The sequence below is a fragment of the Epinephelus lanceolatus genome, chromosome 10, assembly GCF_041903045.1.
Source record: "Epinephelus lanceolatus isolate andai-2023 chromosome 10, ASM4190304v1, whole genome shotgun sequence".
Lineage (NCBI taxonomy): Eukaryota > Metazoa > Chordata > Actinopteri > Perciformes > Serranidae > Epinephelus > Epinephelus lanceolatus.
The window spans coordinates 2,313,654-2,440,832 of NC_135743.1; the positions used below are offsets into that span (position 1 = coordinate 2,313,654).

Sequence of the window (127,179 nt, forward strand, 5' to 3'; positions counted from 1 at the left end):
GTCCAGAATCCAAAGACATTCAGTTTATCACGTGAAAAATCATCAAATATTCACATTTAAGAAGCTTGAACAGGTGAATTTATCTCTTTATTTGCATTAAAAAAACCTAATTAATCAGATATCAGAATAATTTCAGATTAATGCTCTGATCAATTGAATCACATGACGTCAGTTTGTTTTATTTTGTCATTAAATATATTTCTGGATCATTTAATGTCACGTGTTATGACAGGTCAGATATTTCATTATTCCGTCTCATTGTTTTCTCTGGATGTTTCCTCCGTGCTGAGTTTGTGAGTCGATGTTGCGACACAGAGCTGAGCCACATGATCAGATCTTCATCCTCCATGATGTTTGTTAAAACGGACGGTGTGGTATAAACAGGAAGTTGATGTAACTGGAAGTTTGGACAGAGACATGTCGTCTGTCTCAGCATCAACACTTCTGGTATTTACATGTAGTGAAGTGTGTCCCAGAGGACGTGTTTCAGTTTGACATTTACGCCTCTTCTTCCTCTCTCTCAGAGTCAGATGTTCAGATTCAGTCGACTCTCACGTCTCGACGCTGAATATGAAGCTTATTATCTTAGCTTAGCATAAAGACTGGGAACAGATGGGAACAGCTGGCCTGGCTCCGCCCCTCAGCATCTCTAACTCTCACTCATGTTTCATCTGGTTTAATTTATCTGAACACACTCAGTGTTAGCACAGAAATGATAATATATTTTTAAATGTGCATCAGACGGCAATGAAGTGAAAACATTTAAATAACTATTGAAGCAGAGCAGCACGTGACACCAGTGCCCCCACCTACACACACCTACACACACCTTAATTAAAGAGTAGCCAGCCCTCAACATCTGCTGGATCGCACCCAACCTATCTATTTATTTATTTATTTATTTATTTATTTTAATGTTAATCATCTTTATTACTCCCTTATCATCACATATTCATGATTTATTTTTCAATATATGTATTGTTATTATTATCATTATTATTATTATTATTATTATTATTATTATTATTATTATAGCTTATATTAAGTGATTAATTCAAATAATTTATTTAGATAAATTAATATATATTATATTATTCATATTTAATTGTTTTTACATTATTTTTTTTATTTTATTTACATTTTATTATTACTTTTGTTTATATTTCCCATACAACAATCAGTAATTAATTAATGTTACTTCAAGTGTAAGTAACTGCAGAATATTCATTAGATTCATTAGAATGATCCTTATTTATTTGGTTTGCTGTGTTTTTTTTTTTACAGATAAATCTGGATAAAGCTCTATTTCTCACCTTATTTTCTTTTTCTATCCTTGTATTTGTTTATTTATTTGTTTGTTTTGTACCTGTAAAGTCGTAAAAAAATAAACATAATAAAAATAAATTAAAAATTAACTGAGAATTTAAATAAAGAAATAAATAAGGATACAATTAGACTTAAAAAATCATAAATTAATAAGAAATAAATTGATAAATAAAGCAGAGCAACACAAAAAAGATCAGCTATGACAGTGACACAGTGAAGAAACAAGTGGATGAAAACAAATATATAGAAACATAATGTGATATGAATTCTGTGCACACACAGAAGCACATGGTCGTGTTTATATTTACTGTGCAAATCTAATAAACAGGACGGGACACGTTCATTAACATGTTCATTAACACGTTCATCAGTGAACAGACTGAAGACCAGAAAGACTAAATAATTAAATCTGCTTCACCGCTGGTAGTCTGAACTGTCCATCCCATAATAACCTCAGAGGGAGGAGTCAGATTACAGCCTGACATGTGGCATTAATGCTAAATAAATATCAACAACATACATCAGACACACGTTGAATCAGTTACTGCTAAACAAACGCTGCAGCTCTGATGATGTCACTCACTTCCTGAGAGGCTTTAATGTGCGTGGGACTTTTCTGTTAAGGCGTAGACCGCTGTGTGTGTGTGTGTGTGTTAATGTGTGTGTGGATCTGTGTGTGTTAATGTGTGTGTTTTAGACGCATTATCTCAGTGAGGAAATGACAGATCCTCAGATGGGAGTGATCAGAGCTTCGATCTGCAGCCTAAATGTTGGTGTGTGTTTCTGTAAACCACAGATACATTCGCTTGTTTCATACGTGTCATATCAGTGTTTCTATAGTGATGTAGTGTACGAGCTGCCTCTGTCATCTGGTGGTGGAGGGGATGGTGGAGGGTGTGACACCGAGGTGAGAAGCTTGTCAAGCTGAAAACGACTGCAGACCAACAAACAACAAAACCAGTTGTGTTTTCATGAGTCATCGTTGTGTTTCCTGTCCAGATAGTGCCACGAAACACGTTTGTTTTTACTGAGACATCGCAGCTTTCCCAGCCGTGATTGTGCCCCAGAGGTTGGTACTTTAAGCTAAAACATGAGTTTTTCCTAACTGTAACTAAGTGGTTTTTGTGCGTCATCAACCACACGTTAACCACAGCTTTGCTAAAATATTAAGTTTCATCATATCTGCTGATTAATGGCGAACAAATGTAACGTACCTGTGGTTTGCAGAAATGTGATGATGCCAACATTTATACTGGCAGCTGGGTCGTCATCCGACATGATCGTCATAAACGTTGCTCAGTTTATGTCTGACAAACATTCACATGAATTTCTTTTCAACATTGTTAATTTGACACCACAGTGATGTCAGCAGTGAGCATCTGGATCCATCATTTATATGATAAATGTTGATTAGTGGAACCTTCCAGAACTTTTACTCTGAATCATATTAAACTGGGCCTCAGGGCCGTCCTCAGGTTAGTGTGTTTCCACAGTTGTGTTCCTCTGATGCAGTTTGTGACTTTATAAGGCTACATCCACACTTACACATCTTAGTTTAAAAAAAAAGGTAACTATTACTATGTTTACACCTGGTGTCTACACTACTCAGGCGTTTTGCAGCCCCTAAAATGGAGATCTGAAAATTCCAGGGTTGTGTTTTAGTCTGAATGGGTGGAAACAGAGACTTTTTTAAAAAAAACAATGACACAGACACTCACGCTCACTTCCTGATTGGGTTTTATCAGTCTCAGTGTGTCAAGTCAAAACCATATAGACCCTTTTAATGTTAGTAAACAGAATTATGTTTTTGGTGGGCGGGGCTTAGCTGGAGGCAAAACAATCCTCCACAGACAAGTTGTGTTGTCTTGTTTTAGACGATGGAGGAAGATGATGTGAGTGGTGTGTTCAGAAACACTCATTGTGAGTGTGGGAGCGCACTCTGACACAAACTGGAGCGTTGATAAATTGGGAGCGCTGTCTGAATGTAGCGTTGGGTTATCCAGAGCAGCGCACTCTCAGAGCAGCAGAGCGCCGAGCGGAGTGAATGTGTGATTAACTTAACCGTTGGTTCATTCATGTAGAAATATAACGCTGCGTTTCTTCCACCAACAGGGCTCTCATTTTAGTGTAGAGCGTCAGACTGAATTTACCAACGCACCATGTCAGGTCACTCACTCTCCGGGACCGCCAGTGTTACTGGAATAAGTAAACACTGACCAACGGGACCAGACTGGCCGACCCGTATGCTCTCACTCAGTGGATGGATGATGTCACAGGAAGCCAATCTTACAAAGGAGGACCACACTTGTTTGTTTTGCTATGGAAGCTAACGTTAGCTAATGTGCTAAAAAGTTAGCGTTGCAGAGAAATCCAATATTCCTCTTAATCCCTCCCCAGTTTCTGATGAGGTGGACATGATAACCCTTAATACACATAACCTTATTCATCCCTACAACAGGAAATACTTTTTCCCTAACCTGATATGAAGTGTGCGCTGCACATGTGAGCATTTTTGATGACGGCCTCCGTCCAGTCCTTTGGTCTTATCACATTTAACCATAGTTGTCTTTGTTTTTGTTGACGGGCAGTGGCGGCTGGTTTTGAGCCATGACTCCTTCTATTCTGGCTCCCAATAACACAACAAGACAAACACATTTTAACACTCCTGTGGAGCCTACAGCCCTGTGGGGGAGAGGCAGCTGCACCTCCAGGTGACAACATGATGTCATCGTAACGTCGCCTCTAAAAGCAGCTGCAGATCAGACATTCTGCTTCCTGTTTACACACGACACACACATGCCCAGTGTCTGTGAATGGTCATGTGATAAGTGTATTCTGGTGTGTTAGTATGGACAGAGTTTATTTCTGAAACTTAAAATGCTCGTGTACAGAGATCCCGTCAATGTGGGCGTGGCCTCACTGTAACAGTTATTTACATGAGCTGAACTAAGTGTGAAGTGTGACATGTTCATATGTCACCATCGCTGCCACTCATGAGAGATTAAAAAACCCCACAAAAACCCAGTCTGAGTCACAGTTACCATGGAAACAGTCATTCATTCATGGCTGTGTGAGACTGGTAAGGAGAAGTGAATCCAACCACACAAACTGAAACAGACTCTGATGGGTATCAGTTAATATTTCTGGATATTTCATCACTGACATTTAGTTAAGTTAATTAGACTGATAGTTAATTAATTTTCAATAACTTGATACCAGGAATATTTTCACACAGAACTATTTTGTCTCGTGGTGAAAATCGCATACACTTATATTCATTGATGAATTTAAGGGCATCATAAAGAACGTGGTGACAGAGACATGTGCATGTTTTTCTTTAGAGGTCGCCATGTTTGAATAGTTGTTGTTTTATTGTATTGATTTTTGTATTATATGTTGTATTTGTTGCATTTTAAATGTTTTTGATTGGCTGCTGCCTCGGCCAGGTCTCTGTTGTGAAAGAGATTTTCAATCTCAGTGGGACTTCCTGGTTAAATAAGATAAAAGAAAAATTGTTAGGGTTTGTTATCATTCACATTTGAACTGATACTGCTGCAGAAAACCTCAAATTTGGTACCAATACCCAACGGTGCCTTTTTTCAGTACCTTTATCTTCCTGTGGCTGATAACAAAGATGTAATTTTTGCAGTCAACAGATGACTGCAGCCTCCCAGTTCCATGGGCAGCCTCCAGTTTCAGGGTGCTTTACAGTGTTTCCGCCTCCTGTCTGAACTCATTCAGGTGCGCCCTTAGGTACTGAAATATGGCACTGATTGATTTAACGTGAATCAGTAGTCAGTAGTACTGAGGTAATTCAGTTGGTAACCTTAAAGTACTGAGTTTGGAACTCAACCCTAGTAATCATGCATCTGTGTGGAGTTCCCCAGGGCTCAGTCCTTGGTCCTCTTTTATTTAACATTTACATGCTTTCGTTAGGCCAAATTATACAAAACAGTATCATCAACTATCACAATTATGTAGTTGACACACACCTGCCTGCGGTCATTTTGTCTTGACCAGTGGACATCACTACAAACTGACTGGCTGATGAAACAGGTGACGTGCTTTAAAACCAGTGGCCGGCCATTTGACCAGCTGTGTCAGGTGACACCATCAGCCGGCTCGGGTCGAGCTCAGACCGGCCAGTTCACACCGCTGCTACTTTTCTCTGCAAACAGTTTCGTCTCATCACGAATCTTTGGTCTGAACCAGATTTTTGTGACCTTTGTCAAAACACAGACTGAGGATCTCGATCCTGCTGATTCCCCTTTGATATATGGAAGAAAGAGCCCACTCAAAAATAAAAATTATGCTTTGGACATTTCATTTTTTTCCTTACAGTCCTCAACAGTCCCACTCTCAATATTGTCCTCATCTGGTTCGACGGGGTCTGATCTAAAACTTTACACTGCTGATACTGCAGTGGACCAAGTAACACTGGGCGCAGCAGACGGCTCTGTTTGTCTGTAAAGTGGTACAAAAGTGTAAAAGAGTCAATAGCCCCAGCAGCCCTGGTTTTTATTGTCTATGGCAAAAGCTCATGACACAAAGAAATACTGGGCATGAGTTTAAAAACTGTACCTTTGAAGGCATTTTCAAAAATCTCAGTTTTAGTGACATAACTCTGTTTGTGTGTAAATGAAAGGCCAAAAATATCATATCAAAAGAAATTTGCTTGTTGCTTCGTGTAGCTGCAGCCTTGTGTCTCTCGTGTCAGGTGGAACACGTGTGTTGAGGCACTTGTTCTCGACGGCCTGTCGTTGATCTGCTGAGGTTGGACTGAACCTCGTTCGTGTCTGCCACATGAATAAATATAATGTAGAATCTTTAACAGAGAGAGGACACAGTGTGTTTGGGTTCAAACGAAGTCTGACAGACAGAATCGTCGCTGCAGATCACGAGAACATGTCTACTATGAGACGTTGCATATTTCTGTTCCTATTTTAAACCCTTATCTCTGTACAGTTTCTGTGATCAGTTTCTCTGCAGCTCTGAACCACATCCTCTCCAAACCTGGACCCACTTAAGCAGCCTCAGAAACAGGAAGTGGTGCTGTCTCTGTGCCGTTCTGCTGATGATTGAAGCAGGCGATGTTATTATTTATTGCTCTCTGTTCGCCCACCTCCTGCTATAGTCACAGTCTGGTTAACACTTATAACCAGGTATTTGGGCCGTCGCTAGATGTGAGAAGAACCACAGAACATTAATAACCCTTCTGTTTCCACACATGCTGAGAACAGGTGCGTGATGGGAAGGCTGAGGCTGCCGAGACCACCGACTAACTGCAACTCTGTCTTTTATCGTTTGAGAATCAGTGGTGTTGGTTTAGAAACTGACTGGCTCAAGGTTTTGGTTCTAGTTTAATTAGATGTAAGTGCAACACAGTATTGCTGACGACTCTGAAGACGTTGAAAAACAGTGCTTGATCAGTGACTTTGAGCATCAGACACTAACAAAAAAAAGCCGTCCCTTCATGCAAGCATGATACACAGCCGGTTGCTGTTATTGTTTAACACTGATTTTGGTTTAGCAACTGACGTTACTGCTGATAGCACCATTCTGGTTGCTGTGGAAACATAATGCCCACCCTTTGATCTCCCTAGCCGTGTTGACACTGCTAATGGTGCTAACAGTGGTGCTAAAGGGGGTTTGCTGCGAGACCAGAGGGCGGGCACAAGGTTTCCATAGCAATGCTGTTGGGTCGGGACTGTGTTACCGATGAATGAGCGTTGCTGCTAGCTATCTCCCAACAGACCCGGGTAGTGCACAGAGCAGTAAACTGAAAAGCAACAGAATGAACCTACAGACCGACATGCAGCTCAAAAGTATCATCAGGGGTTAACCACTTAAATTTTAACCGCTGATGTCCCTAGGCTGCGTCATTACCCCCGGACTAAAAACAGCTGTAAATTTTATTTCCACACTGAAAGAACGCAGCAGCCATGTCTGGAGTCAAACCCGCTGCTCCCTGCTGCTCCATCGCCTCGCTGCTGCTGCTTTTGCTGCTGCGCTCCATCAGCTGTGTTGTTAACTGTTGTGTTTGTGTCCAGACTCTGCAGACAGACCTCTGGTCTTCTTCAGCCTCCCCAACGTCCACAACACAACCACACTGTTGCTAAGCGACGATGGATCCACCCTGTACGTAGGGGCACGGGACGCCGTGCTTTCATTGGACGTCAATCAGAGTGATGTCATAAGGCTGAAGAAGAAGGTGAGCGTGGGCCAGTTTACTTTAACGATGCTTCGATTCATAGATAGTTAAGTTAAATGATTTCATCTGTAATGTTGTGTGTTAACGTCTGATGTCTGTGCAGGTGGAGTGGAGTCCGTCTGTGACTGAAATAAACGAATGTCAAAATAAAGGGAAGAGCGCCGAGGTGAGTATGAGCACACACCTCTGTCCTCACTGACGTATTAAATGATCTTTGGCTCTGTCTCGTCTGGTGGGAACATTTTCTGTAAGGTGAAATGCTGCAGTGCTCAGCTGTCCTCATGAGCCAGAGAAAACACGAGGCGCCTAGCAACCTCCGCCTCCAGCTGCTGAAACACTTTCTGTGTGAACGGGGCCTAAAATGAGCGACTGTGTGACGAAGCTGAGCAGAGAAAGCTTTGAAACATGTTTTCTTTGTCTGTCTGTCTGTCTGTCTGTCTGTCTGCAGGTCGACTGTCCAAACTTCGTGCGTGTTTTGCAGCCAATAAACTCCACCCATCTCTACGCCTGTGGCAGCTACGCCTACAGCCCCCATGATGCCTTCATCGTACGTAATGTTTTCATTATGTTTTATTGATTTTCAATAATCTACATTTACACAAGTTCAGTTTGAATCTGCAGGACTGGAGGATTTCCATTTAATTAATGTTTCTTTACACTTCCACTCCACCACATCTCAGGGAAACATTAGTTTTTACTTCACCACATTATCTGACAGATGAAGAAACATATGATTGGACTTCTTCTTGTACTGACAGTATTTATGTAACTGCTGTGTCAGAACTTAAAGAAATGATGGACAGATCTATGAAACTGAAGTTGAAATGAACTGAGATGTTTGTTAAAGACTTTTTGTCTCCTGCAGGACACAGAGAGCTTCTCGATGGTCCAACACGTCGAGGCTAAAGCCAAATACCGCTGTCCGTTCAGCCCTATGCAGACGAACACCGCCATCACCATCGGTCAGTCTCCTCTCTGCTGCTGCAACCATCACATGACTGAAGTTTGTTCACGACAAAAACACTGAACAAGTAGATTTAACGTGGTTCAAACACACACACACACACACACACACACACACTTCCTGAGGAACATGTGTGTGTGAGACCTGCTGCACATTAACATGATATTTTGAAGCTTTCTTAAATTCAGTCAAAGCCTTTTGTTCACATGTTACTAAACTGGACTCGAGGACATCAGTCGCTCACGTTCACACATATTTAAAGCACAAACATTTTCAGATTGTCTGTTTGTTTGCGTGCAGACGGCGAGCTGTTTACCGCCACAACAACCGACTTCAGAGGTGTCAAACCACAGATTTCTCGACACTTCAGCAAAGATGGCCGCCATGACGTCAGCCAGGACACATCTGTCAACTTACTGGAGGGTGAGTGACACGAAGTTTGTTAGAAATCGTCAATTAATTAGTGACAAGGGTCACAGATAATCGATTGTTGGAGTCATTTCTCCAGCTGCGTCTTTCCCAGAATGCTCTTTGTGTTTTGATCTGTCGGTCAAACTGAATCAGCAGAAAGAAACAAAATTGAGGAACAAAGACGGAATAAAGAGAGAGAGACGGCTGCAGGAACTGAACACATGTTTGAAGGAAGGCGTCATCACTGGCAGGACGGGTGGTTCAATACGTGGATTAAAAGTTCACCCACAGTCTCACAGAGCTGCTGGAATTTTCAGAGAGAAATCTTCTAAATTTAATAATAATAACAGTAATAATAATAATTGGTGTTTGTACGCTCCACCCTGGTTTTGCTTTAAAAGCACACTCTGCGACGCACTTCCTCCACTTCAGTTTGTTACAGCAGAGCTCTCTGATGAGGCACAGACCCGTCCTTTACTTGTAAACGTGCAATAGATCTGGAAAATAATTTCAATTAAGCTAAAATGTAACTTGTATTTATCAGCCAGCATCTGGATAAATCCCACGTTAAAAGTAGAGATGAAACCATTTCTTTGGAAGCAGTGTGTTGATAGAGGCATCCTGGTGGATTTATACAATAAAGGCATAATGAAATCATAATAATAAAAGTCAATAAAAAAGACAAACCAATACAACAAGATAAAAGCAATAAACATAGAATACAAATAACAGTAAAACACACACAATAATAAAGCAGTTAAAATCACTGAGGGGTCGTTTGAAACAAGCAGATTTTCAGAGGTGATTTAAAAGCTGAGGCTGAGTCTGCAGCCCTGATCTCTGCAGGCGGGTCATCCCAAAGTGTTGGAGCTCTGACTGCAAAGACTCTGTCACCTTTGTGAATTAATCCAGACCTCGAAACAACAACAAGAAAAGATGCACCTGAGGATGCAAGGGGTGCAAGAAGGAACACAGGGCAATAAAAGATGTGTTATAAAACTTGGAGCGAGGCCTCTCAGGGCTTCATAAGTCATCATTAAAACCTTAGAATCAGTTCTAAAAGCAACAGGTCACCAGTGTAGGGAAGGATCAGTGTGATGTGGTCATGTTTTCTAATCCAAGTCAAGACTCTGGCAGCAGAGTTTTGGATGAGCTGGAGGAAGGAGAGGGATTCACGATCTCTTAACTCAAACATTCAGTTCCACTACAGCTTCCCTGCCAAGCTCGGATGTGCTCTCTAATGTGGTGAAAATATTTGGTGCTGGCCACGGGGCATCAGAATACGACTCTCTGTTGATTCAAAGTTTTATCAATCAGTCAGCCTAGGAAATGATCTTAACCGAACATTCACAGAGCAGGAAGGAAACAATGAACTGAACTGTGAGAGAACATCACGGGAACTCAGATCCAGACCAGTGCAGTTTAAAAGAGTAAACTGGGTGTACTGGTCAGAGCCAGCATGAGTTGCTGGAGGTGTGGGGCCACATGCTGTCATCCTGCCCTATTGCACAAAAACTCTGGTCTGCCGTACATGAGAATATCAAAATGATCCTTAAATTAGACGTCCCATTCTGTCCAAGCTTGTCTGTCCTGGGTGATCCCGTCCCTCTGCACCTCAGGCAGTTTAATCTCGTAATATTGTGACTTTATTCAAGTAGATTTAGAAATTTATTCTTGAAGTCTAAGATTTCTTTTTCTTTCACATGGCCCTAATCCTCCTTCGTAGGACGAGCTCAGCTCTCTGCACTTTGTTTTGTTAGACTTGAATTTTTGTTGAGGACCTTGTGGTCTTAGAAACTGCTGCCACTGAGAGAAAAATGAAAACCCTGATATTTTAAAGCCATAAAAACCTCACTTAGATATTCCACATTTGACTCTACTTTCAGCCAAACCACAGCACGGTGAGGTTTCAAAAAACATCAGACTGTAGTTCCTACTTTCTGTCCCCAGTGATTCATTTCCTCTTTTTGTTTCAAAAAGTCCCTCTAAAAGTCTCAAACACGTCTGTGTTCAAAGATCAGAACATGTTGCCATGTTTTACACCTTCATCTACAAACTCTCAGGACTCGGTATAAAACCTTCCCTCATCCAGAACTGTCAGGGTGCAAAAGCTGGTCATCATTTTATAAACTGATGGTGTAGCTGAAACGGACAAGATCCTTTAAATGATTTCTGTATCATCACATTTCCTCCGTATCAGTCGCTCAACTCTCACATCTGCACATGTAGACCACATGGCACAGCACCCTCAGTTTCCTCCTCTGTCTTCACTTCCTGTATTTCAGAGCCAACGTTTGTCGGCGCGTCGGCAGACCAGACGGAGAGCAAAGTCTACTTCTTCTTTACTGAAGTTGGGAACGAGTTCAGCTTCACGGACGAGCTGCAAATCGCCCGGGTGGCCCAAGTCTGCAAGGTGACAGTAAACACAGATAATGTGATGATGAGTAAACAGATGTGATCACAGATACACTGCTGGTGATCAGATAATCAGATTTATAATCAAAGCTCGATCCAGTTAGATGTGTGACAGGACGACTCTGCTCTGTATGTTTGCACAGTCTTTTTAGAACGTCCTCATTATAAATAGATGATACTTAGTGTGAACAGTTTGTATGTACACGGAAAACAAAATGCTGTACAGAGGTTTAAGCACACTGACAGCTGACATGTCGTTCTCTTCTCTGTGTTCACAGGATGATGTTGGCGGACTGAGGACTCTGCAGAATAAGTGGACGTCCTTTGCCAAAGCCCCTCTGCTCTGTCAGGTTCCCAAACAGCTTCCCTTCAACATTCTCCGGGATGTGTTCACACTCCCGCCACCAGAGGGCAGCAACGACTCAGACACTCTGTTCTACGGTGTCTTCACCTCTCAGTGGTAAGAAAACAAACGACGACCTGATAAAGATCACGGACGAGGAACAAAGTTATACCTTGTAAAACCAAAAGCCAGTCATCATGGAGGTGTTTTTAAAAGCCCAGTCTCTTTTACCAGCCCAGTGTAGCTACACATTTTGACAAATAAAGGTCTGTCTCAATTAGAGGCCTGGTCCGGTTGCCAAGCAGTTCTTTTTTTATAGAAGTTCTGCAGATGTATAAAACCAGGTTGTTGCTACCTCAAATTATGTTTCCATTCCTGGATTACCCTGTAAGTTATTCATACTCCTTCAGTCTGTGAGGGTCCTCAGATCAGAAGAATCAAAAGGGTTTTTCCTAAAAAATAATCCAAGTTATGAGGATTGTTTTAAGTTGGATCAAATAAATGATTCATATTGCATATATTATCTGAAGCCTAATTTTCATCCAAGTAATATTCATACTGGTTTAAATAAATAGTTTGATTGTATTTCCTGATCTTTGCTGAGCACCAGTTTTGTGTGAAAGGAATTAAAGGCCTGTCCCAAATACAGACCTGTTGAGTTCATACATTTAAAAGTTTTTAAAGTAACCTTCTTGTAGATAAGGCAGTTCCTCTCAGTGATAAGATGAGTATTATCTCTGGTCTTCATCAGGTCCTCGGGTCCAGAATCTGCCGTTTGCGTCTTTAACCTGCAGGACATCAGGACGGTGTTTGCTGGGAGCTACAGGACCTTCATGGAGACCCACCAGTGGAGTTCAATGACAGAAAGACTCCCCTACCTGGGACAGGTGAGAAGGTCACATTCACACAACGTACAGAGTCAAATGCAGAAGATAATCAGTCATAACGATTTAGTCTTAAATCAGGTTTTGGGATGTCTTTTGATAATATGTCAGCCATACATCTTGTTTATTTGATTTTATTTTTCAGTTTTAGAAAAAGTGCATATATAAGTCATTACAATTTAAGACTGTTACCTGGCTTAAACAACCTACATAGCGAATTTATATGTTCTTGTGTTACCATAAATACTGCAATCTTTTACATTCTAAAACGACTCATTTCACTTTAACATATAAGTGAAATGATAAACCCCCACACATGGGACGTTCACCCACACACCACAGATCATATAAAGTGAAGTGTTAAAGAGACTTTTAAAGGCATTAAGAAATATCTGGGAAAAAAATCAGATGTTGTGGAACAAAGGAAAACGGTGTCCCTCAGGGTTTGATTCTGGGCCCAGCGTTGTTCTCATTAATTTGAACTCCAGGTCTGTTTTATTTAAAATACTGGTTTAACTCTGTCATTAGATGTCACTGTGTGACTTTCCTCTATGTTCTGCTCACAGTGTGGACTGGACAAAGCTTCAGACTCTGAATTAGCGCAGGTGAAGAAGACTTTTCTGACCAGCAGCAGCGTGAAACCGATCGGAGGTGGAGATCCAATTCTTGTTTCTTCAGGGCAGCAATACAGTCACGTGTCTGCAATGAGGACGCAGGGAGCTAATGGCAAACAGTACACTGTCCTTTTCCTTCTTACAGGTGCGACATCACACAGAACTGATGATGTTCACAATCAGAACAGTTTTAACCTTCAGATAACCTTGTTCATTATCTGTCTGTGATGTCCAGAGTCTGGATTCCTCCACAAAGTGGTTCTGTTGGATGGGGATGTGCACGTCATTGAGGAGATTCAGGTCTTCACTCAACCTCAGCTGATCAAAAGTATCGTCCTCTCTTCCTCCAAGGTAAAGCTCACACCTTCTGAGCAGGTTTAGATATTTCACTCAACAGTCACCATTCATTCGTTGGGTCCTCGAACCTACTGAGAGATGATTTAGATTTTTCAACAGGTAAAGATTATGCTTCAGTATCTGTACTGTTGTATCTACCCGTTAACACTGAGTCTGCAGTTGCAATAGGGCATTGAGGGCAATGTTGTGGACATTATTTAAATTACAGGATTAGTGCATCAAAGTTATCAAGAACCTTGATTTATCAGGCATATAAATCACAGAATGAACAAAACACTTGTCTCTCTATTTTCTTTAAACTGTATTAAAATCAGTTTTTAGAAGAGACAAACTTTAAACCAAATGATTTGATTAAAACACTTGAAAAACTTGAATAATATCACATGCAGTTAAATAATGACATAATGTTTTACAAAATGTGGCTCAAATGGCATAAAGATATTCCAGTTTTTTAACATGAATCTGCTTTTTTCTGTATTTTTACTGTTTAAATCACCGAGTCTGCTGAGGGAGACGATAGGGTGAAGCTGGTTTGGGTTTGGGAGTAGAAGCTTGTGCATTATTTAGTGTCTGTAGTTTGTACACAGAGTAAATGTCACCATGTCTCCTGGTCCTGTAGGGGGCTCTCTATGTGGGGACATCAGAGGGCGTGACTGCTGTACCTGTGGCCAGGTGCTCCATCTACAGAACCTGCAGTCAGTGCGTTCTGGCCAGAGATCCTCTGTGTGGATGGAGCCGGACCGGCGGCGTCTGCACCAGTGTGGATCACGACAACATGTACGTGAAACTGACTGTTACCTCTGAACATAAGATGTGAAGTTTGTGTTGCAGCCTTGAAGTAAATATTAGTCGGGTCTGTTGAACAAGATTCACTGAGTTTTTGTGGGCATCAAATACTCAACTTAAATGACAGGCACCAAAGAAACTGCTGCCTCTCTACACTTTCTCTGTGGCCTGATTTGGCCCTCTGTAATGACTGACAGGCTATTGGTTTACTCCTCAGGGCTCAAGACTTGGAGGGCGGTAACGTGGAACAACAATGTCGGGGACAAATCAGGGGCAGCCCGGTCAAAGGTAACATCCTCCTCAGTAAACATATTAAATCTACAGATGTGAATCATCTCCAGGACATTTTGAAGTCATGTTAGAAACCTGTGGGCTGAAGTTAACGTCTGATCATAACAGTCCTTTCAAGGTTTACCATGTCCTCCATTTTAGCTTAGCATGTCAGCGTGCTAACATTAGCTAATAGCGTAGTGCAAGAATTACTTTTTGTGCAGCCAACATGGAAGATAGCATCACCCTGGATCCCCAACATTAAGCCAATGGGATTTTTCCATTTTGGATCCCACTTCAGGCTAGCTAATGGTTAGCTTTTACTAATGCTAGCTAGCTAGCTAACAAGCATTAAACTTGCCACCATTTGAAACGAGCCAGATTTTAACTGTGTTCATGCATCAGTGTGCATGCACCCTGGATGTCCTTAAACAAAAAGCACGACGAGGCTGTGAAGCAGCATTTCCTGTGATGATGTTCTGTAGCATAATTTAGCTACTTGTTAGCAACCATCTTTTTTAGGACATGTGAGGGCTTCAGTGAGGTATTTTTATGTCGTAGAACAAAACGTGAAAGTCTCTTAAGCTTGTATTAACCACAGAGCGTATTTCAGGCATCTTACCAGAAACCAATTGACTTAAAGCTTTTGTACAGCACTTTGGTCAGTGTGAGTTGTTTTTAAATGCGCTTTATAAAAAAATTTGAGCTGAGTTCAAGACGAGGGAACCAGGAGTGAGAACATGAACCAACTCTAGGCAATTGTACAACTTTGGAACAACATGAGTCCCTGATTCAGACCAAAGGAGACGACTCTAGGGCTGACAGCAGCCTGAGTGTTAGGAATCATTCCTGCACCACTCTGTCAGCAGTAAACACAGAGTCCAGCTGAGGCTGATGGGAATGTCATTAGCTCTGCAGGTGTCTGATCATAAACCAAAATATTGAAGTGTTGACCCGATGATGGCGCTAGATGAAAGGTCAGAAGATCACCAAAGTTATTACAGTTCATCCTGAGGGGAACATGAATGATGGACCACAGTTCATCACAAACCATCCAATAGTTGTCGAGATGTTTCACTCAAAACCAAATCATCATATTCAGTAGGATCTATTGTCTCGACACCATCAATATTTGTACTAAATTTTATAGAAATATTTTCAGCAGTTACGGAGATATTTTACTGACAGACAAACATTTCAACATTAAGGATGGTGGTAAAACAGTTGAGATTCATCCTTTCATGGCATAGTTGTTGAGATATTTCAGTCTTGACAAACTGACAGACTGATTTCCATAGAGCCGTGTTGCTATCATGGCTAAACCCTGAAAACACCGACCCTTCCTCAGCACCGTCACCACCTCTCACCTGTATTTTATCTAATATTTTTCTGTCCTACAGAAGTCAACGTTAAATTCAACGAAGTGGTGAGACTTGAGTGTCTGAAACCTTCCGGCCTCGCCACTCTGACCTGGACCTCCCCTCAGCTCAAAGGCCAGCAAGACAAACTCTTTATCCAGTCAGCTGACGGCAGCCTGAGCTTCCTCGCCTCTGATGACACCTTTGGAGCCTACCGCTGCGAGGCAGAGGAGGGCGGGTACAAGGAAGTAGTCGCAAGCTATGATGTCCGGCAAGTTGCTTCTCCACGCGCCATTAGCCCCTTTCCAAAGGCAGATGAATACCATGAGACCAAAGACGAGACCTACGAGGAGATTGTACTTGATGAGCCAGTGATGTATACGACGCAACCTTCAGGAGTCACAGAGGTCGACCAGATGGAGGACAACGGCGATAAATCAACGGCCATTTTGAAAGATGAAACTGTTTCCAGTAAAGATGATTCTGAATCGAAACATGGATTTGAATACGGAGTTTTGGGCTCCACCCCGTCCTCCAAAAAAGACGCCCATTCCTGGAATGAGCAGACTGATGAGACTCACGTCAAAGAGAAGAGTTACTACAGTGAGCTGGTCATTGTTTCCCTTCTGCTGGTGACCTGCATCTGCATCCTGATACTCGGAGGCCTCCACATCTGGCGCCAACGGAAAACTGGGGTCAAAAGTCCTCTGGTCAGTCCAGACGACTGCAGCAAAACAATCCAGTCCATGGAGAGTGTCCCCTCTCTGAGCAGCCCAGAGGACACTGGTCCTGAGGTGAAGGTGGTGGACTAATCACGCCAAGAGCTCGTCTCATGATCCTATGTGGTGAAATCCTCTTGCTAAAGTCAGATGTTTCAGGTGCGTGTCAGTTTGAGCTGGCTTCAGTTTCTGCTTCTCATCTATTAACATTGACACAGTGAAAACTATTTGTTTCTCAGAAAGCTACCACGCCATCTCAAAGTATTTTCTAAGTTATGACTGTTTCCTATCAAGGTAACCAGCCGACGGCCATCTTTGTTTGCATTGGACTTTTTTAGGATTTGTGCAGTGGACTGAATATTTGAACACCCAGATGGTTTGAAGAGTCTTTGAGGATTCTGGAAATACATTCACAAACGTTTTGGTAAACCACCTTCTGGGTTTTTAAAGACTGCAGGATAAATATCTCTGATTGTTACCACTGTGACTCGAGTGCAATGATAATACATCAAAGAAACAATATGGTGGCACTGCAGCGATAAGTCAAAGAAGTGTTTAGCCTAGCTTAGCATGAAAACAGGAAACAGGGGGAAACTGTTAGACTAGTTCGATCAATCAGTCATCTATTCATTTGTCACATGGAAGTATACAAAGCACAACTCTCATCAGTTAAACTGGATCCATATCAGGTTTTAATATTGAAGCTGATGAAACTGGTGAACATCTTTTGATCTGACTTTAGAGAAGTTTTAGACGTCAAGAGGATTTTATGAAATGTCAGAGTGTCTTTAATAAACGGTTCATTATCCTGTGAGAGACTGGAGAACACGTAACGATTGTTTTAGTTTCAGCAGTAAAAGGAGAAATGGATTTATTTCATCCCTAAAAACATATTTTCTGTCTGTTTGTCTCCTGTTAATACAGAGAAACTAAATCTGAACTTAACAGGATCATTTCACTGCCAAAAAACTCTCATCAGATAACCACTGAAATGATTTATCTCAGACTTTTTCCTTCAGTTTTCTTTTTCAGTTTTTCCTGAACATTTGTATCTGTACTAACAGGAGCACGGTACTCTACGTTATTGACAGGTACATTGTTTGTTTAGTGTAATAAATGAATGACAATAAACAACTTTAAATATTCTTTTAAAACAATATATATAAATACCAGGGGTCGGCTGCACAAAACACCTTAAGTTAAGGTTGTTGTTTAAGTCCTAGTTAAGGTTTCCTCAGAATAAAATCAGTTGCACAAAATACGCTTAAGTCCTGTCCTTACGGTTTCCTTAAAAAGTATTTATGGTTTTCTCCTTGTCTTGGTCTTATACTTAAAGAATGCATTGACTGTTGCACAAAAGACCTTAGCAACCAAAGCAAGGTGAAAAAAAAGTTTAAGGTCCCTCCGACTCTGTCTTAACTGTAACATGACTGAGTTTATGGTGATAAATGAAAAAGCTAACACACCCTGAGCAGAGTGTTCTGCGACCAGGAGAACCCGAGGGAAACACTTTTGATTTCACACTTAAGATTTGACTGAGTTCATTTTCTATGTAATTTCTTCCTGCAGTCACACAGTCGTGAATTAAACGCCCAGTCCCTTTTACAGCCCGATGTGGCTCCACATTTTGACAGATAAAGGCCTGTCTCAATTAGAGGCCTGGTTCTTTTTTTTTTTTAGAAAAGTTCTTTGAATGTATTAAAGCTACCTCAGATTATGTGTCTATTCCTCAATTACCCTGTTAGTTATTCACATTCCTTCAGTCTGTACGGTTCCTCAGATCAGAAGAATCAAAAGGGTTTTTCATTCAAATTAATCCAAGTTGTGAGGATTGTTTTAACAGGATAAAGTGGTGTTGTGTCGGTGTGCTGAGTGAACACATTTTACCGCTGTAAAATCTCTCAGCACGGTTCATGAGTTAATGTTTTCCTCTTAAGGCATTCTGTACAACTGTGTACATCCCTCAGCTAAGGAGGAATTAGGCCTTAAGTGTCACATAAGTAGAAATCTTAAGGTGTTTTGCGCAGCTGGTCCCTGATATTTGTAACTTATTATAACGTATTAGTACCACCCTTAGAATGATTTTAATCAGACGGGAATGTGACACAGATGTTTGAATGCACGTTAAACCACTCAACTTTCTTCATTGTGAATATTTTGTATTAAATTATGTGTTTATATTCTGTGTTTAAAATCAGGGACGAGGCTGTGTAATTATTGAATCCTGTCTTTAGTTGATGTGTCCTCCTGAGATCTGAACTTTTCTGTGGTTTGCATTTTAAATCTCTCTGAGCTATTTGGGATCAGCAGGAACTGGTGATAAGAAAATCAAAGCGATGTCTTTGAACAGGAAGTAGTTTTTGAACTAAATGATGTCCTCATACGGGGACATTAGGTTTATTTCTTAATAGCCATGAGTGTGTAATAAAGTATTAAACAGTTCATTTAAATTTTCCTCGCACCACACTCCGAGCTAGTAAAGTCCTTTTTGTCTGTAGGAACAGTCGTCACTCCTGACCGGTGTCCTCAAACAAATATTTCCACATTAAAAGCATCTTAATCTTGTTACTGTCGTTAAAATTGGTCAAATTTGTTGCCGTAGCAAACCACAAACATTATTAATCATTAATAAACAAGAGCCATAAACTGAGATCAGGTTTTGGAGCTTATTGACTTTTGTGTGGGGATCAGTTGCAGACTGATTTGTCAGAGATGGCGGCCATCTTGTTTTTACACATACGAGTGTATTATGATTTTGCAAACCCAAAATGTGACGCAGGGTCTCAGGAGGATATTTATTATGTTATGAACTCACAGTTACTGAATGAATGTACGTGAAACCTGAATGTAACAAATTAGAACCAAACATGTTCGACATGTTTATATATTTTTTAAAGTTTTTATTGTTTATGTGTCGTCACTGTCTCCAGCTGATGTCTCAGAGTGAAATGAATGTGAACATGATGAATATTTATTGTTGTCTTTTATTTAGAGTCAAAGTTAATGGTGAGTGTGTGTTCATGTGGATTTACCGTCATCTGTCCTGACTTAAAGTCTCACTTTGTTTCAGTGTGTGTTTTATTGATGATCTCTGATAAATCCTGTTGGTGTACTGATCTTTTTTATTTTTATTTACAGTATCTGCAGTGATTAAAAATTAAAAGACACTGTTTTGCTCTTTCAGAGTATTTTTTTTTCTATTTTTTACATTCAGATATAAAAACTGATGTTTTTCTCCTTTAATAATCCTCAAACTGTGTTTTTAATATGTTTTTTCTGAGCTCCTGATGGTACAATGAAGGTTTTCCAACACACACACACACACACACACACACATATATAAAACATGTTTGATATGAGAGGACACGCTGCCACCTGCTGATGGAATAAATATAATACAGAAACAACAAACCTGAATATTTCTAATGTGTGTTATTTACCTTTTAATTTAAATATTTAACAAGTTGAATTATGAAATTATTTATAAATAGGGGGCAACCATGAGAAATAAAATAGATTTTGTCATAACTTTAAAAAACGTTATTATATAGAGTATCAAACATATTCAATTTATAAATTATTATTATTATTATTATTATTATTATTATTAACAGCAGAGCAGTTTTGTGTCACAGTGTTTCTTTAACCATTTGAAACTGAACATGTTGGTTTGGTTTCTTTCAAAAACAGGAAGACAACGAGCAGCTTCACAAGAAACGACCCAACAATCAGTAAAATGTTACATTTTTTTTTTTACCCGAAAATCAAAACAAAAAGAAAAGTGAAAAATAAAAACAAACAGAAATGACCTGAAAAAAGTGCTGAAAATTAACAGGAAAAAATCTGTAACATAATTTTAAATATAAATTAATAATAATTATAAATATAAATATACATTTGCATGTTTCTTGTCACCTTTTGCTGATTTCTTGCAGTTTATGCGTGACGTTTTTTTTCCAAGTTGCTTTTTGCTTTTTATCATTATGTAAATAAATGAAACCAGTTTGCTGAAGTTTAAAAGATTTTTGTGAAAGGCGCCTGAACGCAGCAGGAAACATGAAGCTCTCACACAACCAATAAAAATGTATAATAAGAGTGTTATAAATCATCTTCCGACTCATGTAAGAATAGTTTGGCAGGAAGTCCATAAAGAATGTAAGATAATACATATATAATCAAAAATACTGGGCCATATGGCAGAAACCTGAAATGAAAACAGGAAGGCAGAGAGTGTGTTTGTGTCAGTGGTTCAGAGAAGCATCAGAACATCAGATCTGTTTCGTTGTCTTTCAACCGGAAGTCGATCCAGATCATAAAGGGTTAAATAAATGAAGAGCAGTTGGTTTCAGATGTGTCAGTAAACAGAGAAGTTGGATTCTTGGAAGTGATGATGGTGGTTGATTCATATGATGCCTTCATGTGTAATCGGAGAAATCACAATCCCAGAGTCCCACTTCCAATTTTTTTTAATTGCAAGTAGCAGTTTGAAGCTCGGAATCACAGTTTATTTTATTTATTTGTTTATATTTGTTTCACAAACATAAATACAAAACAAAATGGAATAAAAAAAATGAAAAAGTGAATGTGAGGGCAGAAACCTGTGCAGGCTTACAAGAAGACCAAACCTAAATCACAGTTTGACCACGTCACATTTTATGTAGAATTTCCTTGTTAAATACGACCTGGGGGAAAATTAATCAAACATTACAATGATGAGTTTTAATGGTGAGAAACAGAACATTAACAGATATCATACTGCAGCTGTACAACAGGAACTGAAAGGTACAATAATTCTCTGTAACACTGTCTTAACTTTACAACAACTGGTGCAATAATCACAGTAACACTCTGCGCACTTATTCAGCTGTGCAACATCTGTCAGTGTCCTGAGTCATTCTCAGCAATATTTAATACTGACACACATATTATGTGTAATTCGTATTCTTATTTTTATTACAAATACATTGTAGCATAATGCTGTTTGTTTGTACACGCTACTTTTATACATAGTAATGTAGCATACGGCACATATATATTTTTTACACATTTACATACCCAACATATTACACATATTTTAAATTATTAAATATTTTACATAGTGGAGTGAAAATTGAAGAATAATGCTTTTTTTAACCTAAGTTTTTACAGACTTCTTGTTTCTATAGTTCTCTTAGTTGTATAATTCTCTCTGCCTGACATCAGAGTGCCTGTAACAGATCACAGTTTTTATTTTTGATTCTGATAAGTTATGTGTCTTTTCTGTGTAGATAAAGTGTATTTTTCTGTTAATATTATTTGTTTTTATTGCTCAAATGATAAACAGTCAATCTAGTAATTGTGTTGTTTTATGTAGACAAAATAAAAGTAATCTTTTTGTTTGTTTGCTGTGATATCTTTTTGTTGTTGCTGCTGTTTTCCGCTCGAAAGTAACGTGTTTGGGAGGTTTGTCAGATTTCCGAGTTTACACTGAGCCCCTGAAGGCAGCATCATATCAGCCTGGTCAGAAAAGTTCATTCAAGTTCATTTCAGAAAAACTTCCACATCTCCGCCTGAAAACTACGAACTCACCTGCAGGTAAACTCCTTTGATTTCATCAGACAGTCACATTTAAAGATATTTAAGGTTATAGTTTTACTTTCGGCCGTGAGAATAATTTGATCTGATGCGTCACAAACATTTCCTGATTCATCGTTAATGTTAGCGAACAATCACGGCTCGCTGCAGCGGCCTGTTTGTCCTGCTGTTATTTTAATATCAGAATTAATACAGATGTAAAGTCTCCTTTAAAACAGCTGTGTGATGTTAAAGACACAACAACATTCAACTGTAAAGTAAAAAAAAAAAAACAACCCAATAATTCCTGAGAATTAGCACTTCCTGTTTGTGCGGTGGAGATCTCCACACCAGACTCCATTTAAGATTTAGTGAATTTAACATATCTGAGCTCACCAGGAGAAGTGGAAACCTGCTGGAGAAAGTTTTAAGAGCTCACAAGAATCCAGAGGCTCTTCGGATGAATTCGGCGCATGTATTATAATATAATGAGAATATTTAAATCAGTGGAAGGATTTTAATCCCAGCAACAGCTTCCTAATGGGAGTATTTACGTGGGTGTTAAAGCAGGGCGGCTCAGTTTGATTTGACATGATGTGAAAACTGTAACTGTAAACTGTATTTCAGCTGTAGCTGTTTGACTTAAATGTCATCTGTAATATCTGTGCGGTTAAATACTGTGCAGTGGGTTTGTTTGTTCACAGGGTCAAAAAGCAAGAGAATGACGTCATGTGTTGATTTTGTGGGTGAATTCTGATGACAGCATGTTTCATTGCATGAACAGTTTCTTCTTGTAACAGAGACCCTGCAGAGCTGATGGTCCATCAGTTCAATACTGATACGGTGTGATGTGCAGCGGTCGAACATGTCACCACTTCATTTACTCAAGTTTTATACCATAAAATTAGTGATGCACCATATTAGATTCTTGCCGATATGCTGATATGTAACCGATAACCGATACCTATATATCCACTTTTTCCTCCACCTAATTTTAGTGATCAAGTCTCTTCTGTAGTGAATTAACATCATATTATACATACATACTCTCATCATGACGGCCCACCAGCAGATAGAGACATGAAATACTGTTCAGTGTCTGTGATATTCAGTCATTGCACGTTGGCTGTTTCTGATGGTTCATTTTAAAGCTGATATCAGCCGATACTGATGATGTGCCGATATTATTGTGCATCTCTATACAGAACCTTTAAAGGTCCCACGTGGTGAAAATGACTTTAGATTGAGTTTGTTTTAAACTCTGGGTTGTAAATCAAAAGCTGTGACAAAAGTGAAGTGGTTCAGTACTGCAATTCTGCAATACAACCCAGTAAGAGATTAATCCTGTCTCTACATCAAAAAGCCAGATAACCAATCGTTGTCGAGATACAAACGTGCATAGCCCCGCCCCCTTTCCAGCCAGGTGCGTAATTGTGAGACAAGAGCAGGAGAGCAGTGAAGAATTAAATGGGAGGGGACCTGGAGCCATGTCTGTGTGCTCTGTATGTTTTGTTAAGGGAATGTATTCAAATTTGGCACAAACGTCGACCTGGACTCAAGATGAACTGATAAGGTTTTGGTTGTCAAAGGTCAAAGGTCACTGTGACCTCATCTGTCTTATTCTCATAATCGCGATATCTCAAGAACTCCTTGAGGGAATTTCACAGGTTGACTTGGACTTGAGGATGAACTGATTAGCTTTTTGCTGGTCAAAGGTCAGAGGTCAAGGTCGCTGTGACATTGAATCCATCTCATTCTTATGAAAGCAATATCTCAAGAATGTCTTCATATTTGGTACAAACATTCACTCAACAATGACCTGATTGGCTAACAGTGGTTAAATGTCAAGGTCAGTGTGACCTTGGATCTGTCTCATTCTCATGAACATCTCAAGAACACCTAAAGAGAATTTCATTAAATTTGACACAAACGTCCACTTGGACTGAAGAATAAACTGACTAGAGTTTTGTGGTTGAAGGTCAAAGGTCACTGTGACCTCACAAAATTTGTTTTGGGCCATAACTCCAGTCATAAACCACAGGGCGGTGACTCCAGTGTATTTGCTTGATGCAACTGTTCTTTGTTTATTGTTCTTTCTGTGACAAACCTGAACTGATCTCAAATCTAAAAGTGACCCACAGAAATAAAATGTCTCTCGTTTTTGTTTCTACTGATCGACTTCTCCATCAGAGTCTGAAGCTCTCTGATTGGACAGCTCTCACAGCAGTGCACCCTGGGACTTGTAGTTGATCTCTCTCTTCTCTCTCTGTTCTTCTGGACACAGTCTGCGCCCTCTGACCTCTTGTGACCTCTGACCTCTACCATGACGTCCACGTCCATCACCAAGGTCGGTGGAGTGGTGATCGTCACTCAGGTCATCCCTCAGGATGAAGGCGGCATCCCTCTCCAGAGTTCTCCTCCCGCCTCCGCCGCCACCACCCCAGCCAGTGCCACAGTACAGGCCCCGCCCCCAGTAAAAAAAAACACACCCACTGCCCACCCAGCCAAGGTGGACGACATGTCAGCCATCTTCCTGCGGGGACAGCCGAACGGCCTCGGGGTGAGACGCTGACATGAACTGATCCAAAGCAGTTCACAGTTTGTTCCTCTGTCTTCTCTCTGTAGTGACGTCAGGTGGAGGTGGGGGGTGGGGGGTAGACTGGTGGGGTTACAGAGACAGGTGCATGCTGGTTACAACAACAGGAAGTTAGTTATCTGAGTTAGTCAGCAGGTGGCGCTGCAGCAGAGACACAGAACAATAAAGAAGTCTTTAAACGGACTCCACTAACACACAGGAAACAGCACATGGGATAAACTTAGCCTTCGGGGCTTTCTGTCAGAGAGACCTTTCTGTCAGAGAGACCTTTCTGTCAGAGGGACCTGTCTGTCAGAGAGACCTTTCTGTCAGAGAGACCTTTCTGTCAGAGGGACCTGTCTGTCAGAGGGACCTGTCTGTCAGAGAGACCTTTCTGTCAGAGGGACCTGTCTGTCAGAGAGACCTTTCTGTCTGATCTGTTCAAAGCTTTTTAGAGAGTTGCAGAATTCTGAACGCAGGACACTGAGTATTTTTACTTATACTAAAGCTGATCTGAGTTCTTCATCCACAACAGTGACAGTGTGTGTGTGTGTGTGTTTGTGTGTTAACAGAGAACTGTGTGTGTTTTCAGGTAGTTCAGATCTTCATCGGCCTGCTGTGTATCCTCTTCAGTCTGACTGCCATCTTCTCACCGTTCCTGATGCTCCACGCTCCATTCTGCCTCGCCGTCACTGTACGCAGACTTTACTCTCCCTTCGATCACTGATCAATAACTGTCAGAACCTGGTCTGAAAATATAATTAAACTTTTCTCTGTGCTGTCGTTCAGTTCATGGTCTCCGGCTCTCTGTCCATGGCTGCGGGGAAACGGACTTCAGCCCGACGGGTGAGCTGTTACTCGTCATCTCGTCACAGATAAGATGATGAACCTGTTTGAATTAAAATGATGTGCAGTCTGAAAGTCTGCTGAGAGGAGTGAAAGTTTAAAGGACCATCTGTCCTGGATCCTCCTCAGAGTTGGTCATCCCCGGTCAGAGTTGTTAATGATCTTGCACTGACAGTCACAATGTTTTTGGTCTGGTACTCCTCGACCTCGGTGCAGCACTTGACACTGTGGACCGTGTTATTCCTCTTCAGTGCCTTGAACACTGTGTCGGCCTTTAAGTCACTGTTCTAAAGTGGTTTCCTTCATTACTCTCAGGAAGATCGTTCTCTGTGTCTGTCAGTAATTGTAAATCTGATGAGGTTGGTTCCATGTGGAGTCCCTCAGGGGTCAGTTCTAGGTCCTTTGTTGTTTAATTTGGACTTGGATGGTGAAGAATTTTTTTCAGCTTGATCACAGCAAAACAGAGATTCTGTCAGTTGGACCAAAGACTTTGAGGAATGAAATGTAATCTCTGTTAACTCTCCTGTCTGTAAAACCATGTCAGCATGTCAAAAACATGGGTGTGATTTTAGACGCTGATCTTAACTTCCAGAAGCACATCTCAAATATGTTGAATGCTGGGTACACACTACATGAAATCAGCCCGATTATAGCCCGACGTGGCGTCGTACATTGTTGGCTTTGATCATGAACGACAATGAGTGTTGTATGAGATCATCTATTGTCTTATCTCCTGTAGTGTGTCATAGTAGACGACAACCGACGCCACATCTGGGACGCCTCACAATGTCCCGACAGAAAGTCTAGCGTGTTTGATTTTCTTTCTGTCTTCCATGACTTCTCCCGTCACAGCCGTCACTTTGACCAATAGGAACACAGAGCGATCTGCTGCCGTGGAAACTGTGCGACAACAACAGCGCAGCCTTTCAGATATTTCCTGTAGGGACGTTAGCACACAGAGTAAAAAGGAAACAGCAGAGGCACTTTATCAACCCGCTGAGTACTGCCATTAGCATCAAGCTAGCAAAGAATGTTCTTTCTTCATAATGGAGGATATAAAGGAATCAAACTCACAGATAGTGTCTGGGCCTTTACTCAGCACAGCTGCAGAGGCTACCAGCTGCATCTCAAACACACACCCTCATTTCTCATTCTGGTTTTAGTTTGAGTCCCATTAAATTGAATGCATCATGCGGTCATTTCAAACTCAACACTTCCTGTATCTGTTTCAAATTAAAAGCCCCTTATAAGTTCACTTGAGAGAATCCCTTCATTTTCTAAAAAGGCTTTTATTGTGAAACTTTTGCAGTAACTTCCTGTGGAGGATTCAGTGACTGTTACTACAGTAACAGTTCAGCTGGAACATGAACAGACACAGTGACTGAAATAATAGTAAAAGTAATAGATATAGGACAAAAATAACCCGATGACATCACACATGTTGTGAAAGACGCCCGGGGATGATTGGTGTGGACCAACATGTAGAGTATCATGGTCAGGTCATGACACGATTTTATGACTCTTCAAACTGTGGCAAACTGTGATTTATGATATTTGGCTTTATAAATGAAATTGAATTGAATCAAAAGTTGTAAGATTCAAGAAGGATTAGAAAGATTGTGTGTGTGCTCTGGGTTCAGGTCTGGGTGTGTCTAGTGTGGAACGGGATCAGCGTCCTGCTCGGCCTGCTGGGCGTGGCCTACGTCTCCTGGCTGCTGGCTTCTCGCTCCGTCTCTGAAGTCTTGTGTCTTTCAGTCACCCGCGAAGGCTTCATGCCCACAGATCAACAACTGCATGACTGCATCAATAAAGTGGACATGGTGGATGTAAGTGTATCACTGTGACCTCAGCTCCATGTTTTAACATCATCATTATTATTATTGTTATTATTAGTTTCTCCACAGGGCTGAAAAACACATTTTAGATTAACAGAAGTGAAGTGTAGAAAAAGTTTTAGATCTTCAACTTAAACCTGTGAAAAAATGAGAGCAAAAACAAGTTTAAATGTTTGTTCGGTACAGATTTCAGATGAAACACAAACTGCGCTGTTTAAAGGTTCCCTTGTTTCTCTGAGTGACGTCGCATCGACTCATGTAACAATGAAATAAAAACATGATGAGTCTGTGTTTGTTTCTGGATGTTTCAGGTAAGTGTGTTCGGACCTCTCGGCCTCCTCCTGGTGCTGCTCGTCCTCCAGGTTTGTGTCACCATCACCACCTGTGTTTTCTCCACCAGAGCCCTCATGCGCCGCAACCACTACGTCCCATTCATGGTGAGACATTTTAGTGTACAGCGACTTTACATGTGTTGTTTCGACTTTCCGGACAGCCGCTGATTTTCCTTCATTTTACTGCAGAAATGTGCACGTCGTGAAAAAACATGGCGGATGTTAACATTTCTTCTCTCTGTGAAAGGAAGAGACCATTCAGCTCAGGGTTCCCTCTGATCCTTAAAAACTCTTAAAAGGAAGTGAATCATTGATCTAAAAATAAGACTTCCTTAGAATTAAAATGTCTTAAATCAAGCTTTCAAAAGTCTTAAAAATGTGAAGACATTAGAAGGATTTCATGAATCTTTTTGGGGGGACTGCACTGCACCCCCTCTGACGAGCCCCAACAGGATGAGAGGTCACAGAAAATGTATGAATGGATGTTTTTAATCTGTCTCTCACTGAATGGGAGCGACCACCACTGAGCAGTTTAACATCTGATGATGATGATGAGTTTTTGTTTGACCTCCAGGTGGAGGTTGAGGACGACAGGGCTCTGCTGTCCGGTGCAGCGTCAGGGCTCGGCAGCGACGACGCCTTGTTGGGCAGTGGAGAGGACATATCTACACCTCCTCCAAACTCACCCTGAGAGAGGAGGACAAAACCTCTGAATACCACTAATACTGCTACAGTAACCCTCCGACAGAGTCCCATCATACTGTGACTCTGCTGTCGCTGTAATTGATAATCAGCTGTTTGTCTCTTTTCTGCTCTTCATCGTTTTTTCTGCTGCTGTGTCACTTTGACAGGGGTCACAATATTCACTATGTTACGCTGCATTCTGGGACATCTAAGGGTTAATATCCTAAAGTTTTGACTGTGTTTAAATGTGGAGCAGATGGTACAGACTCTACTTTGTGTTTATGTCAGGAGTTGTAACTCACACAGTCAGCCCTCAACAAACTGATGTTTCCAAACAGCAGGAATCAGATCGTGAAGACGGACGTTTGTTCAAATAACTGAAACTTAATTTGTGATATTTTGATGCTGAATTCAGCAGAAGACACTAAAAGTAAAAACTGACTCGCTGAAAGATTTTTACAGGTGATCTGGTGTTTGTCCAGAGAAAGGAAAAATTAAATGGGCACATTTTTAAAGGGAGTTTGGTGACTTTGAGCCAGTATCTCAACGGGGCGTATTTACAGCTGCTGTTCAGTAGCTGCTCAGAAGGTGTGTGAATTTACAAGAGTTGAAAATAACCTTCATGTCACTGTGCATGTATCTGTCATACATTCATTTTTATTAAATCAGGTGAAAATAAATCAAAATAAAGCTACAGTCAGGCTTGTAAAGTCACCACTATCATTATGTCTCATCACTAAAGCATTAGCTGCGGTACTGGGGAGATGTCTTTAACGCACAACATTGATCAAACACATTTTGACCAACAAACACAAACATATAAAGGGACTTGTGTACACTTTAATGTTGTGTTTACATCTGAAAGTTTCCGATCCCAAACTGTGAGCACTTTACTAAATAACCAAACCACACTAAAACATTTTTTATCCCAACAAACTGAATAAAAATCATGTGTTGACAGTTTTATTGTTACCTGATGAAAATGTGTGAATATTCCCCAAAACTAGAGCCACTGAGTTTGAAGATGAGACGACGTTTGCACTGTGAGAGGCTGTTTTTGTTCCTTAAGCGTTTCTCTCTGTTTACAATGATTTATTCAATAAATTGAATATTTGTTTTTCAGCTTTGTTTGTTGTCACTCAAAGTTTATTTTATTGATCAACAGAAAATCAACAATTGTGATCGTCTTTTGTTTGTCAGAATCTTCAGTTAATGGTTAAACTGAATATCTTTATTGACTCAAACTGCTGTTTTTACAGTTCAGCCAAAGAAAACTATTTATATGTGGAGGCTCTGTTCAGGGGCCTCTGACAGCACCTGTCTCACAGCTTTACAGAAACGACACTGGAGACGACTTATAGTCATGAAATGAACACTCAGTTGACAGGAAACAGCTCTGGTGGATGCTCCTGCAGTCAGCACGCCAACAACACGCTCCCTCAAAACTTGTGATACCTGTGTGGTTGTGTTGTGTGATCAAACATCACATTTTAGAGTGAGCTTTTATTGTGACCATCCAGAGACACACCTGTGTAGTGATGATGCTGTTTAATCAGCAGTTGTTGGATTATCTTAGAGGAGGAGAAGAGCGTCATATCATCTGTTTATGGAGTAATCAGTCTAATGCTGCAGTTAAAGGTTATTTTCCCAGTTATTGGTGAATAGAGGAGTTTAGAAATGTCAGGAAGTAATAAATAAATAATAATAAAGTGACACCACATATTCCCAGCACCCTGGATTATATTTGAGATGATGAACCAGCAATTAATAAATTAATTCAATTATTACAAAACAAAAAAACACAAAACAAACGATCAAAAACAAAACAACAAAAGAAAAACAAACAGGATTGTCCCTGAGAGCTGCTGGCTTTTATTTTGAAATCTGTAACCGGATGTAGAACCCGGCAGAGATGAGCTAAAGGACGCTAGCTGCTGTTTCCTGTGTGTCAGTAGGTTTCTACTCTTTGTGCTCAGTTTGTGACGCTGTTAATCTAAATTATATAAATGAAACCTGCTCAGTAAAATCTGTGGAGGTTAAATACAGAGTGTTGTTGTGTCCGGAGCTTTTTATTCCCGCTGAATGAAGCTTTAACACGGGTTAATGTTAGCTAACGTTACAGTTAGTCAGCTGCTGAGGTTTGGTGACGGTCTGTTGACTGAGAAAACTTGTATTAGTTAGTCAGTTAGTTAGTTAGTTAGTTAACGTCAGTCTTTACACGTTAACTGCTCCTGTATGATTCACGTAAACACACCGAGTGACTGAATAATGAACTGCTGATGAATTTAACCAATAAACTGTCATTAAATCAGTAAAAAGTATCATAAACACTTTGCGCTGAAGATGTAATATTAGTCATCAGGTTGTTAGCTTATAATAATTTATTCTCATCCTAAAAACATCTGTTTTCTGTTCTTCAACTCAGGATAATTTTAAAGCCCGACCGATATATCCATTGACGATGATATCGGCCGATATTAGCCTGGCACAGATAGTCAACTTTATTTAAATAGCTTCTTAAACACAAACAGAGTTGATCCAAAGTGCTCTGACAGCTGACACAGGGGAGAGCAGAAAGAAAAGAAAGAAGGGAAACACGATGATTCAAGTGATAATAGCAGTAAAATACAGAAATGATAAACAGTAATGATAAAATATAAATCCAGTTATTATTGCACCTATCCACTTTATTCCCGAGGGCACGACTCTAGAAATGATTATGTGTACAACTTCCTGTGAGATAGAGGAAGTAGCAGTAAGCTAGTTCGTCCCATAGACTCTGTGGTTAGTCTCAGTGGCTACTCTTTTCTAAAGTAATTTGCCTTCAGTTTAGCAAATACTGATTTATTTCTTAACAAATATTTAACTAACGTTAACTCAGCATTTTCTAAAATGTCTTTGAGGAGCTCTGGCACCTGTTGCACTGTCCGTGTCTGTAATGACTAACAACCAGTCTGAGCTACATTTTCAGCAACTGTGTGTTGAACATGTGACCACAACAAAAAGGGATTGTTCCTGTTGCCATGGTTACCGTTGATATGAGAAATAAAACGACAAGAGTTTCACTAGACATAGTGAAAAAGTATTAAATCAGAATTATCAGAAGAGAATGACACGTAGACTGACAGGTCCGTCTGACTCCGTTCTCACCCCACATTAGAAAATAAACTGTGAAATATGTATTTAGTCATCAGGGCTGAGAATGTGTCACTGATTTACCGTACTTCCTTTATATCATATAAAAACATGAATCTTTTACTCCTACTTTGGCCCTGTCCAAATACCCGCACTTGCGCCCTTGTGCCCCTTAATTGAGCGCTCCCGCTAAGGGGCGCAAGTGCGTAGGGTGTCCTAATTGTCTTCTGTTGTTATCAAGGGGTGCAAACCTGCACCCCTGCCGAAAGTGCGCATCAGACCTCACTTCGCTGAAGGATTTTACCCAGAATCCTCCATAGTGTTGTGATGGCCTAACACTGCACAGCTGGCCGGTACAACTCACCATCTTCAAACAGTAACTGACATTTCCGCGAGCCGTTAACTGACTGACAACAACCGTTAGAGGAACATAACGTCAAACAACACGCTGTGTGGACTTAATAATATATGACAGGGCATTAATTATGAAATAATATACAGTTTACAGTTGACTGAAGGTTTGTATGACAGTCCACATCACTTTACAGTTTTGATTGTGTCTTTAATTATTATTATTTTATTACCATATGTCTTTATAGTTTATTTTATATCAAAATTTATCCAAGCAAAAAACGTTTTAATAGGGATAACGGTAATCTAGGCTACGTTAACGGTAGAGTAAAAAAAGACGTTGCAGCTAATATACACATTATTAACAGGTCAATTCAAGAGTAAAATTTAATTTAATTTACCTGTTGGTTGGGCATCAGCATCAATACTTGGATCTGATGTAGATGCCGCCTTCTCCTGCGGCTCCTAATCCTCCTCATCATTCGCTGATTGTATCTGTTTATCATTTGCAGCAGCAGTGCTGCGAACAACGTTATTTCCTCTAACGCCATGTTTCGTCTCCTAGGAGACGGACCAGCTGGACCCAAACGGAAGTGACGCGTACACAACTGTCCCATTTCTCCTTTTTAAACAGCGTCGGTCCCTTGCGCACTTACGCCCCTAACTGCACTTTCAGCAAGTGCACTTCAGGGAAGACCTCAGGGCGCAAGTGCAGGTATTTGGACAGGGCCTTTATATCACTATGACTGAAGTCTGCTGCTAAATTCAGGTTGTAAAGTAAAAAAAAACAATGTTTTGAGACGGCTGTCAGTGATGGCATGGTCACATAATCCTGTTTGAGCTATAACAGGTGGTGTGTTCCACGTTTTATTTCCCAGTTGCACTTGGGAAGAAGAATAGAGTACTGTAAACAAACTGTAAACAAACTGTTACCATTGGAAATCGTCGGTTTTGGTTCACATAATTTGCACAAAGGATCGTGGGGGGTTGGAATAAGGTGGATAGCAAAGACTGTATCCTTGTTGTTTTTATACTGTCACCACATTGTGACAGTATAAAAACAACAAAGACAATGAAACCATGAAATGTTGCTGCATTAAAAATAAATTAAAATGTTATCAAAATTTATGCCAATTCATTTTCCAATCAGTCGACTAATGGTTTCGTCTGCACTAGTGTGTGTTTGCATGGTTTGGACATAAAAATCTTAGTTTGTAAATTAACTATAGTGAGGTAAAAAGTACAATAACTCCATCTGCAGTGTAGTGGTGTCGAAGTAGAAAGCGTCAGTGGACATAACAACACTCAAGCAAAGTAGAAGTACCTCAAATTTGTACTTGAATACTTGAGGAATATTTACTTAGTTACACCTTCTCACCACAAACCAACAGCACCAGAGTTCCTTTGGAACCGGACTGAGACCACCTCTTCAAGAAGGTCTCAGTCCAGTTGTTTTGGTGCACATCTGAGTTAGGGTTGTAACGATACATCGATTCATTGATTAACGATCCGATTGCTGTGTTCACACCTGCACAAACAAACCACACTGAGGGGGCAAATGAACCTGAGTTTGATTGAACTGAACCAAACAGGGCAGGTGAGAAAGGAGCCTCAGACTTGTATCTCACTTACTGTGAGACTCTGTGTTGCTGAATACTTCAATAATTAAAACAGTCCGATGTCAATACAGTGGACTACGTCTAAATGACTCCGTCAGTCACACAACATGTTTTCTGTACACAGAATAAACCTTCAAATCAGACAAATGAAATCTAAATCTCTGAAATTCAAAAGTGAAAAGTTTATCTAAAACGTCTAAAACATCTAAACCAATCAGCTGTTAGATCAGGTCAGAGTCAACATCTGAACCAATCAGCTGTTAGATCAGGTCAGAGTCAACATCTGAACCAATCAGCTGTTAGATCAGGTCAGCGCCGTGGACTTTACAGTTTACAGTGTCCAGAGGTTTTACAAGACTGTTTTTCAACGTACTAAAAAACCTGATTTCTTTCACTAATTTGAGGCAGTTCAGAGCTTTCCGCAATATCTGCTTGTTTGTTTACTTATTGATATATAGTCGTCTCTTTGGTCATAGTTGGTTCAACAAAAGCTTTGTGAGACAATCATAGCAAAGTGGATGTTTTCCTCAGGTGGTGATGATGTGTCCATTGGGTATGATGTTTAGCCACCTTCTTACACTGGCTGGTGATGTTAATGTTTAAAATGAAGATGACTTGTTGACCTCAGGGTTATTCTCTCTGTTCAGATCATGTCCTGCCCTTACACCACATTTACCCCGTTAAAACCAACCCTCTGTTGGTTTGGGGTCAGTTTTTAATCAGAGGGTTCCTGGTACAATTCACAGCCTCAGCTCTCTGAGATTCACTTTGGTATCTCAGCAAAACTGATACTGTGACAGAAATATCCCTTGAATCGAATCAGGACCTTGTGAATCGATTCTGGAAATCAGTGGCATTACCCAGCCCTAACCAAATAATGTGGTTAACACCCTCAACATGTTTTTAGCGGTGAGTGTGTGGGAGCAAACAGATGAAACTGACCTCCTGGTTGTTCCTCCCATCCAGGTGAGGCCAGGTGAGGTGGCAGCATGGATAAAATGAGGAGAATCCTGGTGCATGTTTGTAAAGACCGAGCGGCTCCACAACGAGCTCACTTTGTTCAGGTCAGTGCAGACACGTCTTTCATTTAACCTAAAATGTTGGATTGTTCCTTTAAGAAGCTGGCGACACACAGAACGTGATACTGTCATGTTAACATGATGTCAGAGAGTTATAGATCTATATTTCTCCTGTTGTCAGAGTATAACGGGTCACTTCAGTGACGGTGGTGAAGATGAGGTGGAGGTGACCTGCTCACTGGAGAAAAACCAGTTTATTCTCTACAGAGGAGACAAAGGACAAGGGACACCTCTGAAGGTCAGACACAAACTACACTGCTAAAAAAATGAAGGGAACACTTAAATCACACATCAGACATTGGTGAACGAATTATTAAGTGTAAAATCTTTACTGATGTACAGTGTATAATTTGTTGAGAACAAAATGAAGTAACAACAGTCAGTGGAAACCAAAATCATCAACACACTGAGAGCTGGATTCAAACAACGTCTGAGCACGCTCCTGATTATTTGGTGGATTCAGTCTGATGGATCTCCTCCCAGACCTGGATCAGGGCAACAGTGAGCTCCTGGACAGTCTGTGGTGGTACTTGGCGGCCTTTGATGCACCGATACGTCATGTCCCATAGGTGCTGTGTTGGATTTAGGTCACTCTGGGGACTTCATCCTGGTACCTAACAGCAGTCAGGGTACCGTTGGCTATGACATGGAGGTCTGTGTGACCCTCCAAGGATCTGCCTCCCCAGACCATCACTGACCCACCACCAAACCGGTCATGCTGGATGATGTCACAGGCAGCATAACGTTCACCACGGCGTCTCCAGACTCTTTCACGCCTGTCACATGTGCTCAGTGTGAACCTGCTCTCATCTGTGAAGAGAACGGAGCACCAATGGTGGACCTGCCAGTCCTGGTGTTCTCTGGTGAATGATGGAGCTGCACGGTGCTGGGCTGTGAGCACAGGTCCCACTAGAGGACGTGGGTCCCTCATGCCACCCTCATGGAGTCTGTTTCTGACAGTGTGGTCAGAAACATGCACACCAGTAGCCTGCTGGAGGTCATGTTGTAGGGCTCTGGCAGTGCTCCTCCTGTTCCTCCTCACACAAAGGAGCAAATAGCGGTCCTGCTGCTGGGTTGATGCCCTTCTACGGCCCTGTTGTCACTTTGATTTGCACCAAAGCAGCTGAAACTGATTCACAATCACTTGATTGATCACTGAAGTTTAACTGACTTCCTGTTACACTGTGACCATTAAGGGTTCCCTTCAGTTTTATGAGCTGTGTATTTACCCCTCCATCTTTAATATTTACCCAAACCATCCACCTGCCCTCTTCTCTCCTAGAGGCCCGCCTTCTGTCCCATCAAACACCTGTCAGTCACAGAGGCAGCTGCGATCCCATTGGACGTTCAGCAGCGTGGAGTAGATGTGGGCGTGGCCATCATCCTTCAGACAGCCAATCAGAGAGTGTTGCTGACACGTCGGGCGAATGAGCTTCGTATATTTCCCAACGTCTGGGTTCCTCCAGGTCTGACACTCACTGATGTGTGTTAAAGGGGCAGGTGCATGATGGCAAATCCAGTGTTTTGGGGATAAAAGTCAGGATATCGCTGCCTCTTCTGTGTTTTTAACGCTCATGTTTCATGACTGTGTTTCCTTCCAGGTGGTCATGTGGAGCCGGATGAGAGTGTAAATATGTTTTTCTTCTTGAACATGAGTTGATGTGACCTCTGCTCAGTGTTTCTTCCTCTTCACTGAATACAAACTGTCGTTCACTCCAGAGTAAACCCTATTATTGTGTGTGTAGCTGCTGGACGCAGGCCTCAGGGAGTTAAAGGAGGAAACTGGACTCAAACTGGAACCAGAGGGATTTTCTCCAAAAATACTGGGACTCTGGGAGGTGAGACAGACACACAGACAGACAGGAAGTTGACACAAAGACACACACCAACACTAGATCAGAGGTGGAGGACATACTCTGCTGTCAGTCTTTGTGCTAAGCTAGGCTAATCATGTCCTGGATCTGAAACATCTGGAGAAGACAGAGAACAAGAGGAGGAGAGTTATCAGAGCCAGCGCAGTCAACCCTCTCTGTGTCCTGTCTGTCTGTCTGTCTGTCTGTCCTCCTGTCTGTCAGTCAGTGTATCCTCCCATGCTGTCCAGAGGACTTCCTCAGAGACATCACATCGTCATCTACATGCTGCTGCAGTCCTCCCTGTCTCACCTGCAGCTACAGGTACGTCCTGACTCTGCAGATTCAGTGTCTCCAGCTGTCTGTGTCAGTATCGTTGTGCTTCATGCTGTGTCTCCACCTCTGGTTGTCTCCACCCTGCAGACCTTTCTGAGACCGTCTCCTGCTGAGGTCAGTGCCTGTCTGTGGGCCGACAGCCGGCTGGCCAGAGCCGTTGTGTCCGCTGTGGATGGAGAGGAGACAGAGCTTCAACTGGATGACCTGCAGAGCAGCATCAGGTATCACAGCTGTGGATGTGAATTAAAATCTGGAGCTCCATCCTGCACAGAAAATAAAACTGAAACAGAGAATATATATTTGTTGATATAATCAGGTCTCATGTTAGCTCAAATTGTCCTCTGTTGATCTTCTTGTCCTCCAGGTCAGCCTTTTGTTCAGATGTAGACCTGGTGTCGTACCAGATTCTGTGTTTATGTTGTATCGTATCGTTATTTAGCTGCAACTTGTTAAAGGAAAAAAGACTAAATATCGAGGAAAAAAGTTACATTTAATTTGGCCTCTAAATTCTGTTTATTTTGTCACTCTTTTGATTCTATATTTGAATAACCTGAAGATAAATGTTATATTTATTTATGTTTGATAAGAATGGTGTGAGACCAGGGCTGGCCTCTAAATAATGTTACAATATACACTTACCGGCCACTTTATTAGGGACACCTTACTAGTACCAGGTGGGACCCCTTTTTAATTCTCGGTGTCATAGATTCAACAAGGTGCTGGAAACATTCCTCAGAGATGTTGGTCCATATTGACATGATGACATCACACAGTGGCTGCAGATTTGTCGGCTGCACATCCATGATGAGAATCTCCCGTTCCAGCACATCCCAAAGGTGCTCTATTGGACTGAGATCTGGTGACTGTGGAGGCCATTGGAGTACAGTGAACTCATTGTCATGTTTGAGATGATGTGAGCTTTGTGACATGGTGCGTTATCCTGCTGGAAGTAGCCATCAGAAGATGGGTACACTGTGGTCATAAAGGGATGGACACGCTCAGCAACAATACTCAGGTAGGCTGTGGTGTTTAAACCATGCTCAGTTGGTACTAAGAAAATCTCCCCCACACCATTACACCACCACCAGCAGCAGCCTGAAGCGTTGATACAAGGCAGGATGGATCCATGCTTCCATCTGAATGTGGTTTTTCCAATCTTCTATTGTCCAGTTTTGGTGAATTGTAGCCTCAGTTTCCTGTTGTTAGCTGACAGGAGTGGCACCTGGTGTGGTCTTCTGCTGCTGTAGCCCATCTGCTTCAAGGTTGGACAAGGTGTTGTTGCTTCAGAGATGCTCTTCTGCACACCTTGGTTGGAACCAGTGCTTATTTGACTTCCTGTTGCCTTTCTATCATCTTGAACCAGTCTGGCCATTCTCCTCTGACCTCTGGCATCAACAAGGCATTTTGGCTCACTGGATATTTGCTCTTTTTGGGACCATCCTCTGTAAACCCTAGAAATGGTTGTGCTGAAAATCCCAGTAAATACTCAGACCAGCCCGTCTGGCACCAACAACCATGCCACGTTCAAAGTCACTTCAATCACCTTTCTTCCTCATTCTGATGCTCCGTTTGAACTTCAGCAGCTCGTCTTCACCATGTCTACATGACTAAATGTTAATGAGCTGCTGACACCTGATTGGCTGATTAGATATTTGAGTTAATGAGCAGTTGCTCAGGTGTACCTAATAAAGTGGTCGGTGAGTGTATTTAGGCCATATCGTGATAGATGATACATATTCAGAATTTTGAAATCTACTCTAAATTAGAAGTAGACTACTAAAGTACTGAACTACTAAACAAACTACATTGATTCTTTGACCTCCTGCTGTGACCTTTGACCTCCCGCTGTGCCTCCAGTGTGTCGCAGGTCTCCACAGAGGGAGCTCTGACTGACTCCACTCTTCCTCTGGAGGTGTTCGTCAGCCGGGCGCCCGCCAGCGGCCCGGATGTGGAGCGGGTCAGCACTGGGACCAAGTTCGCCCTGGAGCTGTGGCTGAGGAGCCTGGAGACCTCTGACCTCTGACCTCTGACCCCGCCACCCTGCAGGCCTCTGGAGGGACAGCTCTGGATAAGAGGAGGTTGTCTCTATAAACGTCACTTTTATTTTCATGTTCTTTGAATCTTTATTTTTAATAAAACACACCTGAAACAGAAACGTGTCTGACTGACACTTTACCACCTTTACCAACTTTACCAACCCGGGTTAATTTATGTTGTCTGATTAAAAACTTACATATGATGGTATTTAAGTGGCTGATTCCATGATTTATAAATTTATAGACATTTAAATGTGAAAACTCTGAAACCAACAAAAATAAACGAATGAACAAAAAATTACTTGAGTTTTATTTTCTGACAGGGAAACAGTTTAATTTTGGCACCATGATGTTCTGTCTGCAGAGTTGTTGTTCATCATATCTTTAAAGACTTTATTATTATTGTTATATTTTTTATTATTTGGGTGGTGTTTCTGGGGTTGTGTCTAAAATAAAACAATAACAAATAAGAAAATAAGGTGAAATTTGAAATGAAAATAAATGAATATAAATGGTCTTCAAATATTAATACACTCAAACTATTCATTTGTAGAATCTTACACATCATAGCAGGTCTTTTGCAGATTTTAAGTTCATATTTCAGGGATTTACAGGCTGTCGGTGAAATTCATTACAAAAATAATTAAAATCAGTTTTCATAAATGTGGCTTTGTGTTTATAATATTTTGTTACTCTGATTTTCTTCTTAAGCAGTCCATACATGAAATCTACATGTGATCTGAGTTCTTGTTTTAAAACCAGTTTTCCATTTTTGTTTGGTTTGTCGTCAACAGGAGAACAAAATCTGCCCTATAATTCAATATTCTGCTGAAGGAACAAAATTATCATAACTGAATCATAGTGTCAGAAAATAGCCAAAATGTTATTGGTTAATTTGAAATGAGTTTCTTCAGGTTAATGTGGGATAATGTAGGTATATTGATATTATATCAATATTGTGATCTGAGACTAGATATGGTTATAGATTTGGGATATCATGATATAGTTAATGTTTTTTCCTGGTTTTAAAGGCTGCGTTACAGTACGGTGATGTAATTTTCCAAATTAACCAGACTGTTCTTTATCTATCAGGAGGGGGTAGCTTGGGCGTGGCCTCATATTTTAATTTATTTATTTTTTTATTTACCCGCCCCGAAGCTACAGATATTTTTCCTTGAGCCTCCCTGAGTGACTGGTGGACCCTCCCTCAACTATAAATTAGTTATTAGATTTTTAAAACCTACTCTTTGACTCTTTGATTTGGTGCAAAAGGTTTATTTTTGGCCAAACTTTAAATGAGACGTAGAATACAGTGATTCAGATGATAAATGACTCGTTTTAGCCCAGATTAGGTTATGTGTTTTTTTTTCTGATAGAAACATTAATTGCACATGATGTGTCCAGGAACTGTTGGAAATTTGAAAATCCAACGATAATTTCTGTCTGTACAGTTTCTGGCTGTGATATAATGGTGTCATTTTGTTGATTTAAAAAACATTACTTTTCTTTAAAATTTTGCAGTAAAATAAAAACAAAATGCAACCATGTAAATCTGTATTGCCCCTTCCCTCAACTATAATAAATAACATAAGTCCTGTCTCAGTGTTTTAAAGAATATTTGATGTCTCCCTCTTTTTGCACCACTCCGTCTCCCCATAAGTAACGAACAGTCCCTAACCAGACTTCTATTACTATTCTATTACTGATGATTATTTATCAAAAATGTTAGTTTAAATATTTTGTGAAAGCGCCAACATTCAACCCTACAGTGTTGTCACTATGCTGTTAAAGAAATAACGTATAAAAACATGGTGGTATGTGATGTTCTCCATGACGCCCAGCCCTGTTTTATTTCATGAAGAAGTGAAGCATTGGCGGGAAACGTTCCTTAAACAAAATGGCGTCGCAGTAACAGGTGCAGAGGACCGTACCTGTTCAGCTGCTCAGAGGAGAGAGGACTTTAGATAAGTGAGTAAAACAGTGTCTCCCTGTTGTCCTGTTGTCCGCTGTCCTCTGTCCTCCGCTGCTTCTGTCTGTCCTGAACATTTAATGTGTCTTTGTCTTGTTACAGAGGTGACACTGTGACGGTTAGCTTAAATTTAACATTAATATTTCCTCCATTTTCTTGGACACTGAAGCTGTTAACGTCTCCACCGCACTAACACAATACATTTGGACTTAACGTTACACGCACAGTTTATTCAGTTGTGAACTGTTGGTTTGACTAAACATTAGGTCAAGAACAGCAGCACAGAACAGAAACATTATTGCTCCATTAACGTACATGACATAAAAGTACTAACAGCACACTTTACTTCACTAACCTACAACTGTGTAAGTTAATGTTAAATCTTTGTTTTCTTGGACACTGAAACTGTTTACGCCATTACTAACATCTGAACAACACAAGAAAAAAAAAATTGGACTTCATGTTACACACATCGTACAAACTACCTTTATTTCATTTCTTTTTTTATGTCAAGAACAAAAGCACAGAACATTAATAGACTAATAATAATAATAATAATAATAATAATAATAATAATGATAATAAATTTTTTTCATATACCACTTTTCGAAACAAAAAAATAAAAGACAATAAAAGAAAAATACATAAAAGCTGTTTAAGTCATACAATATGGGACAAAAGGAACCACACAAAAGAGTAAAATAAGTAAAATAAAATAAAACATCAGTAAAATAAAAGTTAAGAGAAGTTATGGATCCACAATATTGGATATCAGTATTGATATATCCATTCCTCATCTGCTGTAGTGACATTAACATCATATTATACATACATACTCTTATCATGACGGCCCACCAGCAGATGGAGACTCATTCTGCTAAATAAGAAAAAACATGTTGGCTGGTTCTGATGACATGTCGATATTATCAAGCATCCTTAATTTGAAGTGTTGCTGTCCTGTGAGAACCACAAATCTCTAAAAAGTAAAAAAAAAAAACAGCCTGTTTTCAGCTTTGTGACGACGACTGTTCAGCTGATCCAGGAGGGTTTTTAAAGAGTTAATTTAGAATTAAGGAGGAGGATTCTCTCAACACAAAAAGGAACACCTCCTCTTTCAGTTTATCACAAACACTCAACATCAACACATCTGGACAGGAAGGAGAGGTAAAACTATCAGACAAATGTAGAGCAGTGAAAATACAAGATTTACCTCTGAGATGTAGAGGTAAGTATAAAGGTGCCTAAAATGGAAAAACTCATGTAAAGAACCTCAAATTTGCCTTGAAATACAGTACTTGAGTAAAATTACTAAGTTACATTCCACCACTGTTTACATCACAAATATTATGTGTTAAGTGTTTTTTTTTTTTTTAAGAAACTTTTAGACGAAAACTAAATGTGAAAACTTAAAGTTAAACTGTCACAGTCCTTATTTTTAAGAGTTTTTCCAGGCACAGCTGGGAACTACTGTTAGATGTTTAGGGAACTTGTTTTGTCTGATTAGAAGCTTCACCTGTGCTCACATCACACCTGCTCCACCTTCACACCAGCAGGTGGCAGTACAGACCAGATTTTAAGTTATTTTTTATTCTAGAACATTGGTAACCTGGGAATCCAGATGCCCCGCCCCAATCAAATTCGAATTTGCACTGCATGAAATCAAAATCTTTCTAGATCTGAGTCTGTATTTCCAGGCTAGAGCTACAACATCTGGTAGAGGATGTTCCTTCTACAAAAACACAGAGCAGAATAGTAGTCCCCCTTCATGAAGGCGAGGAAAGACATTAAAAACCCCAAAATAAAATAGACTAGGAAGCAGATTTGTAAATAAGAATTGTTAAAGGTAAGTTAATAAATTAAAGAACCACACATATAAAATTTAACAAAATGGAGCAAAAAAACATCAAGATCCCAAACAAGGATCATAATACAAAAAAAGATCATTTAGTCATTTATAAACCAGTTACAGGAGGGCTGACTGTTTCACCACTTGCTACTATAAATATAATATATACCCATAAGTAAAATTATATTTAAGATGATATGATGTTTCACTCCAATTTCCTAGTGTATTTTAAATACAGATCTTACAGTCTGTGTGATGTGAATAATGTTTAGGCTGTGTTATATAAAGTCATCTCACCTCCTGCCACGCTCTTTTTAATACATGGCATATGTGTGCTAAACATTTGACAGAAAAAGGAGCACGTAGGACATCGTGTCACAAATGTCTGTTAGCTACTACATGGACCCAAACTATGCAGGTTCATATAGGGTCAGACTCTCTGCTGCGTGTTAATCATTGTTGCACCCATCACAAAAACTGAACACACCTTCATATTTGACAGGAACATTTCTTTGACAGTTTAAGGTGAATCAGATTTTGTCAGAAATTTTATTCTGGGATTTTAATTCTGATCCAACAGCATTTTCCTTTTTTGACTCGTCTGTGTTTCTTCTGTTGACATGTTTTGATATAAACATGATATTAACATGTCCTGCGGAAAAAAGACAGTTTACTTTTTCATTCCTCTTTTTATTTGAAACACATTCAGACTTACATTAAAACCATTTTATTATCCTTACTTTTATCCAGACCTCTGCAGAAAAACAGTCCTCTGCACTTCAAAGCCTTTCCTGGGGAAAGAGCTTGAAACTTTTGTGAACGCTGCCTCCGCTACCTGGTCAATTAACTTCACTACTGAAAAGCTATTTGACTCAGAAAGTAGTGACGTCACCAACACGCTACTGAGAAATGTAGGTAAAAATATTGTTTATGTTGATAGAACCACTGATTGGATGCATAAAGACTAAAGAAAGATGAATAATTGAGGGATGGTGGTTACGTTTGCAAATGCAGTTTTCTAACGATACTCTCTTTCAACTAACTCAAAAAATCTCTGAGTAAAATATCGCAGTCTTTTGTGATGAGTTTATTGCACAAGTTGACATCCTGATGATGATTAAAAGAAAAAAGATATATATTGTGTGGCCCTGAAATAAAGGCAGGAAAAACTTAGACCTGAGATAAAAGCAGCGTGCACACAGATGCTTTATGTGTCCTTTTTAAAAGTGAATTTATATCACATACGTTTCATCCTTACCAACACATGCTGGTCAGGTTTTTTTACAAGTTAGTTTTTTATGAATAGGTGAAATTAAAACCTTTTGTACTCACATCAGATCGATGACGTGAATAACTGCTGTACGTGACTGTGGTTTTCTGCTCCCGTCATTGTTGTCATGTGATACTGAGATCATTTAATAACCCACTGAACTGACAGCAAAGAGTTTCTGTGCTGCGTTCAGGTGAATCACCGCTGACGAGGTTACAAACAGCCGAGCCCAATGAGTCCACAGAAACTGACTGTTTGTTGTGTTTGTGTTTACAGGGTGAAGACCGGCGTCAGTCTGAGCAGGAGGAGGGACGACATGAGAGTCACATCATTCACAGAAGAGTTTATCACGTGAGAACGTCTCTGAATTTTTTTTCTTGAACATGAGAACACATTATTATATTTTCATAGATTAGCGTGATTATTTGGAAACTCCACCTACAATTTCACACATTTCATTCAGTTACATGTTTGAAGTCCAGTTTTAAAGGGAAACTACGCCCTTTTCAAAATTCATATGTTATTTCCTTGGTGTAAGACAGTCCAGTGCCAGCAGGGGGCGCCAAAATCAACACAAACTGCAGGTTCCTCGTAGTAACTGTGAGGCGACCCTGTCAGCCTTTATTGGGTCTGGTAAGACTAGCAGCTCATGGTGACAAATGTCAGCAGACCTTTGAAAGATATTTTCTGTCTGTAATTACTGTATCTGGTCACAGTACACACTCGCCAACTCTCCCGTTTTTCATGTCTTTTTTCATTTGTGTTTTCACAAATGAAAAAAGAAATGAAAATTGTGTTTCTCTCTCCATGGGATATTTAAAAATAGCAGCTTTGTGCATTTAGTCCTTCTCAGGCAAGCTCAGGGGTTTAGTGTTGCTGTAGCCCACAGGAAGTGAGGATTAGAATATATGACCTTCACATAATCCGCTCCAAATTAATCTATATTTTTAAAGTCATTACTAAAAGTGTGTGTCGTATAAAAACTAAAGTGATGGTCAAAGTTGTCACAGTGAAATTTAAGGTGTGCTGATGGATTCACGTCATCAACTCATGCATTGAGTAACATTACAAGTTAACGTTCCACCTTAAAAGTTGCCGGCAGTCGGCCCAGTGAATGAAGTTATTTTTTTCTCTTTCATTTTATAGTTGTAGTTTACTGATGTATGAACAGAGGTTACATAAAACCAGAGTGAGCGTCCTCTACTGACCAATCAGACTGCAGGGTTTCTAGCTCCACCTTTTAGTACCAGATCTGTGTGCTAGGTACCCCAACAGAGGGGGGACAAACATGGGGACGCTAAGGAACGCTTCTGTTGGGACCATCCACAACTGAACTGTACCAGACTGCTCGGTGGAAACGGGGCTTAAAAGTCTCCTGTTTCCTTCCCGTTGGTGCTTCCCTCTCTCCCTTCCTCTTCAACCCCGGGTCACCCATTGGACCTGCATAAGTCAGGTGCACCTGCCGCCAGACACCTCATATCCATGCAGAAGTTTGATGGGATATTCTAATGTGGGTCTAAGGTTTAGCTGGGGTGTTAAAGGAGAGGACCCAACTTGGCCTCCTGTGCTGTGGCGTGACAACCAGCTGCCTCCTGCTAATTATCCAGGATCCAGGGGTGTGTGGGCCGGGGAGGACAGCCGGCGTGGGCCAAACCTTCAGCCTGGCCTCCCTCCGTCCTCCTGGAAGTCTGCCGGAGTACCAAAAACTAAACCAAATTAAATGTATTTAACATCAAAATTATTGATTAAGTGTACTTATTATTTTGTTATTTGCCCTCTTTAAAAGTCACTAAAACGCAGGAAACAAAGTCAAACTCATTTTTTCTGTGGGAGGACTCCCACACCCTGCACGTTGGTTTTGAAATCCACCCTGTTTTTGAAGTCTTAACGTTGGCAGCTTTGTCATAAGGGCTGCTCTTTATCTAAATTATCGCCTACCTTTATCCTCCTCCCCTCCCCCCCCACACACACACACCCACAGAAGTAGGTTTCAGGCTGTCGTGTCACTGAGGTGAAAGCAGTAACTAAAAAAGTAAAAGTCAACAAAGTGTTGACCGAACGGCCCTGATGCCCAAAGGTGTTCCCTGGGACAACAAACACACACCTGAGTCACAGAGCAGCTTTAAATCATTATCTGTCAGATGATTTCCTAACAGCCTGTCAGTCATTAATCATAAAGCCCCACCTGTCCCCACCCCAGTCACATGTCTCATTTTATGACGCTGAATTCACTTCAGACCACGTTTAGTTTAAAACCTGATGGACTGCGTTTTTTTCTTTTGTTTTGAAAGTTCAAGACTTTTTAATCTCTTGTAGAAAACATCACTTATGATCATCACATGTGACACAAAAACAGAAAACATTTAGGCATCCTAATAAAATAATGATAACATAACAGTGATGACTCAACACTCAACAGGACGATACATTTAACACGTCAACAGGAGTTTGACTAAATGTAATGTAGGAGTGAGCGATATATTAATTATACTCAATGTATCGCGGCTTGTTCAACGCGGGACGTATTAAATGACTATATCACAAACATCTAAATGGTCACATTGTTTTAAGTCACCAGCTTGTAGAGTTTTCCTAGTGGACCGACAGTCCTCATCAGGGTCCATCAGTGGACCGACAGTCCTCATCAGGGTCCATCAGTGGACTAGTCTCCTGCATGTTTCTGATATGAATGTAATGATGAAATGATATATTTTGGTGGTTTGAGTTGAAGGTGTGAGAAAGAATAGTATCAGTAACATTGTTAACACTGTGCTACATTACAGAGAAATACAAACCGTACTAATGAACCTTCATTAATATAGGCCTATATTTTATCTCCAAGTGCACGTCACACACTGAGCGAGCCGCCTGTTAATGACGCTGTGGGCTAATGGGCATGTAGCTACTTCCATGTTTCAGATGATACGTCATGTTTGTAGTCGACCAATGAAGATGAGTTTACATATCACCTTGGGTTCGTCCTTCACCTTCTCAAAATGATCCCACACTTTGGATTTCCTGCCCGACATGTTATTAACTAGCCTGTGGAATAACCGCAGGTACCAGCCCTGGAAATTAACCTGACTCCTGTCTGACTGCTGAGCGTGGACACTTCCTGTGTCTGTCCTTTCAAAGTAAAGTCACACATGGTCCAGTCGTATGCGTAGGTTTTGATTTATTTTGACAGGGTGCAGCTCCTGATAGAGTTTCACTTTTTTTTTTTTTTTTTTTTTGTTTTTGTCTGTGACTAAGCGACCAACAAAATCTTTCAGAATAATTAACTTTTCTAGTCGACTAACATTTGGTCGACTATTAGGAGGCAGCCATACCGGCATGAGACTTGCTTTGGCATTTTGGTTTTCTCGCTCTCTCCTGTGACTCTCTCCGTCTCCATTACATTACATTACACAAAGAGAGACTCACAAACATGATGCGTCTCACACAATCTTTGGCCCTTCCAGACCACTTTATCTCTGGTGACAGCGTGTGAGCAGGAGAGGCGTGCCTCTCATCTGCAGAGCTCCACACTGCTACTATTTAGTCACAATTTGCAACCATGGAGCACCACTGCGGCTTGTGATTATTATTAATACATGGCCTAGAGAGCTGTTTGTTTCCCGTTTACTGTGAATAAATTTCACTTTTAACTGAGCCACAGTAACAGTTTAACTCAGTGAGATTAATGATAGCATGAGCAGAGGAAGTGTGTGTCTTTGTATCTGCAGAGCTCCAGACTGGGACTATTTAGTCACATTTTGTGACCATGGAGCACCACTGCAGCGTACAAATATTGTTAATATATAAACTGGAGAGCTTTTAGTGTGTTTCCTGCCCACAGTGAAAAAATCCCCATGTTTAAAGGCACTGCAGCATTTCTCAAAGTTGAGATAATGTTCGCATTTATGAGGAGGTCATGTGACCTGATAATCAATGTTTTTATGGTGTGAATGTTGAAGAGATGATGAGCTGTTGATGAACTGGTGATTAAGAATTGATCACAAATAATTATCCTACTGAACCTGCTGATTCTTGATTGGTTGGTCTGTACTGTGAACATGGATTTAAGTACATTTCGCCCAACAATATAATATAAAATATATTTTAATAATGATATATTTTGAATAATTCCCTCGTTATAATAAGCCAGTGTCATGTAAAACTAGACTGATGATCTGTTACTGTTATAAACACATTCTGAGTATTCACCATGACGTACTATACTATGACGTCTATATTTTTAGATGTACTTTATCAGTTGTTCTCAACCAAGGGTCCGTAGACCCCCAGGGTCCTTGAGGGAGTCCCAGAGGGTCCCCAGGAAAATGTAGAATAGTTTGATTTCACTATTTAATTCACTATAGAAGTGAGCCTAACGTGACTGAGTCATAAGAGCAACTGTTCTGATCAGATATCAGATATTTCACTTCCTCCATGATTATCTCTTCAGCTGTAGTTGACAACTGTAGAGTTCTGGTCCAACAACCAAAATCTTTTCAGATAGAGATCCCTGGAGTAAATTCCTGTTAAATGGGGGTCTGTGACCTGATGTGTATCAATTTAGGGGTCCTTGACATGAACAAGTTTGAGAACCACTGTCCTGTACCATGACTTTTTATGCCTCCGTGCCGGTGATAACTGATTATATATTTGGGTTGTTTGTCCCATTATCGTGAACGTAATATCTTAAGAAAGCCCAGAGGGAATCTCTTCAATTTTGACACAGATGTCCATTTGGACTTATTGATGAACTGAACAGATTTTGGCTGTCAAAGGTCATTGTGACCTCATCTGTCTCAAGAACACCTGGAGGGAATTTCTTAAAATTTGGCACACACGTCCACTTGGACTCAACAATGAATTGATTAGAATTTGGTGGTCAAAGGTCACTGTGACCTCAAAAAAAAAAAAAAGCCGTAACTAAAGAATTCATACACTAATTATGACAAAACTTTACACAAATGTCTAACAGGGTAAAATTAGGGCCACACAAATTGGATTTTTGGCCAACATGCCGATTTGTATAAACTCATTTGATACATATTATACATACATACAATTATTGTGACGGCCCACCAGCAGATGGAGACTAATACTAACAATATTTGTTTATTTATTTGTTAATATTCTTTCCAACACACTGTACTGTGAAATTGTATTAAGACTTTGAGTTGACATTCCTACACATTAATTTATTTGTAGCGGCCTGCCACGATAACAACGTCTGCCACCACATATTGATTTTTGGAGCGTTGGATCTGGATTGTTCATTTGGAGCGCTGCTGGAATATTCATCCTGTTCGTTTCTTCATTGCGCCACACTCTCAGGGCGCACAACTAACTCTGGGCACAGACAGACCAGCAAAACGCCAGGAGCAGTGAACGTGAACCTTAACCATTCATTTCCCATCAAAAGTTTCTATCCACTCGCCTCTGCAGCAGCTGCTCCTCTCATCCATTGATCTGATCTGATCAGCTGTGACCAGATCAACTGATCGATTATCCACCCCTCGACTTAAACTCCACAAACTGATGCTGAGGAAGAAACATCCTCATGAAGAGTTCAGGTGGTGCTGCGTTCACAGACCTGCACAAACCTCTGACAAAAGAGAAGAGACACAGAAGGATACAAAGGGACACACACAAGGAAAAAGGAAAGTTTGACCTAATTGAGTGAAACTTTATAAGGTCATTATGAATTGTCAACACAAAAGGTCAGGTGGAGCCAATAATATCAATGGTGTCTCTGTTCCAGCAATTATAGTAATTTGATATAATAATAAAGTAAATAATAATGTTAGTAGTTCCACCTGTGTTTGACAAGCGTGATGGAAATTGCCTGCAAACACTTGGCACCAATGAAATAAACACGCAAAGCATCTGATGGGTTTGAAGGAAAATATATTCAATAACCTCAGTTCCAAGTAAGGTGAGACACTGTGAACAACAAAAATAAAAACAGAATTCAGTAATTTACAAATCCTTTTTGATCTATTTTCAATAGAATACAATACAAAGAATTTAATGTTCAAACTGGTAAACTTTATTGTTTTTTGTAAATAGACACTCATTCTGAATTTGGCAGGAGCATGTAAATCTCTGTGTGACATTACGTTTTCTTTAAACAATACTCAGTAAGTTTTTGGGAACTGAGAACACAACTGTTAATTCTTGTACTCCACCCCCATTTTGTAGCAAAAATGCCAAAAAATGACATACCCATATTAAAATGTCTGTAACTTCTGAACCGCTCTGACTACATGCATGCATGAGGTCTTGCCAGAAAGAAAACTCTCTGAAGTTTCTTGTGAAAGTGTCAGAAACACTGTAGGTGATACAGAGACAGAGTAATGGGCGTCTGAAGTCAGTAAAAAATTGAACATTTTGCTTAAAATAAAATAAAAAATGTTTTTCAGGATGAATAACTGTCTGTGGCTTCATCTGAGCAGGTAAATGACACTGTGGGGCTGTAGGCACACTATTAATGAACATTTGTTTCAGATTTGAAGAAGACTGCTCAAAGTATGACCATTCTACAGTGTTTTTACCATGAAAAGATCCAGGCGGAGCTCCACATGACAAGTCGGTCACTCGGCTTCAAAACAGTACTATCAGTGATCGAACAACACTCAGCCAGCTTCAGACATCGTACCTTATTTGAATCAGGTGTGGTTATGATAGCTGATGTTGTTTATGACACAGAAACACCATAAAATATCACCAAATAAAGCCATATGAAACGTTAAAGTTATGATCCCACTTTCTAGACGGTATATCTCAGCCAAAAATAGTGGTAGGAGTGAGACTCTTACCTTTTATAAACCAGCTACGTATCCATTGACGGCTCCACATAAGATCGCGAGTAATCCTTTAACTTTTCCTGTCGAAAAACGGCATGACATGACTTGTCACCACTCATCGTGATTTTGGACTTTGTGTGTTTACGCTGCTCTGGTGCGAAATACATAATAAATAAAAGAAAAACAATGTTATTTTTGAAAAGTTGAGAGCTTCCTGAATCCAGCAACACCAAACATCACATGGTTTGATGACGTAGTGCGCCTGGGAGATACCATTTAACAGAGGAGGGGGGGAGCGAGGACGTTGGCGTCCTGTGGGGTTAGAGAGGTTAAAGTTGTGGTGTCTCAATAGTCCGGGGTCGACGCTGTCGTATGTTGCGCTTCATCATGTTCTACACATGTTCAGTCGGAGACAGGTGTGGACTGCAGGCAGGTCAGTCTGGTACCTGCCCTCTGTCACTATGAAGCCATGCTGCTGGAACACTTTCCTAACGTTGACAGGAAGTGACCACCATGAGACGGTGTATCATCTCTAGTCAACAAATCTCTGTGCTTCTGATCTGTAACATTGACAGGAAGTGACCACCATGAGACGGTGTATCATCTCTAGTCAACGACTCTCTGTACTTCTGATCTGTAACGTTGACAGGAAGTGACCACCATGAGACGGTGTATCATCTCTAGTCAACAAATCTCTGTGCTTCTGATCTGTAACATTGACAGGAAGTGACCACGATGAGACGGTGTATCATCTCTAGTCAACAACTCTCTGTGCTTCTGATCTGTAACGTTGACAGGAAGTGACCGCCATGAGACGGCGTATCATCTCTAGTCAACAACTCTCTGTACTTCTGATCTGTAACGTTGACAGGAAGTGACCGCCATGTTCTTTATTTATGTTCTTTATTTATACAGCCCTTTACAACAACCCTTTCGGTGAACCAAAGTGCTTTACAATAGGTGCAAAAAACAATTAAAAATAAATAGAGGCAATAACAACAATAAAAACAATAAAAGCAATGAAAATAATAAAAGCAATAGGAGCAATAAAATACAATAAAATAAAGTAAAACAGAGGAAAAGTAAAAGAGTCACCACACTACTGGGTATTAAAAGCCATCCTAAATAAATATGTCTTCAGTCTAGATTTGAAAAGGCCCAGGTCAGAAATGAGGCGCATTTCAACAGGGAGCTTATTCCAAAGCCTGGGAGCAGCAATGGAAAAGGCTTGATCACCCCAGTGTTTGTATTTTGACCTGGGCACTTCCAGCAAAAGTTGGTTTGACGATCTTAGCGCTCTACCAGGTTCCCGAACAGTTAAAAGCTCAGTTAAGTACACTGGGGCGAGACCATGAAGAGCTTTAAAAACAAACAGTAAAATTTTAAAATCAATCCTATACTGGACGGGAAGCCAGTGAAGGGATTTAAGAACAGGAGTGATGTGCTCTCGTCTGTTAGTGCTGGTTAAAAGACGAGCCGCAGCATTTTGCACCAGCTGGAGGCGACCAAGAGAAACCTGGGAGACACCAACATAGAGAGCATTACAATAATCTAGTCTAGAGCTTATAAGAGCATGGATGGCCATTTCGAGGTTGCGGCGACTTAAAAACATTTTAACTTTGGCCAGGAGACGAAGCTGGAAAAAACTAGTTCGGACAACACTGTTTATTTGTTTGTCGAATTTAAGGTCTGAGTCAAGAAACACTCCCAGATTTCTGACATTTTGACTGAGTGTTGGAAACAAGGTTCCAAAGCCAGTCGTCCCTGTGTCCCCAAACATGATGCACTCTGTTTTACCATCATTAAGGTGAAGAAAATTCTGGGCCAACCACTGCTTAATTTCAGCCACACAGGAAAACAAAGAACTCTGCGCACTTTGACTGTTTGGCTTCACTGGCAGATAAATTTGCAGATCATCAGCATAACAGTGAAAGGAGAGGTTGTTCCTGGCTATAATTGACCCAAGAGGCAACATATACAAAGAAAAAAGAATAGGGCCCAGAATAGACCCCTGTGGGACCCCACAGGAGAGAGGAGCACTTGACGAGGACAAGTCACCAACCATAACAGAGAAGGTTCTGCCGGATAAGTATGATTCAAACCACTTCAGTGCTGTACCGCGAATGCCAACATAATCACACAGGCGTGACAGGAGGACTGAGTGGTCCACCGTGTCAAAGGCAGCTGAGAGGTCAAGTAACACTAACACAACCGGACATTTGGTATCCACTGCCCGTGCAATATCGTTATGTACTTTTAACAGCGCAGACTCAGTGCTGTGACGAGACCTAAACCCAGACTGGAACTTCTCAAGGACTGAGTTGTTTTCCAGAAATGACTGTAATTGATTAAAAACAACTTTTTCTAAAACCTTGGAAAGAAAGGGCAAATGGGAAACAGGTCTAAAATTTGACATCACTGAGGGGTCAAGATTAGGCTTTTTAAGAAGGGGCCTGACCACAGCATGTTTAAAGGAGGCTGGGACAGTTCCTAGTCCAAGACAACTGTTAATAAGAAAAAGTAGACTAGGCCCCACAGTGTTAAAAACCATTTTCAGCACCTTGGGAGGGACAATATCCACTGGGCAATTTGTAGGCTTTAAGGATTTAACAATGTTACTTAGAAAGGAGAGAGAAACCATGTCAAACTGGTTGAACACAGCAGAGTGAGTAGGAGCAACAAGCAAGTCCTTATTAAGATTCAAGTTACAACATTTACTGATGTCTTGTCTGACAGACTCCACTTTGTCAACAAAATAGCAAAGAAACTTCTCACAAGTGGCGATTGAGACATCAGTCAGAGCAGAGGTGCATGGGTTCACAGCAGCATTGATTGTGTTAAATAAAACCCTGGGACAATGATTGCTGCTAGAAATAATGTTAGAGAGGTACTGAGATTTTGCTTCACGTACAGCCTTCTGATAATCAGCAAGGGAAACCCTTAGCATTTCCAGAGACACTTGCAATTTGTCCTTTTTCCATCTGCGTTCTGCCTGCCTGCAGCGTTGCCTAACGGCGGGTGTGGTGTCATTCAACCAGGGATCTGTTCTTGGCTTGGCAGATTTTTGCCTAAAAGGTGCGACCAAATCCAGGATCCCAGTGCAGGTGGAGTGGAAGAAGGAGAGAAAGTCGTCGGGACATGGAGGGGAAACCAAGCCATCCCAGGCAAACAGCTGTGAGTCCTTGAAAGCAGCGGTAAATTCATCGGCTGTGGAGGGAGTGATAATTCGCCGTTGCCAAGATGGAGCAAAAGGTTTGCTCCTTGATTGGGGGGCTATCAGTTCAAAAATAACAGGGAAATGATCTGAGATTGCAGTCTCAGAAATTTCTTTGAGGGAGACTGAGAGCCCAAGGGAAATTACAAGGTCTAATATGTGCCCAAGCTGGTGTGTTTTTTTATCCACTGACTGAGTTAGATTAAAACTTGCCAAAAGACTTTTGAAGTCAGTGGCAAACTGGTCAGACAGACAACACACATGAACATTAAAATCCCCACAAATTAGAAGTTTATCATATTTTGGTAGAACAGCCATGAGACGGCGTATCATCTCTAGTCAACGACTCTCTGTGCTTCTGATCTGTAACGTTGACAGGAAGTGACCGCCATGAGACGGCGTATCATCTCTAGTCAACAACTTCCGTTCTGATTTGCAGCTTTTCAGACTTATTTTGTGGCTGAATATAATTTGTAGCTTCTTAAAATCTGAATGAGGATAGTGATAGTGAGATACTGGCTACAGTGATGAAACAAAACCAGCATCAGATGGACTGTATTCATAATCAATACGCCACAATAATATAAATAACCAGTGCCAATTCATCAGTCAATGAGAATGTGTTTATTTTAATTCATTCAAAATGTCTACTGTGAAAAAGTTTATATCATCTTTTATTTCAGTTCACATTCCTCCTCAATCACCGCCTTATTAAAACATTTATTCTGAAATCTCCCAAGAAAAAAAACTGTATTTACTGTTTTTTTTCTTTAATACTGTCAGACATCAGAGACGGCTGATTAAACTGTCAGCATTACATTAGTGTGCAGCAGTGATTCAGCAGGTTTTACAGGAGGACCAAGACATGAGTATTAAATATGGAATGAGATATTGAAACAGGAAACACTGAAAATGTGCCGGAGGCAGCTGAATGAAATCAGAGATTAAACCTGATCTTACTGAATTAAAAAACTTGTGTTACATAATGATATTTTTTCACAAAAAATGACTGAACAAAAATGAAAAATAAAAGCCCTCAGATGAGTGGGAGTTTCAGCCATGTTGCCGGTGTCTCTCGGTGCTCTGAGTGATGCATTGAGCCGCTGGACGGAGCCCGGCCCAGTCTCTTTATGTTGATATCAGCTCCATCACTCTCATATCTAACACACCTGACTTCATAAATTCCTCAGCTGCTCCGCCTCGCTCCACGCCTCTTCTTCTCTTTCTGTCTTTGTAAAGCTCTTTGTGATGAAAAAATAAACCTGGACTTTGGTTTGAAAAAAAAAGAATCACGCCTGCCTCGATGAGGATCCACTTTCAGACGGGAGAGTTCCTGCTTCAAACACAATACAGAACAAACTGGGACACTGGCACTGCTGCCAAACTGAAATATGACTATTAACAGTAGTGACGGCTGCTGCTGGGGCAACACACTCAAAAGAAAATATATAGATCCAGATATAGATAGATATATAGATATATGTACCTCTCTGAGCTCCTTCTGCGCCACACCCCAACCACAACCTTAAGGTCTTCAGACCAACTGCTGTTGGTGGTGCCAAAAAACCAGACTAAAGTCTTAAGGTGACAGAGCCTTCGCAGCGGCTGGCTCTGGAACAGCCTCCCCCTTCACATTCGATCTTCCCAGTCCCTAGAGACTTTTAAAGCCTCCCTAAAACCTTTCTCTTCCATCATTCAGCCTGACCACGATGATCTCAGGTGTTTTTTGTTTTGTTTTATTTTTGTTTTTAAATTGCTATTTTAATGTTTGCACTGTTTTCTCATCGTTGTTTTCTACATCTATTCTATTTTTATTATTGATATTGTTTTAACTCTGTACCCACCTATGTGCAGCACTTTGGTCGACTGCCGTCGTTTTAAATATGCTCTAGAAATAAATCCTGACTTGACTATATGTATTTATTAAAATAAAAACATGTAATAATAGTAATCAAACATAAGGTCAGGTCAGTGTCAGTGACAGTAATATATAATATAGTATCTCAGATATTAACAGTGGTAATATGAGGGATTATAGCAGGATGTTGCACATTGTATGAAACACATCTATAGAATCAAACGTAGCAACATGTAATGTCTTTAATTACTGATTACATCATTGGTGTAATTATTGTAAATCAAAAATATATTCTGAACCGTAATCAAAGTGACAACATCACAGCAAATTTAAAGGAAGCAGTTCAGGCTGGCCAGTTCACACGGCGTCTCGTCCTAAATCTTTGGTCTGAACTGGGCTCAAAACGGTGGCTCTTGAACTCGCTCATGCGTGCGTCTAAAACAGCGCTGCCAGTGCTGTGTCCAGCTCTCTTTATACATCCATGGTTAGCGCGAGCCCAGCTCATCCACCTTCATGTTGAGAACCGAGTGCAGTCAACTCACACACTCTGAATATCTCACAGAGCCCCTTTGATATAGTGTTATATAAAGCATTTTTTTGCATCAGGGGTTTGAGATTAATTATTATAAATAGCAGTTATTGCTATAATCTCACACTTGAAGATATAAAACATATTTAAAGTCGTAACAGTTGAGTTTTTCTATCAAATTTAACGTTATGTCAGTGTGACTGTTTTATGAATAATATAATTATGATTCTAAAATAAAATATCTGATAGTATTCAATAAACAGATTTAGTTGTCACAGTATTATCGAAAATATTAACAATGGCCATATGAGGAATTATTGCATGATATTAAGCATTTTATTAGACATAATAATAGAATCAAACATAAAGATATGTTTTTTTTAAAGAATTAAATATATAATAATGGGTATAATTATTGCTAGTTTATAATACAGTACAGTAGTAGTCGTGACAATATCACAACACATTTTAAATCAGGAAGATATTTTAATATTGACAGTATATCAAAGGAATATTTTACCCACAAAATTACTGTTTGTAAATTAATCAGTCATCTTTAATTCATATAGAAAACTGTTTTTCTCACATGCCTGCATGTAAAACAGCGTATATAGTGATCGATAAGGAACCACGCTAAACAACAGCAAAACTATATCAAAACATCCATTTAAAAACTCTCACACAACTCACGGCAGACACATGCTTGTTGCTAACAAAAGAAGAAATCTTACTGTTGGAGTCTGGATTTGAAGAGAGCGTAGATGAATTTCATTTTCAGTTCAGTTTTATATTGTAAGTGAAAATGCATCTGTTTGGGAAGCACTGAGCACATGACTGGATAAATGAGACCTGGATTATTCTGCAGGAGTTGTGTGAGAGTTTGTAAACAGATGTTGTGATATAGTTTTGCTGATGTTAATCATCTTGCCCGTTTGATCAATAAATCAATATGTTTGTGGTTTTCCATGGAGGCATGAGAAAAATACAAGTTCTTCATGAATTAAAGGTAACATGGCGTGACTGATGAAAAATACAAATGGTCATTACGTGGGTGAATTATTCCTTTAAAAGGGAATATAGCATTTTATTGTATCCACAAGTGTTTGAGACAAAACATGATTCAAAAAATCCCCCTGAAATGAAACTGATTATTAACATCACTGGCAGATACAGTAACTCTATTCTCACATGTTTTATAGTAAATACATGATTAAAGTCCTAACAATTGAGTTTTATATTAAACACAATGTTAAGTCAGAGTGAACATTTAATAATGAATACAAATATAATTAAATATAATATAATGTAAAAAAAATAAACATATCTGAAATATGTAATAAAAACATTAATACCTGAGACAGTATTATCTCAAATAATGTATGATAGTAGTAGAAGAATAAAATAGGAAAATATAACTTAAGTGGTAATATGAAAGATTGAATACATTATTTTTAAAGCATTTTTTGTCTTGAAAGGTTTTTTAAAAGACATTCAATCGATGAGCAGAGCCAGTCAATGGAAATATGATTATTAGTATCAGTGTCAGTTATAGCAGAGTCAGTTATCTAACAACACAAAACAAACAAAACAAACAAAAATAAGCACATAATTACAACAGTAACTCACTGATGTCAAAATATTTATAATGATATTTTAGATAAATATGATAATTGATAATAATTATTCAGATGCTAAAATACAAACAGATATTTAGTAGTGACAATATTATCACAGCTGATATAAAAGAAAGTTTAAGAATACAGTAATATTGTTTATATAATAGAGTGTATTAACTTTTTTTTGTCTTATATTTTTCTTTTTTTAAGATGTAGTTATTGCTTACATAAATGACAAAATTATAACAAATTAAAAAGAAAACAGAAAAATACAACAGTGGTGGTTACAGTGGTAAAACGAAATAATGAATTATTATTTTTTTGAACATTTTTCAAAAGACATTCAATCTATTAAAAGTTCTTTTAAAAGTTGTTCATGTCTTTTCTGTTTTAATTGTTGACATGGAAAGCACTTTGTAACTCTGATGTATTATTATTATTATTATTATTATTACAACTGAAGGGTTAGGGTTTACTATTACGAAGTAGTAAAACTTGCTATTAAAGTTTAAAAATACTGTAATATTGTTAATATGATAAGAGAGTATATAAAACTTTTTTTGGTAAAACAAAATGATTTTAAGATGTACCCATTGTGAAGAGGAATTATGATTATTAACATTAGTAGCACGTAAAGCAGGGCAGTTATCTTTAATAAAGAAAAAAATCCAAAATGATAATAGTTGATGTGATCCAGGTGACAATGTCTAAAACATGAAAATATAAAAAAAATACATAACAGTCTCACCAGTAACTTTTATATCATAGTCAACTGTTATGAAGTAGTAAAACATAAAGTCAGTGTAAATTTAGTTTTCTGTTGTTTTACTATCCAAATTTATAATATGAAAAAGAATAATAGCATGCGAAGTTGATATAGTCTCTATCAGGCAGTTTATCAAGTTTTTGATAAGATGAACAAAATATAACAATTAGTATATTATGATTTTTAAAAGTAATAAGAACGATACAGTTCGTAGTGTTTTCTTAACAATAAAAGTTTATTAGTATTTTAAATACAGCGCCCCACAGTGCTTCACAGACAATAAATAAAAGCAGCTATGAGCTGAATTATAACTGAGTCACATGTTTATTAAAATGAAACAAGGTTACAAATAAAAAAAACCCGAAAACCGTAAAGAAAGTGTTCTGTGTTAAAGTGTTTGATGTGATTTTCGTCACATGTCGGTCGTCTCGTCTCCGCCACTATGCGTTGACCGTGTACGTCGTCGTCCTGGTATTCATGCGTTGATCCTGGAAGAGATGAATAACAGAATTAGCACCGAGTGCAGAGTGCTGATGTAGACGACACATACACCATAGGAAAAAAAAAACAGTTTGACTGTTGGGAAATGTTTATTGTTTGGAGGTGTTTTTCACTTTTGATGAAAAGTGAACAGTTTCCCCTCGCTCCCAGTTTTTGTGCCGAGCTGGGCTCAACACATCTTGAACCTTTATCATCTTCCTATCTGAGAAAAAAAACTATGTGAACTGGTTTATCAAATAAAACTTAATGTTCTTTTCCTTAAACTCGGCCTTTAGTTGTTAGAAACCCCCTATAAAGAGTTGGGAAACACAATGAGGGGAATAAAAGATGAAACTGAGATGTTACTCACAGGTTCTTATCAACAATAACTTAAATAAGCGGGTAATTTTTCCTTTGTAAATATATACATGTCTTGGAGAATACAAAAAGCAGTTAGTGCCAGTTATGAAAGCACTACAATCTGAATATCTAACCAGAGGCAGTAATGATTTACTAATGTGTGAATAGGTCTGAGTTCGCTCACAGTGTGTGCTAACACAAGCTAAGGTAAATTGCTATTTTAAGTTAATAAACACTTATTCTCATGCCTGCTGACACCCATTGTTTGTCCATTTCTGTGTTGTCATAGTGACAATCACATTACAGTTAGGTGTTGCCATTAGTTCTCCATGTCCCCTGTGTCAATGTTGACTCATTAAAATACAAACAGCTTAATAACTATTAACAATAACCTCTCCGAGCCAACGCACACCCATTTAGATACAACAGACGTCACCCTGCGTTCAGGACACACGAGATGTCTGAAGCAGCAGCTCTGCAACACACACGTCCACGTCAAAGATGTGTTTATGTTGTGTTGTTTAGGTTAGTTTAGTTCACACAACTCAAATACACATTTTTTTTTCTTTTGTAGCTCAAAAACTGGTCAGTGTTGTGTTGTATTTTCATAGTGATAAACGAGCCGTCAGTCCTGTAAATGTCCGTCTGCAGACTGACTGACACCTCGAATCTCTGCTGGTTCTGTTGGAACAGATGAAACACTGTGACTGCATTAATGTAAATGGATGAACTCTGTCCTGCTGCAGGACGAGACTCTTTCCCAGGCGTCACATTACAGCACACAAAGACACAACCAACACACTCTCTGCCCCGTGTGTGTGTCAGAGAGGTTTAACTGTGGTTGTGAGGACCAGATCCTGACACACCACTGTGAGGACATTAGCATTGTGATGTGTCCTTGTGAGGACATTTTGGATTGTTCTCTGTCATATGAAGACATGGGTCCCATGCTAGCCAACTAGCCCACACGGGCTGTCTGTTATGTTCTGAATTTTATTGATTTTAAAATTTTTCTGATCACCTTTAAATCATTAAATGATCAGGAGACTGTGGAATGATGATAGTAATACTATTACTAATAATAATCATTAATATGATATTGATGAGGGCCAGCTCTTGACAGATCACTGTCCTTGTGAGGACATTAAGCTTCACAAGGACCAACTCCTGACAAACCACTTCCTTGTGAGGACAGTTGTGCATTGTTATGTCTTTGTTAGCATGTGATGTGACGTGTCTTTGTAAGGACATTATCCTTGCGATGTCCCTTTCCAAGGACATTAGCATATTTTTCTGTCTTTGTGAGGACATTTACATTATGATGTCCCTTTCGAGGACATTATGATTGTGATGTGTCTTTTTGAGGTCATTAGCATATTTTTCTGTCTTTGTGAGGACATCAGTGTTGTGATGTCCCTTTCTTATCATTTTGATGTGTCCTCATAGATGTTGTATAGTGATGACTTACGTACGGTTTTCCAATGGGCCCATCGAAGCGGCCATGTGTGGTGTACAGAGGGATGTCGTCTCTGCTGGCCATGTGGTCGTAGGGACTTTCTTTGTGGCGCTTCCTGAAGCAGCAGCACCAAACCAGCTGCAGAGGAAGAACAGATGTTGTTTGTACCGTTAGCATGAGTCAGTGTAACAGGAATGCTAACAGCGGTTTCCCCAGGTGTGCTGACACTAGTACGCTAACATGACAAGCCAGCAGCTAGTGAGTGCATGGAAAGTGAAACTGATGTAAGCACTTTGAAAACAAGTGATCAGCTGGAGACTGATTCTTTAAAAAAAAAAAGAAAATCATCAGTGGGCCGACCGACCTGTTGACCGAACTCCCCGACTCTGGGAGCTGTACTGCTCCATATCTGCCGACTCATTACAGTATCATGGACATCTGGAGTAAAGTATAATATATAGTTCTGTTCTGATTAAGTTATGAATGGCCATGGAAATTTTATTTTACATCCTTGAAAAGTCTGAAATTGAAATTTTGAACCTCATGTATGTGACTCACCAGTCCGGACAGCAGCAGGAACAGCAGCAGCAGAGCCACAGCAGCTAGGACCAGCAGAGCGATCGCCCACCCAGGTACGCCGCTGCGGGCCGAGGCCGGGGCCGAGGTCGCACTCTGCGACGTGGTTGTGTTATTTGTGGAACCTGGTGTGCTGCTGGCTGTTGTGGCACCATTTCCTGTTGCCGTGGTATCATTAGATGTCGTTCCAGTGGATGGAGAGTTGTGAGTCTCGGTACCGGGGGAAGCTGTTGCATGGTTTGAGGTGTTTTCGGTGTTTGAGGAGGTGGATGAAGAGTGGACGTTAGTGTTGTTGCTGGTGGAAACTGTTTCGGTATTTGAGGCAGTGGATGTAGAGTTGTTGTGAGCGGCGTTGCTGGTGGGAGCTGTTTCATCATGTGGTGTGTTTTCAGTGTTTGGGACGGTGGATGAAGAGTGGTCGTTAGCACTGCTGCTGGTGGAAACTGTTCCAGTGTTTGAGGCAGTGGATGTAGAGTTGTTGGGAGCGGTGTTGCTGGGGGGAGCTGTGTCATCATGTGCAGTGTTTCCGGTGTTGTTGGTGTTTGATACAGTGGTTACAGAGTGGACATTGTTAGTGTTGTTGCTAAGGGTAACTTCTCCATTGAGTCTGGTGTTATCGGTGTTTGACACGCTGGATGAAGATGAAGATGAAGACTGGACGTGATTGTTGTTGCTGAAGGAAACTGTTTCGTGGTTTGCGATGTTTTCAGTGTTTGACGCGCTGGATGACGATGAAGACGAAGACTGGACGTGATTGTTGTTGCTGAAGGAAACTGTTTCGTGGTTTGCGATGTGTTCGGTGTTTGACGCGCTGGATAACGATGAAGACGAAGACTGGACGTGATTGTTGTTGCTGAAGGAAACTGTTTCGTGGTTTGCGATGTGTTCGGTGTTTGACGCGCTGGATGACGATGAAGACGAAGACTGGACGTGAGTGTTGTTGCTGAAGGAAAATATTTTGTGGTTTGCGATGTTTTCGGTGTTTGTTGTGCTGGATAAAGATGAAGAGTCGACGTTAACGTTGTTGTTGGAGGAAACTGTTTCATGGTTTGCGGTGTTGTATGTGTTTTTCATGGCAGATGACAATGAAGAAGAAGAGTGTATGGGAGCGTTGTTGCCGAGGAAAACCGTTTCATTGTTTATGGCGTCTGGCGTCAACCAGATGACAGTGGTTCTGTTTGTTATGTGTTCAGTGCCGTTTGGAAAAGTTCTTATCACGCTATAGTGGATTGTTGTTATGTTTTGTATTGAGATTGTTTCACTGGCGGAGTTTTCTGAAGCGTTTTCATCATGCATGTCGTGCATCTCGTGCATCTCGTGCATGTCGTGCTCCTCATGCATGTCGTGCATGTCATCCATGTCATCCATGTCGTGCATGTTGTGCATGTCGTGCATGTCATCCATGTCATCCATGTCATCCATGTCGTGCATGTCGACGTAAGCTTCCTCTGTGTGGTTACAGGTGGTGTTGAACATGATGAGGTCGGGATCAGATGGGGTGGCTGTGGCAGGTGCAGGTGATGTTGATGTGAGGTCAGTGGTGTTGCCAAAAATGTCATCACTGCTGTTAAATGATGGTGAGGTGGTTGTTGGGTCATGGAACTCGTGAGAAGACACTAAAGAATGAGAAGAAGAAGAAAAAATTATGTTCATCCTTCATGTGTTGTTGTTATCCTGCAGCAGAAAATTAATATTCAACATTCTGATAATCGATTATTAACTGTATTTGTTGAATCAGGCAGAGTGTCTCAGATTGTTCTGTTTTGTTTCACTGTTTGGGCTGTTTGTTTAACAAAATAAGACATTGAAGATAAACTACAACTGAGAAACTATGGTGGATATTTGGTACCATTCCCGTAACCGTTTATCCCGTTAGGGGTCGCAGGGGGTGGAGCCTATCCCAGCTGACACTGGGTGAGAGGCAGGGTTCACCCTGGACAGGTCACCAGACTATCACAGGGCTGACACATAGAGACAGACAACCATTCACACTCACATTCACACCTACGGACAATTTAGAGTCACTAATTAACCTGCATGTCTTTGGACTGTGGGAGGAAGCTGGAGCACCTGGAGGAAACCCACGCTGACACGTGGGGAGCCCTTCTGTGCAGAGTTTGCACAGAAGGGCTCCCCACCCAGGGTTCGAACCAGAAATCCTCTGGCTGTGAGGCAACAATGGTAACCACTCTATCACCGTGCCGCCCGTTTCACTGTTTGGACTGTTGTTTGAATAAAATAAGACATTGACGATAAACTACAACTGAGAAACTGTCGTGAATATTTTGTACCTTCTCCCAATATTTTAGAGAACCAGCAGAATATGATATAATGAGAATTCTGTAAAACTTCAATTAAAAGCCCAGTCTCTTTTACTAGCCTGGTGTGGCTTCACTTTTTGACAAACAAAGGCCTGTCTCGATTAGAATTTGTGAGTATGGAGATGCCTCACATCGTTAGCTCGGTTATTTTCTCCACAATTCAATTATTCAGTTCATTTTACTGAAACCATGTGCACCAGAGAAGACCATAATTCATTCAGATTGCCAGCACAAAATAACAAGTGGTGACTCCCTTTATCTGAAGCAGTCATAAAGTCAAATTATGTGTCCATTCCTCTATTACCCTCTAAATTATTCATATTTCTTTAGTCTGTAAGGGTCCTCAGATCAAATGAATGATTCATATAGACCCTTTTACTGTTAGTAAACAGTATGACTTCTTTTGGTGGGCGGGGCTTAGCTGGAGGCAAAACAATCCTCCACAGACATTAGCTAGCGTTAGCTAACAAGTTGTGTTGTCTTGTTTTAGACGATGGAGGAAGATGATGTGAGTGGTGTGTTCAGAAACACTCATTGTGAGTGTGGGAGCGCACTCTGACACAAACTGGAGCGTTGATAAATTGGGAGCGCTGTCTGAATGTAGCGTTGGGTTATCCAGAGCAGCGCACTCTCAGAGTGGCAGAGCGCACTCTGGACACTCTGTCTGTGGAGACGGAGCAGCAGAGCGCCGAGCGGAGTGAATGTGTGATTAACTTAACCGTTGGTTCATTCATGTAGAAATATAACGCTGCGTTTCTTCCACCAACAGGGCTCTCATTTTAGTGTAGAGCGTCAGACTGAATTTACCAACGCACCATGTCAGGTCACTCACTCTCCGGGACCGCCAGTGTTACTTGAATAAGTAAACACTGACCAACGGGACCAGACTGGCCGACCCGTGTGCTCTCACTCAGTGGATGGATGATGTCACAGGAAGCCAATCTTACAAAGGAGGACCACACTTGTTTGTTTTGCTATGGAAGCTAACGTTAGCTAATGTGCTAAAAAGTTAGCGTTGCAGAGAAATCCAATCTTCCTCTTAATCCCTCCCCAGTTTCTGATGAGGTGGACATGATAACCCTTAATACACATAACCTTATTCATCCCTACAACAGGAAATACTTTTTCCCTAACCTGATATGAAGTGTGCGCTGCACATGTGAGCATTTTTGATGATGGCCTCCGTCCAGTCCTTTGGTCTTATCACATTTAACCATAGTTGAGAGTTACGACACGTTTATGTTTTATGCCGCCTACGGCACTTTATCCTGTTAAAACAATCCTCACAACTTGGATTATTTTTTTATGAAAAACCCTTTTGATTCTTTTGAAGGACCCTTACAGACTGAAGGAATCTGAATAACTTACAGAGTAATCCAGGAATGGACACATAATTTGACTATATGACCGCTTCAGAGCTAACGTAGGGAGTCACCACTTCTATTTTTCGTCTCCTGTTTACCAGGTGGGTAAATCTGAATGAATTATTATCTGGTGCTCATAGTTTCAGTAAAATGAACTTATGAAATTATGGAGAGTCTCACAACGTGTAGCATCTCCATATTAACAAAAGTTTAAACATTTATATTTGTATGCATGATCTAAGCAGCTAACTAACATTAGCTTAAATGGGAAGCCAGCAACCTGGTTTTATAGAAGAACCTCTGTAAAAATTACCTGCTTTTAATTAAAGTTTAACAGTAGTTGGTTAACTCTGGAGGGGAGACACAGGGAGGTAAAAAATCAAAACGCAATCAGTTGTCTGAGAAGTTGTGTCTCGGAAGCTGTAGTATGGATTCTACTCCACAAAGTCCATCAGTATGGAGGCCGTTGTGCTTTCCATCAAAGCGTCTATGTCCTCTGAAGTGTCTCCCAGTATAAAGACTGCTGGCTCTAGAGGCAGGTCCACCCGCCATGATTTACTTAAACTCAGTTTCCTCCCAATGTTTATCCAATTTTGGACAATCCCAAAAACTAAGGGTGTGGTCGCCAGTTTTCTTCATTGCCTCCAGCATAATTCAGAGGTGTTGCTCTATCTTGTCACCATAAGAGGGCTCTTAAATACTCTCATTTTAGTTTTCCACTGAGACTCCTTCCAGGTTGGGCTACTTATTAGCTTGTGACCCTCCTGGCACGTTTTTTCCCCACACGTCATCTGTAACTATAAACTTATTTCTAATTCCCATTTCTTTTTCGTTTCCATAGTGTTTCCTGATTATATATTATATTATATATTGATTCAGATTCAGATTCAGCTTTATTTGTGTCCCTGTAGGGCAATTAGTGTTGCAGCAAGTAAAAAAAAGACATAAAAAATGTACAAGACATACAATTAAAAGTCTAAGAGACAGTGTGCTGAAACAACATCAGTAGCAGCGACTCAAATAGCCCATACAAGATAGGGAAAGTGCAAAGAGTGCGTAATTATCAATTTCTGCCAACATCAATAACACCACATGGAGACAAAAGCAAAAGGGCTATCAGATTCTTTTTTATCCCTCCCTCCATAGTCAGCAGAAAAATCCTTTCTTAACAGTTTACATATCTGCTCCCAGTCTGCTGCATGTGTCAGTAAGTAGTGTCGAATTTGAAGAAATCTAAAAAAGGATCCATCCCTGGCAGGCCAAATTCTCTATAGATGTTCATATGGTTTCAATTCACTACAGAAAAGCTGATCTACAGTAATTAACCCTTATCCACCCCTGTCTTAAAACCACAATCTGTTTTACGAGGCAAGAATTCTGGAAGAGCTGCCATCTTTAATGCTTTGGCTAAGGAGCTAATGTATTTGTCATATTTTTATAATAAAAAGCCGATCCTTGGCACTGTGTGATGATACGATATTGCCACACAAAAATATTGTGATACTTTGCCGTATTGATTTTTTCCCCACCCCTACAGCTCATCCAGGAGGACAGTCTTAGAGGTGTTGAAGGGATTAGAGCAGATTGAATCAGATTGTGATGTTAATTAGTCTGTTCAGAGTTTACTGAGCTCTGTTCACACTCGTCACTCAGATGTCTTGATTGGCTATGACCCATTGTTTCAGGCTGGCCTTATGTAGTTGTGTAAAACCTGAAGTTCTGTTTTCACTGTGCAGTGATTAAAACTTCATCTGAACCAGACAATAAAATGCTGAACATCCAAACAGAGACGAACGAAACTGAACCGAGTATCTTTGTTAAAATCATCAGATCAGCGTGGTCGATTCTTCTTTGCATGTCTTCTTTTATACTTCTTCTTCAAAACTCATCAGAAAGATTCAGTATCCAACAAACAGGGTGGAGGGTACGAACATTCAAAAACCTTTTACAGGTGACGGATCAAAAAATCAAACTGAAGCAAGAACCAGACAGGAGGTCTGGACACTGTATGAAAATTAGTTTTAACTGTGCAACGTTTCAATCTAACAGAGATCATTGTCAGGCTTTTTGAAATCAGCATATCAAAGCAGATAATAATAAATGTCAATAATTCGAAATAAATAATTAATATTGCTTGCTCTGCTTTGTGATGGTGAAAAGTGCCTGACGGAGATCTCTGTTAGATTGACTGGGAGCTTTTCATACAGTGTGCTGATCTCCTGTCTGGTTCTTTCAGCGTCCAACAAAGTCATCAAATCTTCATTATTCAGAATATTCTGTCCAAATTATTCACCTCCGTCACTGAACACTGAGAAATAACTCAAACTAATTTCAAACTCTGCCTGAGTTTAAACTTCACATCCATCCAACAACTACATGTCCAATCATACAGGAGAGTTTGGCAGACACCTTTCAGTATTTTCAGATGTTTAATAGACCGAACAGTTTCTCAGTTATTTTAGAATTTAATCAACAGATTAATAAATAATAGAAAAAAACAATAAGTTTACAATATGAGACACTTACTGACCCTCCTGCACCTGAAAACCCTCCCCAGGTGTTTTCTTCTCTGTTGTGTAAACTGATCTCTAATCTCTTAACATATTTAGTTTAAGAGAGATAGAAGTTTTTGTCACCTAGAAATTCAGTTTCCATTCTCCCTGAGCTTCAGTGAAACAAACCTTCAGTTTTAAAAGCTTCAGGTGAGCTGAGATTATTTTTCTTACCTGAGGCGGCGATGCTGAGAGCGATCCAGAGTGCGAGCAGTGTCTCCATCTTTCTGCAGGAAATCCAACAGTTTGTGACAAAGATCTCAGTGTGAGCAGCTGCTGGAGTCTGTTTCCACCCGGAGAAAGACTCCTTTATACACCTGCCTCGCCTGCACACAGGTGGAGGAGGAGGAGGAGGAGGGAGGGGAGGGGCTGACTCGCTTCCATCATGCCCAGCAGGAGCAGGGCTCCACTCCGTGGTCACAGTTTGCAGGTAAAGACCCGTTGTACAGTTCCCTGGTTACTTTAAATGTAATTCATTGATACAGAGATTAATTTATTTATCCTCTTCACCAAACTGTGTCCAGGATCTTATATGTGTCAGCAGTATAGAGACAACAAATGGACCTCCTGACCTCGGGTGAAGGGACGTTTTATTTGGGCTGCAACTGATGGTGGTTTTCACAAATGTATCCTCTTTCACAGAGTCACAGTTTCAAATCTCTCTGATTTTTACCAATTAATTTTCAAAACTTCGGAATATTTTACATCATTTCAAAGACTTTAGTCACATTAGTTTAAACTGGGTCGGCCTGTATACAGTCATACATTGTTAAACACTAGGGTTGAACCAAATACTCACATTAAGTACATTAAGTATCTGGTACAGATAACAAACTTTATATGAATACAGATACTCAATGAGCACCAAGTCATTTGTATGTAAAAAGTTTTCTAATCATTTATAAATACCACAACTTCTGATCAATCCATATCAATATCAGGCTTAAAATAACAACTTCTGATTAGTTCCCACCCACTTCCAATACAAACCCCACCCACTTTTGGTCCAGAGTACAGACTACAGATACAGATAATTTAGTCAGTTAAACAGATACAGATAATGGCGTCCTCGCTCATCGCGGGCACTCCCCTCGGTATTAAAGGGTTAACACTTTCCCCGCTAGTGTATTATTATTAGTTTCCAGACACCACCAGTATCTTTGATCATATTCACTGACATTCAAGATGTGTCACAGCGCCCCCTATCTTATAACAGTGAAAACACGGATTCATAAATGACAGAAAATCTTAGCAATGGTGGAGATAGTGATAAACACACACATCCCAGGCATTTGTAGAGAAGCAAACTGCTAGCACTTGCTAACTTAACTTGCTCATTAGACGTCCCAGCTGCCAACTAGCTGCAGATGCCAATAGATCAGCATACTTCACAAAGCATCAAGGCCACGCCCCTTTTTGGTAGATAGAAGATCCTGTAGAAGTTAATGCACTCTGACCTTTTTGGATTATAATTTTTGCAAGTTTATTTCTTGTTAGACAGACCTTACCTGAACTCTTTATAAATTATTATCTGGGCACTGATCGATCACTCTTGAAAACTGTGACAATTCAAATCAAGTCCTACAAAAAAAAAAACCTCAACATTATAACTTATTGACACTAATTTTATTTCTGGGATTTATATGCATGAAATAAAAAAATATTTTTATCTGCCTTCATTTTTTAACTTCTAATTTTAACTTTTCCTGTGCTGAAAACACCGCTGTCCCAGGCAAGAATTCACAACTTGAGACAATAAGAAAATGTTTTAAAACCTTCAACATATAAAACTAACAGGAGTTTAAAAATATATTTTTTGTCTCAGATTTTTTATCAGATTTAGCTATAGCTATATCACAATAATAATAATAATAGTTATTATTATTATTATTATTATTATTAGTATTAGTATTAGTATTACTAAATTTGTGTGTTCTCAGTGTTAAAATGAAAAGAAATATTGAAGTTTTGGAAAACTTGACCCAGTGGTAATATGTAGATAATAAACAGTGGAGGGCCAAGAATGGACCCTTGAGGAATGCCGCAGGTGATATTAGCATGGCAGGAGGAGACATTCCCAGTTAATACTGAGAAGGTTCTGTTATTTAGATAAGACTAAACCAGTCTAAAGTATCCCCAGTCACACCTACCCTGTTCTCCAGTTGATCAGTTAATATGCCACGATCTACAGTGCCATAAACAGCAGACAGGTTGAGAAACACCAAAAACAGTCCAACAACCACCATTGAATTCATCCTAATATCTTTAAAACTTTTGTGTCACTTCCTGGTTTCCAAAAAGGTGTGAATACTTAATATATTTTGATAAATTCATGGTCAACTCGGTAGTCTTCCTAAATCCAAACTAATAAGTATTATGATTTGAAAATTAGTATTTTGCTCTGAGCAACTGAAAAATAAAATGGTCCCTCACTACGACTGCTGTGAAATTAATAAATGTAATAACAATAACAACAACAATAACATTACGATAATTTCAAAATTAAATAAATGTTTAGAGCTAAGAAAATAGTGTGTACAGAGGCAAAATAAAAATATATTACTTTGGTCAGCTCTGTCAGATCTTACCTCTGACACCCATCATGTATGCTGCAAAGCCTCTGGGGCAAATTGTAATTTGTGATATTGGGATTTATGAATAAAATTGAATTGAATTAATAAAGAAAATAAAATCACTGAGAGGTTGGCACATAACGAAGTTTAATTGTCAAGACTTAAATCTTTTCAAAATATATTTTCCAGCCTTATTGACGAGTGAAAATAAAAAAATAAGGCTTGTTTTAGTGCTTAAGAAATGAGTGTTGAACATCTACAGCTGTCTGCATCATGATATCTGGTGATTCAATCAAGTCATGTACACTTAATGTAATCACCAGGTGTCGTTAGGCTGTAAGTGTCTGTTAATAACCAACTTGTTGACAGCTCACTCTTTAATTTACAGGCCGAGATTTAACTGGCGACGATGGTCTGACGCTATTTGACTATAACAGTGCTGCATCAACCTTCCTCTGATGCTAATCTATCAGTCGTAACTGTCACTAGCATTATTTAGAGATTTCATATTCAGGATCTGATGTGCCTCAGATCTCAGTCTGTTCGTTTCACGACACAACAGCTTTTCAACATTTTCCTGTTTCTCTCCTGATGTGACGGTGCTTTTCTCTGTTGGCTGTGAAACGACGCCGGTCTGGTCCAAGTGTGATACAAGTGACGTTTCAATGGTCACAGCCAACACTGGATGTTAAATTAGAAATACAGGGAACATATTATAAATAATGTGAGACATGTTTTGGGATATTTGAAACAAAAGCCAAAATGTATGTAATATATAAACATGGTGTTGATTTCAAACCTTTTTCAGGCCTGAAAAACAGATTTTTCGTTTCTTTTCTTTTTTTTTTTTTAATTTTAATTAACAATTTTATTGTTGTTCTTTTTTTTATATTGCATACATTTAACAAGGAAAAAACTGATAAAAAAAGATACCTCGTGACAAAAGAACAGAAACAAAACCAAACCAAACAAAATGGACCAAAAAGGAAGGAGGAAAAAGGATGAATGCAAGGGTGACATCAAGAATGTTATGTAAAATGCATTGGACCTCATACATACATTGTATAAACGCATTTTAAACTGTAGGCTACTGTTTTAAAACTGTACAGACAGTGTCCCAGTGGTTCTCAGAGTCTTTTAACAGGTAGGCCGCCTGTTGCATGTTTCGCAGTTTCCGGTGGAACAGGCTGTTTATGCTTTTTCCAGTTTAGAACAATTAACCTTCGAGTAGACGAGCAACGAACATCCACAGGTGGTCATTGAAAACAGTTTTTCTAATTTCAGAGCTTTTCCAGGAATTTCATGACTGTGGGAACTCAATTACACTATTTGAGCTGCCTGACTCACAGTTTTTGATTTTTCTGCTTTTAAAGAAGCAACAGACCCTTCAGCTGTCTCTGAAAGGCTGAAACACAAACAGTATACACTCAGTTGCCTTCACACATTCCTATCAACATCACTGATGCTACTCACTGACATACTCCACATTTGGAGCTACTTATTATAAAAAAAAAACAACACATTTTTCATTCACATCCACTCTGTCCGTTCTGAATTAGTCATGGCCCGGGAGCCAATTATGACAATACCAATATCAATGACAATGTTTAATTTAAATAAACATTTTTTTATATTGTGATTCATTTAATTTTTTAAAATGTCAATCTCTTTTTTGATTACTTTTGTAATCTGATTACTGTTTAATATTATTTTCATGTGGAACAATCCACTGATTATTTTCTTCTACAATTCTTAGTTGATTGTTTGGTTTGTAAAAATATTGAAAATAGTAAGAAATGTTAGTAACAATAATTCCAAGCCCAATGTGACACCTTCACAATGTTTGTTTTGTCCTACCAACAGTTCAAACCTCACAGTGTCCACTGAGAATAATCCTGGCAACTGGACAAATCTGATGATGAGCCCTGGTAAGGGCAAAGTATAGCATAAATAACTATGGTATAGTAAGTTGTAAAAATCAAAGTAGGGCATAAAATCAGTGTAGTAGTATAGTATGCCATAAAATTCATTCCATGTCAAAAGTCACAGTATCAGTCATTAAAAAAATCAGAAGGAGTCATGAAGAAACTCTAGTTTTGTATGTCATATATGTTTTTAAACATCCATTGTATAGTATGTCATGAGAAAATACAGTTGCTCATACAAATGGCACAGTGAAGTGTATCATAAAGTCATTTTAGGGTATATGAAAAAATAGCATGTCATGAAAATTCATACTATGTCATAAAAAAGTTACTAAAAGTCATAGCATAGCATGTTGAAAAAAGGTAAGGTATACCATATTGAGGAAACTGCTAAAAAGAGTCATAGTATAGCATGTTGAAATAATGGCTAAGAAAAGTCATAGTATAGAATGTCGAAAAAAGTTATTATAGCATGTTGAAAAAAACTTCTAAAAAAGTCATAGTATAGCACGTTGAAAAAAGTCATAGTATAGCATGTGGAAGAACGGCTAAGAAGTTACACTATAGCATGTATAGCTAAAAAAGTCTTACTATAGCATGTCTAAAAAAGTCATAGAATAGAATGTGGAAAACACTGCTAAAGTCATAGTATAGCATGTCGAATAAAGTCATAGTATAGCGTGTCGAAAAAAGTCATAGTATAGCATGTCGAAAAAAAAACTGCAAAGTCATAGCGTGTCGAAAAAAGTCATAGTATAGCATGTCAAAAAAACTGCTAAAAAAGTCATAATATGGCATATCGAGAAAAAAACTGCAAAAAGTCAGTGTGTCGAAAAAAGTCATAGTATAGCATGTCAAAAAACTTCTAAAAAAGTCATAGTATAGCATGTCAAAAAAACTGCTAAAAAGATCATAGTATAGCATGTTGAAAAAAGTCATGGTATAGCATGTCAAATAAAGTCATAGTATAGCGTATCGAAAAAAGTCATAGTATGGCATGTCAAAAAAGTCATAGTATAGCATGTTGAAAAAAAACTGCTAAAAAAGTCATAGTATAGCATGTCGAAAAAAACTGCTAAAAAGATCATAGTAAAGCATGTTGAAAAAAGTCATAGTATAGCATGTCGAATAAAGTCATAGTATAGCATGTTGAAAAAAGTCATAGTATAGCATGTCAAAAAAACTGCTAAAAAAGTCATGGTATAGCATGTCGAAAAAAACTGCTAAAAAGATCATAGTAAAGCATGTCGAAAAAAGTCATAGTATAGCATGTCGAATAAAGTCATAGTATAGCATGTCGAAAAAAGTCATAGTATGGCATGTTGAAAAAAGTCATAGTATAGCATGTCAAAAAAACTGCTAAAAAAGTCATGGTATGGCATGTCGAAAAAACTGCTAAAAAAGTCATAGTATAGCATGTCGAAAAAAACTGCTAAAAAGATCATAGTATAGCATGTCGAAAAAAACTGCTAAAAAAGTCATGGTATAGCATGTCAAAAAAAACTGTTAAAAAGGTCATAATATAGCGTGTCGAAAAAAGTCATAGTATAGCATGTCAAAAAAACTGCTAAAAAAGTCATAGTATAGCATGTTGAAAAAAACTGTTAAAAAAGTCATAGTATAGCATGTTGAAAAAAGCTGCTGAAAAGGTCATAGTATAGCATGTCCAAAAAAACTGCTAAAAAAATCATAGTATAGCATGTTGAAAAAAGCTGCTGAAAAGGTCATAGTATAGCATGTCGAAAAAAACTTAAAAAGGTAATAGTATGGCATGTCGAAAAAAACTGCTAAAAAAAGTCATAGTATAGCATGTCGAAAGAAGTCATAGTATAGCATGTCAAAAAACTGCTAAAAAAGTCATAATATAGCATGTGGAAAAAAGCCGCTGAAAAGGTCGTAGTATGGCATGTCGAAAAAAACTGCTAAAAAAGTCATAGTATAGCATGTCGAAAGAAGTCATAGTATAGCATGTCAAAAAACTGCTAAAAAAGTCATAATATAGCATGTGGAAAAAAGCCGCTGAAAAGGTCGTAGTATGGCATGTCGAAAAAAACTGCTAAAAAAGTCATGGTATAGCGTGTCGAAAAAGTCATAGTATAGCATGTTGAAAAAAGTCATAGTATAGCATGTCAAAAAAACTGCTAAAAAAGTCATGGTATGGCATGTTGAAAAAAACTGCTAAAAAAGTCATAGTATAGCATGTCGAAAAAAACTGCTAAAAAAGTCATAGTAAAGCATGTCGAAAAAAGCTGCTAAAAAGATCATAGTATAGCATGTCGAAAAAAACTGTTAAAAAGGTCATAGTATGGCATGTCGAAAAAAGTCATAGTATAGCATGTCGAAAAAAACTGCTAAAAAAGTCATGGTATAGCATGTCGAAAAAAGTCATAGTATAGCATGTTGAAAAAAGTCATAGTATAGCATGTCAAAAAAACTGCTAAAAAAAGTCATGGTATCGCATGTTGAAAAAAACTGCTAAAAAAGTCATAGTATAGCATGTCGAAAAAACTGCTAAAAAGGTCATAGTATAGCATGTCAAAAAAAGTCATGGTATAGCATGTTGAAAAAAGTCATAGTATAGCATGTCGAAAAAAACTGCTAAAAAGATCATAGTATAGCATGTCGAAAAAAACTGTTAAAAAGGTCATAGTATGGCATGTCGAAAAAAGTCATAGTATAGCATGTCGAAAAAAACTGCTAAAAAAGTCATGGTATAGCATGTCGAAAAAAGTCATAGTATAGCATGTTGAAAAAAGTCATAGTATAGCATGTCAAAAAAACTGCTAAAAAAAGTCATGGTATAGCATGTTGAAAAAAGTCATAGTATAGCATGTCGAAAAAAACTGCTAAAAAGATCATAGTATAGCATGTCGAAAAAAACTGCTAAAAAAGTCATAATATAGCATGTGGAAAAAAGCCGCTGAAAAGGTCGTAGTATGGCATGTCGAAAAAAACTGCTAAAAAAGTCATAGTATAGCATGTCGAAAGAAGTCATAGTATAGCATGTCAAAAAACTGCTAAAAAAGTCATAATATAGCATGTGGAGAAAAGCCGCTGAAAAGGTCGTAGTATGGCATGTCGAAAAAAACTGCTAAAAAAGTCATAGTATAGCATGTCGAAAAAAACTGCTAAAAAAGTCATGGTATAGCGTGTCGAAAAAGTCATAGTATAGCATGTTGAAAAAAGTCATAGTATAGCATGTCAAAAAAACTGCTAAAAAAGTCATGGTATGGCATGTTGAAAAAAACTGCTAAAAAAGTCATAGTATAGCATGTCGAAAAAAACTGCTAAAAAAGTCATAGTAAAGCATGTCGAAAAAAGCTGCTAAAAAGATCATAGTATAGCATGTCGAAAAAAACTGTTAAAAAGGTCATAGTATGGCATGTCGAAAAAAGTCATAGTATAGCATGTTGAAAAAAGTCATAGTATAGCATGTCAAAAAAACTGCTAAAAAAAGTCATGGTATCGCATGTTGAAAAAAACTGCTAAAAAAGTCATAGTATAGCATGTCGAAAAAACTTAAAAAAGGTCATAGTATAGCATGTTGAAAAAAGCTGCTGAAAAGGTCATAGTATAGCATGTCGAAAAAAACTGCTAAAAAAGTCATAGTATAGCATGTCGAAAAAAACTTAAAAAAGGTCATAGTATAGCATGTTGAAAAAAACTGCTAAAAAAGTCATAGTATAGCATGTTGAAAAAAACTTAAAAAAGGTCATAGTATAGCATGTTGAAAAAAACTGCTAAAAAAGTCATAGTATGGCATGTTGAAAAAAACTTAAAAAAGTCATAGTATAGCATGTCGAAAAAAACTGCTAAAAAGGTCATAGTATAGCATGTCGAAAAAAACTGCTAAACAAAGTCATGGTATAGCATGTCGAAAAAAAGTCATAGTATAGCATGTCGAAAAAACTGCTAAAAAAGTCATGGTATGGCATGTTGAAAAAAGTCATAGTATAGCATGTCGAAAAAAACTGCTAAAAAGATCATAGTATAGCATGTCGAAAAAAACTGCTAAAAAAGTCATAGTATAGCATGTGGAAAAAGTCATGGTATGGCATGTCGAAAAAAACTGCTAAAAAAGTCATAGTATAGCATGTCGAAAAAACTGCTAAAAAGATCATAGTATAGCATGTCGAAAAAAACTGCTAAAAAAGTCATAATATAGCATGTGGAAAAAAGCCGCTGAAAAGGTCGTAGTATGGCATGTTGAAAAAAACTGCTAAAAAAGTCATAGTATAGCATGTCGAAAGAAGTCATAGTATAGCATGTTGAAAAACTGCTAAAAAAGTCATAATATAGCATGTGGAAAAAAGCCGCTGAAAAGGTCGTAGTATGGCATGTCGAAAAAAACTGCTAAAAAAGTCATAGTATAGCATGTCGAAAAAAACTGCTAAAAAAGTCATGGTATAGCGTGTCGAAAAAGTCATAGTATAGCATGTTGAAAAAAGTCATAGTATAGCATGTCAAAAAAACTGCTAAAAAAGTCATGGTATGGCATGTTGAAAAAAACTGCTAAAAAAGTCATAGTATAGCATGTCGAAAAAAACTGCTAAAAAAGTCATAGTAAAGCATGTCGAAAAAAGCTGCTAAAAAGATCATAGTATAGCATGTCGAAAAAAACTGTTAAAAAGGTCATAGTATGGCATGTCGAAAAAAGTCATAGTATAGCATGTCGAAAAAAACTGCTAAAAAAGTCATGGTATAGCATGTCGAAAAAAGTCATAGTATAGCATGTTGAAAAAAGTCATAGTATAGCATGTCAAAAAAACTGCTAAAAAAAGTCATGGTATCGCATGTTGAAAAAAACTGCTAAAAAAGTCATAGTATAGCATGTCGAAAAAACTTAAAAAAGGTCATAGTATAGCATGTTGAAAAAAGCTGCTGAAAAGGTCATAGTATAGCATGTCGAAAAAAACTGCTAAAAAAGTCATAGTATAGCATGTTGAAAAAAACTTAAAAAAGGTCATAGTATAGCATGTTGAAAAAAACTGCTAAAAAAGTCATAGTATAGCATGTTGAAAAAAACTTAAAAAAGGTCATAGTATAGCATGTTGAAAAAAACTGCTAAAAAAGTCATAGTATGGCATGTTGAAAAAAACTTAAAAAAGTCATAGTATAGCATGTCGAAAAAAACTGCTGAAAAGGTCATAGTATAGCATGTCGAAAAAAACTGCTAAACAAAGTCATGGTATAGCATGTCGAAAAAAAGTCATAGTATAGCATGTCAAAAAAACTGCTAAAAAAGTCATGGTATGGCATGTTGAAAAAAACTGCTAAAAAAGTCATAGTATAGCATGTTGAAAAAACTGCTAAAAAAGTCATGGTATGGCATGTTGAAAAAAGTCATAGTATAGCATGTCGAAAAAACTGCTAAAAAGATCATAGTATAGCATGTCAAAAAAAACTGCTAAAAAAGTCATGGTATAGCATGTCGAAAAAAGTCATAGTATAGCATGTTGAAAAAAGTCATAGTATAGCATGTTGAAAAAAGTCATAGTATAGCATGTCGAAAAAAACTGCTAAAAAGGTCATAGTATAGCATGTCGAAAAAAACTGCTAAACAAAGTCATAGTATAGCATGTCGAAAAAAAGTCATAGTATAGCATGTCAAAAAAACTGCTAAAAAAGTCATGGTATGGCATGTTGAAAAAAACTGCTAAAAAAGTCATAGTATAGCATGTCGAAAAAACTGCTAAAAAAGTCATGGTATGGCATGTTGAAAAAAGTCATAGTATAGCATGTCGAAAAAAACTGCTAAAAAGATCATAGTATAGCATGTCGAAAAAAACTGCTAAAAAAGTCATGGTATAGCATGTCGAAAAAAGTCATAGTATAGCATGTTGAAAAAAGTCATAGTATAGCATGTCGAAAAAAACTGCTAAAAAGATCATAGTATAGCATGTCGAAAAAAACTGCTAAAAAAGTCATAGTATAGCATGTGGAAAAAGTCATGGTATGGCATGTCGAAAAAAACTGCTAAAAAGATCATAGTATAGCATGTTGAAAAAAACTGCTAAAAAAGTCATAGTATAGCATGTCGAAAAAACTGCTAAAAAAGTCATGGTATGGCATGTTGAAAAAAGTCATAGTATAGCATGTCGAAAAAAACTGCTAAAAAGATCATAGTATAGCATGTCGAAAAAAACTGCTAAAAAAGTCATGGTATAGCATGTCGAAAAAAGTCATAGTATAGCATGTTGAAAAAAGTCATAGTATAGCATGTCGAAAAAAACTGCTAAAAAGATCATAGTATAGCATGTCGAAAAAAACTGCTAAAAAAGTCATAGTATAGCATGTGGAAAAAGTCATGGTATGGCATGTCGAAAAAAACTGCTAAAAAAAGTCATAGTATAGCATGTCGAAAAAAACTGCTAAAAAGATCATAGTATAGCATGTCGAAAAAAACTGCTAAAAAGATCATAGTATAGCATGTCGAAAAAAACTGTTAAAACGGTCATAGTATGGCATGTCGAAAAAAGTTATAGTATAGCATGTTGAAAAAAGTCATAGTATAGCATGTCAAAAAAACTGCTAAAAAAGTCATGGTATGGCATGTTGAAAAAAACTGCTAAAAAAAGTCATAGTATAGCATGTCGAAAAAAACTGCTAAAAAGATCATAGTAAAGCATGTCGAAAAAAAATGCTAAAAAGATCATAGTATAGCATGTCGAAAAAAAGTCATAGCATAGCATGTTGAAAAAAGTCATAGTATAGCATGTCGAAAAAAGTCATGGTATGGCATGTCGAAAAAAGTCATAGTATGGCATGTCGAAAAAGTCATAGTATAGCATGTCGAGAAAAGTCATAGTATAGCATGTCGAAAAAAGTCATATAGCATGTCGAAAAAAATGATGGTATAGCATGTCGAAAAAAACTGCTAAAAAAGTCATAGTACAGCATGTTGTGTTTTTTAATAGTCATGGGGAAGTTGAAAACGCACTTGGCTACACTGATCCACTGGTACACACTGTATGTAGAGGAAGTATGAAGTCAGGACACAGGATTTATCATTAGGATTTTCCCATTCACTTCAATAGTTGATGACAGCAGCATCTAGTGGCTGTTAGAGGAACTGCAGCTGATGCTCAGATCACACAGAGACAACACTCAGAGTTTAAAATGCTTTTTATTGATTACGACAGAAGTTGTTAGATTTCTTCAGTTTGAGATCAATGTGAATCTGGAGGCAGGAAACTGATGTCACCCCAAGTGAAGGAGGACGATGATGATGATGATGATGATGATGTTGTCATTAGTTTAGCTGTAGGCATCTTTCTCAGTCTGTGATTGGCTGGATGGTGCAGCCACTGGGAGCTCAGCTGTCAACGCAGGCTGGACCGGCTCGGCCCCCGACTCACCTGAGGAAACAAAGACAGATGAAACATTAGAAACAAAACACATGTCGACGTGTTCACAGACAGATCGGTCTCAACTAATTTAGATTTTAGAGCAAAAACAAACAGTGTATATATTTAAATACACGTATATGTTTACACATATTAGTTTGACCAATGAAGAAGAGGCCAGGAGAACAGACTTCACTGGATTGTACTGACCGCTCAGACTGGTCAGTCTGGTTCCCAGCTGGCTCCAGAAGGAGCAGGCGCTCTGACTCAGACCCTGATAATGTTGGAGGGTTGGACTGAGCTGCATGTAGGTGGGCGGGGCCTCAGAAGACAGGACCTGCTGCCAGCGCGGCAGAGTTGACTCCGCCCACACACCTGACAGGTTTGGGTTCCTGGAAAAAAAAAAAAAAAAAAGAAAAAATGAATTTCTTTATCAAACACTTGTAATGTCATTAATAATGTAGCTCTGACTGTTTGTGTTTATCTGAGGTGTGTTATTATAACGAGCGTTAATTTAACCACTGTAAAAAAGTCATAGTGTACTATGTCATAAAAAAAGTGAGAAAAAAGTGATCGTATTGTGACAGCCCCTCCACTCCACTAGGGGTCTCTGTGTTCCCGTACTGCTGTTTTCTGATTGTGTGTTACAGGTGCTGAATGGAGGGTCATCAGCGCTGAGATATACCTGGGCCTGCTGTGCCCCGTCCATAAATACCTCCGTCTGTTGTCCTCTCTTTCTTTGTGGGTGCAGCCGTGCTTCTAATTATTTGCTTCACATTTCCACACACACACAGATATTACTGACCTTTATGTCTGTTACGTTCTTTATTGTTGTTGGTTTGTAAATAAATATGCTTTTACCCTGCAGTAAATTTGTCTTGTCTTTCTTCGACATACGAAACTATGACTTTTTGAAAAAAAACTGACATACTATACTATGACTTTTTTGTAAAAAAATAAATAAATAAATAAAAACATACTATACTATGACTTTCTTTTGTGAAAATAAATCGACATACTATATGACTTCTTTGGTGAAAAAAAAAAAAATCGACATACTATACTATGACTTTTTTGGTGAAAAAAAAAAAAAAAAAAGTCGACATACTATACTATGACTTTTTTTGTCGAAAAAATAATAATGTACCATGACTTGTTGTGGCGAAAATGTCGACATACTATGCTATGACTTTTTTTTGGAAAAAAGTCGACATACTATACTATGACTTTTTTTGATTAAAAAAAAAAAAAAAAGTCAACATACTATGCTATGACTTTTTTTTGGAAAAAAGTCGACATACTATACTATGACTTTTTTTGGTTAAAAAAAAAAAAAGTCAACATACTATACTATGACTTTTTTTGGTTAAAAAAAAAAAAGTCAACATACTATGCTATGACTTTTTTTGGAAAAAAGTCGACATACTATGACTTTTTTTGGTTAAAAAAAAAAAAAAAGTCAACATACTATGCTATGACTTTTTTTTGGAAAAAAGTCAACATACTATACTATGACTTTTTTTGGTTAAAAAAAAAAAAAGTCAACATACTATACTATGACTTTTTTTTAAAAAAAAGTGGACATACTATACTATGACTTTTTTTTTTAAAAAAGTGGACATACTATACTATGACTTTTTTTTTTTAAAAAAGTGGACATACTATACTATGACTTTTTTGGTATAAAAAAAAAATCGACAGACTATACTATGACTTTTTGTGGAAAAAAGTCGACGGACTATACTATGATTTTCTTGGTGAAAAAGTCGACATACTACACTATGGCATACTATACTACTTTTCCCATTCCCTTCAATAGTTAATGACAGCTAACAATCATTAATTTAAAATAAGAGTTCATTAAATGAGCACTTATCTAATGAATGTTAATCTAACAGGCGTTTCTATGACGGGTGTTAATCTGAAACAAACATTAATCTTACCCGGTCCTGATGAAGCTGGAAACGTAGGTCATCATGGCCACAGAGAGGCGCTGATCAGAGGAAGTGAAACGCTGAGAACTCATGGGATGATTAGGTGTTCCAAACACGAACTGAACGTCCAGAGGAACAGAAACATCGGCCCTGACCACAGGAAACAGTCATCAATATCTTTGATCAGTTGGGTTTCTGACACGCAGTCACAGTTACAGGGAGAGAGAACAGTCTGAAGCTGCAGAAGTCAAAGTTATGTTGACACTATCAAGTGAGCTCTCATTTTAGCTGAGTCATCATGTACAACTAAAACGTTAGTTATCTGAATTAAGGTTTCTGTGGACATGAGATGAAATCAGTACGACGCCAACACACTAGGATAAAGATGGTGAACATGGTAAACATTATACCTGCTAATCATCACCATGTTAGCATTGTTGTGTTGTGTGTTGTGTGCAGCAGGTGACGTGTCATTAATCTGATCATGTACCTGTTGTGAGCGCTGGTGGCAGGTTGGTGGTACAGGAAGACATTAGCTTTGCTGTTAGCCCAGTGGCTAGCCATCTGCAGAGTGGGACAGATGATGAAAAGATCTCTGCAACAAACAAACAAACAGGGCTGGTTACTGGAGTTGTCTGTGTGGTCCAGTATACGAGCTTAAACAGGCATTCATCACGATGACACATCCTGGCAAATCAAAAAGAGGCCTACATCAGCAGCCTGCTTATTAAAGCTCTTGTGTTCAGACACGTCTTTTGTTCAGTATCTTCTCAGCACTCCTCCAGCATCACTGTACACACAGGGTTAAAAAACTCACTGAACTAAATCAAAGTGAACTGAGGTTTGTATGTGACCTGGTGGCGTTGTTGAGCGCTCTGGAGAACAGGTTGTATCCGGCAGGTGAGGGACTGTGATCCAGAGAGTAGAACCAGGCCGCCGCGTCCTTCAGCAGCTCATTTCCTTTCGCTCCACCCAATGAGCGACTCAGAGCCTCGTAAAACGCCGTCTTACCGTCAGCTCGACCCTGCAGAGCCTCAAAGTCCTGAACACAAACACACAGGATGACAATGACAAGAAATTAAAGTTAAAACATTCAATCAGGAGAAAAAAAGTGCAGTCAGTACTGGTGAACAGGAAGTGGAACATTTTCCATCTTCTTCAGTTTTCTGTATCATGAGTATTCTACATTTATGCAGTATACATTTCCCAGTGAAACAAAATATTTGATCTGTCTACAGTTACAAGAGGGATTAAATCGAATCCTTTGTATCTGATTGGTGCGTTAAAAGTGGGCGGGCTTTGAGTTTAGCAGAGCTCCAGCAGATTGTTGGCTCCTCCCTCAGAGTTGATCAGGAGAAGGACAAGGGAGAGATGAATGAATGAATAAATTACACCTCAGTCACAGTCAGTACGTTTCCAGTCACAGTGAAGTGGAGCTCCAGTCCCAGCTGGACGAGGACATCTAACTGGCCTACTGTCCTTGTCCCAGTATACAAGCACGGGAGGGGAATCCATTTATTGAGCCAAGTATGTGCGACTCCTCTACGATAGGTGGAGATATGCCCCCTTTCAGCTTGTTAGTATTGGACCTTTTTCCTGTTGACCTATTACGTCACAGACCAAACAATGGACAAACAAGTTAGCTACGGTTAGCTAGCAGCTAACTGCTACCATGGTGGACAACTTTACAGCTCTGTACATTTGGTGCGTCCAAAAAGTCACGGCTCTGGATGTAGATTTCTCCATGTTGTTACCGGCTTCTTCTTCTCTTACACATTTAATGCTATTGGACTTCCGGGTCAAAGCCGAAACTGTGGAGCATGCTCAGAGCGCCTCGGCCAGTTTGGGTCTGATTGACTGTATACATGCAGGAGTCACATGATCTGGGTGTGTTAGTCCTACTGTGACACATTCACTGCAGGACCATTTCACTCACACTGACATGTTCACAGGGGTTTAAAAAGTTGGCCTCTTGTCCGCCCAGAGTCCCTGCTGGATCAGCAAACTGTCTGTTGCTACAGTTACACAGGTTGGACCCAGCGACCCCGGGGCCGGAGGTCACACTGGCTGAATTAGAGTTCCTACAGCGGCTAAGGTCCCAGCTGCCGGTCTACTTCCAGGAATGTCAGAAAGAAAGTTGGCTGGCTGTGCTAGCTCGCTAATTCTTGTGTCACCTGCTATCTAATGAACAGTAAATCCATCAGTCAGTACCCCATACCGTTCTGGCACAAATTCAGATTTTACATCACTGCTCACTGAAATCTGTCATGAGTGTTGTTCGTAGTGACCTCTGACCTTTATCCTACGAGCTCGGCTGATCAGACCGTCGTGTTCTGATGTTCCCAGCAGCAGGTCGACTCTGTGGAGGGATGTCTGAGAGATGGACTGACGGACCGGAGCCCAGGCCTGGAACGGACCGCTGACCGCCAACAGCTGCAAGATGCACACACACAGAGGACGGTGAGACATGTAGGAAACTGGAGTTTTCTTTCTTTCGCGCCATCGTGATAAAACGCCTGAGCTTTAACTGTACTTTGGTCTGAGCAGCGTTAAGCGTGTGCACAGGTGTCGCTCTGAGGCAGGCGACCATCTTGTTGTCGTCAGTGTCATCAGAGGTCACGCAGCCGAGCTCTTTGGCCAGAGCGACCGTCTGACTTCTGGAGGCGGAGGGAGTCTGAACCAGTGATGGAGAGAACACAGAGCCGCCCTGCAGGAGGAACAACACACAGACAGAAATATGAAGTCAATCAGTCGTCCAGTTAAAGCCACAAATCTTAAATACAGCTCGGTGTTAAACTCAGTTACAGAGGTCTCGCTGTGATGCGTTCATGTGCTGTTGTTCTGGTGGGAAATTAAACTACTGACAAAATTTTAAAGTTTTGCTCTGTTCTGAAAATGTTGAAATCAGTTTAACATTTTAAGTTAAAACACACTTTCATTAGTGCTGCTACATTCAGGTAATGACTGTTCAGATGGTGTCAGGTGAGTTTCTATGATCCTCTGAAGGAGTCAAAGATAAACAGACTGAAGGTGAACCAGAGGAGGAGGAGGAGGAGGAGAAGTTCTCACCATCAGTATCATACGTTGAAACAGAGGAGGAGAGGAAGAGGAGAGCAGATGAAGGCTGGTGATGTCAGCACCACGTCGCTCTGACCCGACTGTCACTCTCCTGTTGTCTCCGCCCACCAGAGAGATGTGGGCGTGAACCCAACGAAGCACCGCCTCCTGGTCCGACAGACCGTAGTTACCACGGAGACCAGATGAACCTGCAGACAGAGACTTTTATAGTAACTGATGCAGTTCAGCGACGTGTGTGTACAAACATGCAGTGTGTGTTTAAATTTCATACCTGTGCTCAGGAATCCCAGCGCCGCCGTCCTGTAGCTGGCTGTTACCACGACAACATTACCCACAGCGGCGAGGGTGGAGCCATCCAACAATCCTGGGTTCTGATTGGCCGATGGGTTGAAGAAGAAAACCAGAACTGGGACACGCCCCTGCTAACACACACACACACACACACACACACAAATAAGTCAGCTGAGCTCACTGATGTTCCCTTTAAAATAACCCTCAAATTTTATTTAAAATCTACAGATGTTTTTTCACTCCAGCCTTCATTTGTACAGTTTTTTGATTTGATGTGAACACTGAAATTATTCTGGGTGCCTGAGGAGGAGGAGGTGCTCAGTCCTGCTTTCAGAATTTTCCTTAAATGTACACTCTGCAGGATTGTCAGTTCCTGTTGGTAAACACACTCCGACCCCAGATTCACTCTGGTTTCTGGTCTGTTTCTTGAACGCCTGCAGCTTACGTTCTGGCACCTGGGCGTTACCTTTTCCTAGAGCCTCGACCTCACCTGAGCTCTGTGGGGACACACGTCCATAAACATCCCAAACACAGACAAAAGACAATGAGGAAATCCAGGCAGAGGGCGGAGTCTCTGCAGATAAATACACCACCACACACTGATGACTGAGAGGTGTAGCTGTCCCAGAGGACGTGTTTCTTTGTAGAGATTTAAATGTTATAACAGAAAAAATGTTTTGAAATGTTTGTGAGTTCTCTGGAGTGTTACTGACGCCTACTGGTCACAGTGTGTATTGCCTCAATGGCCAGGGGGCAGTGTTCACATAATCAATCAGGGAAATTGTACGCTGACAGCAGCCAGACGCACAGGTGGTTACAGGATGCTCGTCGGTGAAGATTAATAACCCAAACAAGACAATCTTCAGACGTGGACCATGATCCACAAACATCTCTTTTTATGTCTGTGTAGTGTCAAGTCAGATTGTTGGTAAGAATGTCAATGCTCGATAGGCTCTTTGTTTCAGCCTGCTTGGTACAGTTATCACGTGTGAGGAAAAGTCGCCACCTGCTGATGTGGCGAGTAACTGCACCTCACACAGATATTTTTTACAGATCCTGCTGCAGTAAGAGTTGGAGTTACAGTCTCACGTGTAAAGATGGATCCACAAATGTGTAAATATGACTTCACGTTCATTTGCTGTGGTGAAACTCTTTATATTTATAAAACCTGTCACATTTTTATGTGAAATTAAAAGACATGTTTACAAAGCAAGTTATACACATTCACAAATCACGCTGTATCTTTGCAGATATGACTTTACACAACCCAAATGTAAAAGGACATGATTCTGGATCATGTCTCACATTTGTAGATCGTCTTGCCTGGATAAAAAAAATAAAAAGTCCAATAAAAACTTCCATGAAAGAACATTAAAGGACTGTAAGACCTGCTAAAGTTCTGCTTAGAAGGCGCACAGTGTGACTGTAATTTTATTTTGTACTGACATTTTGTTCAGGTTTGTGGATTTATTTTGTGCTGACAAAATGCTTGTGTCTGTGTTGCTTGTTAAAAGCAGATTTTGTTGTGGTGAAGAAGAGAATAAATACTGGTCAAACATCAGCTGGAGCGTGGCTTATCGTACCAGAGGAAAACTGAGGGAGCAGTTATCAGAGGGATTTTACTTTTGTTCAAGTCAATACATTGTTTTAATGAAAATCCTGCAGAGTATGTGTTTGAGTACACAAGTAATCAGCATCAAAATATACTTAGTGCCAAAAGTTAAAGTATTTATTATGCAGAATATTATCTATTATTGGATTGTAACTGTTGATGTATTGATGTGTTTGTTCCTTTGACTTACTGCAGCAGCAGGAGTGAAGATGTTGAGGTAGAGACAGTCTTCACTGGAGGCTGCAGACTCGACATCACCTGGCTGAATACAACTGGGACTGAAGGACAGACAGACAGACAGACAGACAGGCAGGCAGGCAGACAGCTTCTTTACTGCAGAGTTTTAGCTGCTAGGTTTTGGCCCAATAATTTGATATCTGGTGAAAGAAGTGTTCAGATCGTTTGTTTAAATGTAAAAATACTTCACTAAAGTTCTGCATTCAAAATGTTACCTGTAGAAAGGTAAACAAGAGGTTCAGATACACCTCAGTATCAGGAGTGAATTTCCTTTCCTTGAACACACTCTAGTTTACATACTGCTTTTATTTTTATTTTAAGTGAATATTTAGGCATAAAAGTGTGTGTCTTAGTCTGAGCTGTTTACGTTTGCAAGGGTAATCACAAAACTTTCTTGTTTGGAGCAGTAAGTCGGTGCAGGCTCGCTGTCGGAGGGTTTATAACTCACTCCGACTCCTCAGTAGCTGGTTTGGGACGACAGTCAATGTGGCGGAGCCTCCGTGTGAACACGGACACAGAGTGAAAGTGGGCAGGGAGTCGAACAAATAAGATCATCAGCGATCAGATTACATTTGGGTTTGTTTGTTCATATTTGTGGCTGTAATGAACACTGTAACCTCAGAGGGGCGTTAACAGCACAGCAGACTAATCAGGTGTCAGACAGGTGGTCACTGACACAGACAAGTTACCGTGGTTTGGTGGCGTCCCAGGTTCCCGTCCAATCAGCTGGCTGAGCATCTTCAAAGCGGAGTGATACTACTGGTGGACGGGCGTAGGGGACTCCCAGGAACTGGACAACAGTCTTCCTATCTGAGCCCAAGGCTGTTTCCACGGCAACGCCCTGCAAGGTGCCATGACCTGGGATGGTGACGGATGTAACTAACGGCAACCGCTCTGAGGAGAAACAAACAAACATACAAACAAACAGATGAGGGATCAAACATTCAGCCTCTCAGTAACTGTGCTGTGATCAGCTGTTCTCTGCTGTGACTGGCTCACCTTTCCTCAGATACACCTGGGGGGCGGGCTCCCTGATGACCAGCCTGCAGGTGGAAGCAGGGCTGGAGGCGGAGCTTAACCCGCAGGCTGATGTGTCTGGATAGAGGATGCAGCGAGTGGCAGACCCCTCTTCACTGAGTGACACAGCAACGCAAGACTCCGCCTCCTGACAGGCTGAAATAGGAAGTAGTGATGATGTAACCTGAGGACGGTAAAGTACATCACAAAGACTAGTGCATGTTATCAACAGTGGTTACCGTGGAGACACCAGTCTCTGGTCTTATCCTGGTCCGTGGCAATGTCACGGCTCACGTGGATGACATCATACGTAGAGACAGACGGGTCGACGAGGACTGATGAGTTGGAGAGGAGACGCCACTGATCCAGAAACACTGAGACACAAATAATTAAGTTGTTAATTAAGTAGCACACAGATCTGGTACTAAAAGGTGGAGCTAGAAACCCTGCAGTCTGATTGGTCAGTAGAGGACGGTCACTCTGGTTTTATGTAACCTCTGTTCATACATCAGTAAACTACAACTATAAAATGAAAGAGAAAAAAATAACTTCATTCACTGGGCCGACTGCCGGCAACTTTTAAGGTGGAACGTTAACTTGTAATGTTACTCAATGCATGAGTTGATGACGTGAATCCATCAGCACACCTTAAATTTCACTGTGACAACTTTGACCATCACTTTAGTTTTTATATGACACACACTTTTAGTAATGACTTTAAAAATATAGATTAATTTGGAGCGGATTATGTGAAGGTCATATATTCTAATCCTCACTTCCTGTGGGCTACAGCAACACTAAACCCCTGAGCTTGCCTGAGAAGGACTAAATGCACAAAGCTGCTATTTTTAAATATCCCATGGAGAGAGACTCTCACTGCAGCCTGTTCTACTTGTAGTAAGTGCAGCACTTGGTCGTGTGGTAATGGCCTCTGCAGCTTTAGTAGCAGCAGTAGTAACGATTGGAGCAGCAGCAGTATTGTTGTTGTAGTTTTTCAGTCTTACTGTTGTTTTTGGTGGGCGGCAGGTTGAACGGAGGGCAGAGAGCCGGAGAAGATGTCCACTGATTCACTGAAAACACAAACATGTTATCAGATTACACACTTTGCCTGTGTGTGTGTGTTTATACATGTGTAGTGTGTGTATCTGTATCCAGTACCAGGTTTCTGGTACCAGCCGAAGGGGTCTGGTGAGGTCTTCACTACAGATGGTTTACAGTCCTGAGTCCTCCAGGTCGTCGAGTCGTCCTCACTGCAGGTCTGAACCCCGAGACTGATCAGAGCCAGACACACCACGCCCGAACCACCTGCAGCGCACACACACACACACACACACACACACACACACACAAAATCACAGATTTAACAAATCATAAAGATTTTTGTTCCCACTCTTGTTTCCTCTGTTTGTTCATTTCAACATTATTCAGCCTGAGTATTTATCTGTTCCTGTAAATGTCCGCTAGTGTTGTATGATTTGTTAGATCTACATTTAAAAATTATATATATATATATATATATATATATATATATATATATATACTATATTAACCTGTTTTTTTTTAATTTATGATCCTCCAAAATGTTGTTTCCAGTTTCTAATATAAATACATGAATGTAAGATTCTATTTCTTTTGAAAAATAAAAATGGGCTGCATCACTACCTGCTGATTTGGTGTCTCGGACGAAGCCAATGCCACGGCAACAAGGATCCTCATCACAGCGCCGCTCACACTCCATGAACCTGAACACACACACACACACACACACACACACACACACACACACACACACACACACACAGAGCCTGGTGACATCATGCTGGAGGCTGCTTTCAGATGAAAAACCTGTATCTCCAAAATGCAGTGGTGGAAAGTAACTAAATACATTCACTCAAGTACTTATGCAAAGTTCTGAGGTACATGTACATGAAATACTTGAGTATTTCCATTTTATGCAGCTTTATACTTTAACTCGTCTTCATCTCAGACAAATATAGTGCAGTAATAACCACAATATTTACCTCTGACAGCTCCACTTACTGGTTTTATATTTTCTTGTGCACATTTTGTTTTACTTGTGAGACTTTAGTTTTGAATCGTCTCAGTGTATTTTTACACAAGTATAAGATTTTAATACTTTTTCCGCAACTGCAAAAACATTTAAGGAACTGATATCTGTCTTTAATAACTGAAATTACATTTTTCTGTTAGTCTTCTAGTATACTGAACAGTGTTCAGGGCATTGTTCTGAAGCTTTGTGGTCGTAACGTTGAAATCACAATTCACAACCTTGTGTGTGATTAAGAGGTAAATTATAGGATAAAGTGCTGAATAAATGCAGCTATTACAACATTTTATCGTGAAATTCTGACTTCATTCTCTGTGTACACTGAGTTTTCACTGTGTCTAAAAGTCTGATATAAATAAAGTTAGTTTTAAACTCTCTGACAAAACATTTTAAAATTATCCAGATGGGTTGTAAAAACAGTTTTATAGGAGTTAAGAAAAGTTTCTCAGCCCATTATGAAGGTTTATCCTTATATGAAAACATAATTTTCAACAATAAGATTAGAAGTTATGACTCGGTAAAATCTGAAAGTGTGTGTGTGTGTGTGTGTGTGTGTGTTACCCGTCAGACAGCGGCGTGTTTTCTCTCAGACTGACTCGGCTGCGAACAGAGTAAGAAACCATCTTCTGGAAGGAAACTCTCTCATAGAAACTCTTCACCGGTCCAGACAGATCCACTGAAAACACACACACACACAGATGTAAAACTACATCAACCTCCAGTTGTAACTCCTCTTATGCCTTGTTCACACTACACAGCTCATCAAGGGTCTCATCTAAACCTGAACATAAGCGACCATTAGCAGCAGCAGCAGCAGCAGCAGAGTCAGTTTTGTTTACCCTTCTTGCTGTAGGTGTTCTTGGGTGTTCTGTCCAGCAGGGGGCGGCAGGGTTGTCTCAGAGGTTTGTCGTAGGCTCCACAGACTCTGCTGTCCGAATACAACGAGCAGCTGAAGAAACCTGCAGCATCGGCGTCTCTGACGTCAGCGATGGAGCACTGCTGCTCCGCGTCACAGCCTGAAACACATTTATACAACATTCATTCATTTTGATCACGTCTGGAAGAAAACACTCTGAGGTCTCCATGTAACGTACGTGTGAGACACCAGAGCAGTGCCTGCTGGGAGTCATAGTTCTTCTTGTTGAGCCAGAAGGAGAGCGTGGGGAGTTTTCTCTGAGGATCCACAAGGACGTCATCTTCTGACAGAGACTCAAACTTCAGCTGCACTGACGCTGGACACACAAATAAACACAGTCAACATCTGAGTCACCTCTGTATCAGAGCTGCAACTAGTGGTGGAATGTAACTAAGTACATTTACTCAAGTACTGTAGTTTAGTACAATGTTGAGGTACTTCTCAAACTACTTTTGTCTTTTTTTCTTCAACCAACGTTACAACACACAAAATTATTCAGGTTACCATAATAAACAAACAAACAAATAAACAAACAACAGAACAAAAACATTCAGAAATCAGAAGAACTCATTATTTTAGTTCTTTCATACATACAATCACACTTCAACGTCTCAGCAGAGGTGCCTCTTCATAAAACAATAAGAACATCTGCTGCTGAAGCATCCACACTAATGAAATGACAGAATCTGTTGACTGTGAACAAACTGCACACAGAGGAGCAGCTGTGAGTTCAGGGGTGATACGAACCGTCCAGAGGAGGACCGACTTCTGCTGCTGCACAGGAAGAGGAACCAGAACCACCAGCTGTTGACTCAGCATCTGACAACAACAACAACAACAACAACAGTGAAGAACAAACAGCGCTGAGATAGAAACACTGCTCACACTCATGTCATTATCTTGTAGCTGTCTGATCCGTGTGAGCGCAGGAACGGGCGACCTTTAACTTTCAATGCTTTGTTTGTTAGAGGACGGCAGATGTGATTTTTTTGGGACAATGTGTGGCACACGTGGTAGAGAAATGACTGTTATTACTCTTTATAAATATTGATTGAATATAAGAGGAAATGTCAGCAGTGTTTAACCTGCTTTAAATCACGTTGTCTGGCTTCAACCACAGGTTACATAACCAAAAGATATGATGTGTTCTTACTGAATAATTGGAGCAGGACCTTTTCCTTCAGTATGTGAGTGTAGAGCTCCTGACAGGTAGAAGACTTTCATTGTCACTACTCTTTGCTAACTTTCTACAAAGCAGCTTTAGAACGTTACAAAATGACAAAGCCTTTTTACACAGACACCACGTGATGGGGCGGCTATGAAGTCTCTTCAGTAAGCTGCCTTTGTGTTTTCATACAGCATCATGACGCCCCAGTGTGACATTTCAGACAGCGTGCCGGCATCGTGATCGCACAAGAGGTGTGACAGGTGTAACGTTTAACACAACAGCATCAAGTGTGACATTTAACATATGTGTCAGCATTAATGAATGAAAATATGAAAATGAATATCTGAAGTGTTGATTTTTTCCCTGGTTTTAAAAGCTGTATTTCTCTGAAGTGATGTCATTTTCTGAACTTACCAGACTGTTGTAGCTGCTCTGTTATTGGCCTTTACCCCCTCATTCACATTACTGATGATTATTTATCAAAACTCTATAAATATCGTGTGATTTTTTCCATATCGCCCAGCACTACCAGGATCTCATTGTTTTCCCAACTTTTTCAGCTGTTGTTCTTCTTTGAGTTAGCTGCTAACTGCTATCAGCTGCTTTTTAAATCTCCGGGAGGTGGGTCACACATATAACATGCCCGTCCCGTCTATGGTCCCGTCCTGCCAGCTGTCCCTTTTACACAGATGTCGATTCTGCATTGTTACTACCTAAACTACCGACTGTGGCCATTCTGCGATCGTACCTTTTATAAAGAATGGCGAGGAGGAATAATGGGATAAGATATTAAAATGTTTCTGGGTACCAGTGTTCAGGTAGAGGGCCTGGAAACTGATGATGGAGGCCTGGTAGTCTTTTTTGTTCTTACTGTCGGCTGGCAGAGACGAATCAGCTGGAAGAAAAAACACAAACAGGAAACAGAAGTTTTTTTTTTTTTTTTTTTTTTTACTTTTCTGACTGACGACGTCAGTTGTTGTTTCCAGTCATTTAGTTTCTGTTTCTTACTGATGGTGAACTTTTGTCCTCCAAAGTCGAACACGAAGCTCCTCTGCTGCTCGTTGTAAGTTAGCCCCGCCCCACAGATACGACTGGCTTTTCCCTGTCCAATCACATCCCAGTCCCGGTCCCCACACATCAAGACTGACGGAGCCCTCAGCCAACCACAGAGCAGAGAGCCTGAGGGGGCGAGACGCAGACAGTTCATCCATTCATTCAAATCATTTAATAACTGTTTGATACATTGACTTATTAACTCATTCACTCAAATATTCATATTTAATTAATTCACTCTACTTGTTTATTCACACATCACACATTAATCAGTTCACATTTTAACTTTTTAATCCCTTCATTCATTCATTTGTTCAGTCCCTATTTCTTTCACTCGATTGATTCATACATTTATAGATTTATGAATACATAATTTATTCATCCACTGAATCTGTTTATTCACTCATTCATTTATTAATTTAACTCATTCACGTCCTTTGTGTACTCACGAATTAATTCAATCACTAATTCAGTCGTTTAGTCACTTAATCATTTCTCCAATCATGAGCTCACTAACAACTGTACTCATTCTTTATCTCACTGATTTGTTATCTCACTCATTCATTCATTCATTTATGACTTTAGTCAAGTGTCTCCATGGTAACGCACCTCCGTTCAGGACGTTCTGGTTGAGGATGAATCCGTCGCAGCAGGCGTCACGGCTGCAGGCGTCCTGACAGAAACGATGAGCGTCAGAGAGAGACGTCCGTCTGGAGGAGAACACCTGAGTCCTGAACACACCTGAGACTGCCTTCATCATCCTCATCCTCTCAAAACTCTGCTGCTGCTGCCGAGAGGCAAACTCCGCACCTGAAACACACACACACACACACACACACACAGACAGTGTGAATGAACAGTTACAGTGACGTCTGTGTGTGTTTTTTATATTTGTTGATGTCAGTCATCTAGTTGCCGTGGTTACAGTACCTTTCTTCCTGATGACCAGTAGATCTGAAGCCCCGCCCCTCACTTTAAGAAAGCAGCTCAGCCAATCAAAGAGCTCAGCCTGAGGATTACCCAGAAACCCACTTGTCTGAAAGAATAAAAGAAAAATCAACATTTATCAGTACGACTGTAGAAAATGATTTACTGTAATTATAATAAATTATGATATAGTGTTAAAAAAGGATTTAATAAATCATTCATGATAAAAACACACATTATTTCAGACTTCTAACTGATTATTATTTTACTGAATGATGTTATAAAGCCTGAGAATCTGCTGATTCCTGAAGTATTAAAAATCTTTCTGATGATATAAAAGCTCCTTCACAGGGAAACACAGTCAGAGTGTGTGTTTATGTTCTGACCATCTGTTTGAATTATTTAATGTATAAATCAATATAATTACAATTAATATAATTAATTGTTTGTGACACATCAGACTTTCTTTCTGTCAGTTTGGTGGACTGCTCTAAATACTACATTACCCATGAGCCTCAGCTGCTGTTGCTGTGGTGAAGAACTGATCCAGAATCAGACCTTTAAACAGCTGTGTGTTTTCATCAAGTTTCAAAAACTGTAATCTTCAACTACAGCTGATATCAGAATGTGAGGCTCTGTGATTGGATGTTTGTTGGTGAAGTGCACCCTGGGAGTCGTAGTTGACTTCTCTCCTTTAGTTTTTGTCAATTTAGTTCATGTCAGTTTATTACTGGGAAAGCTTTGTGTGTGTGTGTGTGTGTGTGTATACCTGCTGGGAGGTGTTGCAGCGTGTGTTCAGTGTGTGCGTGCTGTACAGTTCACACTGAGTCTGTTTGTTGAACAGCGCCACATGGTGGCAGGACGGCTCCACTGCACATGCTGAGAGAAAGACAGAAGACACACAGTCAACACATGCGCACAAATACAGAAGATAAAAACTAAGGAAGCACTGATGGTGAAATTCTGGACCGATACCAATGTTTGAAACAACAATTTGGTAGATACAGATGTTTTGATTGTTATTTATTCCCTCTTTAGTGGCAGGGAAACAGGGAAATCTAAACTAAACTCATCAGAACAACGGTTCTTCATAACTCTACCTCTGAATAAATTCAATCATACACACTCAGTCTGTTTACATGACATAGAAAAAACTGATGTACTGGACCTTTAAAATCCCTGTAAACATGTCAGTGTGAGTGAAATGGTCCTGCAGTGAATTTGTCACAGTGGGACTAACACACCCAGATCATGTGACTCCTGCATGTATACAGTCAATCAGACCCAAACTGGCCGAGGCGCTCTGAGCATGCTCCACAGTTCCCGCCCCGGGCTTTGACCCGGAAGTCCAATAGCATTAAATGTGTAAGAGAAGAAGAAGCCAATTCAATAGATGGATTCCCCTCCTGTGCTTGTATACTGGGACAAGGACAGGAGTCCAATTAAATGTCCTTGTTGAGCTGGAACTGCAGCTCCACGTCACTGTGACTGGAAACGTACTGATTTATGAAACTCTTAAAAAAACGCCTTTTTACTATATATATCACAATTCCCTCTCTAGTATCTGTTTTATATATCTGTGAAGATTACATTGAACGCATCATGAGGACGTTATCCCAGGACTCATTTTAACTGAACAGAGCTTGAATGCATCATGATATAACTCAATGCAACCCCCATCAGCAGTTAGTTCCGGCCACCAGCTGCTAAAAGCTAACGTTAACTAGCGTCTCCTCCTGCTGATGTCAACACGGATTTGTAGCTCACAATAAAGTATTATCAGGGAGACAGCAGGGTGTGTCCTCCTGACATGACGATAGTGAGTTTACTGCGCCCTTTCATCCTGACAGCGTCCTGTGGAAGAGCTCTGTTCGACCCTCTGTTTTCTATAGTCCCCAGGACGACGGGACACCGTTAGCTTTGAGCTCGGCTTTTTAGCTGAACTTAACTGATGTGACACAACAGAAAAATTTCAGCCACCGCCATCAGTGAAGGTCATCTTATTTGCTGACAGGCCAATGTCAGTCAACAAGACGAATATTGGATGATACTGATGTGCAGTAATAAATTATTTAGCTTGTGTGTGTGTGTGTGTGTGTGTGTGTGTGTGTGTGTGCGCCACCTTGGACACAGGATGTGAGGTCAGAGGTTGTTGTTTGCAGGACTTCAGCGTCTTCAGCTCCGACAATCAGATCTGATCCAGGAACAGCCTGAAACCTACTGAGAACTGCAAAACACACAAACACACACATTACAAAATGCGTCACAGTTAAGACACAGATAAATGTAAACTGCTCTCTGATTGGCTGCTGAGATTTCACCTGAGCACTCGTCATCAGTCAGAGGCTTTTCACTGCTGGTCCACTCAAGCTCCGCCCCCTCACTGTTGAAACACCTCCACCTGCCGGACAGGAAGTCAGGCTGCGCTGACAGGAAGTCACCTTGTTCTGAACACCGCAGGCCCCGCCTCTGACACTCTGTCACACCTGACACACACACACACACACACACACACACACACACACAGGTAAGAGGTAAACACACACTCATATTCCTACACCTGCAGTTCACTGGCTTCAGTTCACGTCATGTTTGTACTGAGGGCTCACACTGATTGACAGATGAAGCTCCAGCAGGTGAGGAGCCTCTTGGACACCTGTTGCAGAAGTCCCGCCCCTCTTCATCCTGATAGGTCCCCTGAGGACAGAGAAGACATGCCCCCTCCCTGGAGAAACTCCCAGACGGACACATGACTGCGAAAACAGAGACAGAGAGAAACTAAATCGCCGTTCACACCGATCAGATCTAACTGTCAACTGCGACGAATGAACAGCATGAACTGACTCACCACAGCCTTCACCGTCACTGTCGAGGTGGTAACCATGGGAACAGCCGAAGCTTGGTGTTGTCATGGAAACCAGTTTGGGGTCTGATGTCAGCATGGATCGGATATTATCCAGAAGGCTCTGAACGCCCTCCAGAAGTCTGGACTCACTTAGAAACAGGCCTGAGATTTAAAAAGACAAACAACATTAAACCATGTTACATTTAAAAAACAAAACATGTCAACAAATAAATAAATGTTTTTTTAAAAATCAAAACTTCTGTAATGATAAAAATAAAAACCTGTTTGACTGTATTAAGTCTTTTTAAATGGAGTGTGGTGGACAGTTGCTGCCTCATGTTTCAGTGCTGCTTGTCTCTGCTCACCGATATCGTGGAGGTCAGGGAGGTCAGAGGTCGGGAGGTCAGACAGGCCGGTGGTCCATCTGATGGTTAATATCAACATGTCGCTGCTGTCACACTGCAGACGCACTGATGAGTCGTCACACACTGATACCGAGCGACCGGACGTGGGAAGCTACAGACACAAAAAACACAGACACACATTTATGGTTTTTTCCTGTGAATATTTTATGGACTTTAACTTTAACCTCTAACGTCCAGTTCAGCCCAAAGATTGGCATTTCTCATGTGCACATGTAAATAAATATTCTTCTCTCTCAGAACAAGTCTCTCCTGATTGAACTGCACTCAGACGTATCCCATGATGCTCTGCATTGTGATGCAGATCCAAATGCAAATAAAAAATACACAATAATTTTTTATTCTAAAATAAATTGAGAGCAGCCTCGGTGGAGTTGTGAGAGCTTCCTAATGTGTTAATGTTTGTTCATTCATTATTAAATCATGTTGGTTATTGAAAAACATTTCAAATTCTAAATGTATTTAAATAAATAAATCACCTGTGAATGATCACAATTAGAATATTAAAAATTCTCAATGTGATGTAATAGAGGCCCCTTTCAACAAATAAAAGAAAAAAACTACATGATAATTGTGGTTTCATAAAACTACAAAATGTTAAGTCAGATTTTGGATGACCACATCATTCAGCACCTGAATTCTGACTTCCTATAATTTAATTTCTAACATGCAAAACTTTTCTTCCATTTTCTTCTTTTGAAATCGGGCCCTCACAGTTTGGTGTATGTTCTATTAACATGGTGTATAAACACAGTGTATGAACACAGAGCAGTGCGGCAGTCTTCAGTATCAGGTCGCAGTGAAAGGTGGAGTTCAGGTGAGCTCACCTGTGCAGAGCAGAGCCCCCTGCTGGTCATCCTGTTGAACAACAGAGACTGTAAACTGCTGATCTGAGAGCAGGACGACGACAACGACCAGAGCTGAGAGGTCGACACCAAATGTAGAGGCTGAGAGACTACACACACACACACACACACACACACACACACACACACACACAAAGTGAAACAGTTTATGTAAAAAGAAAGAATGTGCTGTGCTATGTGGAGCAGACAGTAGATCAAAGAATATTGACAACATTTCATTTCTTGTTTATCAAAAGTATTTTAACATCTAAAATTTAAGAAACAAACTAAATCAATCTAAAACCTGACGGATGATTTATAAAATGATCAGTGATGATGTAATCAGTGGACTTTACAAACAGCGGCACGGTCCTTTAAAGATCAGCTCTTACTCTGACAGGCTCCACTCAGAGGTTTATTGTCTCCGACCCATCGCTGACTCTCAGTCTCGCACAGGAAGCTGCTGACAGGAAGTGAGTTCTGGTAACCACGGTGACAGATGAGGTCGCAGCTCTGCTGACCATCAGCTGCCGGGCGGCACACCATTGCACCGTGGGTAACAGCGGAGTCAGGACAGAGAGGGCCTGGAGAGGAGAACAACAACCAGTCAGCTGCAGCCTCCTCTGAACTGAGGCTCCTAAAACGTCCACAAGATCAAAGTGACATATTGAAGTGAATCAGAGAAGAAAGCAGTAAACCTGATATTAATGACTTTAAGAGGGGGCGTGTTTTCACGTACGGTCACATGATGGTGTTTGTCCTGTCTGTCGAAGTGTTCTGGTCCCACCCACTTCCTGCCCATTCTCAGAGACACACCAACAGGAAGTGGCATCACACTGCAGTGGGATGAAGGAGCCGTCAGGGCGACACTGGGAACCCTGCAGCTCGCACCAGCTGGGACCTGAACACACCACACAGTTTATCAGTTTACAGACTGAAGTGTGACAGTGAGCACATCACTAACAGGTGTGTGTGTGTGTGTGTGTGTGTGTGTGTGTGTGTACGTACATGTCAGCTGTCCAGCGGCGCTCAGTTTGGCCGTCTGTATTGTCTCTCCAGTTGTAGGGTTCACACACCAGCCTGCAGCGCCTCCTGTCTGCAGCACTGAAAAACCACCGTCCTGAAACACAGTTTTTACAAGTTTCAAAGTGTTTTCTATTCTTCAGCTTTATTCATCTATACAACAAAACATTCAGCCCAAAGTGCTTCACATGGCAAAATTAAAACAACACAGAAAATAATAATAGTGATGCAACAATAAATACAATTTTGTAGAACTAAAAATTACAACAATCAAACAATAAACAAAAAAGTCAGTAGAATAAAACAGGATCAATGTTGCCAACTTAGCGACTTTGTCGCTATATTTAGCGACTTTTCAGACCCCTCTAGCGACTCTTTTTCAAAAAAGCGACTATCGACAAATCTAGCGACTTTTTCTGATGTTATTGAAGACTTCTGGACACTCTGTTGTGAGAGCACGTATCATTCTTATTCTTCTCAACGGGCAGCGGATGCTGCCGTGGGCTCCTCTCTCGCCCCAAAGCACTCACAGACGGCCCAGTCCTCCCTCCCAGCAGCAGTCAGAGCAGGAGATGTTAACCCCTCGGCGTCCACACTGCAAGTGAATCGCGCATGCGCGGAACCGCTGGCTGATCCCGACCTGGTTTACAGTCAGGGCGGGATGTAAATGTAAAATTGTCTTGTATAAATTACTGAAAGAAGGTTCATTTGTAGTTCTAAACATATTCAGGGTGTTTTTTTACTCAGTTTTTGTCTCTCCCACGACGTTATTCCTCTCTCCTACAGCATCCATTACATTTACATGCATATGGACAATTATGCAAATTAGGCGATGACGTCATTTAGCGAGTTCTAGCGACTTTTAGGACAGCCAATTGCTACTTTTCTTACTGAGGAGTTGGCAACAGTGAACAGGATTATCAGCAAGGATAAAGATAATGTAAGAAACAATGATTACAATTTAAAAACTAAGATTGTCACGTTACTCAAAATTAAAATACATTTGAAGTTAAAAGAAATCACCAACATTCAAGACTGAAGAAAGGAAATTATTAAAATGTATGTCTGACTTCTGTCTCGTCAGAAAGGTTCCTACCTCATCACACTTCGGGTCGTATGGTGAAGTGGTGGTGAGGTCAGATCCTTTCATCCAACCAGAGAGCAGAGAGTGAGCCTGAGCTCTCTGACAGCGAGTCAGACCTACAAAACACACACACACACACACACACACACACACACACACTATGTAAGGATAATTCAACACTTCTCACAAATATATAGTTTCATCAGTAATTTCCTAACACAGCTGCTCACTGTAGTTTTGAATCAAACAAACAGGAAATGGAGACTCTGACTGGGACTATTTTCAGTGGTGGATTAATCCACATTTGGTGCTATGGTGAGTACTTGTGGCAGCAGGACGGTGTATGTGAGACGAGGGCAGGGTGATAAAACAATAACAATTATTATCTAAATATAATTTTCCTATTAGTGCTATTATTAGTGTTCAATATATCCTCCGTTTATTTAAACCACCCATACAACCATGGGGGGCAGTAATGCACCTTAAACGCCATTTGCCAACCGTCATGAAACAGAATAAGAAGCAGTAGTAGAAAACACTGACCACAGCAGAATTTTTTTTGTCAAATTCTTTTGTTTCCATTATCGACTAAAACAACAAAATGTTTTAAACCGTCTGACGTGCTTCGGACAGATTTAAGATTTCTTTGTCTATTTATTGTTTTATTTATTGACATTATATTAATTATAACTGTTTCGAATCTACGTCAGATTTGTGAAGTGCTCTGCTGTTTGTCGTGTTCTGACATTAAATAACTATTCTACTGATCATTGATCATCATCAGTCCTTCATTAAGTTCAAATCACAGATATCAATAATCTCCAACTTTCACTCAGGAGCAAAAAAATTAACCTTTAAACTTGAAAGAAATAATAACTTTGACTTTTTTAGATAATTATCATGGTAACATATTTACCCACATCCCAGAGCCCTACGTGGGACTGAGCCGAAATACACTACAGAGTGTGTGTTCATGGTAATGAAGGAACTTTTCACCCAGTGACACAGTGTGACTCACTGATCTGAGCTCTGTGGCACAGAGGAAGAAGATATATCTGAGTTTCATTTTAATCACAGAGACGCTGTGTTTGTGTTTTTGGATCAGAACATTAAGTTTCATTTGATAAACTGATCCAGGAACAGGAAGTCTGACTGTGAGGAGCAGGAGGTGTTTCCTTTACACATCAGTGCTGAAGAATGTTTATAACCTCTGTTAACATATGAATCATGTGTATCTGTGTAATTCAAACACAATCTTTAAAATGTGTGTGTGTTGTCTCACATTTGGGCAGGTGGAGTGAGCGGCTCGTCAGAGAGTCAGGAATGTACTCTCCATCTTCATTGACACACCAACATTGACCTGAACACACACACACACACACACACACAGACAGACAGACACACACACACACACACAGACAGAGTGAAGAACCAACACTGTAAATTTATAAGAAAACCACACAATAACTCGTCTCCATGTGTGTTATAAGTGTGTGTATGTTCCTGTGTGCGACCTGTGCTGTGGTAACACTGTGTGTGCAGCCAGTGTCCGTCAGCGTCACACTGTGGGGTGAACGGCTGGTATGAACGACGCTGAGGAGGCAGGAACATCTGGACAGCTGCAAAACAGAGAACAGGAGATGGGAGTGAGCACTGCAGGCAAGTCCACAGGAAGTTCATACCCACATAAAGAGGAGAAAATCCTCAGTACAGTTAAGAAAATGTTTTATGGCCCAGGATATGAAAATATGATGGAAGCAGAGGACAGTCGTGCATGAAATGTACCTATTTTTAATGTCATTATCCGACATGGAAATCAGCAGCGACAGTGACAGATGTAAAAAAAAAAATCCTCTCCAACCCTGCCATTAGCTCAAGATCATCAGTTAATTATTTTCTTATCTTGAGATAACGCAGCTCGTTCTCTCATGATAACGAGTTAATTAAGGTCGATTCTTGAGAAAAAACAAAAGGTAAGCTTCTCGAGGTGCAGAGATCATTTATCACAAGAAACCAGATTGATAATAGAAACTAACTTAAACCAGTGACTGTGTGGAAGGAAAGAAATAATTTAAAGGCTGAAAATGATCAAATGGGAATATGATCCCATATATATATATATATATATATATATATATATATATATATATATATAGCCTCATTTAGTATGCCCGGATCTATACGCAAATTAGCCCCGCCCATCTTTATCAAAACAGATAATAATGTGTTGCTAATGTTAGATACTCTTTGTTCATGATCTACAGCTCTGACAAGTTTAAGCAAACCTGAAACTTAACTTGGAAAATACAGATTTGCAGCTACTCCTGCCTCTCCTCTGATGCCCCTCGTTTTTCTATAGGGTTGCAACAGTTTGAGATTTTTACAGTTCAATAACTGTCTCAGAATATATTACTGTTTCATGGTGTCATGGTATTAAAGAATTGATATTATTATAAGTCAGAATGACCCTCAAAAGAATGAAACCAGAGGGGTTATTTTTGGTTTAACAACTGTTTCATTACTGCAACTGAAACTTGAAACCATTTTGTTGATGGAAGTTTGTGTTAAAAGTTTCCCTTTTGGAAATAATGAAAATAGATGTTTTCTGTCCAGCTGCTTTTCTGTTCAATATCATACATAAAGAAATGTACACGGTACGATAACTGTCAATTTTAATATCATGGTATACCATTGCAACCCTACTGTAGCCTTATGCTAATGATATGGAAAGCCTCACCCTGCCTGATTGGTTCCTCAGGTTTGTGACATAACAAACCCCGACTGTCTGAATCTGCGTTTGTGACACTGTCATTGGTTCACAGCTCTGGTGCTGACTGCTTGTTCTACTCGGGATATGTCATGTAAAAAACACGATGTGGACGTGTTAACAAAGTTAAAATCTGGATTTTCACTGGCTGGTGTCGTTCATCTTAACATCCACACTTCACTAACTGGAGAAAGCAGCCAATCGCAGAGCAGCTTTGGAGCGGCTCAGCAGCCTATCAGAAATCTGCAGCTCCTCCTCTGATTGGCTGATCTGGAGCTCCTCCGGGGTCAGACGCAGACCTTCGGCCAATAGAAAACCATATCCCAGAGGGAAGTGGGTGGAGTTAGAGAGAGCGATGAGGCTCTTCACTTCCTGTCTGAACGCTGCGACCTCATCCAACGCCTGAGAGCACGGACCTGCAAGTTAATGTTAAAGTGTTTTATTATATTTACTTTTCATCATACTATAATAAAATAAATAATCCCAACGGATCTGTAAAATATAGAAACTTCTCAGAGACTCTGCGTGCCGCATGGTCTGTAAGAAGAGTCACAGAAGTGTCGAGTGTTGGATTTATAAGATTAATCTGACCTGCAGAGGACTGAAGCTTCTGTGTTGTTCTCTTTGGACCTGAAACACAACAGACAGAACATCAACAGATGTTCTCTCAGGTAGTTTCAAAACTTATAAAAACATATTAACATGTAAAATCTGCGGCACGTCTGATATCTTACATGTGACGGCGCCACCTGTCGACCCAGCAGTCATTGTTTTTCCCTCAGCGTCCACACAGAAGCAGCGTGACCCGACACACTGCAGCGGCAGGAAGTCACCGTCCTCAGAGCACGCTGGGACGTGGATCTCAGCACCGGCCGCCAAGCTGCCTTTCACCTTCAGCGCCAGTGCTCGCTCTCTCTCACAGTGGGATGGACACCGAGGTCGACCATTGGTGGTACGGGACCCTGCGACCTCTTGACCCTGAGTGTCCACACACCAGCACTCTTCACCTCGACACTGAACCTCCTGGAAACCACCGTTGGGCGTGCAGCTGGGGACAAAGATGGCCGCTGCATCCTCGTCCTCGGAGCAGGAGCGCAGCAGAGGAGTCAGAACCTGGAAAACAACAAGATGAAGCATGGTCATGATCTGCTGTGGGCATGACACAGCTGACATGTCACGCCGTGCCCATGTCCGATGTATTTTCAGAGTCAGCGTAATGAAGTGTTTGAGGATGTGTTGTGTCTGACCTGTTGCAGAGAGACAGAGTGAGAGCTGCTGCTGCTCCTCAGGGTGTGCTGGAGGGCAGAGAGGAAGGCAGGGTCCTCCAAAGCTCTGCTGATGGACAGGACCAGGTCCTTGTTGTTCTGGAGGCTGATGGCGACACTCTGAGAGGAGAGGCGGTCCAGACCGAGGGCTCCCCGTGCTCCCACCGCCCCGCTGAAGTTAAAGGCAGCAGCGCTTTTCAGGAACTTCCCTCCAAACAGGTTCTCTTGGAAGCGCTGAGGGGAGGAGCGAGCTAGAGCTTGCAGAGCTCCTCCCACTGAGGGGAAGAGACCGTAGAGGACTTCGACCAGGTGAGACAAGAAGGAGGTGGGGTCCACCTCCACCGGCAGGAGCTCCCTGAGAGGCCGGAGGAGGGGGAGACAGGAGGCAGAGGATCTGGCAGTGGAGGCCTGGAAAGGAGGTTCAACGGGACCGGAGAAGAGCCGGGACAGAGCTAGACGACGCTGAGAGAGACAGTCAGTAGGACCTGAACCTGGAGTATGAAGAGGAGGTGGAGGAGGAGGAGGAGGAGGAGAGGAAAGAAAAAATTTTATTTTAGTCATTTTCATTATCAGATTTTGTAGCTGGTGTCTAACCCTTCATAAAATGTGTTTCTGTCTACAGTTCCAGTAAACGCACCACAGACCAGTGAGTCTCCGTGCTGACGTGTCTCAGGAAGCTCCCTCCCTGTGGGGTCGACACACCAGCACTGCCCACCCTTCTGACACTGTCTGGAGGTGAAGGATCCTCCAGTCTCACAGGACGGGACATGAACACTGGACGTCTCCATCGCTGCCCTCTGCTCCTCCTCACAGGCGGAGGGACCTGAGGGAGACGTAATCTGTTTAAACCAGTGTCTCCTGGTCCAGATGTTTCCTCTGAGTTTTATAAAATGGACAGCTTAACACTCTGAGGCAGTTTAAACCAGTTTACAGCCGATGAAACGCACTTTGAAGCAGGACTCAGCAGCATCTTAAACCAGTGTGATTCAGTTCACACCATCATCCATCTATTCAGGCTAGAAACATGGAACCAGCTTTGATGGTTTTAGAAGACTGAAACCAGTTTGAAATGAACACAGCTCACATCTGAAGTGTCCGGTGAGGGCGAGGCGAACTCCCAGCATCCTCCTCTGCAGGACTCTGTAGATGTTGGTCTGAGAGAAGGAGCGACCGGACTGAAGACCGGAGAACGCCGAGTCGTACACCTCAGACAGGAGGAGCTCCACACCTGGACAGGAAGTGCACGCCTTTATCATGATCCCCCATCATCATCATCGTGTGTGTGTGTAGGGGTGTGTGTGTGTACGTACCTGTGTTCTCCAGCTCTCTGCCTCTGCTGTCTGAACAGAAGCAGAAGGAAGAAACTGCCGGGAAAAACTTCCTGAAACTACTGAATGTCTCAAAGGCCTCTGGGAACCTGAAACGACACACATGTACAGAGATACACACTGAAATACACACAGAGATATAGACAGACGGGTGAGTTACCTGTTGAAGGCGTGCAGCAGGTCCAGCTCCTTCCTGTCGGTCATGTTGATGAATTTACACTGAACAGGGAGGAAGCTGCCATCTGTGTCACACTGAGGAGGAGACTGAGACCCGGAGCCGTGCAGGAGACGCCTGGTCCTCACCTCACAGCTGCCAGGACCTGCAGGTCAAAGGTCAAACACATTATATACAAATCCTTAAAGACATACTACGAAAGATTTGTCACTTCCTGTTTGTAAACATGAACATGTCACAGTAGAAATGTGGTCATGTTCTCTTCTTCTTGCACTATTTGTTTCCCATGTTCAAAGTTCACCACTTTGAAAACTGAAAATAAAAGCTGTTGAAATGATAAGGAAATGTGCGGTGCTGATTTTATTTGGCAGACACAGGCTATTAGCAGTTAGACATTATGAGGTTCAGACCTTTGCTGGGAGGAAATTTGAGTAACTGGACCTCTTTGTATTTTAACGTAAAAGCCCTGGTGTATAATATCATCAGTAGTGTTGTCAGTGTCATCAGCAGGATCAGTATGACTATCAGTAGTATCTGTACGTACAGCGTTGAGGTGTCCCGGCCTGTCTGGTCCCGTAGAGCTCCATGCCGTCCTGATCCACACACCAACACTGCCCCCTGCTGGAGTCACACTGAACTGACTCAAAGAGACCTGAAGGAGAACACTGCAGGACCGACTGCAGCTGGCAGGGAGACGGACCTGCAGACAAACAGACAGACAGACAGAAAGATAGACCCGTCACCTAAGTACACTTAGAGAAAGACCGTGACTGCCATGGATGTGGCGTAAGCTCTAAAGAGGCAGGGACAGACTCTGCACTGCTTCAGTGGATGAACAGATTTGTCAGTAATTAAAATTCTAAATTCTGGTCTTCATAATATAACTTTAAATTTAAGGTAAATGCAGGCTGACATAAACTCAGACTGTCATTATCAGGGAAAGCACTATGACTGATTTTACAACACGTGATCTGTAACATCCCTGATCATTTAGCATGTATTATGGTGCTGTTGTGTTTCTCACAGTGAGGTGCAGAGCTGTTGGTTCGAGTCCCGACGACCTCCTGACCTTCAGCGTCAACACACCAACACTCGTTACCCCGCCCACTGCACTGCACAGGTCTAGACACACACACACACACACACACACACACACACACACATTTGTTATAACTCCAGCATACAGTTCTGGAAATAACTGGACGGAAGAATGATGTTAAAAACACAATAAAAACACACACTCCAGTCCATCATGTTTTTTTAAATTAGTCATAACTTAACTGTTAGACATAATTCAAGCCAAAGCAGCACATGAGGTCTATTTGTTAACACTGTGAAACTAAAGATGGCGCCAGCGTGGAGCCGACACGTTTAAATGATTTAATGTTATTTTATGTTCTCTGTATTTTCTATTTCATTTTGTTGCATTCTTTAACACAGATACAGAAACAGAAACACAATTATGTGCTGCAGATATTTACCTGAACCTGCCATCGTGTGTGCAGTGAGGGACGTCACCTTGTTGCTTGGCAACAGCCCCGCCCCTTAGCCACTCACATCTGCTCAGGGTTTCTGACTCCAGCTGGTACTCTGGACAACAATAAGAAACAACGACATCATCAGCAAATAATAAATCATTTTAAATAATTAAACGATCAGCTTGGCATGCTCCCTAAAGGCTGATGATGAAATCACCAGGTTTCATCAGTAAACTGACCTTTTTTTGGCTGCATCATCAAAACAGAGCAACACAGGATAACAACTTGTCACAGTGGCTGAGCCGCTGGCTAGCAGCTAACAATGTTAGCCACAGTGTTGTGTTTCTGCAGGAGCCACGCTTCCACAACAGAGGGAGCATGACTTCAGTCTCAGGATGCCATTACTCCACTGTATCTTTACATAAGTAAATACATAATTAATGCTCTGAATGTCACGTACAGAAACTTTAGTAAATAATGAGGAGGCACAATAACATTGGCATGTCATTGGTTTCGGACGATATTGGCTTCAAAATGAAATATCAGAATCAGCCGATATTTCTGACGATATTTTACAACCTGATTTTTTTTTAACCAACTAAGTCAACATGTACAAAACATCAGGTAAATGAAACAGCACAGGTAGCAAAACAACATATCTAAAAGATATACAAGTATGTATGAAGAATACAAAGGAGAAAAATAAAAACAGACAGATAAACATACGATAAAATAAATATGTGTAACCCTTTCACAGTCGCCTCAAACTGCACTAATTACAGCCAGAGCAACAAAGCAGAAGAGGTAACCGCTGTGTGCTTGTAAGTGACAATGAAAGGAACAATAAGGCTCATTGTTTAGTCCTTTTTCGGTGGCAGACATGGCGCACGCTCAGCTGCAACAGCACAGGCTCCACTCGGTTTTCCTACTAACTGTTGGCTGTTCTGCTCCATGCTGATAGTGATAGTCTGACAGCGTAACAAGCAAATTACCAGCCAGTGAACCTGAATTCTACCAAGTTAACTCTGTTTTACAAAATCCCCACAAAGTAAAACAAAAGGCTGTGAATTATTTTCCTGAGGGCTCCTAAAGGAAACATTATTTATAAATGCATATTATTTAGACAATGAAATTATCGTACGACACAATGCAAACACAAATACATGGTCTCAAACCAGGTGTTACATAAGTAGGCCTGCATGAATGAAAATACATATAAAAATAAAACTGGGGTTCAAACATACAGATAAAGAGGTTAGTCACAGGATTCGGGGAAGAAAGTTGCATAATCTTCTATCATATATGGATATACTGAATATCGGCCAAATGAGTTGTTATATATCATCAAAATATCCATTATCGTGCATCCCTAGTAAATAAACAATAAAAAACATCTTGAAAACAAACTACTCACAAGAAACAAGAATTCCAAAAACAAAAAACAAATCATCACCAACAGCACACCATAACAATTTATAAGGAAACAAACCCTCCTTCCACCAACCAATAACACAAATCATCATCTCAGGCTCGTTTCCAAACCAGCTGTGATGTAACACTGATTTGTAACTTGACCAACATATAAAACACAGTGTATACTGTGTGACAGGTGACACCACTGTCTACGTCCCTGTGTCTATAAAGAAGTGACCTGTCTGATGTCATGGTCGCGTGTACAAACACAGCTTCTGGGATAAAACATCATGTCTTCAGTTTTACAGACATTAATGAGCAAACCGTGGTCATCACACATCGTCACAAACATGCCGACCTCAGCTTCTTAGCTGCTGATGTCGCATGAACTGAAAATAAAAGTATCACCTAAAAAATTCATTACGAATTCATTAGACTGTAAATGACACAAATAAATAAACAAGGTAAACCCTGTGGGTTGTTTCTTACTGCTCTGTCAGAAAATTCCAACTCTCAGCTGTCTTGTGTCAGAATTACTTCACTGTTGAGGAAACACTTACACAGAAGCATGAGGAAAAAGGAAGGCAAAGACGCGTGTTGTTTCCTCACACTTGTTTCTAAATCCCCTCACGCTCTCAGCTGCTGCACATATTCTGCTACACCACCTCTGATCCAGAGCTGACTTTCAATAAGAGTCAAAAATTAGCTTTATTGGCAAAGTATGTGAATGAACACACACACACACACACACTTTCAATTTGTTCTTACTGTACATACAGAAGAAATTACTGGAAGATAAAAACAGACATACAGCTGACTAGAATTACCAACGTGTGTTGTGAAACTCCACAAAGTCAAGCTGCACTTACAGTTTACATCATGTCTGTCCAGACTTGTATGAAGTCATGAAAGTTGTCAAAGATTCAATTATGGATGCTGCTGCAAAGAAGCTACAAATTCTAAAACATGGATGCTTCACACACAGAAGATCTTTACAATCAGCACAGTTCAAAGTGGACACACAAGTTTCATTCACTGATTTATATGACACATAGAGACAAAATCAAACAGCTTCGACGAAGACAGAGGGACAGACAGACAGGCAGACAGACAGGCGGTCACAGTCCCAGGGGAGTTCACCTGAAGCTTTGCCCTGCAGCAGCTCCAGGCAGCAGACCAGGATGCAGGCGATGCGGAGCAACCAGGCCATTGTCTCCGTGGTGACAGACTGAGCATCGCGGCGTCTTTATAAACCTGCAGACCTGCTGAGTCACCGTGAGGAGGACCACCAGAACAACACACCTTCATCCCTCCTTCCTCCTCTTCCTCCTCCTTGTCTTTCCATCTCAGTGGAACCGTGAGTTCTCAACCACCACTCAAGAGGCGGCCAGCGGGCCATGAAGCCCTCTGATTGGACGAGAGGATCTCTGAAACACAGGTGAGTGGTGGTCAGTGTTCAGTGTGACGTCTGTTACTAATCCAGCACACTGAAGCGCTCTCACCTGATGATCAGATGTTCACACTGACAGCACATTTATATATTTCCACCCATATCACAGAAAGGTTCATATTTTGGAGAGTTCAACACACACACATCAATTCACTCACAAACACGAGCAGTTATTAAAAAAAGAGGAAAAAACTGTTTACACTGTTACACTAACTGTTTACAGCTCAAATGTGCTGCTGTACTTGTGAGTAAGGCTGCAACTATTATTACGATTATTTTCACTATCAATTACTCTGACCATTATTTTTTCAAATAACTGATTTGTCAATAAAATGTCAGAAAAGACTGAAACATGCCTGTGTGTAATTTTATCGAAGCCTGAGGGGACGTCTTTAAATTATATTTTTTATCCAACCAATTGTCCAAAAAACAATATAAGATATTCAGCTTATTATCATCATGTAAATTCTCACAGCAAAAGGTGAAAAAAAACTGAAATGATTATTCAGTTATCAAAATAGTTGTCAATTAATCATCTGTCAATTAAATAGTCAACTAATCATTACAGCTGTAGGGTGAGGACCAACACACTGACATAATGCATTCTTTAGATCCTAACCCTTACCTTAAGCATCACAACTAAATCCCTAACCCTGACCTAAAGCTCTGGGGCCATATTCACAAAGCTTCACGTACAAAGCGTCACACTTAGTGACGACGTTCTCAGAAAATTCTTAGAATTTTGACGTTGTTTTAGAATTTCCCCTTAAAGTTAAGACTAGGTCCTGGTAAAGATAAAAGTTAATGAAATGCTACAGATTAGATCGTGCAAGAATAATATGTGTGGTGGATGTCATCTGGGATACACACACATTTATGCCAGAAATAAAATGATCACAACACTGAGATATTTGGAAAACTGAAAAAATGCAACTGTGCAGCAGTGATGACTTGAGTCTGTCTCAACCTTCCATCAGCAGAGTGATCACATTAACACTGACAACACTTTCAGTCTCATTGTGATGCAGTTCAGTTCATTTCCACTGGGTGTCCTCACACCTTACAGGCTCACAAAAGGGCGTGTCTCTGCCAACCAATCACATCTGTTAAAAGAATGCATCATAGCTAGCAACTGTTCAACCACACTACTTAACTAAAGCCTGAAGCCAGACGGAAGATGACCAATGTGAGAGAAACACAGCGATATCTTTGGTCGTGGCTCTAAAATGGTGGTCCAACGTCGCACAGTCAGAGAGGTTGAGGGATGGCCGTTGTCACGATCCTCCGATCATGAGGTGGTGAGACACCTAGCAGCTAGCAAACACACACACACACACACACACACACACACACACCGCAGTATATAGTGCGCACAAAACTTAAAGTTATAGTGCACCCAAAAATGAAATTTCAGCCATTATCTAAGTTTTAGAGTCCTCACACACAGAGATCCAAGGGGAGAGGAGGTAGCAACACAACTCCACCTAATGGAGGCTGACGGCGCCCCAGCTTTTTATGTCGGGGCTTCAGGACACTTGGATCACTACGGACGAGCAGTATGGAGATATTTTGTGGTTTCAATTATGTGTTTTTGGACGTTTGAATCTGGGGCGCCGTCAGCCTCCATTAGGTGGAGTTGTGTTGCTACCTCCTCTCCCCTTGGATCTCTGCAAGTGATGTGAGGACTCTAAAACTTCACCTGAGCCTCCCTCGGCATATGGGTGAGTAGATAATGGCTGAATTTTCATTTTTGGGTGCACTATCCCTTCAAGGTTATCTTCGGCCATTTTAATGTTATTTTGGACATTTTATTAACTTTATTAATGATAACAATAATGTTATTAATGTGACCCTCTATGTTGTGCTTCACAGTTGAAGTAATAACCCTGCAGCATCACTCAGTATGTGAAGCTGTTGCATCGTATGTCGTAGCCTGTGATTCAGTCGGCGCTGTCATCGTACAGTCTGCAGACATCAAACCTGATGTTGTACCCAAATTAATTAGATCCATGTCACACAGTGTAGCTGCACTAAACTTAAAGGATTGATAAAATCTCAGTCTGTTTTTTGCTTAAGGTGAAAGTTTCGGTCCCGTCCTTGCTCAGAGTTGCTCTGAGAACTTTCCTAAATTACTTTTAAGCTCAGACTCCTGACTGAAAGTTTCTAGGCTAAGTTAGGAGCTCTCTGAGTGGTCCCAGGATGTTTGTGAATATAGCCCCAGATCCATAATGTCCTCATTTTCCAAAATAGTCCTCACTGCCAAGGTCCTAAACACACATTGTTCTCTTAATGATAGACATACAAGTACACAGACACAGACAGACAGACAGACACACACACACACACACACACACACAGACTGTTCAGCATGCCAACATGCTCACAATGACAACACTAACATGCTGATCATGTTCACCATCTAAGTTGTGGCTCATAAGCTGTGAACACAGAGTCCAGTTGGGCTGTTGGGAATGTCATTATTCTTCAGGTATTGGACTCATGAAAATGTTGACCTGATGATGATGCTAGATGAAAAGTCAGAGGATCACCAAAATTATTAGTTTATCCTGATGGGAACATGAATGATGAACCACAGTTCATCACAATCCATCCAACAATAGTGATGTTTCAGTCAGCAGTGAACAGACCGACAGGCTGACAGAGAGCGGTGCAGCTAACATGAGGACTAAAAACAGATGGAAAACAAATGGCTTTAAATCACATCTGTTCCTCTGTTTATCTTCATGGGTGAAACTCCTTTCCTCCTGATATGGTCACCTCCGCTGTGGGAGCTCTCCACTACCTTTGAGTCGGTGTTTACATCACAGACAGTTTCTGAACGTGACAGGAAGTGGATAAGACACATGACAAATTATAAACATATTTATAGCAGGCTAATACTTCTTTGAAAAGAAAGGAGGAAGTGGGATTGTAACCACAGGTGTTTCATGCGCCATCTCAGTTTCACAGTGTGTCAGTGTGTTTCTCACCACTGCTGTGGACCGATCGGACATTTTAACACGAAAAAAGTTAAATCAACTGAATAAAAAAGTGAGGATGGCAGTTTGGGACAAAAAGATTATCTGGGGCTTCATGTTGCTGCTGGCTGGTAAGACTTGGACTTTATGTTACTGTATATTATGTTAATATCTTTAATGATGTTTTTAGTCACAGTTTCAGTTTTTCACATTGAATTGATAAAATCCAGAAACATCTCTGATTTTAGAATTGAAGCTCTGATACAGTTCTTTTATTATTTAGTTTTCTATTTTAGTACTGAAGGCTCATTTTAATTGGTTTCCACATCAAAGCTCTCCCTCTAAATCAAGGTCCTTAACTCTGAAACTCAGCTGTCATCACTGTGTTGTGTTTTTCCAGGTGCTGTGGGTCAGAGTGTGAACTATCCACATCCTGTTTGTGCCATGAAAGGATCGACTGTCACGCTCCCCTGCACCTTTAAAACACTGGAGCCTGTCACTGAAAATGGAAAAGAAGTTCTGATAAAGATCAACAGAGTAGTCTGGTGCCCAAACCATGCGGTTTGTCATGGCAGCACTCCGTCTGTGTACGACAGCGAATCAGACAACAACGACCCTCGTTACAGATACCTGGGTGACAAGAAGGGAAACTGCACTTTACAGATCACCAATTTACAGGAGGAGGACAACGCAACTTTTCGCTTCAGGGTGGAAACTAATCATGCCAAAGCAACTTTTACTGGACCACCAGGAGTGAAAGTCACAGTCAGTGGTAAGAGTATCATATGAAAATGCTATCAATGATAACAATGGCATTATTAAAAATAATTAATTTCTCTAACCTTCATTCAGCACTGAGAGCCAGCCTCTCTTTTGCAGAAACACCCTGTTCAGTTACACCTTCCCCACCCACATTCACAGCTGAGCCTGGGGACCAGTTCCTTTGAACTGATGAAGTTAAAATTCATTTACAGTAAAAATAAAACAAAGAAAAGAGGAAACTATGAAAACTACAACATTTAACTAAAAGCAATAAAAAAAACAACAACAAAAAAACTAGAGATGCACTGATACAGCCCTAGTCCAATATCAGCTTTAAAATGAACTATCAGAATCAACCAACATGCTTTTTCTTAATTTGCACAATGACTGAATATCACAGACACTGAACAGTGTTTCATGTCTCCATCAGCTGGTGGGCCGTCATGATTAGAGTATGTATGTATAATATAGTGTTGCACGGTATACCGGTACTAAAATAGTACCGCGGTACTAGAGTATTCCAAACGGTACTATACTGCATTTGGAAAATACCGGTACTTTTTAAATTGATTCAATTCATTCATTTATTTAATTCATTTATGCACACAAACGCCTTCCTTGTTCCTGTTCAAGCACATATTGCACAAGTGGTGTGTATGACAACACCTGTATCAACATTCGCAGCTGGCGCACATGAAAAAAGACAAGAGAAAGTCTGCCTCGCAAAGGGAGACAACACGAGACAACACCAACTTGGTGGAACATTTGAGTTACCAAACCGTGGCGTCCGTACCGAGGCACTTACCGAACCATGATTTTTTTGGTACTGTTACACCCCTACTATTTATTGTTCTAAAGGTTTGTATCCAAAAGGACTTTTCCTTAGGAGAAGTACTGAAAAGTATCGAAATTCATATTGGTATCGGTACCGAAACACAGATTTTGGTATCGTGACAATACTAGTATAATATGATGTTAATTCCACTACAGAAGAGACTTGATGATCACTAACATTAGGTGGGGGGAAAATGGATATTTTGATATCAGTATCTGCCAAATGAATCGTCATATTATATATAAAATCTTAAGGATACCCACCCCTACACGGCAAAGCAACTGCTATGTATGAACACTTGAAGTGAAAGCATCCCAGAGCGCTTTATCAAGACGGCAGCAGGACAGTACCATCCTGTTTACTTTTCATCCCCACCCAAGCATGATATATTACGATAATCAACACGTGTTACGTGTTTCTGTCATATTGATAATCAACATGTTTTTGCCTTACATTACTTTAGATTCTGAAATGAAGATAAAGAGCTCCTCGACTGAGACAGAGATGAGAGAGGGTGAATCAGTCACACTGCGCTGCACAGCAGAGTGCACTTTCCACCAGCTGGAGGTCACCTGGTTCAGAGATGGCTCCGCCCTCCCAGAGACTGGCCCCGCCCTCAAGCTTGACCCTCTGACTGCAAAGGATTCTGGGAACTACACCTGTTGTCTGAGGAACAACAGCTTCACACTCTCCCAGCCGTACAGCCTGAATGTGGAGGCTGAAGGTTTGTTTCATCGTTTTCTCTGTGGTGGAAATCTAATAAACACCATGTACAGCTCCTTAATGTGAGAGAACTCTCCTGAATAATGTAACTATCATACAGGTTTATGTTCTGACCACCAGTTTGAGTTATTCACACAGTTCCTGACAAGTCAGGGTTTTTTCCTGTCAGTTTGGCGACAGACTACAAAACACATAAGCCTTTGCTGCTGGTAGTGGTCAGAGTTCACACTGGTTGTTACTTAGCTCATACAAAACTGACCAAGAATCTGAATGTAAATATTTTAGATGGCAGCACACAAAACAGAATATGGAGCTCTATGATTGGAGGTTTGTTAGTGAAATGCAGCCTGGGAGTCGTAGTTGACGTCTGTCTTTCAGTTTTTATGGCTGAATCCAATTGTCCGGACTTCACCCCACTTGCAGATTCACAGACTTTGCGGGCGCGAAGTCTGTGAGTGAAGAGGGCTCCAAATCCACAATTCAACCAGTCCACAAGGGGCCTAAAGCTGACCTCCTGCAGACTTAAGCAGACATTACTGATTTGACTGCCCACAATGCATTGCAATACAGATTTGACTTAGTAGGGGGTTTTTTTTTCTTCTTTTTTTTTCTGCAGGGCAGATGAACAGACAGAACATGACAGCATTTACAATGATTGTAATCTTAGCTCAAACATTTCCATGGCAATGAGTTAAACAGTCTCAAGGGCTGTCTATCAGAGGCTTACGGTCTCTACCCTCGCAGACTTTACATGATGACAGTGAACTCGTCACAGTATATATGACTGAAGTTGGCAAGGGCTCAGTCCACAGCTTATGTCCACAGATTTATTGTAGAATTGGCTTTTAATAAAGGACCCAAGAGAGTTTCATGTCAGTCGCCAACACTGGCAATGAGAAATTAAATAAAATAAAAACATTTCTCCTCCCACTGCACAACTCTGTACTAATAAATCATCAGTCAAAATCAAATAATTAAAATTCAATTTTGCTAATAATTAAATACCCAGTGTTAGTATAATTAACATGATTCTTGACTTTGGAAACAACAGTTGACAAAACAGTCTCACCTCCAGGGGCCTCATTTATAAAAGAGTGCTTAGGATTCATACTAAAAGTTGACATGCGCCCAAAAGCTGAAAATGGTGTGTGCCAAAAAATAATCAAATTTATAAAACCGTGCGCACGCACACTTGCACGCAATGTTCTCTTTATAAATCACAGACCTCCTGGAGTTGTGCGCACCCAGATCCGCCTCATATTCCGCCCTCTACACACCCTAGTTCAACCATAAATGGTCATGCAAATCACCTCATGAATGCGATCTGCATATAAATAAGCCGGCATGCGAGTGTTCTCTCGTTGTGAGTCATGGTGACAGGTGTAAGAAACGTACCAAAAAACGGAATTTCTCTGAGGGTGAGCTAGAGACCCTTTAATGGGAGGTGGAGGACTGAAGAAAGGCTTTATTTGGTGGCCACAGCAGCGGGATCACTAATAAGAGAAAGCAAAAAAAGTGGCAACACATCAACGCTGCTGATGCTGTCAGCTGTGTCTGTGGGACTGCACGGACAGTGACAGAACAAAAAAAAAAAAAGTGGTCTGATCTAAAGGTAGACCAAATATTTCTACTCCTTTACTATCATGTAGTTAATGTGTTGCTTTTAAATTTGAGGATGTTTGACATTGATGTGCGACATAAAGAATCACATTTATTAAAGGTGGAGGCAAAAAGGAGTATGTGCCAGTACCATCTTGCGCAATTACGCACGAGGGTCACCACAGTATTTATATGTTTATGGCAATTAGTCTGATCAGACACCCGGCCTGAATTACAGCATAACCCAGTGGTATCCCTGTCCCAAAATACAACGTGTAATTTGAAATACAATTCAAAGATGAAAGTGTAATAGGCGAACACGTTTCTTCATGCCGGTTTTGTCATGAACAGCACATGTCTAAGTAGGGCTAACGGTTGTGCTTAATGGCTGTATTTCGAGACATGATAAATGCACTGGAAATATTTAGCTAAATAAATAAATATATTCCATGCAGTCGCGCCGTCCTCTCCCCCTCCTGCGCTCACAGAGTGGACAATGAGACGTTAGAGGCAGTGCGGATTAAATACGTATTTAGAAAGAATTTCAATTCAGGATTTGAGTTGTATTTTACAACGTTTTTATGAAACAATTATCACTCACTCCAAGCTCAAAATAAGGCTGCTGGATTTAATTTCAATGATAATGTGGATCTAAGGTGGATATAGCGTGACATTAAATTTGTGTGAGACATCAATAAAAATCTGACTCCACTTCTCCGCCTCGCTGTCTGCGTCGCCACTTCCCAGTGTCTCCAAAATGTGCGCACGCATGACTCAGAGTTTGCTTACAGGTGCGCACATTCTCCCGCCAAGTTTATTTTTATAAATCACAACCTTTGTGTGGTAAGTGGCGTACGCCACTTTCAAGCCCCGTTTTGTGCGTAAGCAAGCTTTATAAATGAGGCCCCAGGTCAGTTAACTGGCTGCTGTGGTGCTTTCAGTATCATATATGACTGACACTTAACATCAGAGTTCAGAGAACGTATCTCAGAGTGGATCTTCTTGATTTTTTTTTTTTTTTTAAGATATTTTTTGGGCCATTTTGCCTTTAATGGACAGGACAGGTAAGCGTGAAGGGGGGGAGAGAGAGGGGATGACATGCAGCAAAGGGCCACAGGCTGGAGTCGAACCTGGGCCGTTGTGGCAACAGCCTTGTACATGGGGCGCCTGCTCTACCACTAAGCCACCGACGCCCCATCTTCTTGATACTTAATGTCTACAGTCCAACATCTCTCTGTCCATCTGACATGTCTCGCAGGAACAACTAGTGCTGCAGTTGACACAATGCTGGCTATACGTCTGGTTCTCTTTGTTCTGCACACTGTGCTCATCATCATCGTGGCATCCATCATCATCAAAAGGTAACTTTCACCTACAACAACCAAATACACATCAGTCTGCTCCTTCATGTGCCTTTATCTATGCAACAATTTTTCAATCAAACATCGCTATCAGCAGATATTGTCCTTGTCGACTGCCACTGGCCTATCAGCAATGAAGATGAAACACACTAACGGCAGGGTCTCGTGTTTTTCTGTTGTGTCAAATCAGTTTTGCACAGCCTAAAATGCAGAGCTTGAAACTAGCGGTGTCCCATCATCCCAGTGACAACAGTAAACGTTAGGGGCTAACACAGCAGATCGATACAGCATAGTATTGTGATATTTTGCATGGCGATATTGTATCAATACATGGACGCCAAGTATCGATCTTTTATAATATACATTATTATCTTTTGCTAATACACATTTTAATCCTAGAACAATAAAATCAATGATGCTAAAGTTTTTTTTCCTGGTGAGGTCAGGAGAGGTCTCCGTCAGTGGCATTTGGCAGGAAGTTCATCAAAACAAAGATGGAGGCACCGGAGACAGAAATCAGAAATGTGCCTTCTGTGTTTAAATCAAACGTCTGGACTTATTTTGGATTTTTTTTAACACAGAAAGAAAGGAGAACTTGGATATGACACGTGTGATTTACAGCAGTGTCATATGAGAATAAAATACTCTGGGAATACTATGAACATGAGGGCTCACCTCACACGCCACCATCCAGAGATAGTGTTAGCTGCTGACGGCCAAGCTAACGCTAAACCCGCTCCGCCGAAACATCGACCAACACTGACACACCTAGCTCGACACAACTACCATCCAACTGTGAGAGAGCCAAAAAACTAACACAGTCCATCACCTACTTCCTGTTCAAAGATCTGCGTACATACAGCGCTGTCGAAAACAAAGGCTTTTGTTACATGCTAAAAACACGTGAACCCAGGTATGTGACTCCGCCCCAACAATTTTTCACTGACACAGCTGTACTCAAGCTCCTAAAACCACAATTTGCAATTGCATTTCCTTGAACTGATTTAATATATGGATCTACTGCATCTGTTCTATCATTAAATTGTATTTTATCTTAATCTTTATATTAGTTTTCTGTGCAACACTTTGTAACCTGATTTTGTGCTATTATAATGATTACATTTCTGAGTGAAATCCTAACTTATTTTCTACTTAGTGACTCTGTTTTTCCCATCTGTCTTTATCAGGACATGTGTTTGCAGGAAAGCAGCAGCAGAGATCTGAAAGACTTGACGGCGCAGGTGAATCAGTGACGTTCACATCAAACAAACACCATTTTCTGTTATTCTGTCTTTATGGAGGGTCTCTGAGTGTTCGGCCTACCTTTATTCGCTTCCTGAATTAAAAACAACTGATGATGGAAAACAGATTGTTTCTCTTTCACCTCTTTATCTGAAAAGAAATGTTCCTGTTTGAGTGGGCAGTTTGTCTAATGAGAGCAGGCTACTGTAAAAGGTGTCTTATGAGATGTCTTATGAGTAAAGCTGCACACAAACAGGAACCTGCCTCCTGTCACAGGCAGTGTTGCCAACTTAGCAACTTTGTCGCTATATTTAGCGACTTTTCAGACCCCTCTAGCGACTCTTTTTCAAAAAAGCAACTAGTGACAAATCTAGCGACTTTTTCTGATGTTATTGAAGACTTCTGGAGACTCTGTTGTGAGAGCACGTATCATTCTTAGTCTTCTCAACGGGCAGCAGATACTGCCGTGAGCTCCTCTCTCGCCCCAAAGCACTCGCAGACGGCCCAGTCCTCCCTCCCAGCAGCAGTCAGAGCAGGAGACGTTAACCCCTCCACGTCCAGACTGCAAGTGAATCGCACATGCGCGGAACCGCCGCTGGCTGATCTATCGCTCTGATCCCGACCTGGTTTACAGTCAGGACAGGATGTAAATGTAAAATTTTCTTTGTCTAATATAAATCACTGAAAAAAGGTTCATTTGTAGTTCTAAACATATTCAGGGTGTTTTTTTACTCAGTTTTTGTCTCTCCCACGATGTTATTCCTCTCTCCTACAGCATCCATTACAATTACATGCATATGGACAATTATGCAAATTAGGCGATGACGTCATTTAGCGAGTTCTAGCGACTTTTAGGACAGCCAATAGCTACTTTTCTTACTGAGGAGTTGGCAACAGTGGTCACAGGAACATTTCTGATATTTAAAGCTGATAAAAACAGCAATGCTGTAATTTCCTGTTCATGTCATCGTTGCTCTTTCTGCTCTTTTGAAACACATACCATATAAATTCATGCTCCTCCACAACTTTGTGGGTGCGTATTTGTGTAACAATTCTCCAAACCCACAGTTCAATGGGGTGTGGACCATGAGAGGGCAGACCACAAACATTTATGTCGCAGCTTTGGTGTCAGATTCAGAACCATTACACCCCGATAACATCCTCTCTGCTTCTCTTCAATTTAAGTTCAAAGTTCAAAAGGTTTTTATTGTCGATTGCTATATGTGCAGGACATACAGAGAATCGAAATTCTGTTTCCCTCTCACCTAGTATAATGTCTTACAATTTAAGAGCTAAAAGAAAGCTAAATTGTAAAATACATTTTCTTTTTTAAATAATGTATAACCTTCCCTGTTACCTCTGTGGAAATAGTCACATTTGTTATTAAAAACCAGCACAAGTCTGAATACTGATACAAAACCCTATAAATTAAACTGCATGATTTTTCTGTCTTTTGGCCTGAAACACTTAAACTTAAGCTTAAACTCTGCTCCTGTTTCAGTCTCCATGACTTCAACGAGCCCTGACATCTGTGACATATCAGCTCTGATACTGATCAGTGTTTGTTTTACTCAGCAGGATTGTCTCTGTAGTTAATATGATTTACAGGAAGTCAAACATATGATGAGTACATATATGTCCGTGTATGCAGCTAGTGTCCGACTGTTGTGTGGTTTTTTTTGTGCATTTTTTTTTGCTTCAGTCAATACTTTCAGTTCTTTAAGCTGTTTATTTCTATCTGATATAATGATGCTGCCATCAAACATGGAGTCTTGGATTTGAATATCCACCTTAATGTGAGGAGCTTTAAAGAATAAAACATATACTGTATAAACTGTTTCACTTGTGCATCTTTTATACTTTACTTTTACTCTTTCGTATGACATATTTTGTATTCTATGCAATATTGATATCTATAACAACATGAATATAATACAGTACTCAATATCTCTGTAATATAATACAGTTAGAACTACAAATATAAACTACAATTAAATACAAATACTTTTAGTTCAGCGAGTTAGCTTGCTTGTTGCAGTTGACTTCCTGCTTACCAGACACAGCAAAAAAGAGAGCTCTGTAAAAACCTCACAAACATCTGGATCTTCAGTCATCAGAGAACAAGGCGAGCACACATTAGTATGTGCTAGGCTAGCGGCCTGTTTCCGACATGCCAAACAGAGCCAGAGAAATGCTGATTTGTAATGTGAAACTGCTTTAACCCATCACACTGCTATTTGGATGACTAGTACTACAGAGCTGGTTATCAACTAGTTCAGTCAACTCTGGGTTTTCCCCTCTTGCAAGTAAAATAATCTGTTAATTTAATTATAAATCCTCAAAAATACAGAAAGAAAAAAATAAATAGTGTGCTGAAATCATATATTTTGATGCACTGTGATGCATCAATAATCGTTTTATTATCAAATCGTTACCCTCTGAATCATAATTGAATCGTGAGGTGCCTGGAGATTCCCACCTTTAAGTGCCAAGTATCATTTATTTTACTATTCATTAATATGGCAAATAATAAATGACACATTAGGTAGCATACTGGAATAATATAATCAGTTGCTTTTTCAGTCCACTACATTCATTTTGCTGCTGCAAAAAGGCTAAAGTGAGATGAACAGACTGAAAACTTTATCCAATTAGATAAAACAGATGTTGACAGTTTTCTTTGGGGACATAATTTACAGTTAATAAAAGGTAATGTATGACAATATCGCAATACTCAGCATATCGTAACATTTCTAACATTGTAATAATATTGTATGGTGACAATATTATATGGTGGATCCTCTGCTGCATCCCACTGTGCAGCACTGTCCCCTCAACAACAACTAACGTTACACGACCTGTCCAGACACACAAGCAAAGTATGAAAGATGGCCGCCATAACGTCAATGATACTATACCTAGTTAGCTAAACACCTTACAGTAACCATAGATATATACACATAGATGCCGCACCCTGGCTTGTGGGATGCATCAATACCGCCGCCATCTTGCCTTGGTGCTCTGACCGGTTCCGACCCGTGTCAGACTCGGCAAAAATGCCACATTTTTGCTCTGCATTTGGGTGTACAAACGAAAGAAGTGTTAAAACCAAGCAGAAGGGAACATTCCACAGGTAAGAAGTTGTTTTACAATATTTTACTGTTACGTACATGTTTAATGAGATATATATCTCAAAAAGTGATCCTTCTTTAAGCTAATCAAGTAAAGTAACTGTCCTGATCTGGTCCTAATGCCAAATTAAGCTAACGCTATGTCACACAACTTAAAGAAAAAAGGTTAACATTTATATAATATTACTTATAAAATTATGATGCTTTGTCAAACAGCTATGTCGGTGTATGTGTTATTCCAAATTGTCAACTATCTGTTTCATGGCACCAACGTGACATAACGCAGTATAACATTAGTAGTTAACTTGTGGCCTGAATTGTAACTACAAATTATGTGGAACTGCGTTTTTCTGACACACTTATTTTGTGTGTAGTTTCCCAAAAAACACAGAGAGGAGACGGGCATGGGTAGCAGCAGTGAGGAGAAAGGACTTTGTCCCGAGTGACTCCTCAGTCATCTGCAGCTGTCACTTCAGACCTGAGGACTTCGACAGGACTGGGCAGACTCCTAAAAATAATACTAGCTACTGTACACTGTATTTTTTGTAAATATGACCTAATAATGTAAACAGTTCTGTGTCCAGGCTCCCATGAGCACTGTGGTGTTATACATATGAGATTAAATCAAAATGTTGTGTAAACATGCAGCTCTAAGTCATTTATTTTCACTTGTACAAAACCAACATTTGTTAATCAGAATCTGCACTGCAGCTCGGCACAACCCTGCTGATACACTGTTTTTTGCACATTGTGTGAAATGTGAATAAACATTTATAGTCAAAATTAATAATTAAATGACATCATGGTGGGCATTGTACATCTAGTAAGAAAAAGAATATTTATTACACGGGGAAAGTTTAGTTTAAATGTGTTGTAGAACTATTAGTTACTTTATCTACATAAGATCAAATATTTTGGTATGAACAACTGCATTTTTTATTTAACCAAGTATCCTGTATCATAACTACATGTCTGACAATTGTAACAAACCAAACCACATGAAAATCGGTTGAGAATTCAGCGAGTAATGATGATTTTAATCATAAAAAATCGCCTGCCTCAACAGACATACATGCATTAGGCAGCGCGGCTCCACCTGGGCAAGATGGCGCCGCGTTGACGTATCGCTCCAATGAGGAGCACCGTTGAATGCGGCATCTGCACATATATATATATATCTATGACAGTAACATTACAGAACAGAATATGACCTTTACTGTGATCATACAACCAGCAGATGAAGACATACAGACAGACACACTGACACATTTAACGTTAACTCACATTATTTGAAGTCCCTCTCCTCCAGGAAGGTGAGCTGCTCCATGTATCAGGTAACGTTAAAGTCCTGCTGACGCCATCTTGTTTGTATAACCGAACTGCTCCCGCCATGGCTGCTAGCTAACCGCTCTGACACACTGAAGCTAGCTAGCTCAAAAAAGCCCCAAAACTAACTAACTGTGAGCTGGTTTCATTTAAAATAACTTACTATAATGAGTGTGATAACAGACCGGAGTGCCACTGACCTGAGACTGAACTGTTTCTTATTTAAAATCCGGTTTATTCACAGTTTCATCCTGTATTGATGCTTCAGTCTTCTTGCTCGGCGCTCCTGTACAGATGCAGTACCACCTCTGACCGCACGGATTGCCGTTGCCCAGCCGTTGAACTCCAGGGGGGCGCTGTTTCGCTTAGAAACACAATTAAAAGTGATCAAGAGATTCAAGATGGCCGCCACAATAACACCTGTCTCTCACACTGATGGAGGAAGTATTCAGATTACTTACATAAGCAAGCTCTGTTATGTTGGTGCCTTCTTTATAAGCACAATAATTCTCCTCACAAATGTTTTTTGGAACAATACCAACATTACATACAGAAATAAGTCCTTTTTTTTAACATTGGTCTAACAACAACTGCTTGTGAAACAAGTATTTGACAGTGATGGGCTTTTGTATTCATGTGATGATTTAAAAGAGAGGTTAGTATGTCTGTCTAACAACGTAAATGTGCTGCCAACTGGCATCATATCCTTGTCACACTGTGACTCAAATACGTAAGACGATATTACTACAGCATCACTGTGGATGGAATCTCCATTTTTGTCCAATAATTCAACAAAACCTTAATTAGACATTCACTTATTATGAGAACAGCATCATCTGCTAAATATAAATGGACAGACCGGACTCTTGACAGTGAGACTTGCAATTCTGTATTTACTCTTCCTTATAAATATGTGCTGCCCAACAAAAAATCAAAGAGTTGCTTTTAAAAATCATACATATATATTATGCAGTAAATTCTATCATTTATAGATACATTCCTTATGTGATTAACAAATGCACCTTCTGTAACAACACGGTAGAAACAACTGAACGCTTATTATTTGAATGTGTACATGTGACGATCACGTGCAGTTGCATCTCCAAAGAACATTTCAGCAAGAACATTTCACTCAAAGATCCTGCTTTGTTAATAATACTCAAAAATCCAGTTTTCTCCAAGAATGAACAATATATAATTAATTTGCTCATATTTTAGCTAAATGTTATAGTCATTGTTGGGAATAGAATGATTTTATGTGTTTTACTATAAGTTGTGTTTCACTATATAAGTTTTAGATGTGTGAACAATGAGAATACTGAGATGATTTCAGCTGATCTGAATGTGTTTGCTTTGCAGAAGTGGAGAAGTACAGGAGAGGAAGAGACATGAAGTCTGAGGAGCACATACCGCAATGCTTAGATAATTAGTTTCATATATGGTAAAAAGAATAGAAAGTGATATACAGATAGTAAGGTACAGCACGTGTAGGGAGTTGTGTTGTTCTCTTGTCTTTCAAAACAGGAACCACGCCCCCACCGCCAGCGGGAAGGAGTCAGATTAACAGGAGGCTGACACACCTTTGTTGTTCGTCAGGGACGTGAAGTTGAGACCCAGAGCTCTGTAATTTTATTCCTTTACTGCTTAATAAACTACATTAACTGAGACCGAATATCTTCTCCTATTGCTTCATTAAAGAACACGCAGGACTGAGCTCACACATAGCACATTGGAGAGTAGGATGAGACTCTTAGTCCAACATCATAAAACAAAATACTTAAAGAAATTGCTCTTGTATCCTGCTTTGAAACAATCTGGTCTAGATACATATCTTAAAACATTATTGAACTTAAAAATACGTAATAAATAAACTAACCAAAACTATTACTATTATATTTATTTATTCATTTATTTATTGTCTGGTTATGTACGATTACATCTATTACTACAGTTTGTGCTTACTTGTCTCATTTCTTTCATTTGTAATTGTTGGTCATTACTTCCCTCTTTATATCTTCCTGAGACCTGAATTTTTGTTTGGTATAAATTTTTAATTTCTACTGGCTATTTGGGATTAGTAGGACCTGATGAGTATAAAAAAACTACACACTGTCAACAATGGTTAAGTCCCAATCTCCTCAAAAGAGATGAAAATAAAATCCCAATGTCCTTCAGTGAGCTGATGATAAATTCTTCAAATGAGTACTTTGTAATTAACAGCGTTTTAGCTTGTTACTGTTGCTAAATTTGGTAACGTTTGTAGCCATATCAAATTACAAACTTTATTAATCTTAAGTAAGCAAGTTTCAACTATCAAATGTGATCAGGTGCCATCTTGTTTTTACATGGATTAGTGTGTTGTGCTCTTACTACCACTAGATGAGACAATAAAGTGTCCACAAACAAGGACAACAGGTCTAAGTTAAGCAGAATGAAGTATACGGGTTTATACTGTGGGATGTCCTCATATGAGGACGCAGGGTCTCAGGAGGATATACAAACTGAATGTGTTGACCACCAAATGCATCGTGTTGAAATTGTTAATACAAAGTTTAAAATAATAATTAAAAAAAGGAAGTATTCAGATCCTGTACTGAAGTAAAAATACTCCAATACTCCAAGTCCTGCATTGAAAATGTTACTTAAATTTAAGTACATCAGGAAAATGTACTTGAAGTATTGCACCACTACACTAACTGGCCAAAAGTATGTGGACACATGACACGGCTCTCCAGGTGAAAGACGAAGCATATTTGTGGCCCATTTAAACATATTTCTCACTTACACACTAAAACACATTATAAAAAACTTAACTGCATTCTGAGAGTATAGTGTGAGATGTAATTGCAGGGAGATATCAAACAACACAAATCTGCATTTACAGAGCAGCTCCAGATCTGTAACATGAAGCAGGGACTGAAAAAACTGATTACAGAAATTTTAGAATGAATATAACAAATAATTCACAAATGATTAAATGTGTTTTATAATATCTTCCAGATGAGCAGCAGCTGTTTGAGTTTTTGTTTCAGACATTGTCACTGGACATGTATGTTTTTACACATAATTTAAAGAAAGTATGAATTTAAAAAGAGACAAGTAGGCGAATACTAATTTCA

General features: G+C 40.1%; 6 protein-coding genes across 9 annotated transcripts in view; 4 read left to right on the plus strand and 2 right to left on the minus strand.

The window, feature by feature from the left end:
- LOC117266498 (semaphorin-4A-like) overlaps nucleotides 1-18,033 on the plus strand; it is an 18,597-nt gene extending 564 nt beyond the window's left edge. Inside the window, exons 2-14 of the mRNA XM_033641740.2 lie at nucleotides 7,377-7,537; nucleotides 7,641-7,703; nucleotides 7,986-8,084; nucleotides 8,403-8,499; nucleotides 8,802-8,924; nucleotides 11,198-11,325; nucleotides 11,606-11,787; nucleotides 12,422-12,557; nucleotides 13,121-13,313; nucleotides 13,404-13,519; nucleotides 14,145-14,302; nucleotides 14,529-14,599; nucleotides 15,982-18,033. Of these exons, the coding sequence (XP_033497631.1) occupies nucleotides 7,377-7,537; nucleotides 7,641-7,703; nucleotides 7,986-8,084; nucleotides 8,403-8,499; nucleotides 8,802-8,924; nucleotides 11,198-11,325; nucleotides 11,606-11,787; nucleotides 12,422-12,557; nucleotides 13,121-13,313; nucleotides 13,404-13,519; nucleotides 14,145-14,302; nucleotides 14,529-14,599; nucleotides 15,982-16,751 (2,297 nt within the window). The 3' untranslated portion in view covers nucleotides 16,752-18,033. The remainder of the gene's footprint in view (nucleotides 1-7,376; nucleotides 7,538-7,640; nucleotides 7,704-7,985; nucleotides 8,085-8,402; nucleotides 8,500-8,801; nucleotides 8,925-11,197; nucleotides 11,326-11,605; nucleotides 11,788-12,421; nucleotides 12,558-13,120; nucleotides 13,314-13,403; nucleotides 13,520-14,144; nucleotides 14,303-14,528; nucleotides 14,600-15,981) is intronic.
- A 4,091-nt stretch (nucleotides 18,034-22,124) lies between these two features.
- On the plus strand, nucleotides 22,125-29,605 carry LOC117265393 (uncharacterized). The gene is made up of 7 exons (XM_033639860.2): nucleotides 22,125-22,232; nucleotides 24,496-24,771; nucleotides 25,379-25,480; nucleotides 25,576-25,632; nucleotides 27,273-27,458; nucleotides 27,779-27,904; nucleotides 28,374-29,605. The coding sequence occupies exons 2-7, from the start codon at nucleotides 24,535-24,537 to the stop codon at nucleotides 28,488-28,490; spliced, it is 825 nt and encodes a 274-aa protein (XP_033495751.2). The 5' UTR covers nucleotides 22,125-22,232; nucleotides 24,496-24,534; the 3' UTR covers nucleotides 28,491-29,605.
- Nucleotides 29,606-30,379: 774 nt separating this feature from the next.
- nudt17 (nudix (nucleoside diphosphate linked moiety X)-type motif 17) lies at nucleotides 30,380-39,097 on the plus strand. 3 transcript variants are annotated; one of them, XM_033640032.2, is made up of 9 exons: nucleotides 30,380-30,434; nucleotides 34,555-34,652; nucleotides 34,789-34,905; nucleotides 35,950-36,133; nucleotides 36,269-36,294; nucleotides 36,413-36,505; nucleotides 36,743-36,841; nucleotides 36,941-37,074; nucleotides 38,711-39,097. In XM_033640032.2, exons 2-9 carry the CDS (start codon nucleotides 34,578-34,580, stop codon nucleotides 38,874-38,876), a joined length of 894 nt encoding a protein of 297 aa, XP_033495923.1. In that variant the 5' UTR covers nucleotides 30,380-30,434; nucleotides 34,555-34,577; the 3' UTR covers nucleotides 38,877-39,097. The 3 variants fall into 3 exon arrangements, with proteins under 3 accessions (XP_033495923.1, XP_033495926.1, XP_033495924.1); XM_033640035.2 differs by having other exon boundaries at nucleotides 30,388-30,430; XM_033640033.2 differs by having other exon boundaries at nucleotides 30,407-30,434; nucleotides 34,496-34,652.
- Nucleotides 39,098-57,415: 18,318 nt separating this feature from the next.
- Nucleotides 57,416-68,150, minus strand: LOC117265621 (uncharacterized). Of its 2 annotated transcripts, none has more exons than XM_078171273.1 (4): nucleotides 68,038-68,150; nucleotides 61,609-63,242; nucleotides 61,067-61,188; nucleotides 57,416-59,242 (listed from the first exon to the last, which is right to left on the minus strand). In XM_078171273.1, the coding sequence occupies exons 1-4, from the start codon at nucleotides 68,084-68,086 to the stop codon at nucleotides 59,230-59,232; spliced, it is 1,818 nt and encodes a 605-aa protein (XP_078027399.1). In that variant the 5' UTR covers nucleotides 68,087-68,150; the 3' UTR covers nucleotides 57,416-59,229. The 2 variants fall into 2 exon arrangements, with proteins under 2 accessions (XP_078027399.1, XP_033496099.2); XM_033640208.2 differs by having other exon boundaries at nucleotides 61,063-61,188.
- Nucleotides 68,151-79,468: 11,318 nt separating this feature from the next.
- Nucleotides 79,469-109,863, minus strand: tg (thyroglobulin). Its single transcript, XM_078171190.1, has 49 exons — nucleotides 109,794-109,863; nucleotides 107,244-107,352; nucleotides 106,787-106,884; nucleotides 106,307-106,462; nucleotides 105,748-105,907; nucleotides 105,570-105,676; nucleotides 105,344-105,487; nucleotides 104,897-105,082; nucleotides 104,242-104,750; nucleotides 103,729-104,107; nucleotides 103,586-103,624; nucleotides 103,180-103,410; nucleotides 101,742-101,846; nucleotides 101,510-101,587; nucleotides 100,240-100,343; nucleotides 99,129-99,240; nucleotides 98,860-99,021; nucleotides 98,513-98,704; nucleotides 98,103-98,230; nucleotides 97,219-97,369; nucleotides 96,857-97,015; nucleotides 96,618-96,761; nucleotides 96,330-96,494; nucleotides 96,131-96,235; nucleotides 94,778-94,887; nucleotides 94,012-94,117; nucleotides 93,691-93,891; nucleotides 93,037-93,207; nucleotides 92,837-92,923; nucleotides 91,608-91,679; nucleotides 91,039-91,176; nucleotides 90,784-90,960; nucleotides 90,506-90,620; nucleotides 89,539-89,618; nucleotides 89,035-89,181; nucleotides 88,881-88,946; nucleotides 88,116-88,250; nucleotides 87,859-88,032; nucleotides 87,549-87,753; nucleotides 86,813-86,900; nucleotides 84,991-85,141; nucleotides 84,711-84,907; nucleotides 84,175-84,348; nucleotides 83,937-84,074; nucleotides 82,496-82,683; nucleotides 82,132-82,236; nucleotides 81,651-81,791; nucleotides 79,918-80,099; nucleotides 79,469-79,719 (listed from the first exon to the last, which is right to left on the minus strand). Exons 1-49 carry the CDS (start codon nucleotides 109,861-109,863, stop codon nucleotides 79,619-79,621), a joined length of 7,242 nt encoding a protein of 2,413 aa, XP_078027316.1. The 3' UTR covers nucleotides 79,469-79,618.
- A 3,176-nt stretch (nucleotides 109,864-113,039) lies between these two features.
- Nucleotides 113,040-121,427, plus strand: LOC117266443 (B-cell receptor CD22-like). Its single transcript, XM_033641653.2, has 5 exons — nucleotides 113,040-113,212; nucleotides 113,482-113,853; nucleotides 115,142-115,402; nucleotides 118,259-118,361; nucleotides 119,549-121,427. Exons 1-5 carry the CDS (start codon nucleotides 113,161-113,163, stop codon nucleotides 119,583-119,585), a joined length of 825 nt encoding a protein of 274 aa, XP_033497544.1. The 5' UTR covers nucleotides 113,040-113,160; the 3' UTR covers nucleotides 119,586-121,427.
- The last annotated feature ends 5,752 nt before the right edge of the window (nucleotides 121,428-127,179 follow it).

Bases quoted from the DNA above. Each gene is read 5' to 3' on its own strand.
- LOC117266443 (XM_033641653.2), top strand. From the start codon at position 113,161: ATGGCAGTTTGGGACAAAAAGATTATCTGGGGCTTCATGTTGCTGCTG. The intron at 113,854-115,141 runs GTAAGAGTATCA...ACATTACTTTAG, and splicing joins AGTGAAAGTCACAGTCAGTG to ATTCTGAAATGAAGATAAAG. The intron at 118,362-119,548 runs GTAACTTTCACC...TGTCTTTATCAG, and splicing joins GCATCCATCATCATCAAAAG to GACATGTGTTTGCAGGAAAG.
- LOC117265621 (XM_033640208.2), bottom strand. From the start codon at position 68,086: ATGGAGACACTGCTCGCACTCTGGATCGCTCTCAGCATCGCCGCCTCA. The intron at 63,243-68,037 runs GTAAGAAAAATA...CTCATTCTTTAG, and splicing joins TCTCAGCATCGCCGCCTCAG to TGTCTTCTCACGAGTTCCAT. The intron at 59,243-61,062 runs GTAAGTCATCAC...CATCTCTTCCAG, and splicing joins GGCCCATTGGAAAACCGTAC to GATCAACGCATGAATACCAG.
- nudt17 (XM_033640032.2), top strand. From the start codon at position 34,578: ATGGATAAAATGAGGAGAATCCTGGTGCATGTTTGTAAAGACCGAGCG. The intron at 36,134-36,268 runs GTCTGACACTCA...GTTTCCTTCCAG, and splicing joins CAACGTCTGGGTTCCTCCAG to GTGGTCATGTGGAGCCGGAT. The intron at 36,842-36,940 runs GTACGTCCTGAC...TCCACCCTGCAG, and splicing joins TGTCTCACCTGCAGCTACAG to ACCTTTCTGAGACCGTCTCC.
- LOC117265393 (XM_033639860.2), top strand. From the start codon at position 24,535: ATGACGTCCACGTCCATCACCAAGGTCGGTGGAGTGGTGATCGTCACT. The intron at 25,481-25,575 runs GTACGCAGACTT...GCTGTCGTTCAG, and splicing joins CATTCTGCCTCGCCGTCACT to TTCATGGTCTCCGGCTCTCT. The intron at 27,905-28,373 runs GTGAGACATTTT...TTTGACCTCCAG, and splicing joins ACCACTACGTCCCATTCATG to GTGGAGGTTGAGGACGACAG.
- tg (XM_078171190.1), bottom strand. From the start codon at position 109,863: ATGGCCTGGTTGCTCCGCATCGCCTGCATCCTGGTCTGCTGCCTGGAG. The intron at 98,231-98,512 runs GTAAGAGCTGAT...GTGTGTGTGTAG, and splicing joins TCTGAGTGGAGCCTGTCAGA to TCTCTCAGCCTCTACATTTG. The intron at 88,251-88,880 runs GTAAGACTGAAA...TTTGTGTCTCAG, and splicing joins GCCGCCCACCAAAAACAACA to TGTTTCTGGATCAGTGGCGT.